Below are 144179 nucleotides of genomic sequence, written 5' to 3' on the forward strand. Positions count from 1 at the left end.
ATCTTCCCTGGCTCAGGCCCCAGGCCCCAGCTTCACCTCACTAATCAGCCTACTGCACAGGCATTCTCTGCAATATTAACTAGCCTTCAGCCCAGGGTTTAAACGCTCCAGCTTACTCTTTTTTTTTTTTTTAATGTCCAGTCTTTTTAATTATTCACAGGTTCTTAAAATTAAAGAGTGTACAAAGAACTCTAATGGAGACATCAACATTCTTTGAATCTGTCATATTGCTGGGGGTTTTTTGTTTTTTAAAAAATTAATTATTTATTTTGTAAAAATTTTTTACAGACTGCATTTTGATTCATTGTACACAAATGGGTACATCATTTTGTTTCTCTGGTTGTACATGATGTAGATTCATACCATTTGTGTGATCTTACATGCACATAGGGTAATGATATCTGTGTCATTCCACCATTTTTCATACCCTCGCCCTCTCATTTACTTCTACGTAAAGTTCCTCCATTCTTCTCTCACTCCCCACCACCCCCACACCCATTTTATATCATTCTCCACTTATCAGGGAAAACATTTGACTTTTGGTTTTTTGGAATTGGCTTATTTTGCTTAGGATGATATTCTCCAATTCCATCCATTTATTTGCAATTGCCATAATATTATTATTCTTTATGACTGAATAATATTCCATTGTGTATATATACCACAATTTCTTTATCCATTCACCTGTTGAAGGGCATCTAGGTTGGTTCCATAATCTAGCTATTGTGAACTGAGATGCTATAAACATTGTTGTGAATGTGTTACTGTAGTATGCTGATTTTAAGTCCTTTGGATATAAACCGAGGAGTGGGACTATAACTTTTGACCTATAACTAGGTCAAAAGGTGGGTCCATTCCAAGTTTTCTGAGGATTTTCCATACTGCTTTCCAGAGTGGCTGACCAATTTGCAACTCCACCAGCAATGTAAAAGTGTGCCTTTTTCCCCACATCCATGCCAACATCTATTATTGTTTTTGTTCTTGATAATAGCCATTCTAATTGGAGTAAGAAGAAATCTTAGAGTTGTTTTAATTTGCATTTATCTAATTACTAGAGATGTTGAACACTTTTTCATATATTTATTAATTGCCTGTATGTCTTCTTCTGTAAAGTGTTTGTCCAGTTCCTTGGCCCATTTATTGATTGGGTTCTTTGTATTTTTGGTGTAAAGTTTTGTAAGTTCTTTATAAATTTTGGAGATAAGTGCTCTATCGGAACTGTGTGTAGGAAAGATTTTCTCCCACTCTGTAGGCTCTCTCTTCACATTCTTGATTATATCCTTTGCTGAGAAAAAGCTTTTTAGTTTGAGTCCATCCCATTTATTGATTCTTGCTTTGATTTTTTGGGCTTTGGGAGTCTTGTTGAGGAAGTCTGATCCTAAGCCAACATGATGAAGATTCGGGCCTACTTTGTCTTCTATTAGGTGCAGGGTCTCTGGTCTAATTCCTAAGTCCTTGATCCATTTTGAGTTGAGTTTTGTGCAGGGCGAGAGATACAGGTTTAATTTCATTTTACTGCATATGGATTTCCAGTTTTCCCAGCACCATTTGTTGAACAGGCTATCTTTTCTCCAATGAAATTGAAACAAGAGAAACAATTCAAAAAATTGACAAAACACAAAGTTGGTTCTTTGAAAAAGTACACAAAATTGATAAACCCCTAGTCACACTAATGAAGAGAAAGATAGAGAAAACTCAAATTACTAGAATTCATGATGAAAAAGGAAAGACACCATTGAAATACATAACATAATTAGAAGCTACTTTGAAAATCTATACTCCAGAAAAATAGAAAGTATCGAAGACATTGACAAATTTTTAGAGACATATGATCCTCCCAAACTGAATCAGGAAGACGTACCCAATTTCAACCACTGAAATAGAAAAAGCCATCAAAAGCCTACCAACCAAGAAAAGTCCAGGACCAGATGGAATCTCAGCTGAGTTCTACAAGACCTTTAAAGAAGAATACCAATGCTCCTCAAAGTATTCCAGGAAATAGAAAAGGAGGGAACACTTCCAAATTTATTCTATGAAGATAGTATCACTCTGATACCACAAGCAGACAAAGACACATCAAGAAAACTTTAGACCAATATCCCTGATGAACACAGATGCAAAAATCCTTAACAAAATATTGGGAAATCACATACAAAAATATATTAAAAAGATAGTGCACCATGATCAAGTGGGCTTTATCCCAGGGATGCAAGGTTGGTTCAACATCTGGAAATCAATAAATGTAATTCATCACATCAATAGACTTAAAGTTAAGAATCACATGATTATTTCAGTAGATGGTGAGAAAGCATTTGATAAATACAGCACCCCTTCATGCTTAAAACACTAGAAAAAATAGGAATAGTAGGAACATACCAGCATACTCTTTTCTGATCCCAAAGGAAGAACTTATTGGACTCAGCAGGGAGGTTTTGAACATGTTATTATGCCCTGCTAGGGGTACCTCCCTGTCTTATCTCAGGAGGAAACGCCTAGCCCAAATTTAAATTATGTGTTTATGATTTTAGTTTTTGTAACTTATTTCCATATGTGTTTATCTCTAAAACATATATTTATATTTCACATAGATATGACCATGACTTTACTTGCTTGGGCTCTCATAATATTAGACCATGGTCAGGTTGACTTAGACAAAGACAATAGAGAATTATTTTATCACTGTTTATGTGGCTAGAAATACATGATCAATGTTTCTACTGATTTGGTTTCTTGTTGAGGACCCTCTTCCTGCCATACTATACCATGGCTGCCTTCTTATATTGTCTTTCTATCAGAGATATCTCCCTTAACATTATTTAGTTAATTAGCAACACTGGTCGGTAGGGCTTCAATTTATAAATCTATGGGGGAGGAACGAGCATTCAGTCACTAACAATATATCTACAAAAAATTTTGCTTCTCTGTTTTGCCATATTGTTGGAGATTTGTGTTTTTCTTCCATTACTACTTTTCTTAATTTACCTATTGTGTAGCACAGAATTGCTCCACACCATTTCTTCTGTAAAATCATCACACTTATTCTTTGTTGAACTCCCCCTGCCCTTTTGCTAATAGGAATCTTGATGTTGCTATGATCCTGCTTATTCGTCTGCAGTTGTTTAGGGCAGGACGCCTTTGGGTACACACTGATGCTAGGATGCATGGTCCACGGCCAGGCAAGTTTTCAGTTGTCAATCATGGTGCCACATTGTTTCTCTGTTAAAGGTCACCAAGACATCCAGATCATACACACCATTGTCTTCAAAGACAATCTTCAAAAACAGTTTTTTCTGATCCCTTGATATAAAGTGGACTGTTACTGAGGTTTCAGTATGGCTTTTTTGATTAATTTTGAGGTTGATCATTTTTGTGGGTGGGAATTAGCTCCTTTGAAATTCATGTTTTTGAAATCCCTGTTCATCTTATTGGCCAGTTTTTCAGTTTTGCTGTGACTGTGTCTTTGAGTATATTCTATTACTGAATTAGAAGCTAAAGCAGGGGACATGTTTTGAATAATACTCAGAAAGATGAGAAAGGCTTGCTGTGGAAGAAGACATGGATGAAGGTCAACTAGGTAATGGTATCTGATGGCACCTGGGGAAGTAATGATGTCATTTGTCAACACAGAGATGCTTTTCCTCATGGTGATAAATGAGAAACCTTGTAGAGGCCTGAACTTTATTGCTTTTGTTTCCTTTTGTAAGGGTGTTATAGTTGAATAACAGTTGGGTTCATTTTGACATAATCATACATGCAGGAAATTTATTTAGCTTGCTCCACCTCACTCTCCAGCTCCCCATTTTCCTTTTCCCTCCACCTGTTCCACATCCTTTATTCTACAGGTGTACCTTCCACTCAAGCATTTATTTATAATTGGCACTTCATGAACATATGTAAAGGTGGAATTCACTGGCATATTTATACATACACATAGTGTAATTTTATCAAATTAATTCCACGTTTCATTCCATTTCCAATACCTACTCTCTCCCCTTCAATTTCCTTCTACTCCACTAACAAATCCTGTATCTTTATGATATCAGATTCCTACCCTTTATTTCACTTTTGATTCCATATATGAAAGAATATATTCAACTCTTGATTTTTCTGAGCCTGGTTTATTTTGCTTAGCATGATATTCTCTAGTTCCACCATATGGTGCATGCCAGCAAATACCATAATTTTGTTCTTTTTGATGGCTAAGTAAAAATCTGTTGTGTATATTTCCCATATTTTATTAATTCATTCATCTATTGATGGGCATCTAGGCTAGATCTATATCTTGACTCTTGTGTGTTGCACTGCTATAAACATTAATGTGGCTGTATCACTACAGTATTCTGATTTTAGTTCTTTTGAATAAATAGCAAGGAGTGGGATAACTTGGTCATATGGTGGTTCCATTGCTAGTTTTTTGAGGAATCTCCAACATGCTTTCTAGGGTGATTCTAGTAATTTTCAGTTCCACTAACAGTGTATGAGTGTACCTTTCCCCCTATATCCTCACCGGCATTTCTTATTATTTGTATTCTTCTGATTGTCATGCTGACTGCGTTGAGATGAAATCTCAGTGTAGTATTTATTGTGTTTCCCTAATTGCTAGGAATGTTGAATATTTTTCAGATATTTGTTGGCTGCTTGTTTCATCTTTGGGAAATGTCTGTCTAGTCCTTCTGTCCATTTCTTGATGGGTTGTATTTTGGTATCAAACTTTTTGAATTTTTTATGCATCTGAATATTAATGCTCTGTCAGAGGATTTTTCTATATTTTAGGCTCTATATTTAAGCAATTTATCATTTCCCTTGTTATGAAGATTTTTAATTTCATGCTGATCCCATTTATTGATTCTTGGGTTTTTTCTTTAGCTTTCAGGGTCTTATTAAGAAAGTTGGTCCCTGCATCAAAATGTTGGAGTGTTGACTATAGGTTTTCTTCTAGTAGCTGCAGAGTTTCTGGTGTAAATCCTAAGTTTCCTAAATCAGTGATCAACTTTGATTTGATTTTTGGGCAGGGTTAGAGATAGGGATCTAGTTTTGCTCTTCCACACATGAAAGTCCTGTTTTCCAGTGACATTTGTTGAAATGTTATCTGTCCTGCAACATATATATTTGGCATCTTTGTCAAGTATCAGAGGACTGGTAACTATGTGGGTTGTCTCTGTCTTCTGTTCTTTTGGTCTTCATGCTTATTTTAATGCCAATACAATGCTGTTTTTTCAGTATAGCTCTGTGGTATAATTTAATGTCAGGTATTGGGATGCCTCCAGGGTCATTCTTCTTACTCACAATTTACTTTGCTATTCTGGGTCTTCCTTCAAATGAATTTTAGGACTCTTTATTTGATTTCTGTGAAGAAAGTCATTGATATTTTGATGGAGTTTGCATTAACTCTGTATAGTATTTTGACATTATTAGTTCTCCCAACCCAAAAACTTGGAAGGTTTTCCATCTTCTAAGGTCTTCTTCAATTTATTTCTCCAGTGTTCGTTAGTTTTCACTGTAGAGATCTTTGACCTCCTTGACTGAATTGATTCCCAAGCATTTTATTTTATTTTTGATGTTATTGTGAATGGGATAGTTTTCCTTTCTCAGCAGAATTGTTGATAGAATATAGGAAAGCTATTGATTTATGAATGTTGACCTTTTATTTTACTATTTTGCTGAATTCATTTATCAGCTCTAGAAGTCTTCTGGTGGAGTTATTTTGGATCTTCTAGACATAGGCTCATGCCATCAGCAAAAAGATAATTTGACTTATTTTCCTATTTTTATCATTTGAATTTCCTTCTGTTGTCTCATTGCTCTGGTTGGAGTTTCTAGAACTACACTGAAGAGGAGTGGTGAGTCGGGCATCAGACCTAGCTCTCAGACTGGTTACTGGAATCTTCATAGACACATAGAGCACCCATGGGCTCTCTCTCCTCACCTTCCCAACCCTGTACCACCCTCAGCACTGTCCTGTCTGTGCCGTGTCAATCACGTTGACCCAGGCACACTCTGGACCCCACAATAGGCACTGATGGGTCAGACTGGCAACTTCCTATGATTTCCTAATCTCCCAACTTTGCTCACTGACATGAGGTCATTCAGACATGCTTCCTACACAGGAACTTGGACTCCTCTGGGATAATCTGCCTCCCAGAGGGTGAACTGAAATACTTTTCACTTAACTTCTCCCACCACCTCTGTATCTATGAAGACCAACCCCTCTCTCTATTCCACAGGTTCTCCCAAGCCCATTTTATTCACCAAGCTTTTCTCTCTTTGTCTGTGCTTCCTGTCCCCTTGGTGGTGGGCTGGCTGTGTCTCTGTTACATACTCTTTCCTATACTGTGATCAAAGTTTCTAACATTCTGTGTCTCTATGATTATTTTACTGTCCAGTATTAAATTTCAGTTTACTCCCTTAGTCACCCACCTTACTGAGGAACAGTCTTCCCACTTTTAAAATCTCGAGCTACAGAACTGCTATGGAACTGCTGGAGAGAAAACCCTTCCTCTAATCTGCCATCTCATGACATTTGTTTTTTTATTTATATTCTTTCATGTGGGGGAAGAGTTGGGTGACAATGATATTGTTGTGTTTGAGATGAAAGTTTTGTCAACCCTTGACTTCTACATAATAGACAAGGAGAATTATGAGCAGGGAAACAGATGATCAACCATGATTGGCAGGACCCAGAAACCATTCCAGTAGTTTAAATATCCTACAGGACTTCTTCACTTGAGTAGCAGTTCCCAGTTCAAGTTGAATTTAACATGAATAGAAGAAATTAAAAACATTTACAGATATTCAAACATGTTCACCTGAACGATGTGCACATGATACTAATTTTCTACCAGCTTGAAGAAGTGGACCTGAGGATGTATGAAATGGATTAGGTATTCATTTTGTAAGTTGAGTTAAAAGCAAGCATTATTTTATGGTATCATGGAAAATGTGCACCAATAGAATGCTTTTAAGGAAATTTATAGAAACTATATTTTATTCTCCAGGTCCATTAGTAATGATGAGATTTAACATTCCATATTATTTTATTCATAGTGATAGTATTTGAGTTTTTCTGGTGTTCTTGAAATAGTACAGGGTCAAAAGCAGGAAATTTTGGTTATCACTCTCAACCTGTAGCCTGACTTGTTATGGAATCTTAATCACACTTTCCCCAAGGTCAGCCGAGAAGGCAAAAGTATTGTGAATCACCAGGTTCCTAATAGCTGGCTTGTGGTTATTGTCATTATTCCTCCAAGGGTGAACTCTTATGCCTGCTTCAGCCTCTTAGCCCAAGGGAGTCAAATGCAATGAAGCAATTATACCTGGTTTGTGTTTAATTTGGATCTGGGATGGGGGATTGCCCCCCCACCCCAGGTCCTCTCCATGGTTTGTAAAATAAGAGTTCACATTGATTTCTCAGGAGCTGTGAACAAATGTATATCCATATGCCTATCCTGCATGGTTCTGAACCAACTCTTCTGTCGCATGGAACTTGAAGTCTTTTAGAAATGCCATTTGCTTATTGTATTTTGTGCCTTCCTGAAGATATGGGAGAACCACCTTGTGACTTGTAGCTGAAGGAACCTGTGTTCATCACGTAAGGGGCTATGTCACAGCTGGTGTAGAATTTACATCGGTAGTACAATCTTAGGTGTCTTGTGTCTATGTGTGTTTGTCCAGGGTGTACAATTGATCCCTAAACACTATCCCACTCATACAACAATTTGACAAATAGCTCCGTGTAATTTATCTTGAATTGAGTATTGATCCAAAATTTGAGAAAATAGGAAAAAACTTCCCATAGCGTAGTTTTTTCAGATTGATCCTATATCTAAGCTTTGAGAAAGAGAGAGAGAGAGGCGGAAAAACACACCTCTTTTTTCCTTAACTTTTTCTTTAGGTCTTGTTGGGTTTTCTTCCAAATGTATTCTAAATCTCTATTATTTTCCTCATCTCTTCTGCCATATTACAAGTGCAGATAGGTATTATTTTGTACCTGAACTGCCGTAATAAGCTCCTATTCAGGTTCCTACTGACACTTTTTCCTTGGTATAATCTAATCTCTACCTAGGAGCCAGAAAGATTAATCCTTTCTTTACTTAATTCTTTACTTGAGTGTGCTACTGTTCTAGAACAGATTAAAAATTTCAGGTCTGGAGTTGTGGTTCAGTGGTAGAGTGCTTGCCTAGCATGTATGAGGCACTGGGTTGGATCCTCAGTACCACATAAAAATAAATAAATAAAATAAAGGCTTTGTGTACATGTGTAACTTAAAAATATTTAAAGAATTTCTATGATAAACTTTGGCTTGCATAGTGCAAAATGAGGGGAGAGGAGGGAAGGGAGCAGAGGGTAGGAAAGAAGGTGGAATGAGACAGACATCATAACCCAACGTACATGTATGATTACACAAATGGTATGAATCTACATTGTGCACAACCAGAGAAATGAAAAGCTGTACTCCATTTGTGTACAATGAATCAAAATGCATTCTGCTGTCATGTATAACTAAATAGAACAAACAATAAAAAGTTCTATGATAAGGTAAGAACTTTTATATACTCTGGATTCTCATTAATTCAACCTGTGTACTTCTCAGACTTACTATGGTCTGGAATTTTCTGTTTCTTAAATGCCCTGGCTCTGTTGTCTCCAGATATTAAACTAGAATGCCCTTTTTTAACATCTTCTGGTGACATGTTCTTCTATTAAGGACTCCTTTTAAACAATACTAAGAATTGACTTCCTTACCACCTTAGCCTCTGGTAATTTGGCACTCTATCAAACCATGAATAGTTTCCCTCAAATTCCATTCCTGAGAATTCCGTGTATTTATTCCAGATTAATGTGCTGCTATGAAAAATGATGTAAGAACAATGTTTATAATATGCTGGAAATAGAAAATATTAGAAAAATTCTTATGCCCAAATGATGCCCAATTACTATTTTCATTGTGGTAAACTGATTGTTACCAGCATGGTAATAAGTAACAACCAAAGGTATAATCCATGTCAGCTCAGAAGGTATCATTAATATAATTTTTTAACATAGTGTACTGAAGGATATAAGAAATTTAAAGATAATTTCAATCAAGTTGTGAGAGTTGGTATGTAAACTTTAGTTAAATTCCCAAATGAGTTTATGATAAGTCAGATAGTGAGACACTTCCTTAACTCATTAAATGATAATTTCCTTCACCCTTTCCCCACATTTTCTATTGGTACATTGTAGTTGTATATGTTAATAGGATTTATCATTACATATTTGTCCATGCACACAATATAAGAATTGAATTTCCTTCAGTTTTCAAAAATATTACAAATAATATGGATTCTAATTTTTGGTTGACAGATTATAACCTGTTTTCTTATTTTGTGATAGCTCTCATGGGTAAGTCTAAGACTAACTGACCTGAAGGAGAAAAAGAGAGAAATGATAATATATGCAATGTAGAAAATATTGAAATGTAACAAACATATTGGTTAAGATTCTTTGGTATACCATGAAAGGATGAATGGGTAAAGGATATAAAGTATGTTTTAACATGTGTGAATATGCCTCAATGAACCCATTATTATGTGTAATTAAAATGTGCTAATTAAAAAGAATCTTAGGCTAAAATTCATGAAGATTATATCATTTGTTTTTGGTAGGCAGACACAAAGAAATTCTTTGACTGGTTTAGGAGATAACCAGAAAAGTCCATCATTTCCTGATGTTATAAGGACCTCAGTAGAGGGATTTGATTTGAGTTGAGGGAATACCCAAGGGTTTATTTTTGGGTTTTCTAGGTGGACAAATAACATGAAACAGAAGTTTTATCTACACTTCTTGAAAATTACTTTAGTAAGAGAGATGGAAATTCAAGAATATTGAGTGGGAAAGGATTTTCTTAAAGGAAGAACTGATAAACATCTTTCAAGGTACGTTCTTAGATATTTTATGTTATAGGCTTATATTCATTCTTTAATGCCCTTTTCTCAACCTGCTCGATATGATATTTCCACCAAGTCTACAGATCTTAATATCATGTAGATCCAAAGCTGTCCACTGAAGTTTCTTGATTCAATTCATGTAAGTAAACCATTACCCAAAGTGTATTTCAGAGACATGGCGAAGGTTAAGAGAGGTAAAAAACCCATTAGACAGCACATCATCTTATAGTCATTTCATTAGCTTATTTCTAACCTGGTCGTGCACACTAATTCCCTAATCTCAAATTTCCATCTGAACTCTTCAAGTGGAACTTGGTCTGATTCAATATTCATTCTGATGTTTCATGGTTTCTCCAAAAGATGTTCAGTTGTTTTATAGGTGGACAAATATCCTTTTTCCTGACCTCACTAGCCCATTAGGGTGGCAAAAATCCTGAGAGATTCAGGTTAAAATGCACTTACTGACTAGTTCAAAACATGATTTTCTCATAAAATATTCCCAGTGACTTCTCATTCTTTCACATTTCCATCTCCTTTCCATCTCCAGAAAAAGGTAACAAGAAGAGCATGAGGAGGGAGAACCAGAGCAGTGTATCTGAGTTCCTCCTCCTGGGGCTCCCCATCCGGCCAGAGGAGCAAGGCATGTACTACGCCCTGTTCCTGGCCATGTACCTGACCACAGTGCTGGGGAACCTGCTCATCATCCTGCTCATCAGGCTGGACTCTCACCTCCACACCTCCATGTACTTCTTCCTCAGCCACTTGGCCCTCACTGACATCTCTTTGTCCTCAGTCACAGCTCCAAAGATGCTCATGAACATGCTGATGCAGACTCAGTCCATCTCATATGCTGGGTGCATTTGTCAGGAATTCTTTTTTGTATTGTTTGCAGATCTTGACAGCTTCCTTCTGACCTCAATGGCCTATGACAGGTATGTGGCCATCTGTCACCCACTGCATTATCCAAGAATCATGAGTCAGAACCTCTGCTTTCTGCTAGTAATTGTGTCCTGGGTCTTATCCTCTGCTAATGCCCTTTTGCACACCCTCCTTCTAGCCCAGCTCTCTTTCCTCAGAGGCAACACTCTGCCCCACTTCTTCTGTGACCTCTCTGCCTTACTTAAGCTGTCCAGCTCAGACACCACCATCAACCAGCTGGCTATCCTCACTGTAGGATCAGCAATTGTTACCCTGCCCCTCATGTGCATTCTGGTCTCTTATGGCCACATTGGGGCCACCATCCTGAGAAGACCCTCCATCAAGGGTATCTGCAAAGCCTTGTCCACATGTGGCTCCCACCTCTCTGTGGTTTCCCTGTACTATGGAGCAATTATTGCACTCTACTTTGTCCCCTCATCTGATAGCAGTACAGACAAGGATGTCATTGTGTCTGTGTTGTACACTCTGGTCGCCCCCATGCTGAATCCCTTCATCTACAGTCTGAGGAATCGGGATATGAAAGGAGCTCTGAGAAACATCCTCAGGAGAGGAATAATTTCACTATGATGGGCATTGTCTTCCCTATCAGGTGTATCAGTCTTTTTAAAAATTTGGTAGTTTGTAGACTTTCATGATAGTTTTCTCACTTCTCAAATAATAAATCATTTTCTCCTTGCTTTATGATTTTATTTTTGTGTTTTATTTTGTAATTCCTTTTGAATTCATTTTTGTGTGTAACCTTAATTAAAACTCTAGATTTAGTTTAGGTTTTAATAACATTTTATATATTTTCATTTTTAATTGCCAAATAAAATGGTACACATTTATAAGGCAGCATACAATGCTTCCATTCATGATGTATATCATATAAATTATTTGAACAAAGGAAAGCATATCTCTCTCCTCAAACATTTGTCACTTCCTTGTGTGAAATTAATTAAAACTGTTTCTTCTTGCTTTCTGAAATACATAAAACTGTATCATTATCACAGTTACCATACTGTGCCACAGGACACAAATTATTTCCCCTACTGTAATTAGTATTCATCGAACAATATTTCCCCATCCTGTCCCTTCAAGTCTTTTCAGGGATTATAATTTCAGATGGCTTTCTGTCTGTGGAATGCCGGGACAATGGGACCCATAAAACAGATGCACAGCCCAAATGTCGAACATAGACTTGAATGGAGCCCTCTACACGAGCCCCAGAATGCTCCGTGGGTGTGAGGTGCAGTAGGGAGAGGAGAGATTTTTGCAAGCCTTCCAGGTGGTGATGTGCTTGTGGGGGATCAAGCCCACTCTCATAGGGGGCTTCAGCCAATCTGGGTAGGGACTGGAGAAAGGCGAGATGGGATGTTAGGAAGTCTAGGAAACCCAGACTCAGTTTATGTCAGTCTTCAGCGTAATTCAGTCCAACTATATTTTATTATAGAAAGAAAAAAAGGCATTTTCCTCCCCCAGCTCTACAGATATAGTGTTCTACATTTCATCTGAAAGGGTAGTGTGTTCTTTTAGTTCTTGAGAAACTGCTTCTGCTCAAGGCAAAGTTGCTTAACTTTATTGCTGTAAATTGATTATTGTGACAAATAAACTTGCATGTATTATTTACTTTAACTCTGGTGTTTGGTATTAAAGAGGCAATTCAAATTTATGAGACGTTTACTAACTAGGCATCTGGCACTAAGTTAGCAATATAGTAAAACTGGAAATCAAACTGCTGTATGTGAAGTCACATCCTGAGACCTACAAAACCACTTGGATAATTTTCAAACCTGAGCAACATTTTTATCAATTTTGCTAGAAATTTTGCTTTAATCTTTAAGAAATATTGAAATCACATATAAACAAAATAACATACATAACATATGTGCAGTTTAAATACATGTGCCAGGTATGTTTTTTCTTTTTGTTTGGGGATCTTGACAGCTGTAGTATCCTATAAATGTGTATGTGTTCGTATAGAGATGACATATGATCACATTTTAAAGAAAAATATCAAAATTAATATTTATTAAACAGTATATTGGCTAGAAATATCTAGAAAATATCTATAAATCAATATCTTAGCTAAAAGTATCTAGAAAACTAACAGTACACTAAAGTTCCTTTGGTCATTTCTGATTTGTATTTTCACTCCTCTTGAAGTTACCCATTATTTTTACTATTTTCTATGTTCCTTTACTATATGTAAGACTTTTAACATTTAAACAATCTTTCCTACTCCATATTGCATGTAAATAAAACTTATATTCTATTTTATTTGCCTTTTCTTTTACTATTATCCCTGTCAAATTCATTTATATATTTTCAACTTCCACTATGAGAGTATAACACATTTATTTCCTCTATTTTCAGTGATCATTGTTTTTGAGTCACTGAATTGCTATTATGGAGAATGCTGCTACAAATGTTATGTGCATCCATACTGTGTGTATATGCAAAGGGTTATGTAAATTGTATATACAGAAGAATTACTTGATTGTAGGGCAAGCATATATGCAGTTTATCTATCACCACTAAACTCTTCTAGAAAATAGTTATACTAAGAAACCTTTCTGGAAAGGCTACATTGGATATGATTACAGCTATCTAATGACATTCTAGAAAATGCAAAAAGGGATGATAAAACAATCAGTGATTGCCAAGATTTGGTAGGATAAAGGGAGGGGTGAATAAGTAGAACAAATGCAATTTTTAGGGCCCCCAAATTATTCTTTGAGACTGTAACTTTAGATTACACATCACTATCCATTTGTCAAAATCAAACTAAGAGAAAAACAATCAAAGCAAAAGCTGTAGAATAAAGGGAATGAAGCCTAATGTAAGCTATGGACTTCAGTCAATTTTAGCTTACCAATATTGATTCAGTTGTAACAAAGGTCCTATACCGATGTAAAGTATTACTCATGGAAATTGTAGGCCAACGGGAAGAATCTCTGCTCAATTTTTCAGTAAACCTGAAACTGCTGTAAAGGTAGTCCACTGATTTTTCAGTGTTTTACTACTGCACTATAGTTATGCCTAGTAGTGGGGTTCATGTTGGCATATTCATACATGCATGGAATATAATTTGCTTCATTTCCATCCCCAGGACTTCCACATTCCCTTTCTTCTCCAATCCCCTCCTTTCCTTTCTTCTCCATGTTCCCCTTCCTCTACTCTCCTGGTCTTCCCTCTGTGTATTGTTTCCTTTAGAATCGGTGCTTTATGGATATACATGAAGGTGGAATCACTGTGGTGTGTGCACATAGGCAACAGTATAATTTGCTCAGTTTATTGCCCAGTTCCTCTCTTTCCCCTCCTCCTTCTCTCCTCAGTTTCCTTCCTCTGCTCTATTTATCGCCCTCCTATTTTCATGTGCCCTCCACTATATTTCCCTTATTTCACTCTCATTTCCACATATGAAAGAAAGCATCCATCCAGTGGTTTTCTCAGCCTACTTTATTTCACTTAGCATGATGCTCTCTGGTCCCATCCATTTACCTGCGAATGATATAATTTCATTCTTCTTTATGACTGAGTAAAATTTCATTGTGTGTATATACCACATTTTCTTTATCCATTCATTTGTTGATGGGCACTTGGGCTGGTTTCATAACTTGGCTACTGTGAATTGTGCTTCTGTAAACACTGGTATACCTGCATTATGACAATGTGCTGCTTTTCATTTTCTTGGATAAATAAGAAGAGGTGGGATAGTTGGGTAATCTTCTCCATTAGAATGACAATCATCAAGAATACAGATAATAATAAATGCTGGCATGGATGTGGGGAAAGGTACACTCATATGTTGTTGGTAGGACTGCAAATTAGTACAACCACCTTGGGAAACAGGAGAGAGATTCTTTAGAAGACTAGGACCATTCTTATTTTTTTAAATTACACTAATTTAAACATGTATCTACAGAACTTGAGAGTTCCTCTCACTTTTCCTCTTAATATTTTAAACACAAAGATTTCACTATTTCTGCAAATGTAGAGAATAGCAAATTACATCTAACTGTGCTTTTACTTCCTGTTACCATGATCATTAATGCAACAAAGCAACTAACCCTATGTTTACTGGCTATTTGTGACAGAGATGCCTGACTGTCCATCCAACTCATGATCTGTAAAGTTGTCACTGGGAAGGAGTTGCTTCATCTTTTTTACTGATCTAGGGGGTTGAGACAACACATTCCCAACAGTGGAAGAGAAGGTGTGTTATTTCCTGACCAGGTTCTTAAAGAAACAGATGGATCTTCTCTATCGGGAGGAAACAGATGACCTGCTGCTCTCAGAAAAATTGAACCTGACTCTTGAATTATCAGAGAGTGAAAAGTCTTCTACCCACTGGGAGATCCACACTGGATCATGAGAACAAGCATCATTATCCTTGTTGCTCTAGAATTTCTTCACGTGAAATATATGATCATGTTTTTTCCTGCTTTTCTATTGGGTGGTTTTATTTATTGTGTTATAGACAGTCTTCATGTAATTTGGATATTAATCCTTTGTCCATATTTAAAATTTTTATTTTATTTTTGTATGTTCTTTTTAGATGTGCATGGCATTAGAGTATATTTTGACATATTATATATACTCACTTATTCTAATTAGGATTCCATTCTTGTGATTGTATACAATGTGGAGTTTCACTGGTGGTGTATTGTGGTGTATTCATATATGAACATAGAAAATTGGTGTCCGATTCATTCAACAGTCTTTTTTATTCCTATCCCCCTTCCCTTCATTCCCATTTTTCTTTTCTTTTCTTAATTGTTTGTTCTATTTAGTTAAACAAGACAGCAGAATGCATTTTGATTCATTGTACACAAATGGAGTACAACTTTTCATTTCTCTGATTGCACATGATGTAGAGTCATACCATTTTTGTAATCATACGTGTATGTAGGGTAATGATGTCCATCTCATCCCACTATCTTTCTTTCCCCCTGCCCCCTCCCCTCCTCTCATTTCCTTCTACATAATCTAATGTTCCTGCAATCTTTCTTTACCCCCCTCCATCTCACTATGTATCAGCAACCACTTATCAGAGAAATCATTCAGCCTTTGGTTTTATGGGATCGGCTTATTTAACATAGCATGATATTCTCCAACTTTCCTTTTACCTGCAAATGCCATAATTTTATTCTTCTTCATGGCCGAGTAATATTTCATTGTGTATATATACCACAGTTTCTTTATCCATTCATCTATTCAAGGGCATCTAGGTTTGTTCCACAATCCACAGAACTTCGATTGTTCCCCTCCCACCTGTTGTGTGTTAGCATCCACATATCAAAGAGAATATTCGACTTTTGGTTTTTGGGATTTGGCTTCCTTCACATAGCTTGAGAATCTTTAGATCCTTCCATTTACTGGCAAAAGTAATAAAGTCATCCTTTTTATATTGCAAATGTGTTTCATCATATAAAGATTTTTACTTTTTTATCTACCAGTAGTAAAAATAGTTAATGTGTTTGAAGTTATTAATTCCTCCACTTATAATTGGTTTTATAAGTGATTTTTTGAGGAAGTCACCCTGGACGTGGCGATAATCGTATTTTCAAGACGATAAGTAAGGGATGTGGCATCAGGAAAAGTGCAGAAGCTGAGGAGGGTATATTTATATTCCCAGTATTTATGCAAATACAGGGGTGTGTTGTTGGCTTCAGTAGTAGGAATACCCCAGTGGAATCCTCTCTAGAACAATTTCATATTAATACCATTTATACACACACACACACACACACACACACACACACACGACTGACAACTTATAAGTGCAAGAGAATCTTTGGAATCAAGGGGAGATCTGTGACTTTAGAAAATAGAAGCCAATTGTGTCCCTAGACTAAAACACACACGTCTGGCCTAATCAATACTGTGTGATAAGAAATTAAACTAGACGTCATCAGGAGTTAGTAGAATTGAATATCAATTGTATCTGCTTTGGTAGCAATTCAACAAGACTGGGGTATTATATCACTTGGAGATTTTTCATCTCAATAGAATTTGGAGCTGGCATTGGCTAGTAAAACAATGTGATTTGCACTGTTGTTTCACAAAATACATGTGAATTTTTTTTTTTTTTTTTAACAAAAGTACTCCCTTGTCCTATGTACCTAATGAATAGTATGCCAAGCTTTTATGTAAAAGTTTTAAATTTTACCTTTAGTCCTTGGAAGTCCTTGAAATAAAAAAAGTTGATTATTTTTAATACAGGCTGAGGTAAAAATTCCTTTAATTATTTTTTCTTATGAATAATAAATACCTCAAATTAATTTTCACTTTCGCCATTTCTACACTCCTCTGCAATGCTAACACCATCATTTAAAATTTTTGTAGATAAATCATTTCTCAGATATGTATACCTCTATATAATCTGTGTATCATGCTTTTAATTTTGGATATGTATCACTCCCCAGTTTGCTTAAAAATCAGGAGTTCATGATAAGTCTTACTATGTGGGAAGAGGACTAAAGTGTAGCAGTGACTCAACATTTCCACTCTGTATATAAAATTATGAACACCATAGGCTTTGTAATGGAATTGCATAAATTTTTATGCACATACATATATAAACCGCTTATTAACCTTAGAAGCTGGTAGTCGGGTTTGTCTATTACTATAGCAGGACTCCATGTACTCTTTTTCATAGCAACACATTTTTCAAATGTAGAAAACAATATTAGCAACAAAATGTGTTCTTTTTTCCAGTCTCCTGTAATTTAGAAAACATTGACAATTTGTTGGCCATTTGTATTCTTTTTTGAGAAGTGTCTGTTCAGTTCTTTTGTTTTCAGTTTTTGATCAGCTTATCTGTGCTTTGGTGTTAAGATTTTTGAGTGCTTTGTGTGCTCTGCATCTTAATTCCCTGTCGGAGGAGTAGCTGCCAAAGACCTTCTCCTGCGGGCTCTCTCTGTGTGTTTTTGTTTCCTTTGCTGGGCAGAAGCTTTTTAATTTAGTTCCATCGCACTGATTCATCCTTGGTTTTATTTCTTGCACTTTTAGAATCTTGTTAAGGAACCTGGTATTTGCTCCAGTATGTTGGGATCTTGATTCTATGTTTATTTTCCTCCAACAGTTGCAGTTCATGGTCTAATTTGTAAGTCTTTGATCCACTTGGAGTTGACCTTGTGCAGAATGAGAGACAGGAATCTAGTTTCATTTTTCTACATATGGATATCCAGTTTTCCCAACATGATTTGTTAAAAAAGGCCACCTTTTCTCCAATGCATATTTTTTGGCACTTTTGTCAAGTATCAGATGACTATATACTTGTGGGTTTGTCTCTGTGTCTTCTGTGTCTGTTTTGATGACCATACCACGCTGTTTTTAATTATTATCATTCTGTAGTACAATGTGAGATACTACAAGTTTGGGTATGTTCCTTTTTCATATTCATTTCTGCCAAGAAAATTTTCCACTTCCCCAGTGACCCACTAAGGCTTATTCAAAAGTGTGTTGTTCATTACAGCATGTTGGTATAATTTCTAAAGGTTGTCCTGCTGCTGACTTCTAGTTTTATATTGTGACAAGAAAAGACACAGGACATGATTTCTTTTTTAAAAATTTATTAATACTTATTTTGTGGCCTAACATAAGGTCTCTGTTTTAGTCAGCTATTTTGCTGCCGTGACTAAATGACCTGACCAGCACAACTATAAAGGAGGAAAGGTTTATTTGAGGGCTCATGGTTTCAGAGGTCTTAGTCCATAGAAGGCTGGCTCCATTCCTTGGGTCTCAAGGTGAGCTTGAACATCATGTCGGGAGAGGGTGATGGAGGGAAGCAGCTTACATCATGGTGATCAGGAAGGAGAGAGAGAGAGAGAGAGAGAGAGAGAGAGAGAGAGAGAGAGAGAGAGAGAGAGAGAGAGAAAGTCTCTCCTCTCTAGATACAAAATATATACCCTAAAGCCACGCCTCAATTTCAACCATTTCAATCTCCTCCAGCCATACCCTACCACTTCAGTTACCACTCAGTTAGTTCCTACCTATCAGGGGATTAAATGACTGATTGGGTTAAGACTTTTATAACCCAATCATTTCTCCTCTGAACCTTCTTGCATTGTCTCACACATGAACTTTTGGGGGACACCTCATATCACACCATAACAGTCTATGCTAGAAAAAGTTTCATGCTTTGAGGGAAAGACTGTACTCTGAAGCTGTTGGATAGAATATTCTGTAAATGCCTGTTAAGCTTATTTGATCTGTAGCATAGTTTAACTCTAATGTTTCTTTGTAGATCTTTGTAGATTTTTTAAAGTCTGGATGGTGCACCCATCAGTGATAAGGGGGTAAACCACTATTGCTTTATTGGAGTCTATCTTTCTCTTAGGGTCTAATAGTGTTTGTTTTACAAACATAGGTGCTCTGACATTTGCTCATATAGGTTTGTTGATCCCTGAATCATTATGCACTCACCTTCTTTATCTCATTGCTTTTGTCTTAAAATCTGTTTCTTTCATATTTAATTATAGTTACTCTTGATTGCTTTAGTATTCCATTTGCTTAGATTATTATTTTCCATCTAACTCTTTGTGTGCCTTTACTGGTAAACTGACTTTATTATTGTCAGCATAATATTGAGTCTGGTTTTTAAAATTTATTCAGCCACTATAAAAAGAAAAATTTAATTTAAGAATTAAGAGCATGTACATTCAGAGTTATTGTTCAAATGTATGGATTTTTGTCTGCCAATTTAAAAATTTTCCTCCAGTTGTTTTGAATATGCTTTGTCCATTTCTTCCCCTCTTCCTGGTGTTTTATGGTTTACTGTATTGATAATGTTTGATTATTTTCTATTTCTATTTTCTATGTCTACTCCTCTAGTGGTATTTATACTTTTTCATGCTATCATGATAGTTATCTTTCTTCTACCACTGAGTATAGGATTTCCTTAAGTATCTTTGGTAGGATTCTTTGGGTGGTCATGAATTCCCTCAATTTTTGCTTATTTTAAAATGTCTTTATATGAACTTTATTTCTCAAGTGTAGCCTTGCTATGTACACTAATCTTATTTGGCAGTTACTTCTCTTAGGACTCAAAATGTGTCATTCCATGCCCTCTTGTCATGTACGATTTCTGTTGAAAGATTTGCTGCTAGTCTAATGGACAGAAATTAAATGATTTGATGCCAACTGTAATTGTAGTTTCACACTAGAACTAAGCCTAGCATCAGTCTAATGCTAGCCATGGAGCTCATGCTAGTTCCAGTCCAAGTTCTACATCCCGTACCAGACCTAGAGACACCCTTTTAAGGCATTAATGTATTGTTAAAGCAGCAAAATTACTGGTTGCTTATGGATGATATTGGCTGAGAAGGGGCTCAACAAAACTTTCTGAAGTGTGTATTGATATGTATTTCCCCAATTGGATGTACTGGTTCATTAGTATTCAAGCACATAAGTACACACAATTATATAAAATAGCTTAAAATATAAAAAGAATACAGACTTTATTTGCATTTCATTTTATGAGGTAAATAAATCAGTCAAGAGTAATTGTGGTAGTAGAATAAGATTTACATTTAGAGAAAATGACTAAGAGGGGCACTATGGAGGGCTATTTCATTATTCAGCTGATAATTACATGGTCTATTTCTTTTGTCAAAATTCATGAAATTGTGCATTTTTCTACATGCTCATTTCTATCTATGAATGTTAACCTCCATTAACAAATATTTATTTTTAAGAAAGCTTCATTTGAATCTGCTTTTGAACTATCCACATACTACTGTCTCTCCTCAGGAGGAAATGACTATGCAAAATTTTATTTTTTAATTATATCAATTATTTTCATTTTATTGCTATATGTATGCACCTTTAACATATATACTCATACATATGTACATGTATGACTCCATTTTCGTGGACTGACACAATGCATCATACTTAGACAAGTTGGTTTAAACAACAGAAATTTATTTTCTCACAGTTCTGGAGGTTATAAATCCAAGATCAAATTTTTAACTGATTTGGTGCTCTCTTCTTGGTTTGCAGATAGGTAACTCCTTGTTAAATCCTTATACTGAAGAGAGAGAAAGAGAGAGAGAGAGAGAGAGAGAGAGAGAGAGAGAGAGAGAGAGAACGAATAATAATAATAATAAGTAAGAAGGTGAAGGAGGAAGAGAAGGAGGAGAAGAGAGAGAATGATCACTGGCATGCTTTGTTAAAAGACCTTAAACCTGATGAATCAACTGAAAAAGAAATAAGGAAAACTATCCCATTCACAATAGCCTCAAAAAAATTTGGAAATCAATTTAACAAAAGAGCTGAAAGACCTCTACAATGAAAACTATAGAACACTAAAGAAAGAAATTGAAGAATACCTTAGAAGACGAAAAGGTCTCCTATGTTCTTGGATAGGCAGAATCAATATTGTCAAAATGACCATTCTACCAAAAGTGCTATTCAGATTTAATGCAATTCCTATTAAGATGATGTTCTTCATAGAAAGAGAAGAAGCAGTCATGAAATTCATTTGGAAAAATAAGAGGCTCAGAACAGCCACAGCATTCCTCAGTGAGAAAAGTGCAGCAGGAGTTATCCCAATACCAGACCTCAAACTATACTTCAGAGCTATAGTAACAAAAAGGGCATGGTATTGGCACCAAAGCAGGCATATAGACCAATGGTACAGACTAGAAGACACAGAGAAATATCCACATAAAAACAGCTATCTCAGAGGAGACAAAGTTGCTATAAACATCCACTTGAGAAAAGATAGCCTCTTCAACAAATGGTGCTGGCAAAACTGGAAATCCATATGTAACAAAATGAAGTTAGACCATGTCTATCACCCAGAAAACTCAACTCAAAGTGGATCAAGGACTAGACATTAAACCACAGACACTGCACCTACCAGAAGTAAAAAATAGGCCCACTTTCCATCATATTGACTTAGGAATCAAATTCCTCAACAAGACTCCTAAAGTGCAAGAAGTAAAATCAAGAATCAATAAATGGGATCAAACTAAAAAGCTTCTTCACAGGAGATGAACCAATAATGTGAAGAAAGAGCCTATAGAATTAGAACAAAATCTTTGCCACTTGCACTTCAGATTGAGCATTAATCTCTAGAATATATATAGAACTCAAAAAACTTAATGCCAAAAACCAAATAACCCAATCATTCAATGGGCAAAGGAATTGAACAGGCACTTCACAGAAGAAGAAATATGATTAGTCAACAAATATATGAAAAATGTGCAACATCACTAGCAATTAGAGAAACTCAAATTAAAACTAAACTGAGATTTCACCTCACTACAGTCAGAATGACAATTATCAAGAATATAAGTAACAATAAATGTTGGTGAGGATGTGGGGGAAAAGGTACAATTATACATTGCTAGTGGGACTGAAAATTAGTGCAACCACTCTGGAAAGCAGTATGCAGATTCCTCAGAAAACTTGGAATGGAACCACCATTTGACCCAGTTATCCCACCCCTTAGCATATACCCAAAGGAATTAAAATCAGCACACTATAGTGACATAGCCAAGTCAATGTTTATAGCAGCTCAATTCACATTAGCTAAACTATGGAACCAACCTAGGTGACTTTCAAGAGATGAATTGATAAAGAAAATATGGTACAAATACACAATGGAAATTAGTCATAAAAAAAGGATGAAATTATGGCATTTGCCAGTAAATGGATGGAACTTGAGGCTATCATGCTAAGTGAAATAAGCCAAACCCCAAAAACCAAAAGTCAAAAGTTCTCTGTGATATGTGGATGCTGATTCACAACAGAAGGGGGAAAAGGGAGGGAGCAGTGGAGGTTCACTGGATTGGACAGGGGAATGGGGGAATTTGGGGGGGATGAGAATGGGAAAGACAATAGAATGTATCAGACGTAACTTTCCAATGTTCATATGACTACATGGCCAGTTTAACTTCATATCATGTACAACCAACTACAAGAATGAGAAGTTATACTCCAAGTATGTATGATATGTCGAAATATATTCTACTGTCATGTATAACTAAAAAGAACAAATATAAAAGTTAAAAAAGAAATTAGGAAAACTATACCATTCACAATAGCCTCATGAATAAAATAAATTACTTGGGAATCAATCAAACAAAAGAGATGAAAGACCTCTGCAATGAAAACTATAGAACGCTAAAGAAAGAACTTGAAGAAGACCTTAGAAGATGGAAAGATCTTTCATGTTCTTGGATAGGCAGGATTAATATTGTCAAAATGGTCATACTGTCAAAGCACTATACAGATTTAATGCAATTCCTATTAAAATTCCAATGATGTTCTTCATAGAAACAGAAAGTAATCATGAAATTCATAAAAGTCCCAGAATAGCCAAAGCAATCCTCAGTGAGAAAAGTGAAGCAGGAGGCCTCATAACACTGATCTTAAATTACATGTTGGAGCTATAGTAACAAAAACAGTGTGGAATTGGTACCAAAACAGTCATGAAGACCAGTGGTACAGAATAGAAGACATAGAGACATACCCACATTAATACAGTTGTCTCATACTAGACAAAGGCGTCATAAACACACATTGGATAAAAAGATAGACTCCTCAACAAATGGTGCTGGGAAAATTAGAAATCTGAATAGTAGTAATTATAAATATTTATAGATCTTCACCTTGAATAGTGAGCACATGGTATTCATTTTCTACCAGGAAGAAATGCAGTGGAGATGTACTGAATGTATTGAGATCAGTTTTTAAAGGGGATTAGTAGAGTGCATAGATCAAATAGTCATTTTCATGTTATTGTAAGAATGTTGCAGCAATCTAATGCTGACACCATAGTTTCCTACCAAGAGACAGATTCATAGAAACTCTACTCCATTCCTCAGGGTCCAGTGGTGACCAGGACATATATCCTCCTTCACTCTTTTAATCAGAGAATAATGGTACTATAGTGATTTTAGTACTTTTAATAGGATTCATTACCAAGATCCTGTGTTATCACATTCAGCCTTCACACTGGTTTATGATGGACTCTGAATCACACTTTCACCAGGTAAATTGAGAAGGCAAAAAGCATTGTGTATTACCAGGTCCCTAGTAGCTGCCTTCCCTTAATGTCAGTATTCCTCCAAGAGTAAAATCCCTTAGGCCTGCTACAATATTTAGTTCTTCTCCCAGGGGAAGAGAAAGCAATAAAGCAATTATATCTGTTTTTTACTCTAATTTTGAGATCCATCGTGAAGCTGTGCACAGATGTGTGTGTATATGTGTACATATAGTTTGATTCTGAACTGATAACTCAGTTCCCTGTTGCTTTGGAAACTCCAGTCCTTTAAAAACTCCACTTGTTTCACAGCATTCCATGTCCGCTGGAGGAAAATGGCAGGACATTCCCATGGCGTTTAGCTGAAAGTATCTGTGCTCCTCACGTAAGGGGCCCAGTCAGAGCAGGAGTAGAATTCACATTCAGTAGCATCATTGCTTGTGTTTCTGTGTTACACATGTGTGTGTATCCAGTGTGTGCTTCTGATTCCTAGATTCTACATTTCCTCACACCAGAATCTAGCAGATGGTTCCCTGTGGGGTATTTATCTCCAGCTGAGTACCTATCCAAATTTTGAATAGATAGAACAAAATCAAATATCTGTATAGAAATATTTATCTGAAACTGATCTTATATTTCATTTTTGAGAGGATATTAGAAAAATTTCTGCCTTTGTCTATCTTCAAACTTCATTTGATCTTGTGATATCTTCCAAATTTTATACCAAATCTCTGTAATTTTATTCATCTCCACTGTTATAATCCAGGTGTATACAAGTATTATTTTGTATTTACACTGCTGTAGTTACCTCCTATTTTGATTCCGCTTGACACTCCTGTCTTGCTATAATCTGATCTCTCCACCCAGTAGACAGCAAGCTATTTAAAATTTTTTCTCTCTTCTTTACTTAAATCTTTTCTCAAGTTTGCTATTGCTCTGGAATAGAATAACTGACCAAGTCTTGTAATTCCTGATTCTCCATAACTCTCCATTTATACCTTTCCCAGGATGACTGTGGTCTTGAGTTTTCTCTGCTCATCAAGTGCTCTAGCCCCGTCATCTTCAAATTCTTAACTGGAGGGTTCATTTTTATGTTCATCATGTGACAAGTTCTTCTGTTAAGGACTCCTTTTAAAGCGCACAGAAGAATCAGCTTCCTGCCACCTTAGCCTTTTGTTATCTGAAAATTTTTTCAAAATTATGACTCTACATTCCCTACAATTTTGCAGGAATTTATCGCATCAACATATGTCCCAATATCCAAAATTACAGGTGAACATTGTTATTTATTATAATAGCAAAATATTAGAAGTAACCTAACTGACAACTAATCACCATTTTTATTGTGATAAACTAACAGTTATTCTTGTAATAATGAGTAGCATGATTGAATGTATCCAACTCAGGTGACAACATCACATTAATGGTATTTTTAAAAAAGTTTTTGATTTCTTTTACTTGTTCTTTTTAATTATACATGACAGTAGAGTGTATTTTGACATATAATAATTACATGGAATATAACTTCCCATTCTTCTTGTTGTACATGATGTGGTGGTATATTAACAGAATTTTTAACATAGTGGGTGGAAGAATAATGGAATGTTAAAGATAATTTCACTCAAGTTGAGAGAATTGGTACATTAATGAAACTGTAGTTAATTCCAAAATGAGTAATAAGTTCTAATTTGAGATTAGAACTCTCTGACTCTCATAGAGATGTTCAAATTGAATTAGTCTTTGTATGAATGTGGATTCTGTTGTTTAGCAGACAGATCTTCATGTTCTGTGTCCCCGTTACTTTGTAATTGTTCACATGGGTATGTGTAAGGTCAATTGACTTGAAGAAGAAAGAGAGAGGATTGATCATCATAAGGTAAGGAATCTTAGAATCATGACAAGAAATATATCAGTTAAGAATTTTTGGCATAAAAACTAGGTTAGGAACAGAAAAAATGGAGAAGTTATTATTTCCTTATGCTAGATTGACATTTACAGAGAGTCTGTTCTCTGGCAGATCCCGGATGTAACTGGAAATGGCAAGTGTTTAGTGCTGTTCCAAGGACTTGAATAAAAGTGATTTATTTCAAGTTGCAACATAAATGGGAATTTGGCAGAGAAACCTACTTTCCCTACATGTTCTTTGGAAATTCCTATGGAAAGGGTGATGGAAGATTGAACATGTTGAATGGGAAGAATTTTTTTCAAGAAAGAACTGATGGATGTATGACAAGGTATGCCACTTGTTATTTTGTTATTCATTCATATTTAACCCTTAAATTCTATCCTCAACTTGCTTCTTAGGATATTTCCACCACCTCTGCACATGCTGAAATCTTACAGATTCAGTTTCCCACTTGATTCTCTGCATTTGATCTGGATCCTGTAATTAAAGCATTAGCCAAAGTGTGTTTCCAAGGGATGGAGAAGGTTAAGAGATGCCTACAAACCATTAGAGATGAGCCACTCATTTTTCTGTTAACTGATTCCTGACCTGGCCTTTCACCTTGTCTCCTAATCTCACGAGTCCTTGAGTTGATCTGGTCAGATCTCGTTCTTTTTCAGACGATTCATGGAGTTTTTTTCAAAAGATGTCATGTTGTTCCTAGATGTACAAATAACATCCTTTCTCCAAAATATCACTAGTGTAGCAAAAAGCTTGAGCTATTCAAGTTGAAATGCACTTACTATTTCAAAGTCATGTTTTTATTACATAATAGTCCCAATGATTTATCATTTTTTCACATTTCCATTTCCAGCAAAAGAGAACTTGAAGAACATGAGGAGGGAGAACCAGAGCAGTGTGTCTGAGTTCCTCCTCCTGGGGCTCCCCGTCCAGCCAGAGGAGCAAGGCATGTACTACGCCCTGTTCCTGGTCATGTACCTGACCACGGTGCTGGGGAACCTGCTCATCATCCTGCTCATCAGGCTGGACTCTCGCCTCCACACCCCCATGTACTTCTTCCTCAGCCACTTGGCCCTCACTGACATCTGCTTCTCCTCAGTCACAGCTCCAAAGATGCTCATGAACATGCTGATGCAGACTCAGTCCATCTCATATGCTGGGTGCATTTCCCAGGCATACTTTTCCATATTGTTTGGATCTCTTGACAGCTTCCTTCTGACCTCCATGGCCTATGACAGGTATGTGGCCATCTGTCACCCACTGCATTATCCAAGAATCATGAGTCAGAACCTCTGTTTTCTGCTAGTGATTGTGTCCTGGGTCTTGTCCTTTGCCAGTGCCCTTGTGCACACCCTCCTTCTAACCCGCCTCTCTTTCTTTAGAGACAATACTCTCCACCACTTCTTCTGTGAGCTTGCTGCCTTAATTAAGCTGTCCAGCTCTGATACCACCATCAATGAGCTGGTCATTCTCACTGTAGGAACTGTGGTCATTTCTGTGCCATTTGTATGCATTCTGGTCTCTTATGGCCACATTGGGGCCACCATCCTGAGAAGACCCTCCATCAAGGGGATCTGCAAAGCCTTGTCCACATGTGGCTCCCACCTCTGTGTGGTTTCTCTGTACTATGGAGCAATTATTGGGCTCTACTTTGTCCCCTCATCTGACGGCAGTAAAGACAAGGATGTCATCGTGTCTGTGTTCTACAGTCTGGTCACCCCCATGCTGAATCCCTTCATCTACAGCCTGAGGAATCGGGATATGAAAGGAGCTCTGGAAAATGTCCTGAGTAGGGGAATATTTTCAGCATGATGACCATTGTTTTAACAATTGCTGGATGTGAGATTTAAATAGTGTACGTGCATCATTTCCTCTTTGAATTGCTCTTTCTTAGCAAATCTTTTTTTTTTTTTTGACCATACTGCGAGTTGAACCCAGAGCTTCACGATACTAGGCAAGCTCTCTCCCATGGAGTCACGTGCCCAACCCTGAGTCTCAGTGAGTCTTGATGTGACACACTTTATTCAGCTGTGTTTCACAGGGGACATAGCTTTTGTCTATGTTTAATTGTTAATGTTGAAAACCTTACAAACACCCCTGCCTAATTACCTACTTCTAATTTTTCCTTTTCATGTATACTCATCCTAAATACATTTAAAATTATTATGTAGTCTCAGCTTTTATCTTTGTCTCACTCCCATGCCCTCACTGGTTCTAACAAAGTTTATTTTTTCTTTCTGAAGGTGATTAAAATTTTACTACTAGTGGGTTCATGATTATACTTTTGCGTATAATTTTGTAATACTTTTTGAATTTATTTTCAATAAGAAAATAAGAAATGTAGTTTTATCTGTGTTCCTAATTTCTTATTTACTCATTTATATTAAATTACTCATAAAAATTATACATATTCATGATGTGCTGTGTGATGTTCTGGTATGTATTTACACTGTGTAATGTTCAAATGGTGGCAAACATATTTATTCTCTCAATCATTTTTCATTTCTTTGTGGTGAAACATTAAAAAATCTTTATTATAGCTTTCTTTTTTTATTATTGTAAACAAATGGGATACATGTTATTTCTCTGTTTGTACATGGCGTAAAGGCATACCATTTGTGTAATCATAAATTTACATAGGGTAATGTTGTTTGATTCATTCTGTTATTTTTTTCCCTTCCCCCCCACCCCTCCCACCCCTCTTTTCCCGCTATACAATCCTTCCTTCCTCCATTCTTGCCCCCCTCCCTAAACCTAACTCTAACCCTAACACTAACCCCTCCCACCCCCCATTATGTGTCATCATCCACTTATTAGCAATATCATTCGTCCTTTGGTTTTTTGAGATTGACTTATCTCACTTAGCATGATATTCTCCAATTTCATCCATTTGCCTTCAAATGCCATAATTTTATCATTCTTTATGGCTGAGTAATATTCCATTGTATATATAAACCACAGTTTCTTTATCCATTCATCAATTGAAGGACATCTAGGTTGGTTCCACAATCTGGCTATTGTGAACTGAGCAGCTATGAACATTGATGTGACTGCATTTCTGTAATATGCTGATTTTAAGTCCTTTGGGTATAGGCCAAGGAGTGGGATAGCTGGGTCAAATGGTGGTTCCATTCCGAGTTTTCTAAGGAATCTCCACACTGCTTTCCAGAGTGGCTGCTAGCTTTCTTAAAGTACATAGCATGGCATTACTGTCCCTGGTCCAAGTCCCTAGCAGAACAGCAGATTTTTTGGATTAATTTGGTTCTGATGACCAGCTTTTCCTTAACTTTTCTTCTATTTTCCTAAACTGTTGGTTATTTCTTAATCATTGTCAAAAACTGTTTTGCATGTGTTCTTAGAGTGATGATAACTAGGCACATAATTTTTTCTCAAGGAGAGGGTCCCTTGTCACAAATTGCCAGTCATCCAGTGGTCTACACAGAATGGGTGCAGGACTCATGTGGTGAACGGCAAGTTGACTGGAGTCCTCCAGGCCCTGCGGGGGCCACGTGGGTGTGAGGCAGGGCACTGAGAGTGACAGTTGTTCAGGTGGCGATGCTATGTGGGAGATGGGTCCATTCCAGCAAGGGGTTCAGCCTCTCTGGCTGGGGACTGGAGAATGGCTGGGCAGGAGGTCAGGAAGTCCAGGCACGCAGGGAGTTCAAGCAGGTCTTTGTTTTAGTTTAATCCAACTATATTTCATTTAAAAATGAGAACAGTCACTTCTTAACCCAACTGCATAAATGCAGGGTTCTATGTTTCCATCAGAAATGATCAAGTTTTCTCTTAATTCCTTGAGACACTTGCCTCTGCTCCAGGCAAAGGCACTGAACTCCATTGCTATAAGCTGATTACTCTGACAGACATATCTGTATTCCTTTAACTCCAATATTTTGTATAAAAGAGGAAATTCGCATTTGAGAGACCTTAGTAACTAGCCATGTGCCACAAAGTCTCCTGTCTGTAGTTCTAGAGTAGTCACCCTGAAGCCTGTTAGCCACTTGAATGTTTTTACAAACCAAAACAATATTTTAAATATTTTACTAAAAATTTTACTTTACTCTTCAGGAAAATATTGAAGTAATATACCTAAAAGATGTAGTTTAGCTATGTGTATTTGTATCCACAATGTCTTAATGTGCATGTATGCATTTATGTGTTCTTCATATGTAAGGTATGATTGCATTTTAAATAATGTTAACAGAAATATTCACTTAAAACTCTGTAGGCTTAAATAATTAAAAAAACTAACAATATCATTGAAACCTTTTCAGTCCCTCCTCGATTTTATCTTTTCTTCTCTTTTAGCTTCACTCTTGTCAATATTCACTTCTCAGGGGAGTTTTAACACTTCAGTGATCCATAAATTTTGTCTGCTCTAGATATGCATGTAAATGAAAGACTACATGTGTTCTGCTACGTCTGGTTTTTGTGGTCTTCTCTTGCCTTTGTGAGATTCATCTCTATATTTTCATCTGCCACTGTGAAACTATAACAAACTTCTCTGATCTGTTTTCATGGAGTTTTTTTTTTTTTTTTTTTTGCTTTCAATATTCAGCTATTATGAGCAATGCTGCTAACATTCTAGTGCACGTATCCAGTGTGTTTATCAGAGAGATTCTTTAAATTGTACAGACAGAAGAAATACTGGAGTTCATGGCATGTATTTAACTCTCACTGCTAATCTCTTCTATAAAACACGTACAATAGTAAGCCTGTTTGAAAGGGTTACGTGGCATCATAGAAAATGCAAAACTGTGGAGACAACAAAATGGTCAGTTGTTCTAAGGGTTTAGTGTAGGGGAAAGCAAAGGAGATAAAGCAAAGGGGATTTACAATGTAGAAAATGTATTTCATATACTGCTTTGACTTTGGATACATGTCCCTATGCATTAGTCAACCAACCCACAAAACTGACCAAGTCCCCCCCCCCAAAAAAAATGAAAGAAAGAGAGAGAGAGAGAGAGAGAGAGAGAGAGAGAGAGAGAGAGAGACAGAGAGAGAGATTGTCCAGAGTCAAGTGATTGTTTGTGACTTTGGAAATTAGAAACCAGTTGAGCCCTCTGAATGAAACACATGCACCTAATCTAATTAACACCTGGTCAAGAAACTGAACTAGATGTCGTCAGGGATTACAATAGTATATGATTTGATAACAATTCATCAGGACCCATTTATGGCACATGAATAGTCTATTCCCAAAAGGAATTTGGTGCTGGCATTGGCTAGTAAGTCATATGATTTACACTATTCTTTAACCAAATATATCTGAACTTTATAAAACAACTCCCTTGTCCTATGAACCTCATGAGAGTATGCCATATTTTCATGTCAAAATTTAAAGCTTTGCCTTTAGTCCTTGAAATTCTTAAAAAAATGTATGGAGGTGGTTATTTTTAATGTAGTTTGAGGTATGAATTCATTTAAATGCTTTCCTTTTAATATAAAGTATTTAAAATTATTTTAAATAATTCATCTTTTCTCCACATCTCTGTAATGCCAGCTGCATCATTTTAAGTTTTTTGTATGTACTTGTTTCTTATATGGGTCTACACCTATTCACCCATAGACCATACTTCTATTTTTTTTTAAATATGCATCAGGACTCTACTGTTGGAGGAAAGTGCCCACCTCTCCACTGGTCTTGTCCCAACTGCAAATATGCCCATTTGTTCAGTTTCTGGGTTCTGTCTGGCTAATTCCACAAGCCTCCTAACCCCAAAGAAAAGCGAGCCCCATCCTGCTCCATGTCCCCAGCTTGAGCACTCCCTGGGTGCAATCCATTCTTTACTAGGTTAGTGGACCCTCCAGGTGGACCCTAAATTTCAGGGCATGAGCATGCAGGGGCAGTCAGCTAAGCTTGCTGTGAACTCTGGTTCCTGCAGCAGAAAGTCCCCAAGGGGTTACTTGGAGATGCTGTTTTGCTTCAGCTCTCTGCTCTCCAGCCAATTGCAAGCACCTTCTCACACCAACTCTCACCCTGCCTCGGGTCACTCAAGTTCAGACTGTTGCTCTGTTCCGTGGGTTCCCCCATGCCACATTTTCTTACGAGATTCTTTTTGCCTGGGTCACCCCTCCCTGGAGCTAGCATTGTGGGCTGAGTTCCAGAGGTATTCTTCCCTGTTCTATGTTCAAAGCACCTGAATCTTGGCATCTCTGTGATTCTGATATTGAATTTTGGTGTATTCCCTTTGTCATCCTCCTTACTGGGAAGCAGTATTCCTGCTGCCTGAATCATGAGTCATGGAGCAACTTACCATCTTTCCCCTCTGGGTTATTTCTAATTTTCACTGTCATGAATAGTAGCATATTGAACATAAAATGTATACGTGTGCTATTTGTAACAGTTGCTCAATTAATCTTAAAACTGTCCATTTAGTGAGAACCTATCTCTAAATAAAATATTTAAAAAGGGGTCTGGGGATGTGGCTCAGTGGTTAAGCACCCCTGGGTTCAATCCCCAGGACTGGAAAAGAAATTTGCATGGTAGTCTACCTTTAATCATAGAAGATATGTTCCCCAGCTCCAGAGGATGCCTGGAGCCATGGATAATGCCAATCTGAATATTATTATTTTTTTTTTAATTTGATAATCAAAAGGGATACTAAGCAACTAATGGGAATGTAGCACATGCAGGAGAGATACGCTGGGCAAAGGGATGATTCATGTCCTGGGCAAGATGGAGACGGCAATGTGGAATGTCATCATGCTTCTCAAAAGAGCAAGCAATTTAAAGTTTATGAATTGTTTATTTCTGGAATTTTCCATTTAATATTTTCATACAGCAGTTGACAGTGAATAGTTGAAACTTGAAGGCAAAGTTACGGATGGGGTGGGTGACTACTATATTCATATACTCTCGTGTTTATTTCTTCACCTTTAGACAGTTCTTTAACAGAAGAAGGGGGATTCTTAGAGAAGGCTCTAGTGCTAAGAGTTGAGTCTAATCAGATAGTAATGAATAAAAGGGATCTGTATTGGGACTACCACCTTGAGATGGAGATACAAAGTAAGAGGGAACAGAAGAATCTGGCAGAAAAAGTGTTGAGTATGTAAGATATTTTCTGGAAAATATGAGGAACCAGAGTTAACCTATCAAAATGTGGCATTTCTTTGTTGTCACCATCTTGTAAGTGCCAGGGCCCCATTAACCTTGGGAGAATTTATTAACCTGGTGCAGCCAAAGACACAGGAAATATAGCTTCTCAAATCCACTCCAGTGGAATACATTTTGATTAATTCTTATAATTAGATTACAAGAAATCATTTTTTCTATCACATGACATAAATCACCACGATTTCAGCTCCTTCTACTTCAGTGTCATAACTACCTGTATCCCATAAGAAACTTTAACTAAATCAGCCTGCACCTGCATCTTCTGCCCCAGGTTCTGGAAGGGCCCTCTCACATTCTCCTTTTGGCCTTGTACTTATGAGATTTGGCTCTGGAACCTGTTATCCACTGATTAGTCAGCGAACATCCAGTATTAGACAAGCTCCACATATCAACTGCAGAGAAGACCAGGAGCACGCTTAGACAGTGGGAGTTTTGTCATCTCTGAACTGTGCAGCTAAAGGTTGAGAAAATGCAAATTGGAGAGCTGTGGTCGTGCTTGATTCCAGGGCACTGACAGCATCTGATCCCCTAGAGTGGACATCGTCATTATGTCCTTCCTCCCATATTGAAGTAGTTAATCCATTTCACCTCTTTTACAGAAACATATAAATGCAAACATTATATTGTTCTCCCAGCATCCCTGGCAGTGATATCATAGGCAAAGGACCCATTCTAGGCCAGTCAGATGCACTATCTCATTTTGAATCCAGAGGTAGTAGTGAAGAGAACATGTGGCAGGTGTTTCTGGAGGTGGCCATGTCCAGTTTCCAGGTGTCTGAGGGCTGTGCCCAGTGAGTTTTGCTGGCAATGCTGGTGGGGGTACAAGTCGCAGTGAAGAGAGTTTGGAAACTACAGCAATATCCTCACTGGACTAGTGCAGGATATGATTTTGACTACGTGTCTTTTCTTATCCCTGTCCATTTTTTTGAGTCTGGTGCCTCAGTCTTGGTAATTACTCAAAAGACAATTAGCCTTTGAGATACTCATTTCCTCCAATGAATCAGCCAGAATTAATTTCTGTTGTCTGTTGTCTCAGAACTGTGAGAATTAAAACTGTCGTTTAACTGTCGGCCCCTGGAACACCCTCGATGAGGCTAGTATGTCACACTAATGATACAGTAGCTCCTTTTGTTTCATGTGCGTTGGACTTACAAGACGTCTTACAAAAATATTTGATGAGGAAAATCCATAATATGGGTTTCATTAAGACATTTCTGAGGCAGTCTGAAGGAAGAAGATCTGAGGGATGGAATAATTTTCCTAGAATCATAGTTACAACTCAGAACAGTATTTCAGGTTTTATCTAAAGAAAGAAGTCTGCATTCTGTTCATCCATTTCCTGAAACTCCCCTTGATCTCCCCATTCCTCAGGCTGTAGATGAAGGGGTTCAGCATGGGAGTCACCACAGTGTACATGACTGTCACAATGCGACCCTTAGTCACCGAATAGCTGGAAAGGGGCCGGAAGTAGACCCAGGTGAGGGTGCCATAGAACATGGCCACCACAGAGAGGTGGGAGCCACAGGTAGAAAAGGACCTCCACTTGCCATGGGCTGAGGGGATCTGGAGGACCGCTGAAATGACACAGGCATAGGAGGCAACGATGCAGGCCAGAGCTCCAGCGATGACAGTCACACCTTCTGTGTGAATCATCAAGGTGTTCAGGTAGGTGCTGGTGCAGGAGATCTTCATCAGAGGATAGAGGTCACAGAAGAAGTGGGGGATCCTGTTTTCTGCACAGAAGTCCAATTGGCCCATGAGAAGGGTGTGCAGCAGGGCATGAAGGTGGGACAGGACATGGCACACGGCCACCACCCGTGCACACAGCCTGCCTGTCAGGAGCCTGGGGTAGTGGAGCGGGTGGCAGATGGCGATGTACCTGTCATAGGCCATCGCAGCCAAGAGGAAGTTTTCCATGGCTGCAAAGCAAATGAAGAAGTAAGTCTGGGCCAAGCAGCCCAGGTAGGAAATGGCTTTTGTAGGAGAAAAAATATTCTGCAGCATCTTGGGGACCGTGGTGGAGGTGAAGCAGATGTCGGCCAAGGCCAAGTTACTGAGGAAGATGTACATGGGGGTGTGGAGGCGGGGAGCCGAGATGATCAGCGTGATGAGGGCAAAATTGCCAGAAGTGTTGATCGTGTACATGAGTAGAAAAAGAAGGAAGAGTGGGATCTGTTCCTCTGGGTGGGTGGAAATACCCAAGAGAACAAAATGAGACACACTGGTCCAGCTGGTATTGCCCATCTGCTGCCATGAGAACAAACAGGATTATTTTCATAGACTTACGAGCAGGCTCTGTAGTTACTATTGTGCCCTAGTGAGAACTACTCATAGTGCTGATAAGGGAGGGGATTAGGCACTTAATAGCTTCCAAAATGTCATATAACTTTTCATTATTATTAATAGCATTACCATCACCACAGCTAATATTTATGGAACATTTACCTTGAGCAGGGACTTTGCTGTATTAGCCTACTTAAATCTTACAATAGGATTATTATTTTTATTGTTATTAGTTTTGTGAATTAGAAAACTGAAGTATAGACACTTTAAGCTCATGAAAGGCAAAATTTGTATTTAAGTCATGTATATCTGGTCCCAAAGGTATACTATTAACCACTAAATACCATGATTCTCCAAACTAAAACCAAGACATCATATTCCTGGTAGGAGACCTGTTGATCAGCCACATAAGCAGGGAAGGACTCTTCAGTTTTCACTTTAGGGGATGCACACAGGGTATTCTTGCTGGTGTCCAAATATTTCTCAATGAGCACACATTATTTTAAGAGAGTAAGTTTCCAGATTCTTAATTTCCTTATAACTTGTCTCTAAACTCATCTTGTCTTCATGTCTCCTTATGCCATATCCTGTCTCCCATGTAACAAATGAAAAACAAATGTTAGTAGTTGGATTTATTCTAGTAATAAGTGATACTCACTTCTGGCTACATGAACTAATAATAATAATAATGAAAAAACAGTGTTCCATTAGATACCTCTATGTAAAGTTTTCTTATAGTCATCTCTTTGTATCTGTGAGTTCTGTAGCCTTGGATTCAACCATTCCTGCATCAAAATAATTTTTTTTTTGTTCCAGAAAGTGCCCAAAAGCAAACCTTGAATTTTCCATATACCAAATATTACACTGAGTCCATGTAAATGAAGTGATGTGTAGGCACTATGCAGGTATTATAAGTAATCCAGAGAGGATTTAAAGTATATGGGAGGGTGTGCATAGGTTATAGGAAAATACTATACCATTTTACATAAAGGGCCTGAGCATCTGCAGATTTTGGCATTCACAGGAATCCTGGAATCAAACCCTCATGGAGATGATGAGATGACTATATTTAGGTTTGATAATTACTTTTAAAAATTGTGATATATTGCCATATGAAATTACCATTTTATATTTTATAGACTGTGAAATTGGATATGAGTCACCAGACCAATAGATGGTTATTTTCCAGTTTCTTAAAATATATAATCCTAAGACTTTACAGGATTCTGCAAACAAATTATGCATAATGATGACATGCAGGTGAATATGAAGAAAATGGTAACACCAAGTTAGGGAAAATAACACTAAATTTTTTAAAATAAAAAAGAAATTACTATTTTGTAGGTCAAAATAGATGAATATTGGCAATTTCATAAAATTGAACTTTGTAATGTAATTTTGGTCAGTTTTTTACTACTACTAATTATAATAACAGTTCAATTCAGATGAAATATTTCTGATTATTTTTAACACAAAGCATTACAGTCACAAGAAATTAAAAATTAATTTTATAGTCTTCTTCAACTGTGGAAAATAAAATAGGTGATTAAAAAGAATTTTCAGCATAAAATTTTGTTACAATGGGATAAAGTGCACATGGGAAGAAACATGAAAGTACATGTTTAAATTGAAAGAAAATGATGTAAAAATGGTAGTTTTTAAGGATGTTCTTGTTGCTTTTTAAAAATGGATGATGTCAATATTGCCCATCCAAACACTAAGATGCCCCCGGATAAGCTTTAAGGAACAAAGTATAGTTTTATTTTGAAGGTCAATACATTGTATATTCTATACTTTTAACTATTAAACATCTGAAGAATAATTATATTTGCCTGTTTTTTAAAGCCCATAGGTTTTCATTAGGGGGTATTTGGGTAAAAACCACAGATTTAACTCACCCTCTCAGTCGGTGCTCAACCTGCTTTTGTAGGATGAGGAAAATGGGGGTAACCTTCCTGTGCTTGAATGTTTTCAGTGGTGGAAGGCTCTCGTTGTCAGAATTTATCTTCTACAGGAGAAGCTATAGTGTGATTGCTTCTCCTTTTTGAACACTGGAAGGAGATTTTGTGGGCAAGCATGTTTTTTCAACATGAAAGCCTTCGGAAATCTAAATTGATCAACAAAGGCAGCACCAGGCAGTGGCTAAAAGGCCAGTCTCAATGAGTGTGTGGGGAAAAATGTAAACTCAAGCATTGTGGGTGAGACTGTGAATTAGTAAAATAAATCAGGAAAGCAGCACGGAGTTTCCTCAAAAGACTGGGAGTGGAACCAGCCTATGACCCAGCTATCCCACTCCTTAGTATTCATCCGAAAGAACTGAGACCAGCACACGGCTCAGTTCACAACAGCCAAGTTATGAAATCAGCCTACACAATGGAGTTTTCCTCAGCCATTAAGAAGAATGAAATTATGTCACTTGCTGGCAAATGGATGGAACTGGAGAACATTATTATGCTAAGTGAAATAAACCAGAAAGTCAAGAGTTAAATATTTTCTCTTATATGCAGAGGAGGGAGAGAGGAGAGAGAGAGAGGAATGAAGAATGAAGATCTTATGAAAATAGAAGGGAGAGCCGTGGAGTACAGGAGGGGGATCCAGGGGAAAGGGAGGAACTGCAGGGTGAAATTGACCAAGTTATTCTGTGTGCATGTGTAAGTATGTCACAATGGATTCCACTCTTATGTATGACTACAGTGCACCAATTTTAAAAAGCGAATAGAAGGAAGACCGATAGAGAAGAGAAAGGGCATCAGGGAGAGGAGGGAGAGGCAAAGGGGGAAGTACTGGGATTGAGGTGGAGCAAGTTATGTTATATGCATGTATGAGTGTTCAGGATGGATCCCACTATGCTGTGTAACTCTCCTGCACTAATAATAACATAAAATATGCAAGAGAAAAAAATGAGAGGCCGGCCTCAGTTTTCTCATCTGTAACATGTAGATATGAATTGTGCATTATTCTTAAAGTCGTTATAAGGATTAAATGAGAGTTCCTGGTCCCTGGCAAATATGCAGTCAATGTCGGCAATTTTTCCCAAGAGTTTTTCAGTCTTGTGAAACGGAGACTCTAGGTGTTGCTGCCATCCGGTTCTCTCTATGTGTGGGTCTGTTTCATTTCATCACAGTCTTTACAACATGGTTCTCAGAACGAAGCAAAGTTCCACGAGTCTGGTTTTTCATTAGAGAGTGATCTGATTGGTCATAAAGAATAACAAAATAGCTGTTTTGGGGTGGGGATGAGAGTTGGCAGTCCACAAATAAGCTGTGTCCATGGCTAATCAGAGAATTCTTAGGCTTTCTAATTTGGGATTTTGGAGAAAAAGAACAAACAATTAAGAACTGTCCCTGGGTAAGGACTGTGCACATTATGTCGGGTAGTTCTATGGAAGCCCCAGGACATTTCTAGCCGTGTGCCCCTGCAGCAATAACCTGTGGTCCCCCTTGCACAGAAGAGAAAGCCAAGGCTTAGAAAGGTGAAGCAATTTTCTCAGCACAACTTAGCCTTCGTGGTGACTGGATTTCACACTTACACCTTGGTACCTGGAGTGCTCATTCCTGTCTGGCTACCCATTTCATGTGCTTAGAGTCTTCCCTATGGAATTGGATGGCTCTATCACTCCTGGGCTCTCTGCTTTCATGCCTCAAGTTCAAGGATGCCATCATGGTACAGGTCAAGAAACAAACATTAGATTTTTCAGTTATGAAAATTTGGCAATTTGTAGTGTGATACTGGGTCTCCTGAATTGATTTTAGTATTTAATGATGATGAATGAGAATGGAAGTGGTAGCCACATTTATTGAGCAATTACTCTCTGTCACAAATCGTTCTAAAAGACATATATGTTTTTCATGTGGCGATCACAGCAGTTCTGTGATGCAAATATTATTATCCCCACTGTACAGATGAGGAACTGGAAGCTCAGAGGGATTCTGGGTCATGTTCAAGGTGCTTGGGTTAGTAGGTGGTAGAACTGGAATCAGAATTCAGCTCCACTTGATCACAGAGCCCTTGCTCTTAACTACTGGGCTCTGCTGCCTTGGAATCTTTCCCTCAATGACAGTTTCTGCTTTCCTCTTTGCTTCTTGCTTTTCCACTGTGTGATTCTATGCATTGACCAATGATGAGTGCCTATAACATATGTTTTCTAGTTTAATCCTCATTATAAACTAAAGAGTCGATACTATTATTCCCATATTTGGGTCATGACACAAGGATCAGAGAGATGAGGTTAAGTTCCCCAAGGTGGCAGAGAGGAGAGTTGGAGTCAGGCTGGTTGTAGATCTGTCTGAGAAGGGATGCTTTTCCCATCCCGCCTCACCTGTTTGGCACCCACGTTCCATTCTCTGCCTGTGCTAGTTTCCTTGGCCAGCCCATCATCCTAACTGGACTGGACATGCGGACCCACCATTCTAGTCTCCAGGTTGGGGCATCAGCTGGCTCTGGTTTTACAGTGTAGGAAACATGGGGTATCTCTTCTCAGGCCTTTGGAAAGGCACAGAATGGTCTGCATGCTAGTTGACACTTAGCCATAGCAGCTCTGTGACAAAGTTGCTCACGATACCAGAGAGCTTCCGGGAAGTGTTTGGAGGGTGGGCTGCCTGGAGTCCTCCCTGCCTTTCCCAGAGCTGGTGGAGAAGATTCTGCCTGGTCCATGTCGCAGCGCATCAGCCTGTCCACCCCTTATGAGCAGAGGTGAAGAAAGTGGCTGGGTGGGGCGCCAAGGATGGGCAAGGACCAGAGAAGAATCTGGTTTCACGAAAGGGTGCGGGTGGAGAAATGGCAGGGTGCTACACAGAGACAGGCCGTGACCCAGAGTTGGAACATTTGGACTTTGGTCCCAGGTCTGCCATGAAAATTTTTCTGAGGCCTTGATGAAACTGCTGGCCTTCCTCATCTGGCAAATGGGAAGACTAATAATCTGCTTTTAATACAGAAGCTTATAAAACAGAAGAGACTGTAGAGATAAGGTTCACTTAAAAGTCCTACAAAACAGTGAGGAGCTGTTTGTTTTAAATTCCTATGGGAATCGGGGCTCTCTGTCCCAGAATAGGTGCTGCCGACAATCTGATCCACACAGTGTCTTTCAACAACAACAACAACAACAAAAGGAAAAGAATAGAAAAGAAAAGAAAAGAAAATAGGGGAGGCCTTTGTATAACACAAGCAAGTCAGTTCTCTGAGTCTCCCTGTTTGAGCATGAATTCCCAGAGACGGAAGAAAAGTCTGGGTCAGTTGTTAAGAGGAGAAAAAGTGGACAACTATGCCCAAGCTCTGGGATTTCTGGGTCAGTTCACCCTGATTATGTGTAAATACTCCCCCAACTGATTGAAGCTGCCTGGACTTCCTGAGATTTCCCTCTGACTCAGGGCAATGTCCCTGAAGAGGATTGCTCTTGACTGTGAATCACCCACGCGGTTTGGTAGATACCTTTTTAACAGGGCGATGTGAGGGTCCACGAAGACACAGCGGATCTGAGGATGGTGGAGGAAGAGACGCTACCCAGGGAGAGAAGAGATGAACGATGCCTTAGAGGGTCAGAGCCAAACTTCACCATACTCACTTTTTTGCCCAAAGGATCGATTTTGATAAAGACGGTCCGCTTCCAGGAATTAGTGCAGGCCTGTCTCTGAGAGGGCTGAGGAGCCTGGAAACGGCCGCGTGCGGGTGTGCAGCCTCCAGGGGCAGCGCCCGCCTTGCTGAGGAGCTGGCTGGCCCTGAGCGGGCCGGGCCTGGCGCTCCCACCAGGCAGCGTCTTCCACAGCCGCCCACGGCAGCCCACGCAGGGAAGGCAGAGGTCGCCCAGCTCCGGGGAAGGACGTCAGCGTTGGTGGGGGGCAGAGCTGTCAGACCCCTGGAGGTGCTTCTGCTTGTCAGGGGCACAGGGGCGACGGGCAAGGGGCTGGGAGCTGAGCTTTTACCAGGTGCCCGGTGTGGTGTCCAGGGTTCTCGCTGGCTGGGAGTCCCTCCTGTGCCCAACCTCGCTGCCTCTCTAGGGAGGGGGGCCCGTGAGGCAGTGCGTCCAGCGTCGGTGTTTGTGCCTGTGACAGGGAAGCTCAGCTCTTCCCAGGGGGCAGCCAGGACCTGGGAGATGGGCCTGGACGTGGGGCTTGTCACAGTGCTCCAGAGTCACTGAGAAGGAAGCCCAGAGAGACCCAGATGGTCAAGGCAGGGAGTTTCTCCCGCCCAGAGTCCTTGGAGATGTGGCCTTTCCTTCCTTCCTTCCTTCCTTCCTGTCTTTCATTCGTCTGTTTAGACATGACAGTAGAGTGTGTTCTGACATATCCCACGACCCAGGAGTGTGACTTGACGGTTGTGCACGATGGGGAGTTTCTCTGGTGGTGTGCATATGCGAATGTAGGAAGGTTGTGTCCCATCCATTCTGCTGTCTTTCCTGTTCCTATCCCTCTTCCCTTCATTCCGACACATAATTATTTTTTTAAAATTAGCAATAAAACGTGGATCACATGGAAAGCGAGAGTCTGTTACTAGCCTCCCCACTCTCTCCAGGTGTTACTGCAGTTACTTGCTGAGAGACACCCCTTAAGACACTTTCCTAATGCACAAATGGACGTGTACATATGAAAGTTTGTTTTTATAAAAATAGTATTCTTCGCTCTGGGACTTTCTTCCTTTCTCTTATCAATGTATCACGGATTTCCTATGGCAACCCCAGGCCCACCTTATTATTTTTAAGATGTTTCATGTCATGTTAAAGGTCTCACAAGTTCCCTACTCATGCCACTTACAGATCTTCTTTTCTCTCTGTCTATACAGAGTCAGTGCTACAATGGATATTCTTTTACAGGCATTTTAACCCAATGTGTTTCTTTACAGGTAGAAATGCTGGATGAAAAAATGTACATATTTAATATTTCAGTGGGTACCACCAGATTGTCCTTCAAAGAGTTCATGCCAATTGCACAACCTCTAAGAGCATATGAGAGAGTGCTCTTTTCTTCATAGTCTAACAGCACTGCTTGCAAACTATTTTTTCTCAGTCTAGGAAGGGGAATAATCCTTTGTGATAGCTTTACTTTGTATTTTCCTGATTGGTGGAGACAATTTTTTACACACAGACGCACACACTCATTTATAATTTTGGTTTCTTCTTTGAATTTTGGGACCATATCCTGGTTCATCTTTTCAATGTGGTTGCTGTGTTTTTATTATTGATTTCTGGGAGTTCCTGTGTGACTGAGAAGTATTGTCTTATGCTTTTCTTTTTGATCTGACTCATACTCTCTGCTTTCAGTATCCAGCTTGGATGGGATGGATGTTTGCTCTTTTGCTTAGCTCTGTTCATTCTGAGACCACAAAACTTTAGTTTCCCTAGAAAGTTAAATGCGACATTTGTTACCAGTTCTCATATGGATTGCCTCTCAAAAATCCTAAGCTCAAATCAACATAGACACCACTGAGTGTATGTAGTTGACAATAAGAACAGTTTATGATTGGATAAAGAAATTGTGGTATATATACACAATGGAATATTATTCAGTTATAAAGAAGAATAATATTATGGCATTTGCAGATAAATGGATGGAATTGGAGAATATCATGCTAAGTGAAATAAGCCAATCCCCCAAATCCAAAGGTTGAATGTTTTCCCTGATAAGTGGATGATGATATACAATGGGGGTAGGGGAGTGGGGGATGAGAGAAGAATGGAGGAACTTTAGATTATGTAGAGGGAAATGAGAGAAAGGGGGGTATGAAAGATGGTGAATGAGACAGACATCATTACCCTATGTGCATGTATGATTACACAAATGGTATGAATCTACATTGTGTACAACCACAGAAACAAAAAGATGTACCCCATTTGTGCAAATAAATCAAAATGCAGTCTGTAAAAATAAAAAAAATAACAGGTTACATTTGCTGAGTGCTTATAGTGTGTCAGGCATTTCATTTAAAGTTCCGTAAACTTTAGCCAGGTGTGGTGGTGCATGCTTGTAATCACAGCAATTTAGGGGGTTGAGGTAGGAGGATCAGAAATTCAAGAATAGCTTTAGCATTTATCAAGATCCTGCCTCAAAATTAAAAGGACTGGAGATGTAGAGTCAGTGGTCGAGCACCACTGGGTTAAATCCTCGTTACCACAGAAAAAAAAATTCTTAAAGGTTTTTATGTAATTTAATTCTCACAATAATCATAGGAATTAGATACTAACATTATCTCAAATTTTCAGACCAACAAACTAGGGTTTAGGGAAACTGACATGCTCAATGTCACCTAGTTAGTAGGTGGGTATTCTGGTTTGAGTCTGGAGACTAACCTTGTAACCATGTTCAACCACAACCACAATAAACATTTGCTAATCCAACTTGGGCTTTAAATATTCATTTAGTGCCTATTATGCCTGGAAGTCATATAACTTAGTCCTTAAAATGATATGATTTAAATTTCATTAAATCCTAGTTCATAACCAGAAAAACCAAGGAGCAGGTTAAGAAATATGTTAAAGTATCACATGAAATAAATGACTGGGCTAAATTCAGGGTCAGATCTTCTTCCCACAAAATTGAGGCATTTTTCTATTATATCACCTCACTTTTCTACAAATGCTGAAACAACAATGACCTCAATACCTTGGTTTGAGACGAGTCTCTAGAGAAATAAGTGAGATCAAGGCAGCAATGATAAGAGTTTTGGACCTACACGTATTTTTTATTGACATAATCATATACGATAGTGGGACTCATTATGCCGTATTTGTTCACGCACATAACATAATTTTACAAATCTCACTCCCCAGTACCTTTCCTTCCTCTCCCCCGAGCTTCTTGCTGTGTTCTGCTGATCTCTCTTGCAATATTTTTATTACTTGAATTAATGCATTATAGTTACATATATAAGCAGGTTCATTGTGGTATCTTTGCACGTGGACTTAAGATAATTGGGTAGAGTTCATCCCCCAATACTTCCCTGTGCTCTCCCCCTTCCCTCCTCAATCTCCTCCCTCTACTGTGTAGGTCAAAACCTGTTTTTAAATTCAACATTCCCATGAACTCATTCACTTATTGGTTTCTTCATTTATTTGGCTAAATCCTGGAGACTCAGAGGATAGTGAATGGAACAGATCCGTGCTTTTGTGAAGCTTTTAGTATAGCAGGAAAGATGTTAGGTTGTGTGTTGTTGTGTGCAGTGGAGGATGTGTTGCCAGACGACATAAACTCCAGGAGGACAGGGCCAAGGACCTTCTGCTCCTCCGCAGGATGGCCCCAGATCTAGCAGAATGCCAGGCGCAAAATAGACACTTAGTAAATATTTGTAGGACGAATGGAAGGCTAAATTGAAGACTGGCTTAGACAATTATTTATTGAAATATCACTGAGAGAAGCACATTGAAAAAGAAATGTAGGGAATTTAGAAAATGTCAATCACAAAGGTCTAATCTGACCTTTCTATCTATCTGTTTAGGCTGCTATAACAAACTACCACAAGTCAGGTGGCTTATAAACAACAGAGATCTATGTCTCCCTTTACTGGTGACTGGGAAGTTCAAGGTCAAGGTGCTGGCGGATTCTGTGTCTCATTATAGCCACTTTCTAGCTTCTAGATGGCAGCTTCTTTCTGTGTCCTCAGTGGTATCAAGGGACAAGGCAGCTCTCTGGGCCTCTTGTATAAGAAACGAATTCCATTCCTGAAGGCTCCCCCTCAGGATCTGATGCCCTCCCAAAGGTTCCACCTTCCGAAGCTATCACACTGTTGATTATGTTTCAGCATATGAATTTTTGGGGAACAAAGTATTCAGACCATAACTTCCTCATTTATGTCTTTGTCACAGGCAAAATATATTCACCCCAACCTAATAGCTTCCAAAGTCTTAACTCATTCCAGAATCAACTCAAAATCCTAGTCTCAATGAAATATCATTGATTGATTGATTGTTCCTTTTAGATACACATGATGGTAGAGTGTATTTTAATGTATTATACATACGTGGAATATAACTTGTTCCAATTAGGATCCCACTCTTGTTTGTGGTTGCACATGGTGTGGAGATTCACTGTGGTGTATTCGTATATGCACATAGGAAAGTTATGTCTGTTCCATTCTAATGTCTGTCCTACTCCCATCCCCTTTCCCTTCTCTAATCCAATGAACTTCTGTTCTTCCTCCCCATGCCTTGTTGTGTGTTAGCATCTGCATATCAGAAAGACATTTGATTTTTGTTTTCTTGGGATTCACTTATTTCACTTAGTATGATCATCTCCAGATCCATCCACTTACTGGCAAATGTCATAAAGTCATTTTTTATGGCTGAGTAATATTCCATTGTGTGAATATACCACATTTTCTTGATAAAATATGGGTGAGATTCAAGGTGTGATTCATCTTGAGGCAAATTGATCTCCACCTGACTGTGTAAAATTGAACATGTGATAAGCTTCCAAAATACAGTGGTGAGACAGGCACAGGATAGCTATCACCAGTCCAAAAGAAATAGGAAAGAAGAAAGCGGTAGCATCCTAAGTAATTAAAAAAACATTAAGACTCAAGAATAACCTTTTGTGACTTGAGGTGTTTGCTTGCAGACCTTCTGATACCAGTCTTGGAGATCTGGAACAGATTCCTGTTCCTGGGTGTTAAAGATTAAACACTGAGAATGCAAGTTTTATTTAAGAAAGTGATAGTAACAGACTTCACCCAAGAAAAGGGGCCCCAGAGCTGGGAGTCTGCAAAAGGGGGTGTGCCTTGCTCTTTTACAGACCCCAGGACCCCCTTTTAATTATTGCCTTCTCTTCTTCTCCAAGTACATGCCTGAGGCCAGGGACTTGGGATTTAATTGTTAGCAACCCAGAACGCCCAGGAGCATGACCACAGAGGCTATCAACCATCGCTCTCTGTGTGATAACCAGTCACCATCGCCTCTCCACCCTCATCGTTCATTACCTACCCTGACTGCCTGATCTTCGTCCCTGCCTCAGTTTGCTGAGGACAGTGACATGGCCTGTCCACCGGGATCAGGCATGGCTGCAGGCAGATTGCCTTTTGGCAAAGAAAGCCTGTGTGGGGGCTCAGCCCAGTGGGCCCATCGTATAGAATTATTCTATTATTCTCTTAACTGAGGTTCCCGCCATCCTCATCTCTCTGTCCCCTTCCACTGCCTCTGAAGATCTTCTGGGCAGGAGTGGGTCCCCCAGGCTCTGGGAAACCAGGCCCCTCTGCAGCTGTCATGAGTTGGACTCACACACCAGTGGCTCTGCCAGCGTCTCCACAAATCACATCCACGTGGATGTTTATAGCGGCTGAACTCATATTATAGCAACTGCCAAATCTGAGAAGCAATCAAGACGTCCGTTAGCATGTGGATGGATCAACTCTGTTACATCTGCAGAGTGGAAAGTTACTGAGCTCTAAAGCAAAACGAGCTCTCCACACTTAAAAAGACATGGAGGAACCATACAGCATGTTACGAGTGAAAGAAGCCAATGTGAAAAGGCCACACACAAGATAGGATGTTCTGGAAGGGCAGAACTGGGTAAAAAGATTAGCATTGTAGGCGTTAGAGCTCCAGAGAGATGAACAGAAGCACAGATTTTTAGAGCAGTGTACATGCTCAGTATTAAACTACAAGAGTGGACACTATTCTATGTATTTGTTTGAGCACAGAATATACTGCACCAGGAGTAAGCCCTAATCTAAAGTGTGGACTCTGGGTGATAGTGTGTCAAGGCAGGTTCACGGTTCTGGGGGAGCACATGGGGGAGGCTACACATGTGCAGGGGCCACGTGATATCTCATACCTCCCTCTCAATTTGGCTATGAACAAAACCGTTCTAAAAGATAAAGTCTTTAAAGCTTTTCTATTTACCTTATTTTATCGACAAGGAAACCCACAGGAGTCAAACAACTGACTCTAGAATCACCTGGCATCTAAGCGATGTGGCTGTGAATTTGGGATTATTGAGAGTGTTTGAGGGAATTCAGCAAAGAACCCCTTTTTTTCCCCATTTGAGTTATTAATCAATTCATAAATAAGACAAGGGAAGGCCAGATGGAGGTCAAATGTCGCTTTCCTATTTCTCATGTCTTTTATTTCTTGTGCTATGGGAGTCCTGTTGAGGAAGTCTGGTCCTAAGCCGACATGTTGAAGCTCTGGACCTACTTTTTCTTCTATAAGATGCAAGGTCTCTGGTCTGATTCCGAGATCCTTAATCCATTTTGAGTTTAGTTTCGTGCATGGTGAGAGATATGGGTTTAGTTTCATTCTGTTGCATATGGATTTCCAATTCTCCCAGCACCATTTGTTGAAGAGGCTATCTTTTCTCCATTGCATATTGTTGGAACCTTTGTCTAGTATGAGAAAATTGTATTTATTTGGGTTTGTGTCCGTGTCCTCTATTCGGTACCATTGATCCACCTTTCTATTTTCGTACCAATACCAGGCCGTTTTTGTTACTATTGCTTTGTAGTAGAGTTGAAGATCTGGTATTGCGATACCCCCTGCTTTACTCTTTCTGCCAGGGATTGCTTTAGCTATTCTGGGTTTTTTATTCTTCCAGATGAATTTCATAATTGCTTGCTCTATTTCTGTAAGGTACATCATTGGGATTTTAATTGGAATTGCATTGAATCTGTATAGCACTTTTGGTAGTATGGCCATTTTGACAATATTAATTCTTCCTATCCAAGAATATGGGAGATCTTTCCATCTTCTAAGGTTTTCTTGAATTTCTTTCTTTAGTGTTCTGTAGTTCTCATTGTAGAGGTCTTTCACCTCTTTTGTGAGATTGATTCCCAAATACTTAATTTTTTTCGAAGCTATTGTGAATGGGGTAGTTTTCCTAATTTCTCTTTCTGAAGATTCATCGCTTATGTATAAAAATGCCTTAGATTTATGTGCATTGATCTTATATCCCGCTACTTTACTGAATTCACTTATGAGATCTAAAAGTTTTCTGGTGGAATTTCCTGGTTCCTCTAAGTATATAATCATATCATCAGCAAACAGGGATAGTTTGAGTTCTTCTTTTCCTATTCGTATCCCTTTAATTTCTTTGGTCTGTCTAATTGCTCTGGCTAGAGTTTCAAGGATGATATTGAATAGAAGTGGTGAAAGAGGGCATCCCTGCCTTGTTCCAGTTTTTAGAGGGAATGCTTTCAGTTTTTCACCATTTAGAATGATATTAGCCATGGGTTTAGCGTAGATGGCCTTTACAATGTTAAGGAGTGTTCCCACTATCCCTATTTTTTCTAGTGTTTTGAGCATGAAGGGATGCTGTATTTTATCAAATGCATTTTCTGCATCTATCAAAATAATCATGTGATTCTTGACTTTAAGTCTATTGATATGGTGAATGACATTTATTGATTTCCTGATGTTGAACCAACCTTGCATCCCTGGGATGAAACCCACTTGATCATGGTGCACTATCTTTTTAATATGTTTTTGTATGCGATTTGCTAAAATTTTGTTGAGAATTTTGTGTCGATGTTCATTAAGGATATTGGTCTGAAATTTTCTTTCCTCGATGTGTCTCTGGTTTAGGTATCAGGGTAATATTGGCTTCATAGAATGAGTTTGGGAGGGTTCCCTCCTCTTCTATTTTATGGAATACTTTGAGAAGTATTGGAATGAGTTCTTCTTTAAAGGTTTTGTAGAACTCGGCTGAGAACCCATCTGGTCCTGGACTTTTCTTTGTTGGAAGGCTTTTGATGACTTCTTCTATTTCATTACTTGAAATTGGTCTATTTAAATTGTGTATGTCCTCCTCGTTCAGTTTAGGCAATTTATATGTCTCTAGAAACCTGTTGATGTCTTCGAAATTTTCTATTTTGTTGGAGTATAGATTTTCAAAATAGCTTCTAATTATGTTTTGTATTTCAGTTGTGTCTGTTGTGATATTTCCTTGTTCATTCCGAATTTTAGTGATTTGGGTTTTCTCTCGTCTTCTCTTTGTTAGTGTGGCTAAAGGTTTATCAATTTTGTTTATTTTTTCGAAGAACCAACTATTTATTTTGTCAATTTTTTGTATTGTTTCTTTCATTTCAATTTCGTTGATTTCAGCTCTGAGTTTAACTATTTCCTGTCTTCTACTACTTTTGGTGTTGGTCTGTTCTTTTTCTAAGGCTTTGAGCTGTAGTGTTAGGTCATTTAATTTTTGAGTTTTACTTCTTTTATTAAATGCGCTCCATGAAATAAATCTTCCTCTAAGTACTGCTTTCATAGTGTCCCAGAGATTTTGATATGATGTTTCTTTGTTCTCGTTTACCTCTAAGAATTTTTTAATTTCCTTCCTAATATCTTCTGTTATCCATTCATCATATAGTAGCATATTGTTTAATCTCCAGGTGTTGGAGTAGTTTCTGTTTTTTACTCTTTCATTAATTTGTAACTTCAATCCATTATGATCTGATTGGACATCTTTTGAATGTGGTTGTTCGGAGATCTTCTTGTGTGAAGCAGCTATTCAAATCTTTAGCTAGTCTGTTGCCTTTCCTTTTTTTTTTCTGGATTTGACTTCTTTGCTGAAGATAGATAGGAAGAGAGAGTTGCCTTTCACCATCTAAATGATACACATTTTTATTATAATTATTAACATATTTTAATTGTTATACATATATAAGGTAATGGGATTCAGTGTGATGTTCCATACCCAGGTATTCTGTGTTGATCATGTCCGTCCACCCCTACCCTCTCTTTCCCCTTGCCCTGGTCCCCTTCCTAGTCCCTAATAGTCATTTTTAAAATTTCAGGTTGTTTTTTCCTCTTTAGTTTCTACATATGAGATAAAACCTACCATGATGGTCTTTCTGTTCCTGGCTTAGTTCACTTACCGTGATTCCAGCCAGTTCCATCCATTTTCCCACATGGAACAGGACTTCGGATCTATTTTGGAGAACAAGAATTCTTTTGTGTTTTTGTTTCTATGTGGCTTTAGTGCCACTAGAGTCATGGCATTTTTTATTGTTTTTTAATTTAAGTACAATCTGTCTATTTGCTTCCTTGATGTTAGTAACTGCTGTGTTTTGTTTGGCCAAATATGTAGAGATATTTTCCTGTTATTTTCTAAAAGGTCATTTTTACCTTTTGTGTTTATATCTATGATACCTCTGGAAACAATTTTTATTCCTGGTGTAAATTCTAGTTATTTTTTTCCTATATCGATGTGCATTATCCCAGCTCCATTATTGAAAAGGCATCCTTTCTCCCTGCTTGGGATATGGTGTTTGCCACATAGCAGACACTCCTGTGAGTTGAGTCTGTTTTGTTTCATTGGCTAATACAATACCACACTGCTGCGATTACAGTTTGCTTATTATTTTCTTTTTTTACACAGTGATAATTTATTATATGTATCAGGCACTTCTCTAGACCCTTTACATCCTCCTATCCATCCAGCCAGCCAGCCAACCACACACCTACCTATGCATCCTTTCTTCCTGCCGTCCATCCATGCCCCCACCTACTCGTTATTTGTCCATCCATCTACCCGCCCACCCAATCAGCAAAACTCTTAGCCAACATTAAGTGAAAAACTCCTCGGTATTAAGTTCTGTAGTAGGCGCTGGGTATTCAAAATTAAAGAAGAGTAGGGAGACGGGGCGGGGGAAGGAAAGACAGTGGGATGAGACAGACGTCATCAATCTATGTGCATGTATGGTGACACAAACCGTGTGATTCCACAACGTGAACAACCAGAGAAATGAAAAGGTGTACCACCATCTGTGTGCAATGAATCAAAAAAATTAAGAAAGATTAAATACGATCCAGTCCCTGTTCTCACTTAAGACAGTTTGCAGGCTAGGAGAAATGCTCACAGCATGGGAGTTTCGACATGTGCGGGATTTCGCTGTTTGTCAGGGCCCTTGGTTCAGCTTGGCTTGTGTCCTCATAAGGAGACAAGGCAATCTTTGATTCAGTGTGACCTGCTTCACTGCAGATGATCTTCCCTCATATTCAGTTCCCTTACTTCTCATTTTGGGTATGCTCTACCAGTATTTCTCTGTGGTTCCCATGGGGGTTCCATTTAATGTGAGAAAGAGATGCCACTGTTGGGCATCATGACTTCAGTGGTGTACGGAGACGGCCACTGTACCTCTCCAGTGCTTCCCCTCAGGTACTGATGCTACAGTGTTATATAAGGTATTCATTCAGTACCATAGAACGGAACTGGGTTGTTCTGTCCCTCACATCTTGTAGAAAACAAGATGAACCTGCCTTACCGGGGATCTGTCTTCCTCAGCTCTGGGCTCCTATCTAACGACCTTCAGTGCAATCCAAAGGACTCCCCTCACCCAGGGCACATCTAGTGGACACCAGCTCCCTGGACTCTTGTTTATCTTGTTTTTCCCATACTTTGGGAGAAATTTATTCTTAATTTATTTTTCTCCACAAACTGTGTAATTAAATTGATGTTTCAAAAGGTTTAAAAAGAGGCGTTATGGTTTTGTTTATGAGGTGCAAGTGGCAAAAATTTCCTCCCATTCTGTAGGCTCTCTTCACCTTCTTGATTGTTTCCTTTGCAGTGAAGAAGCTTTTTAGTTTGCTACCATCCCATTTATTGATTCTTGATCTTACTTCTTGAAGTTTAGGGCTCTTGTTGAGGAATTTGGTTCCTAAGCTGACATGGTGAAGATTTGGACCTATTTTTGTCTTAGCAATCCCTGGCCCCTCATGATCCTCAGGCACTGACAAGTGCTGTGTACGCACTTCTGGAAGCACAGCACTTCCTGTCCAGGCCTTCTGGGAGAATGGGCCTTTCTCAAGTGGCTCTCAGGAACTCATGGGTACCCTTTCTCTGTTGTTCTGCTAGTCAGGTCTCACAGTGGCCCTGCCCTGATGTAGTCCTTAGAAACTGATGGATGCCCCACACTCACAGCTACATGTGCTATACCCAGAGACAACTACTCATCTAAGATAGTGCACCCCAGTTGGTGAGGTAATCCTACAAACTCCTATGGCTGAAGACAACTCCAGGCTTTGCTACTGTCGATCACAGCTGAAAAAGCTACATGAGGACTGTCCTATACTTTTCTTCACATCTGGAACCAAAGTCAATAGAGCCTAGCCAATTGACATCTTAGGATGCATTGCCAGGAGAGAATCTTTAACTACGAAAGACAACCTATAAATTGGTAGAGACCCTGGTCCACTAGAAGCACAAATATCAACGTAGGGATAAAGAAGCATGAAAAATAAGGTAACACAATACAATGTCAATAACTCTATGACCCTCAAGCACTGCAACCCAAAGAAAAGGAAATAAATAAGTTGAATGGAAAAGAACTCGAATAACAATTTTTAAGGAAATTCAGCATGATTAATAAATGCCAACAGATAATTCAATGAAATTAGGGACACAACTAATTATATGAATGACACATCTCATTGCATGGATGAGAAACTCAGCAAAGAGATAAAGATAGTGAAAAAGAGACAAGAATGTATTCTGGAGCTGAAGAACACAATAAATGAAACAAAAACAGAGTTCAAAGATTCAACAATAGACAAAATCAAGCAGAATTTCTTTTTTTCTTTTTCTTTTGTTTTTGGTACCGGGGATTGAACTCAGGGGCACTCATCCACTGAGCCACATCCCCAACCCTATTTTGTATTTTTTAATTTAGAGACAGGGTCTCACTGAGTTGCTTAGTGCCTCACAGCTACAGCCCCAGCTTACCTTTTTCTATTTTACTTTTTCAAGGTTTTTTTTTTTAATTTTTCCATTTTTTATTTTTATTTTTACAGACTGCATTTTGATTCATTATACACCAATGGGGTACAACTTTTCATTTCTATGGTTGTGCATGATGTAGATTCACACCATTCATGTAATCATGCATGTAATGATGTCTTTTTCAGTCCACTATCCCTCCTCCCCCTGTTCCTGCCCCATTTCCCTCTACACAATCCAAAGTTTCTCCATTCCTCTCTTGTCCCCCCTCTACCCCCACCCCCCTTATGTATCATCATCCACTTATCAGAGAAAACATTCGGCCTTTGGTTTTTTGGGCTTGACTTATTTCACTTAGCATGGTATTCTTCAACTCCATCTATGTACCAGCAACACCAATAAAAACTTTTAGAAGCAATAACTTACTGTGGATTTTAAAAAAAGTCAACATATGGATTTTTTAAAATTTCCTTAAGTCAAGAGTTTCTACTTTTGCACTTAAAGGAAGCATTTTACAACTTCTCTTTGGCATATCTGAATAGCCAGAATCATTGCTCTTGTGTTTTGGAGACATTATTAAATACAATAAGGGTTGATTAAATGCAAGCACTCTGTCACTGTGACAGTTGACGACTGAGACGGTTACTAAGTGACAAACTAGGCAGCATGACGTGGTATGGCTAGACTGGACACAGGGACAATTTATATCCAGGCAGGAATGAGTGGGTGGCTAGAGATTTCATCATACTACTCACATGCACAATTCAAATTTTATAAATTATTTCTGTAATTTTCCATTTCATATTCTGGGACCGTAGTTGACCACAGGTAATGGAAACTGGAAAGCAAACCATAAAGAGGGAGACGACTGTGTACTCATCAGTGGAATGTTAGCACAGTGAGAATAGAAGGAAGCATAGTTAAAGGCTTCCTGTCCTACCCACCAGCCTCACCCCAAGAACCAGGAATATCTGTGGCAGTCACCACACATCTCTATCTCCTTTATGTTGGTATAATGGTTAATTTGAATTGTAAACTTGATTGGAATAAGAGATGCTGATGATTAAGAGGCTTCTGGGTGTCAATGAAGGCGTGTCTAGGCAGGCTTGCAATGTGGGATTGTGAGCAGAAGTGAGACCCCTCCCTAAGCACCGGCAGCGCCACCCAACAGGACGAATAAAAGTTGGAAGAACAAGGAAGCAGATGCAGATGCAAACCCGGCTCTTCTTGAATGGATTCTTGATTATTGGACTCTTGCTTCTTCACTCTTCCAAGAGGACTCTGCCAGTGATTCTCCGGGTAGTTTCCAGAAACCTTGGGCTTGGACAAGGGTAGCACTGCTGATCTTTCTTGTCCTGGGGTTTCTGCATTTGGACTGCACAGTTGCTGTTTCTTCCAGCTTTCCAGCTGCAGATGGCTTGGGGACTATCCAGGTTCTGCTCGTGTAAGCCCATCTAACAGATTCCCTTTTTATAATTTATAATCATACTTCCTGTTGATTCTGTTCCTCTAGAGAGCCCTGAACTGTAACTCAGTTGGGTATTTGCACAGGGTGTACAGGATTCTTATGTTCTTACAAATTCCAATTAAGCAGAAGAGGATACAAAGAACTGTGTTGGAGGTAAACTTATGTTCTCCTGAACCTCATTTAGTTGTCTGCCAGGATCTTGAATATTGACTTGATGTTGCCATGGGATGAGATTCTGAGACTCTTGGAATTTATGGAAATAATTTGTGGAAAGAGTATAAGCTGTGGTCCACTGAGGATGGTCAAAACTAATTTGCTAGCCTTCCCATGGAACCATAGTGCTTAATTTCCTTCCCTCAGTAACTGGCCTGGACTTAGGAACTTTCTTGACTATAAGAGGCAGTGAAAGTTAGGGTCTGGAATCTCCATAAGCCAGGTTCAAAGCTTTGGTGGACCATACAGCTTCCACCATGACCAAATAGAATTTCCTTGAGGTGTTGACTTTCAGAACCTTGCTGCCATGCTGTGAGCTGCCCCAGGGTTGTGGAAAAACTACTTACAGGTGCTCAGATCTTGCTAACAAGTGGAGAATGCATAAGTTACTAAAAATGGTACCTATGCAGGTGGTTATTTAAAAAAATAAGTACAGGTATACCTTTTTTCCCCCCTAGTATAATATAATTTACAAGTAAATTAAAGATTTGAATGTCATAGTTAAAATGTATAAGAAATAGCTAAGTGGGGACTATGGTTATAGCTCAGTGGTAGAGGAATTACCATGATTACGGATGGAAAGGATTTTGAATATGAAGATAATGGGGAAAAATTACAAAGCAAAATATCTGTCAACTTTGACTACAAAATAATTTTAAAAACACTCTAGACATAATGGAATGACTAGGACAGAAAAAATCAGAATAAAAAACCTTATTTTGTTTTATTGTCTTTAATATCCATTTAAAAAGGCATGAACTCTTCACTAGGGAAAAGGGCAAATAGATTAACAGGATATTTTCAGGAATAATTACTTCATTCAAATCAGATGAAACATGCGAGTATAGCTCAGTGGTAGAGCACTTGCCCAGTATGTGTGAGACATAGGGTCCAATCCCACCACCACGAAAACCAACCAACCAACCAAACAAACAGATACTAATAAGGAAAGAAATGCAAGTTTTAAAATGTTGGTTATTTGCAGGTGCACTGCACACACCTGTAATCCCAGGGACTCAGGAAGCTGAAGTAGGAGGATTGCAAGTTTGAGACCTGCCTCAGCAATTTAATGAGGTCCTTAACAACTTAGTGAGAACCTGTCTCTAAATTTAAAAAAAATTAAAAAAACTGGAGATGTAGCTCAGTGGGCCCCTGGGTTCATTCCCAGTACCAAAAACGAAACAAAAAAAAGTTTGATGAAATTGTTAATGATTCAAGCATGATCCTAATAAACCAACGATGATACTGGAATGAAGCATAGGGGTTAAAGGATGGTCCCTAGCATCATGCAGATACAGGTAGGAAGTTCACTCCTTCCATATCACAGTCTTATGGCTTTGGTCAGGTCATTATCCTCACTGGGCATCAGTTTTTGTGAAATAGGGATGTTCAAGAAGACCTAGTCAGTATTAGTAAGTACATGGAGCTAGGAGGAGATTTGCATTTTCTAAGTGGCCTTATGGCTGATGTGCTTTATATAGGCTGCTTCATTTGGGACTTGTTGGCTTTTTCTGGAGGATACTTTATCATAGGATTTCTCTGTGTAAGGAAATCAGAAATGGTCATGTCATAGCTTATACCCTCCATCTCTTCTTCAATCCAGTTTTACCTAGGGCACAGGACAGGAAGTGAATTGTCCAGTGCACAGGTGGGAGTTCCTGGGAGTCTCGCTGGTTAGGCTGGAGTGCACTGCATTCCAGCAAGAGAATCTCACTCCCCAGGCCCATATGGGAGAGCTTAGCCCCTGGGAAAGAGATGCCCCAGATCCCCCCAGGACCCAGCCAGAGCTGGCTGGAGCACAACTTTCACAGTGACAGTGGTGCTGGCTCTAATGAGCACTTTGGGAGATGGTGTGCTGGAGGCCTTATAACCCTAAGAAATACTCCTGTCTTCTAAATTCTGGGAAAACTGGGAAGCTGATAATGAACCACCATCCAGGTGTTCCTAATGAATACTGGACTCAGCAGAACCCCTGCTTTCCTGGCTCGGAGTCAGAGAGGTCTCAGAAAGTTCCTCACTGAGAATTTCCCATCTAAAGGAGAAAATTGGAGAATTTAAAGATGCCTAAAATTGATTTGTGCTTTAACAGGTGAGGATCTGGAAGGTTAAGACACACACACACACACACACACACACACACACACACACACGCCTCTTTCCCAGCCAAATGATCAGGCAAAAGTTTCTGGGTTATGTAATCTGAGTCTCTGCCTAAGATCAGAAAACTCTCTATGAACCGCTGAACAGAGAACTGAAATATTCACAAATCCTCTAAGGTCTCAGCTTCTGTGAGGCCAACACCAGAGGGCCTTTTATGCCAGCTGGCTCCGAATCCTAGGAGGGCAGAACAGAGAAGCTATTTTTAATCCATGAAAGCCAAGGTCTAATATCTTTCACCTTGCCTCTATCTGATAAAAATTAAATATCAGAGAGATGCAGTCCAAGTGTAGGGGTGAAGGCGCAGGGATTCTACGACATCAGCTCCCAGAACAGATGCCGAAAGGGAAGAAGGCACAGATAAAGGAAGGTGGTGCAGGAGTGAGAGCCCCTGTCCTGCTTGTGAAAGGATCGTCCCAGCAGTAATGCAGAGACACCCACTGCCCTCTGCCCCCATGTCCTGGCTCCCAGGTGGGGAATAGTTCAGGCCCGGTCTGAATGGACGAGGTCATCTTCTAGGGAGCGGGAGGCAAGTAGAGGGTAGAGAGGAGCCCTCTTCTCCTTTTCAGTCCCCACACAGAAGACTCTCAAGTACACGTGTGTGCATGCGGGTGCCTGCCTGTGTGTTGGGAGGGGGAACAGGAGTGATGAAGGTCATCTACCTCCTTTTTAATAAGAAAAGAAAATCATACACTTCTAGAATTTAAAGAAATCATAAATTTCTTTTGTAGTCTTTTCCACAAGGCCATCCTCAATTCTCATCTGCTCCAAATACCTACGAGTGACTTTTCTGATCAAACGGATCTTTTTTCCTCTGGATCCTGTTGTAGCATAGAAGCACAATTTTATTGGAATGGATATTATCTTAAACATTCTCTCAATGTCTTGTGGGTATTTTCTTACATCTCTTTATGAGATCCAGAGATTCTCATTGGCAAGGACCATTTATTCTCCTTTATTCCACTAGTATAGTTCTGGCCATACCAAATACACACACACACACACACACACACACACACACATGTATTTAATAAAATATATAATTATACACATATATTTAATTAAATACACATATATATTTAATTAAAATATATATTTAATTATTAGTATATTTTAAACATTTAATTGTTAAATATCCTAATAATTAAATATCGTCACGTGGAAAGGTTTTATCTGCACAGATAACAAGGACTACAAGGGATGGGAAAACCAAGCCTAGTGAACCAAACTGCTGTTTCAGACTTCCTCCTTTTAGGACTCTCTGAGCGGATAGAAGAACAACCTCTTCTGTTTGGGCTCTTCCTGGGTATGTACCTAGTCACCATGGTGGGAAACCTGCTCATCATCCTGGCCATCAGCGCTGACCCACACCTCCATACTCCCATGTACTTCTTTCTGGCCAATCTGTCATTAACTGATGTCTGTTTCACTTCTGCCTCGATCCCCAAAATGCTGGCCAACATTCATATGCAGAGTCAGACCATCTCCTACTCTGGATGCCTTGCGCAGCTGTATTTCCTCCTTATGTTTGGTGGCCTTGATAACTGCCTCCTGGCCGTGATGGCATATGACCGATACGTGGCCATCTGCCAGCCACTCCATTACAGCACAGCTATGAGTCCTCGACTCTGTGCACTAATGCTGGGTGTGTGCTGGGTGCTAACCAACTGTCCTGCTCTGATGCACACACTGTTGCTGACCCGTGTGGCTTTCTGTGCCCAGACGGCCATCCCCCACTTCTACTGCGATCCCAGTGCTCTGCTGAAGCTCGCCTGCTCCGACACCCGCCTCAACGAGCTGATGATCATCTTCCTGGGTCTGATGTTCCTCACGGTTCCCCTCATGCTGATCGTCTTCTCCTATGCCCGGATTTCCTGGGCCGTGTTTGGCATCTCCTCTCCCGAAGGGCGTTGGAAGGCCTTCTCCACCTGTGCTTCTCATCTCACGGTGGTTCTGCTCTTCTACGGGTCTCTCATGGGTGTGTACCTACTTCCCCCATCAACTCACTCTACAGAGAGGGGAAGCAGGGCCGCTGTCCTGTACATGGTGATCATTCCCATGCTAAACCCATTCATCTACAGTTTGAGGAATAGAGACATGAAGGAGGCTTTGGGTAAACTCTTTGGCAGCGGGAAAACATTTTTCTCACCATGACTGATGCCTACGCCTCATGCCCAGATCAACCCTTGCCCTCTACCACGTTGGTGATTTTCAGTTAGAGATGTCACCAGAAGGGCATTTTCCTCCTGTAGACTGTGGAATGAGATCTTCTGCCTCAACCTCCCTCCTCATCTCAGCAAAACAACCACTACTAAGAACAGAAACCATTCCCGACTCTTCACCTCTAAAACCAGCATATTGTCCACTGGGTGTCTGACGGTGGGGTCTGGAGCCAGGGGATTCTTCCCCAGTGAGGCAGCCTGCCGTGCGACGGAAGGACGAGAATGCGGACGTTTATGGGCCATTCCCACAGCTCTTCACTCTCCCTCACATCAGTCCTTCGAGGTAGAACTGTAAACACTGTGACTTAGGATGCAAACAATCTGCCCACACCAGGTGAGTTTGAGTCCAATACCTGTTCTCTTTTTATTATCTCACACTGTGGCCATCATGACCAGGAAGGTGTGACAGCACATATGAGGCTGTATTGAATGATGAAAATAGAGATGATAATTAAAATAATATATATATCATGGTGTTTCCTTACTATTTCATGTCTTCACCTTACAACAAAAGTGTAAAAAGAAATCAATATTTTTAAGTGCCTTCTGTGTGCCAATTTTGTACTCAGTACATGACTCATTTCCTGGGTTCTTTCATAAAATATTTCTTAACATAAAGACTTCTTAATCATGTCTGCTGGAAATTTTCAGAGCAGCAATTTCATGAAAACCCATCTTAAGGAAATTGGTTTTATAAGACACAAAGCTTAACCATGGTTATCTTTATGCAACAGAATTAGATAATGGTTTTCTTCTTTATAGCTACATGTTTCAAAACATAGATATCTTTATTTCAGTAAAGGAAATTTGGGAATTGGCACCCAGAAAAAGTTTCAAGAATTAAAAAGGCACCCAAAAGAGAAAAAGAAACATCCAACCACATCTCTAAGTCTCAAGATTAAGTTCATGCTGGACCAAGATTTTTTTAGAAGGATGACGTGGATTTTTGGTGGTGTACAGTAGGTCTTGTTCTTAAAGGAAGATCAGGCATTGCAGACATTAATCTTTGACCGATCTTTCTTGGCTCTTCTTTCCCTTCTCCTTGGATGGAAGAGATAGAAATAATGAGGCTATTAGGGAAACTAGACCAGATCATCCTGGCCTTAAACTTAAATTATTTGTGACCATAGCAATCTACTAGTGCAATTTCTAGTATCAAAGCAAAGTTCAGAAAAAGAAAATTTTGTGTTTGTAAGTAGTACCTCTGTTTTTCTTTTGAACTAATTTCCTACTTCTAATATCCTTCCTCTGCTGTCTAGTCATCCAGGCACACCATTCCATTAATAGTCTGTTTATTAATGAAGCTATTTATTTCCAGGCATCAGCTTATGCAATCATGGGGAATAACAAGTCTGAAATTTTTAGGTGCCAACAACCTGGACTCATAGGCAGGAATGGATATTGTATTTTTTTTGATAGACTTAAGTTTTTTAGAGCAAGTTTAGGTTTACAACGAAATTCATCAGAAAGGTCCCATATATCCCTCACTACTGCACACATACAACCTCCCCACTATCAACGTCATATGCCAGAGTAGTACATACGTTACAATCAATTAATCTCCATTGACACATCACAATCACCCAAAGTCTGTAGTTTCCACTAGATTGGTCTTGGTGTTGTACATCCTATGGGTTTTGACAAGCCTATAATGACATGTATCTACCGTTACAGTATCATACAGTTTCACTGCCCTAAAAATCCTCTGTTTTCTACCTATTCGTTGGCACCCACTAATCTTATTGTCTCCATGATTTGGCCTTTTCCTAAATGCCATATAGTAGGAAATGTACAGTCGATTGGCTTTTTGGATTGACTTAATTAACTTGTAATACACATTGAAGATTTCTCTGTATCTTATGACTTGCAACTCTTTCCTCTTCAGGGTTGAGTAATATTCCATAGAATGGAGTATTCAATGAAAGATGTAAGATCTGTCTATTTTCATTTTTTTATATAGATGCCCAGTTGTTTAAGTACCATTTGCTTAATAAAAACAACTGATGTTTATTATATTGCTTTTGCTTCTTGGTCAAAAGTCGGTTGATAATATTTATGTGCCTGTATTTCTGGATTTTCTATTCCACTTCATTTAATTTATTTGTCTTTTTTTCTTTTTATCCATCTTACTCTGTATTTTTTACTGTAGCTTAATAGTAAATCTTGAAGTCTGGGAGTATCAGTACTCTGAACTTCATCTTCCCAATTGTTAGCTATTCTAGGTCTTTTGCCTCTCCATATAAACTTTAGATCTATAAGGGTCTATTTTTATAAAAAATTACTAAGATTTATGTATTCATCAGGATATTTGAAATCAATTTTTAAATTTACTTTCTTTTTTCTATATATCATGATTTTTGTTTTTCTTTTAATTTTGCTCTCTTTTATTTGTTACATTCTTCCTCAGATGATTTGGAAGTTTTGCATTTTATCTTGCACCTTTGAATCATTGACCCTAATATTTTACATTGTGTAATTGGAAATAAACCTTTAATTCAACTTTATTTGGAGTATTTTGTACTTTTGAGTTTATGAAAAAAATACATAGAAATCTCATATACTCTTTACCCAGTTTTCCTCTAAGACAAATTTTTGCAAAATTATAGCACCAAAATCACAACTAGGGAATTGACATTTTTAGAGTCAAGACACAGAACATTTCCATAATCACTAGGTTCTCTAATACTGCCCATGTATAGCATATCTATTTCTTTGGATCTATCCTCTCCTTAAACACTGACAACCACTACTCTGTTCTCCATTTCTGTAATATTGTAATTTCAGAAATGTTATATAAATGGAATCATATGGTATGTAAACTTGTGGGAACCTCCTTTTTCACTCAGCCTATTTCTCTAGAAATTTTCCCAGGTTGTCACAGTATGAATGATACATTATCTTACGATTGCTGAATAATATTCCTTGGTATGAATTACCACTATTTGTTAAACCATTCACTTGTTGAAGGCATGTGAGTTTGCTATGTGGTTTTGCTGTTTTTAGTTTTTGGCTCTTTCAAGTAATGCTGCAAGAAATGGAGATATTTGTACATATTTTTGTGTGAGCATGTTTCCATGTCTTTGAAATAAATGCAGTTTCTGGATTGTGAGATAGTCACAGGTTTAGCTTTTAAAGAAACTGCCAAACAGTTTTCTAGTGGCTGTATTATTTTGTAGTGCCACCAGGAAAAGTATGACTGTTTTAGTTTCTTTGCATAATATAAGCATTTGGTGTTGTCCTTATTTTTTTATTTTAGCCATTCTGGTAGGTATGTAGTCAAATCTCATTGTTATATCAATTTACATTCCTTAGGTGGCTAATGATACTTAGAACTTCCTGTTCTCATCTTCCCTCTATATATCTTCTTTGATGACACATTTATTCATTTCTTTTGCTCATGTTCCCACTGGATTGTTTACTTCATTTTTACTCATGAGTTTTGCAAGTTCTCTGTACATTCTAGATAATAGTCCCTTGTCAAATACATGATTTGCAAATACATTCTTTCACTCTCTAGTTTCTCTTTTCACTTGCAACAGAATCCTTTACAGAATAAATTTTTAATTTTGGTGAAGTTCAGATGATCACATCAAATTTCATAGATCATGCTTTTTGTTTTTGGTGCCAAGTCTAAGAACTATTTCCCCAGTTCTGTTAAATGTCGAAACCTGTAGGAAAAGGCACAGTCAAGAGCAATGCTTTCCCAAGACCTAAGTAGTAGAAGTGTATCCATGCTTGATGTAGGAAATCTACAGAGGAGAGACTGTTATAAAGGAACCCACATTAGAATGACCTTCTGTAACTCACTGGAAATACCTGATGCAGTACAATAATATGTTTTTAAATCCAAAGGAGAAGGAAACGTTTTGAAAACTGGAATGGTATATCCTACTAAATAATCAAATGATTTACTGAAGTAAAAGTGCCAAATTATGTGTTCATATGTAAGCACTCAGAAAATTTCTCTTTAGCTGATAATTTTCAAAGTCGTTCAACATTGTGTTGACAATTTTATTTATTAATGATTTTTGTGAACACAAGGTATTTTAATAGGTAATAGTCTATTTGAAATCTATGAGCCAAATAAAGTGAAATTTTAGGTATAACAGAGGTCTTCTAAGGAAAGTACACATCTTACCTAAGAAGAAATAGAAAATCTGAGTTGTGGGGTGGGGGTTGTGGCTCAGTGGTAGAGCGCTTGCTTAGCTTGTGTGAGGCACTGGGTTTGATTCTCAGCACCACATATAAATAAATGAATAAAATAAAGGGCCATCAACATCTAAAAATATATTTAAAAAAGAGAAAAAGAAAATCTGAGTTGTTTGTAAGAATTTATAAAATACAATCAATAAATATTTATTAATAGTTTTAAATTTCACAAGCAATAAATGTTTATTTTAATGAGTCTGAGCATTGGGAAGTGGGAATTCTTTCTCTGTTCCCCGGCACTGTTCGCACCCCAGTTGGTTACACACATATACGTTCATATGCTTTTTTTCAATGTAGTCATACTTTTACCTTTTGTTCCACATCTTGATCTTCCTACTTAATTGATGTTCAAGGTAGAAATAGATATATATGTGACTTTTGAAACTAATTGTATATAATTACACTCAATGGAATGAATCATAACATCTTTCTTCATTTCTTGATTGATAATATTTTAGGAGGTTACAATTTTCATCTGTTATAAACTGGAATTCATGGAACATATTTCAATGTATTCACATATATTTCAATATTCAGTGTGCATTAGTGATAATATTATGCAATACACACTTACCCATAGGCTAAAATCCTAGGCATGGGTGTTTCTAGACTAGAGTGTAAATAACCTTTTGAAGGTGTAGTTTAGGAGCAAAGGAAGGTTTGTGAGAGAAGGAAGTTTTCAATATTTTTGTGTAGAATGGATAAATTCCATGTTATCATTCTTGTTTCTGTTCCATTAGAATTTATTTACTTTGGTAAATTATAAGAGGAAATAAAAGAAAATAAAAACACAATACCACAATACTGTGAGGAAAGAAAAGGAAAGCATAAATATAAAAACTTAAAAGATTTAAACAAGAAAACATTTTAGTAAAAGAAAATTAAGGAATTATACAACTCTTCAAAATGAGAAAATTAACTAAAATATAATTTTAGGTAAACATGACTCCTCTTCATCCTAGTCCTTTCTTCCTCCCTTCTCATCTGATCACTCTTCATTCTTTCTCTTTTCAAATATCTGCATAAATATTCAACAGCCGTAAGTTGTGTCATTTTTTTCAGCAATATATTGAAATGTGAAGGATTTTGAGAGAACCAGTCTTAATAAACAGAGAAATTTGGTCAAACAATATTTATGAGGAAAGGGTTAGTTTAAATCAGTATTTAGAAGATAAATCGGAGAATGTGAAGGAAGGAGAATAAGAGTGTCATGATCTAAGCAGACTGAGAGGCCGTCATGGATGGGTTCCAGAGTCCGCAGTGGCCTTGCTCCTGGATTAAAAGTGCTAACCTCCAGCAGCTTGATTGCTCACCAAGAACAAGTAGACCAGATCCAAGTGGAACAGGGTCTGTTACCAGAGTCCCAGAGCAGAAACCTGACTCTGGGGATCTCCACTGACTAGAGTCAGTCGCTCTTCCCAAAAGAAAAACAGTGAATGGTGAAACCAGAAAGGGACTGTTAATTTCAACAGGCCACACCAGGAAGACAGGCCTAAGGACCATCTAGACAGATCTAAGAGCTGTCTTCAGAGTGGGGTGTTGGTGGTAGCCTCGTGTTTATAAGGGGGGAAGAACAAAGGCAAAGAGAGCTGAGGGACCTGCAGGGCACACAGAGGTTGCTGCTGCGGGGGAGGGGCGAGCAATCTCCATTTGATGTCTACAGTTCTCCCTTTGATGCCCACAATCCCCTTTAGCCTCCCAGCATATTTATCTATCAGTTCTGTGATCCTGAGATTTAAGATAAACTGAAGGAAAGAACACCTTCACAAAGGACAGGTCAGAGAAAGAGAAAATTGAGTCAGTTAGGTTAGTAACTGAATCCTCCTTCAATTCCACTTGTGAGTTTGTCAAGAGCATGGTACCAAGGATCTCCTCCTGCTCATGAGCTTCCTCAGACCCTGTTTCAGGTTATTTTCAGGACTTAGATAAAAGGATTCAGCATGGAGAACAAATCTGGGAAGAATAGATGGGAGGGTTGATGGATGGGTACCAAACTGCAGTTAGATAGGAGTGAGTAGTTCTGATGTGCTATTGCACAGTAGGGTTACTATCAGTAATAGTTGGGTACTGTATATTTCAAAAACTATAAGAAAGAATTTTGGAAGTTTAACTACAAAGAAGTATTAAATTAAAAAGATAAATATGTTTATCCTGATTTAAACATTATACAATATGTATAATCATTGAAACATCACATGGTACCCCATTGATATGCACAATTTTTGTTTTCTTCATGCATCAGCTTAAAATAAATTTCATTAATTTTTAAAATGGGAAAAGGATCTAAGTAGACATTTCTTAAAATAAGACATACAAAAAAAAAAAAAAAAAACCACAGTGAGATACAACCTCATTCAGATTTGAATGGCTATTATCAAAAAGTCAAAAGCAGGAGTTGGCAAGGATGTGGAGAACAAGGAACCCTTACTCACTGTTGGTGGGTATGTGAGTTAGTACAGCCATTATGGAAAATGGTACAGAGGATCCTTAGCAAATTAAAACTAGAACCACCACAGGATCCAGCAATCCCACTTCTGGGGAAATATGCAAAGAAAATGAAATCAGCAAGTCAAAGGTGCATCTTCACCCCATGTTTACTGTGGCACTCTTCACAAGAGTCAAGAAATGAAGTGTCCATTCACTGATGAATGAAGAGAGAAATGTGGTTCACATACACAGTAGAAAGCCACTCAGTCTGTCATGTGAGGCAGCATAAGTAGAACTGGGTATTATATTAAGTGAAATGTGTCAGGCACAGAAAGACAGATGACTCCCTCATGTGGGGAATCTAAAAACCTTGATCTCAAAGAAGCTGGGAGCAGAATGGTGGTGACCAGAGACTGGGAAAAGTAGGGCAAGAGAGGGCTGGGGAAGCTCATCATGGACACAGAGTTAAGTTAGGGGCAAGAAGTCCAGTGTCCTACTGCACACCAAGGTGCCGACTTCAAAAAAAATCTAGGAGAAAGGATTTAGAGTGTTTTCACCACAAAGAAATGATAGACCTTGAAAGAATTGTGTATGTTTACCCTGACTTGAGCATTATAGAATGTATACATGCGTCAGAGTGTGGGACTCTACAATATGTACACGTTTTATGTGTCAATAAAATAATTTATCATGAGTATGCTGTAATGGACATGTAGACCAATGGTACAGAAATGAAGACAGAGACAAATCCACATAAATACAGTTACCTCATACTAGACAAAGGTGCTGTAAACATCCATTGGAGAAAAGATAGCCTCTTCAACAAATGATGCTGGGAAAACAGGAAAGCCATATGTAGAAAAAATGAAATTAGACCTCTATCTCTCACCTGCACAAAACTCAACTCAAGGTGGATCAAGGACCTAGGTATTAGACCAGAGACCCTGTGCCTACTAGAAGAAAAAGTAGGCCCAAATCTACATCATGTTGGCTTAGGAACTAAATTTCCCAACAAGGCTCCTAAAGCTCAAGAAGTAAAATCAAGAGTCAATAAATGGGTTGATCTCTTATTGAAAAGCTTTTCCACAGCAAAGGAAATCAAGAATGTGAAGAGAGAGCCTTTGCCATTTGTACCTCAGATAGAGCATTAATCTCCAGGATATATAAAGAACCCAAAACACTCAACACCAAAAAACAACCCAATCAATAAATGGGCAAAGGAACTGAACAGGCACTTCATAGAAGAAATATGATTGGTTAACAAATATATAAAAAATTAATATCTCTAGCAATTAGAGAAATGAAAATTAAAACTGCACTGAGATTCAATCTCACTCCTGTCAGAATGGCAATTATCAAGAATACAAATAACAATAAATGTTGGTGAGGATGTGGGGGAAAGATAGGCTCATACATTGTGGTGGGGCTGCAAATTGGTGCAACCACTATAAAAGGCAGTATGGAGATTCCTCAGAAAACTTGGAATGGAAACACCATTCAACCCAGTTATCCCACTCCTTGGCCTATACCCAAAGGACTTAAGCATTCTATAGTGACGTGTCTACAGCAATGTTTATAGTAAACATTGGGTAAACAGGCCAAGGAGTGGGAGATTTACATCTTAAAAAGACAGAAAAAATATTTACAATAGCAAGTTTTCTAAAGTCAATGCAAAAAGAAGGGATGTCAGGGTCCTACAGCTGGGAGAAGAAATTTTTTTCTGAAGTTTAGTCAAGCCAAAGGCGAAGTTCAGACTGCCCTTTTCACCACTCGTTGGTCCATCTGGCTTCCAACTTCCAGAATCTTGATACTGTTGTTTGTTCTCTTTACTTCTGTGTCCGTGTGGGTTTTATCTATTCCCTAAAAAAGATGCATGAGTTTAATATAACATTTTTTTTGGTCAAGTAGTGTATCAGGATTTTTATTTTTATGTTTTTGAATTTTAAATTTAAATTACACTGAATGTATCTGATTTTTAAAAAAGATTCAAACATAAAAGAATTGTATAAAAGAAATTTATAAAATAGAATGTATATTAAAAATTATCTTCTTTCACTGCCCTCTTAACATCCAATATGGGTCAGATTATTTCTGGTATTGTCACATGCATAGTTTTATCTGAAAATAATGAAAAAGCCTATATACTTAACAGTCATTTGCATGAAGAGTTTTGAGTTATTTTAAGGTAGAATTAGCCACAAATAACAAAAGTTAAAAACAAAAAATTAAAAACTAATGCAAACATTAATGATCATTTTAAAGTGAATAATCTTATAACATCACCAAGATCAATAGAAGGCAATTAGTACCAGAACCTCATCCACTTTCCCATAATAACCATGGCTTTTCTTCCTCCAACAATGCTTAAAATGTCGATTTTTGTAAGAAATGCTGCCTTGCTTTTCTTTATGATTTAATTGCCCAAGAGTACATGGTGGTATTTTATTAAAGGTGAGATTCACTGTTACACACACACACATTGATATATATGCACACACACACGTATATATGTACAAACATAATATACTTTTGTCAATTTTATCCCACAGTTCCTTCCTTTTCCTGTCCTTCTTTCCTCCCTCTCTATCCCCGACTCCACTGATCTCCCTTCTATTTTCATGGGACGCTTTCCTTTCTTTACCCTTATTTTTCTTTAGATTCTGCATGTGAGAGAAAATATTTGACCCTTGACTTGCTGAGCCTGGCTTATTTCACTTAGTGTGATGGACAGTTCCTTCCATTTACCTTCAAATTCAATAATTTAATTCTCCAGGAAATGCACATCAAAACTACATTGAGATTTCATCTCACTCAAGTTAGAATGGAAATAATTAAAAATACAAATAATAAGAAATGCTGGCAAGGATGTGGGGTAAATATGCACTCACACAATGTTGGTGGGACTGTGAAGTAGCACAACCACTTTGGAAAGCTGTACGAAGATTCCTCAAAGGCTCAGAATAGAACCACCAATGACCCAGCTATCCCACTCCTTGATATTTATCCCCAAATAACCAAAATCAGCATACAATGGTGATACAGCCACATCAATGTTGATAGCAGCACAGTTCATAATAGCCAAGTTACAGAACCAGCTCAGGTGCGTGTCAACAGACAAATAGCTAAAGAAAATATGATATGTTTCCCAGTTTTCTGTAAGCTAAATTTAAATCAAGAAAACAAATTTAAAATAAAAAAAATTGACAGAGAAGAATGTTTTCATTTGCAAATAAATGGATGGAGTTGGAGAATATCATGATAAGTGAAATAAACCAATCCCAAAAAACCAAAGGCTGAATGTTTTCCCTGATAAGCAGATGATGATATATAATGGGGGTGGGAGGTGAGGTGTGAGAGAAGAATGGAGGAAATTTAGATTACATAGAAGGAAATGAGAGGGAGCAGGGTATGAAAAATCATGGAATGGGACAGGTACATGACCCTATGTACAGGTATGATTACACGAATGGTGTGAATCTACATCGTGCACAACCATAGAAATGAAATGATGTACCCCATTTGTGTACAATGAATCATAATGCAGTCTGTAAAAAAATAAAAAAATAATTAAAAAAAGAATGTTTTCAAAGTGTATATTGTAACCATCTTGCCTAGTGTCCTTAGCTTTCTTGTCTTCCCAGTAACTAAACTGTTTGAACATGATCTAGGTCAACTTCTTTACATGGTATTTCAAATCAACATTATTTGCATAAGATTAAAATCACCTTTGATGATAATGGGGGGAAATATGCATGCACATTAAAAGCAACTCTAAAAACAAAAAAAAAAGTGATGCATAGAAACAATGAAGAGTTAATATAATGTATTTAACTAGAAGCCTGAGAATTCATTTTAGTCATATTGGTGTTCATTTTGACATGATCAGAGACGCATGGAGTAGCATTTGCTCTTATTTAGTCTCTAGTACTTTCCACTTTCCTTCCCACCTCCCTCTCCCTGCTTCCTTCCCTGGAGTCAAGTGATCTTTTTTTCCTATTTATTTATAGTTTTTAAAAAAGAAAGATGCTCTCTGATAAGTGGATGATGATACATAATGGAGGGTGGGAGGGAGGCAAGAATGGAGGAAGGATGGATTGTACAGAGGAAAAAGAGGGGTGGGAGGGGTGGGGGGAAGGAAAAATAACAATGAGACAAACACCATTACCCTGTGTACATGTATGATCACACAAATGGCGTGACTCGACTTCATGGACAACCAGAGAAACAAGTTGTACCCCATTTGTTTACAATGAATCGAAATAAATAAATTATTAAAAAAAATAAAAAAGAAAGATGCATCCTCTGCCGTTAAACTGTTCATAGGGGTTGACATTGGTGGCTTCTGGGTTTCTTTAGAGAAGGAGCTTAGAGGCAAAATTTTGTAGGAGATAGATTTATTTACCCAGAAAGCCAGTTGTGACCATAGACTGTGGTTACAAATCAGTTTTGACCATAGACTGTGGTACAAATAGCTAAACTTTTTAATGCTACCACTTAGCAAAAAGAAGTAAAACTTCTCTGTTTTTAAGTCTAAGAGAGACAGAGAGGAAATTGGACAATTATTGAGTGTTTGCATTAACAAGGCTCTAGGGCATTCTATCCCCAGACTCCCTGTGTCTGTGGATGCCCAAAGTGGAGGCTGTTCAGCTTGCTCCTAGAATTATTTTGATGAACTATCAGCTCTGTGTTTCATCAATTCAGGTTTCAAATATAAATATAAAATGCTTCAAAATTCCTGAAGACCTGTATTAGGTGGGATCAGAGTACCATGTGTCCCAGGTTACCCCAAACATTCAGTACAGAACCTTTTTCTGGTCTTTGTTCCAGCTGATGAACATGACCATCACTGCTCCGGCCTCCCCCTTGGACGTGACCTTGACTTGTTATTGAAGTCCTTGTTATTGAGGATCTCTTGGGATCCTCATTTGGAATTCAAAATCTTTTTTTTTTTTAATTTTCCTTCCCCACCCCAAGTTAGCAATCTGCCTTTTGCTTCTGACTCTTTGACAGTTGTATTTATTATTCTTGATCCTATACTCTTAATTCTAGTTAACCCCATCACAGATTCTCAGGAAGAATCTGAGCTCTTCAGCTCAAATTAAAGACATCTGCATCACTTTCTTCTCAGTAACAAGTGTAGAAGAAAATAGATAAACTTGAGGTAAACAGTTGTGGTCTGGTAGATCCTACCTTTGGAGTGTCTATCATGTTCAAGTCAGCTTTACTCTTGGCCAACACAGTAGAGGAAGAGGCAGTGGAGGTAAGTAAAGAGACTTTATCATCTTGGATGACAGAGGAAGAGGGTGTCCTAAGTTTCTGGAAGCACCTCATTGGTGTCTCAAAGATCTGTAGAATTTTCTGAAGCCACAGGTAAGATTGAAAGATGAGAAACTGTTTCAGGGCAGGGAAGACCTAAAGGTTAGAGCAAGACATGCTAGCACAAGGTACTTGACTAGGGGAAAAAAGGACAGAAGGTAAGAAGCTGGGCTTACAATGGTGGGATTTGAAGCTTTATTTATTAATTTATTTTGGGGGGATGTGGGGTATTTCTGATGTTCACTGGTTGGTAGCATAGACTGAGTAATCTCCAATGGGAATAGCCTGATCAAGGCATTAATAGGATGATCAAGCTGACCTAGATAATGAAAGAGATGTTGCTCTTCCCTAAAGTAATTTATGGTTCCTTAAAGCCTAAACGGAAACACTAAAGATAGGGTATGAAAGTCAGGGAAACACAGAGTTGTTGATCAGTCTTTATCACCTGCCTGTTGATGAGATGAGCAATCTACTGGGTTTTAAGAGATTCTCTGGCCACCCAGAACATTATTAGAATAGAACCAGTCACCAGAGTCTAATCTTGGGGAGGCATCATATTCCTCAGCATGAGATGGAGTGGGGAAGGAAATAGCTTAGCTTGTGGCTTTTTTTGATCTTATAATCAAAAAAACTTGTATAATTCTGAAATGTGTTATTTAACTCAGTGTAGGATTTAGGGGTAGATAATACCCCTAACTTCAAAATATGCACAATGCTTCAGCAAGTCTATTTATTTGGAGGGAAGATGTTCTTTAGGGATGAACTCTTCTTAATATTCAATGGAAAGATAGCTGACTTATGGACAGGGCACTAGTGAGAAAGCCTGACACCTCAGTTTTTAGACTCTATCTTCCTCCAAAGCATAGTGAAACTTTTTTCAATCACTTCGTTCATTTATCTGTGAACTAAAGTGAAGAGTTGAGCTAAATAAATGTTTCATAATCTCAACTGAGCATCAAAATACCTGTGAAGGATTTAATTGTGGTTTTACGTACAGGTACCCAGACTGTATGTTTGAGGTGGGGGATAGGATTCTACAATTTTAACCAACATCTAATTTGATTTTGATAAACTGATCTATATAACAATGCTTAAGAATCTCTGGACCAAATGATCTTTTATAGCTTTATCCAGTTCTTGAGCTTTAGTTTTCTTTTATGAAAGGTAAGTATATGAGATAGTAAGGGAAACTGATACTAAAGATGTTCATTTAGGAATCCTGAGAGATAAAATCTAAATGCAAAGAGAGAAAATTACTTACCACATATTGATTAATGATGTTGTCTCTGGAGCACAATGCTATGGATTTGATATTTGTCTCAAATATATATATATACACACATATTGGGTTATTGTGAAAATTTATCAGATACCCTCACCCTCAGTTTTATTATAGATAAGAAGAATACTTTCTGCGTCCTACTTCATTGAAGTATTAGAGGAGACGACCCAGGTAAGTGCTTAAGAGACTGCCTGGCAAATAATGAGCTGCCAATAAGTGTTAGAGGGCTGTGGGTGATGACGTCAATGACAAAAACTCAAGTGTGGGGCTTCATGTTTTCTTTCAGAGGAAATGATGAGGAAATAAATAGGCGTGAATCCTTCATATGTCCTTTATTCTAAAAAGAGGTATTTTGAGATTTAAAATGTTTTATTGTGCATTATAATTATGCCTATTAGTGGAATTCATTATGCCATATTCACACGTGCACATAACAGAATTTGATCGCTCATTCCCAGTACCTTCCCTTTCTCTTCTCTCCTCCCTCCCCTGTTCCACTTGCTCTTCTCTGTGGATCTCCATTTCGTCATCATCATCATCATCATTACTTTAATTAGTTGTTTTGGCTTGGGTCTGAGGTGTCCCCCTAAAATCTCGTGTGTTAGGAAATGAAGGAATGTTCAGAGATGAAATGATTAGATTATGAGAGCTGTAGCCTCATATGATTAATCACTTGAACTACTGGGTGGTAACTGAAGGCAAGTGGGACATGCTGGAGGAAGTGGGTGAAAGGAGATGCCTTTGGGGATTGAACTTCATCCCTGGATCCTTGCTCACTTGCTCTCTCTGTGCTTCTAGCTGACGTGAACTGAGCAGCTTTCCTCTGCCTCACCATATGCCATGATATTCTACCTCACCTTGGGCCCAGAGCGATGAAGTTGAATTTCTGTTACTATAGCCTTAAACAAACCTTTTCTCCTCCAAGTTGTTCTGTCAGGTATTTTGGTCACAAAAATGAAAAGATAACTAACACAGAAATTGGTACTAGGAGTGGGGCTTTTGCTGTGACTAACCTGACCATGTGGTTCAGAAGCCTTTGGAACTGATTTGTGGGAGGAGTTTGGAAAAGTTCAGAAGATACAGGTGGGAGAAGACTTGGAACGTCATCAGCTGAGCTTAATGGGTAATTAAGTGGGAGCTCAGAAAACCAGATTGCCGGTAAGAATGCAGACAGTAAAGACTGTGCTCATGAGATTCAAGAGGGGAATGGGGGCTCGATTGGGAGTTGGACTAGAGGTCACACATGTTACATTCTGGCAAAATCTTATCTACATTTTTTTCCATGTCCTGAGACTTTACATGAGACTGAATTCAAAGGTGATGAACTAAATAAAGTGGAGGAAATTTCAAGGCAGCACAGCATTCAAGTGGTGGCGTGGGTATTGCTGACTGCTTTTAAACAGGCTTATTTAGAGAATTGGGAGCAGAAAGAGAGAATAGAGTTTAAAATTTGCAATTTTCCCAGAAAACAAGTACCTAAAAACTTAGGGTCAAGCCATTAAAGAGAAGTTAAGTACTTGCACAAAGACAAGTGCAACGATGCCTTGATAGCAGCTCAGGGCTTAGCAAGACCCTACCCATGGCAGAATCAAGGGTTTAAAAGGAAGAGCTGCTTTAAGAGACCGAGGGGGCTCGCTGCTTGCACAGGGTATGCCTAAAGTTATTTCCCCAGGATTTATTTCACTATGCTGAGCTTCCCAGGCACTCAGAAGTCACTGCAGTCACAGTCTAAGGGGGCACAACTACTGCTTGAGCTGTCAGCAGATCTTGCTGTTATTATGTGGTGCTGCAGTAATGCACTGGTCCAGCAGTAATGCAGGATGCTGGAGTTAGGGGGTCATGGAATCCTCCACTGAGATCTCAAAGGAAGGCTTGGGAGGGCAGCCAACATGTTGCAGGGTTCAAACCCTTGCAGGAAGTCACTGAGAGGGTGATGCATGAAGCTCTGGCGATGAAACTGCAACTGCAATGGAGATCCTTAGAACTGAGAGAGACCAGAAATGTGGAACGTCTGCCAAGGGAAGCTGCTGGCTGTGGGCAGAACTGTGAATGAGAGAGGCCATGTGGGCTGGGTTGCAGCTGGCAAGTCCACAGGGGTGGATCAGCCTGAGTCCTCTGAACATCATACCTTGCTGCTGTGTGTTCTGGATGCCAGACATGGATTATGGGACTTCTTCATCCAGTTAGGTTCCATTCCATATTGCTTTGGTCTCATTCCTCCTTTCTATGCCCCTATCCCTCCCTTTGGAATGGGAATGTTTACTCTGTCATTGTTTATTGGATGCATATAACCTGTTTTTGATCTTTGTAGGAGCTCATAACTAAGAGTTTACCTTGAGTCTCAGAGGAGACTTTGGACTTGGAATTTTGAGCAATTCTGAAACTGTTGACTATGGGAACTCTGGGGGATGAAGTAAACTCATTTTGAATTGTCAGAGGGACAGGAGCTTTGGGGGGCCAGGGACAGGTTTGCTATGGTTTGGATATGAGATGTCCTCCAAAAAGGTCATGTGTTAATGCAGGAATGTTCAGAGGTAAAATGATTAGATTGTGAAAACCATAACCTCATCAGTGATTAATCAATTTGTTGGGTTAATAATTTGAATGCACAGCTATAGGCAGGTGGGGCATGACTGGAGGAAGTGGGTGACCAGGTGTGTGCTCTTGGGGGTGATACTTTTTTCCTAGCTCCTTGTGTTTCTCTCTCTCTCTCTCTCTTGCTCTCTCTCTCTCTCTCTCTCTCTCTCTCTCTCTCTCTCTGCTTCCTGGTGGATATGAGCTGGTATCTTTCCACCATACCCTTCCATCATCATTTTCTACCTCAGCTTGGGCCCGGGGCAATGGGGTTGGCTGGCTGTGGACTAAACCTCTGAAACTTTGAGCCCAAAATAAATCTTTACTCCTCTAAATTGTTCTCATCAGATATTTTGGTTACTGCAACAAAAAGATAACTAGCATACTAGTGCATTATAATTATATGTATTTTGTTTATATTATGATATATATCTGATTCATTATGGCATAGTCATACATGGAGATAGCATAATTTGGTAGATTTCATTCCCCGGTACTTCTTCAAGTCCTATCCTCCTCCCTTCTGAGGGTTTTTAAAAAGAAGAATATTGTGCATGTTTTGGGACCATCTCCCCAGATAATTTAAGATCTGGTTCCCCCTCAGTCCATTCATGTCAGCAGGCCTTTGCAGCATGGGAACTGAATGGAGCCGTGGAACGACTCCAAGACTAGGCAACGCCAGGCACCAGCACACCGCAGGCCTGGTCAGAAGAGCGCTCTCTACAAAAGGTTGAACTGAGGAAAAGAGAGAGGAAAGGAAGCAATGAGATCCCTGGAAACATGAAAGAAAAGAAGGAGGGTCAGATGGCAGATAATGTGAGGACTGGGGTAACAACGAATTTAAAGGAAGATTTGGTGCTGGACATGGGAACTTTGACTAAGTGACAGTAGAAACAAAATCAAGTCAGGTCTGAGAACAGGAGGCTTTTTGTTAGGGCTTCTCTAAAGAAAAGGGAGTCACCATCCAGACCAGAGGGCTCCCCTTTGGAGGGAGAGGGTTAGTTTTATTCATGTGGAAGGGCTGTTTCAGAGGTGGGGTTAAGGTTCAGGAATGTTGCCTGGCTGTCAGTACATTTTCTTTCTTTCTTTTTTTATTATTTAAAAAAAAATTTTACAGACTGCATTTTGAGTCATTGTACGCAAATGGGGCACATCTTTTCGTTTCTATGGTTGTGCACGGTGTGGATTCATACCGTTCAACAATTGTTCAACAATTCTATGGTTGTGTGGATTCATACTGTTCGTGGAATCATACGTGCACATAGGGTAATGATGTCTGTCTCAGTTCATTATCTTTCATACCCCCCATTTTCCTCTACGTAATCTAAAGTTCTTCCATTCTTCTCTCACCCCCGCCCTCCCACCCCCTTCATATAACATCATCCACTTATCAGGGAGAACATTTGGCCTTTGGTTTTCTGGGATTGGCTTATTTTAAGGGTGCGTTTCCTTTCCTTCCGAGGGCACTTTAACTCTAGGAGGTGAGGTCAGTCCAGCACCCTGGAGTCAGGTGTTAGCTTTTTTTTTTTTTTTAATCAATGCAGCGTCCTGTGTGACGTCTCTGCCTCCCTCGTGATAGGGATGAGTGACTGTAGCCGTTAAGAGAACAGGTAGGCGGGAAATGGAAGAGAGCACCAATCGTGGCAAGTAAGGAGTTGCGGGTCCCCAGAGGCATGGCGAGAGCACCCTGGCCCTCACGATGAGCCTGGTTTCTGAAGCTGGCGAGGTTGCTGAGGGTGCTGGGTAGGGCACATACCAAGCTTTTAGTGTCAAACAGGTTGTGCTGCCTTTTCACGATGGTCAGGCTAGAGTTAAGGCCCTGGAGTGCATTTGCCCTCTGTCCCTATCGTGGTCTGTGTCTCCGCTGGGGAGCTGGAAGATTTGGGAGTCAGCACAAGCAGTTTTATAATAAATCCAGCCTCTGTCTTCTCTAGCCTTCAGACACCACAGTCATGGAGAACCAATCCAGCGTCTCTGAATTTTTCCTCCGAGGAATATCTGAGTTGCCAGAGCAAGAGCAGTTACTCTCTGGAATTTTCCTGTGTATGTATCTTGTCACCTTGACTGGGAACCTGCTCATCATCCTGGCCATTGGCTCCGACGCACACCTCCACACCCCCATGTACTTCTTCCTGGCCAACCTGTCCTTCGTCGACGTGGGTTTAACCTCCTCCACCGTCACCAAGGCGCTGGTGAACGCACAGACTCGGCACCGTACCATCTCCTATTCTGGTTGCCTCACACAGATGTATTTCTTTCTGATGTTTGGTGACCTGGACAGCTTCTTCCTGGCTGTCATGGCATATGACCGATACGTGGCCATCTGCCGCCCTCTCCACTACCCCACGATAATGAGCCCCCGGGTCTGCGTCCTGCTGCTTGCCTTGTGCTGGGTCCTCACTAACGTAGTTGCCCTGACCCACACCCTGCTCACGGCCCGGCTGTCCTTCTGTGTTGTGGGGGAAATTGCTCACTTTTTCTGTGACATAGCTCCTGTCTTGAAGCTCTCGTGTTCCAGCACCCGTGTCAATGAGCTGATGGTTTTTGTCTTAGGAGGCACCGTGCTGGTTGTCCCCTTTGTATGCATCCTCGTCTCCTATGTCCACATTGTACTGGCTGTCCTGAGCGTCCGGACCCCTGGAGGAGGGGGCAAGGCCTTTTCCACCTGCAGCTCCCATCTCTGTGTTGTCTGTGTGTTCTACGGGACCCTTTTCAGCGCCTACCTGTGCCCTCCCTCTGTTGCCTCTGAAGAGAAGAACGTGGCAGCGGCTGCGATGTACACGGTAGTGACTCCCATGCTGAACCCTTTCATCTACAGCCTCAGGAACAAGGACCTGAAGGCAGCCCTGGAGAGGCTCCTCAGCCACAGAAGACTTTCTTCCTGGATATAGTGATAGCAAGGACATGGACTTGGGATCCCACAAGGGGACTTCAGTTTGGGGATCTGCCACACACTAGCCATTAGATCATCTTCCAGTTACTTAATCTCTCTGAGCTTTGATTTTCTCTTCTATAATAGTTTCTACCTAATAAGGTAACGTGGAGGATTAACTAAGATGAACTATGAAATGCATGTGGATTAGTGGCAAATGGAAGATTTCAAAAAATGAGAGCTATTATTATTATTGTCACTCTTCATCCTTCCCCCAACCCAGAAATGAAAAATGAAAAACAAAACGAACAAAAACCCCATTAAGTGCTATGACTTTAACACTGAACAAGACAAATCCTCTGTTTTCATGACTCTTTCATTCAAGATCCATCAATCATTTAAATTTTAAGAACACCTGTCTTGTTATAGGACTAAGTGGAGGTTAAGTGGAAAGAAATAAAGTGTGGAGTTTACATTCTGGGTGCCACAGAATAAGTAGAGAATTGCCTACCAAAAGAAAGTCAATGTTGTGGGGCTGGGGATGTAGCTCAGTTGGTAGAGTGCTCGCCTGTTAAGCACAAGGTCCTGGGTTCAATCCCCAGCACTGCAAAAAAAAAAAAAAGAAGTCAATGTTTAGATGTCCCTGTGGTTTGCCCAATTTCTCCTGGTTCCCCAAGACTTCACCAGGAATGGTATTAGAGCTCCTTGCATTGCTTCTTCCCCCTGCTGGTCAAAAAGGGCCAAGGCCAGCATCCTTCTTGGGTAGGACAGGACCAACGGGTGAGAATGCTCAAACTTTCTTTCCTTATTTGATGGCAGATTTGCCTTCAGTTCTAAAAGGGGCTTAAATTAGTTGCAGAGATAGAAAAAAAATGATGTTCACAGGCATGTAAGGTTTCTTCTGTCGCTAAAAACCTACGAAATATTTAAAATATTTAAAAAAATGAGTCCCACATAATCTTGATCCAGTACTTCTGTTGTGACCAAGTGTCCAATACCAACCTAATCATCCCTCCCCACGGAAGCTGGTTTCTCAGACCCAACCCCCTGAGAATGTTTCAGGATCCCTGTGCTTTGTCAATGAAGAATTGCTGGAATCAAGCCACCCCAGGCTTCAGCAGCAGTTGAGTACAGACGTGAATCACTGAGAGCAGTGAGCTGCAGCTTAGCACCTGAAGATTCCGTTCATCATGGGGGTGCGTGGGCGGGGTGAGGAGGCCATCCTCAGACAACAACAGGCCCTGGAGTCCTTCTGCCCTTATCTCCTCCCACTCTGTTGACACTGTTCTCTCTGCTGACCATGGGCACTGACAGTCTCTGAGCCACTGGTCCCCAGCTCTCTGGTCTTGGACTAGCAGTAAAACACTTCGCACTTCTCATGGTCATCCTGAGCCATATCCCCAGCCCCTGGTTTCTTCATTCTTAGCCTCAGGGATTCTCAGGCCAGTCATAGTGCAGTACCTGTCTGAACTCCATGTGGGGCTGGATTTAAGTTCTTTCCCTCAGGCCCCAGGGAAACTAAGAGATGCAGTTTGGTTTTACCAACATAATGGTGTGGCGGTTAGGGTTAGATCAGCTCAGAGCATGTAAAGTTCCAAAAGCAGATACAATTGCCTACAGAACAGTCTAACGTTCTTAGATTCCACCCAGCCAAAACAGTTGCTACTGTATTAAAAGTTCCAAATTTGTTCCTCCCTTGATGCATCCCATTACACTCACCCCTGATCCCTAAGCTCACACTCCCATTCCTTTACGATCACCCATTTCAAGTAAGGTTGATGTGTTGTTAGCATTCAAATAATTTGCACTAAAGTGTAGATTAGTCATAAATCTTTGCATTTGTGAGCAGGACATGACTTTAGCTAGGATCAGAGGTGGTTGATGGAGAGTTTCCCATTATCTCTTGCATATATAGGGTATTTGGTTTCCTCTTGCTTAGAATTTGTTTTGGAAAAGCAGATGGTTTGAAATTTGTTCCTTCACTTCCTTGAGATTGTTAAACATAATAAAAATAATTCAAGGTGCACCAGGCCTGGTGGTGCATATCTGTAGTTTCAGCTACTAGGAAAACTGAGGCTGGAGGATTGTTTGAGTACATGAGTTCAAGACCATTGTGAGATGCAGTCCCCAAAAAAAAAAAAAAAAAGTTATTCAAGGTGTCTAGCCTTTCATTCCGTTCTGAAATACCCATTCACAGAGCCAGAAACCAAAACCAGTTTTTAGTTCTACCACCTTCTTCCCATCACTTACCAAGACCTGTCTAGTATACCTTCAAGATATTCTCTTCTCTGTCCTCAAGTTATGATATTCATTCAGGCACACGTCACCTATTACTTGGATGTTCAGTGAACCTGGATGTTCAATGACTGTCTCCAGGCTCCCCAAACCTTTGCCAAACCATCTTATGCACTGGTTACTTCAACCATCTTTTTCCAGTACAAATATAACGTCCCACTATTTCCCTACTCCACCCTACTCCCAGTCAATGACACTCTATCACTTGTGAGGCAGTGTCCAAATTCCTGAAGAGGGCAGCCTAACTCATTCACAAAGTAGTCCTCATCTGCTGGCCTGGATTTATCTCTTGGTGTTTCCTTGACACACATGCATATGCACTGACAACATCTTTTTTTTTTTAACATTTCCCTGAAGTTATCATGCTATTTTAATATTATGGGTCACTCCGTCCCTTCTGTCTAGACTTTCATTTGCCCTTTATGAATCAATATTTGGAATCCTTCAACATTCAGTTGAAGAATTATTTCTCTTGTAAAGCTTTTGCTGATATCCAGTGAGAATTAAGTATATCCTTCCTTACGTGACTATCATATAATTGTGTCATTGTCTTTGAGTCCCAATTTTCTCAACTGTAAAAGACAGATAACAACAATGTGTGCTTATTATGAGGATTAAAAGAGAGAATACAGGTAAAATTTTAATACAGTGCCTGATACACAGTAATCAGGCATAAAATCTCAATTATTCATAGTATTTTTAAGGCATTTTGTACCCTTACATATTTTTTAGTCCACCTGTCTCTCTACCTCTGGAATGTGAGCTTCTTTAGTTGGACATATTTTTCCTGCAGGGAGGATGCACTGCCTGGCATGGAGCAGTTAATTTGCTAAATGGCTACTGAATGGCAGGATGTTTTTTAATAACAGAAGCTATGAGATAAGGAAAGTCTCACTGTTTTTCTGATATTAACTAACTTTTTATGCTTAGTGATAAATAAATTAAATTTCATGGATTTATGAGATCGCTCCTGATTTAATTTATAGCTTCTTCCTAAATCATACAGGAAGGGAATTAGGAGAGGGAGGAGTATGAGTATATGAACCCCACTATTATGTATAACCATAATGTACGAATAAAAACACTAAAAATCATTTTAGATTCATAGATAATAATCAATTCAAAATTCACGGCTTCGTATATTTTTATCAGAAAGCTAAGTGAATTTAATTCTTTATTAGAGCTGCTTCTACTTTTCATGTATGGCAAAGTAGGATACTTTTCGCTTACTCTTAAATTTTCACGTCAGAGTTGAAATCACACACACACCACACACACACACCACAGCAAAGCTGAAATGCAAGTACTTTTGCTTCTAGGATGTTACGATTCTTCTTCATCACATTTTGTAAGAATAGATGTTAACTCTATAGTTAACTAGATATAAACTAGTCCTTTGAAATATCAGTAACGAACAACTTCCAGTAATATTTGCAAACCTGTGAACACGTTATACATTCATGGTTTTCAAAAGTGCTGCAGACTGGGGCTGAGGTTGTGGCTCAGTGGTAGAGTATGTGCCTGGCATGTGTGAGGCCCTGGGTTTAATCCTCAGCACCACATATAAATAAATAAATAAACAAAATAAGAGTTCCATGACAACTAAAAAATATTTTTTAAAAAAATGCTGCAGACTTTGTTCTAAACCCAGTGAGATGCTTCATTAGGGAAGGTCATGAAACTTGGCCCTGGCACGGCTGAAGAGAAAGTGCCAAGTCAATTGCATACTTCCAATGTGATTTCCAGAAAGTCTATCCAAATCAGAAAGACCAGTGTGCTTTGGTCTGTCTGCAAACAAGAAGAACCAGTCTAGGGGATGGGTGGACTAGCAGAGCAGGTGGCGATAAATCCTTCCAATGGGCAAGTCAGCTGGCTATTTCTTTAGAGGAAGTCACTCAACAGTGTCACCGGCCTATGAGTATGGAAGACAGCTGTTGACTTCTTTGGAGAGTGTCCTGATAGAACTAGGCAGAACTTCATGGATCTGAAGGACAGAACTGGAGTTTAAGCTGGGGAACTGAGAGGACTCCATTCTACTGATGGCATCACCAACGTGGGGAGGCAGGTGCAGCAGGTCCAAGATTGTGTCCAGGCTAGTGAAGGCATGCTTCCTGCGGACCTGCAGGAAAGGTCCCAACCCTGCTCAGGTTTTGGCTCTGGACAAATGGACGGTATGATATTCTTCTGATCTGTCTCTCCCCATCTACGCACCCAGCAACACCCTCTGTTAGTCATTCAGCTCTAGCTCACGCCAGAGCAGATGTGTTGCTGTGTCCCAGGACGGCTGGTTGCTTTGGAATTGGAAATATAGCAGATGCGTCAAGCTGCCTAGAGTCACGATTCACGATTCAGCAGAATCTGTACAAATTCTGCTCCAAAACTCATCTCTGTTAGGTAGGGAAAACTAACTTTCATTTTCCTTAGTTGTAGTGTTAAGCCAAATATGTTATGGAGTTCATTTAAAATAAGAATGTTAGGTGTTTTATAAATTTTCCATCTATACTAGAGAAGGAGTTGAAGGTCAGATGGGTTCGGTGAATGGCCTGAGGCCACACAGCCACCACTCTGGTACAGCTTAAAATTGAGATCTGTTTTTCCTTGCTTGCAGCTACCTGGAGCTGAGTCTCAGAAGCACTTGCAATTCTGTTTATCCTCAATTACAGACCTCAAGAAAGAGACCTATGGGGCCCTCCACTGGATGCAGAAGATGCGATATAGAAGACAAAGATAGAAGATTACTCAGCCTTACAGTACAAACCTAGAGTCACTAAGCTGAGTAGAAATGATTTTTAGGGAGATAGATAATGAAGAGAATGAATGAGAAAGGGGCCAAGTTCAGTGGGGCAACCGAGGCTCCAGGCTATGGATGCTCTGTCTTTCTCATCACCTACCTGAATTGAGCCAATGTCTTGATTAAAATTCCCACATGCAGTCAAGAAGATTCACAGACAGCTGCTCTGAAGGCAAATTATTGAATGAAGGTTACCATAGTCTAAAAGGGTGATCAGTGTTCCTAAAAGCAAGTCAAAGTTTCCCATCCTTAAGTGGAGCAGCTGAATCCATAATGGCAGATGGTTTCTTGGTATCATAAAGGGTACTATATGGTTTCTTCTCCTGATCCTCAATGATCATCACCACCGACACCATAAAATATAAGAACATTGAATGGAACATGAAGGAAGGAAAAGACATACATTTATAAATTCTATGCTGAGGGATCTCTTTAGTCAACATGATCCAACAATTTATCGGAATGTTCCCAGGAAATAAGAGGAGAAATTTAAGTACCACTAACTATGCATTTCTAATAGGCAAGAGAAATCACCAATAAGATCAACTCAGAATTCACAGTTTACACTAAATGGTTGCAAGGAAAAGAAAGTAGTGACAACAGAATGCAATTAAAGTAACTAAATATTTACTGAGCACTTGTTCTGTGCTGGGTCCAAGATTAGGAGTCTAGCATTTAGAAATATGTGAATATGTGTGTCTGTTATAGAGAGAAGAGCAAATGTTATCGAGACAAGATTGTTGCCCTATTGAAGAGTTTCTTCAGAGCCCTCTTCATGTCTCTGTTCCTAAGGCTATAAATGAAGGGGTTCAGCAGCGGGGTGACCACTGTGTACAAAATAGAAGCAACTATGTCCTTGTTACTGGAGGTGCCAGATGAGGGGAAGAAATAAAGTCCAATAATTGTGCCATAATATAGGGACACCACAGAGAGGTGGGAGCCACAGGTGGACAAGGCTTTGCAGATCCCTTGGCTAGATGGAACTTTCAGGATGGTGGCCCCGATGCGGACATAAGAGATCAGGATGCACAGCAACGGTAGAGTCATGACTGCCACTCCCAGGGTGAAAATGACCAGTTTGTTGAGGGAGGTGTCTGAGCATGAGAGTGTGAGTAAGGCAGCAAGGTCACAAAAGAAATGGGGGATGGTGTTGCCATCACAGAAGCGCAGCCTAGCCAGGAGGAGGGTGTGAGACAGAGCACTGGTCCAGGACAGGAGCCAAGACACCACTACCAGCAAGGTACATAGCTCCTTTCTCATGATGGTGGTGTAGTGCAGGGGGTGACAGATGGCCACATACCTGTCATAGGCCATTGAGGTCAGAAGGAAATTGTCCAGATCAGTGAAAAATATGAAAAAATACATCTGTGCTATACATCCTGCATAAGGGATGGACCGATCCTGAGTTTGCATGCTCACCAGCATCTTTGGGACAGTGACAGATGTAAAGGAGATGTCAGTGAGGGCCAAGTGGCTGAGGAAGAAGTACATGGGGGTGTGGAGGCGAGAGTCCAGCCTGATGAGCAGGATGATGAGCAGGTTCCCCAGCACTGTGGTCAGGTACATGGCCAGGAACAGGGCGTAGAACATGCCTTGCTCCTCTGGCTGGATGGGAAGCCCCAGGATGAGGAACTCAGACACACTGCTCTGGTTCTCCCTCCTCATGCTCTTCTCTCTACTGATACTGGAGGACCACTGAAGAAAGTAAAAACAAACAAGCATGACTTACAGCAGGCAGACAAAAATGAGATCTGTTCTAATGAAAAAACACAATCCACAATAGAGTTTTTATCAACAGAGGATAAAGAAAAGGACCACTGATGTATCCTGCCCCTGTTTCACTTCCTTATTGGGCTCCCAGAAGCTTGACGTATAGCATTTGCTAATCTGCCCAGTCCAAGATCCAGATTGAGGTCCTCCAGCTCATCAGTATCAAAGGTACTACAAAATGTATTTGTGGCCCTCCCTATCAACCACTATCTACCCATGAAAACACTCTAAAAACTAAGTTATCAGATACTATAAGACAAGTGGGAAAAAGATCTGTCTTAAATAAAGTCCCTATTTAAGCCCCAGATCAGTTAAATACCTACTAGAGATGCCTATAGACAGTAAGTCAATACAAGATGTTATGATCTTATTATAGTAGTTCTTAATTGGAGGAAAAACTTAGAAGTTTTATATGGCTGAAAATTCTTTGCTTTTCTAAGTTGGTGATTTGAACATGCGCCCATGCATATGGGTGTACCATCTCCCTTTGAAACTTACTGACAACAACCAACATATCAGATGTGAGATTTCTGAACACAGGAGTACCTGGCCCAGTTCTAAGTCTGTCCCTGATCATTCCAACATTCTGGCTCTCCTTGGAACTGTGACCTTAAGGTACGAGCTTCCTGTCTGAGGCTGCGTGGGAGTGTTTGGAAAAGCATTACAGTCAGGAATAGACTCATTCTGTCAGCGTCACTCCATATTTGTGAGTTCTTGGCAAGCAGCGAAACCCCAGCTTCCTTGTCTCTAAACTAGAAGTAAGACGCTGAGCTTAGGTTCTGAGAATATCCTGAATATTAACAGAGACTGATGACTCAGATGTCCCAATATTCTGGGCTCCCCCCTCTCTTTCTCTATTCTCTTCTGGTTTCTCTCATGCTATAAAATGATGAAATGATGACTCCTTCCCAAAGTTGTAATTTTATCTGGTTCATGAGATTTAGGATTTTAATAAAACCTCCTGGATTTAATTAAGCCATGTCTTTTTTTTTTTTTTTTTTTTTTTGGTCTGTATGAGCTCTAAGTAAAGACCACGACCACGTAACGACTCTCATTCCACCACACCCGACCTTCTCAGTAATACCTCAACAACTGCATGTTGATAATGAATATTTTCTTGATAGTGAGGTCGTGTGCTGCAGAAGGCAAAGCCCAGGCTTTTCAGCCAGACAGGAGGGATTTAAATCCCCTCTCCACCATTTGTCAGCTGTAGGTCTCTGGGGAAGATGTTGCACCTCTAGGAACTTCAGCTTTTCTTCTGTAAGATTGGAATAACAGTCCCTGCATTTTACCGTAAGAATTAGGTAAAATAATGTCCGCCAAACTCTCTCAGAGGAGTTGTCCTAGATGAGGTGACATAGTTTTTATTAAATATAGAGTATGAAGATCCCTAGGGAAGAAACTCAGTGTCTTCTCTTTAATGAAAACCAGGGGGGAAAAGTAACTGTGTTGAAACATTCAAAATCCTCTTTTAGCTATTTAGAACTACACAATACATTGCAGTAGATCTTTCCTAGGACCAGGGTTTGATGTCTGTGAGGAAGGTCTGAGACTACACCAGGAATCAGAGGTAAGAATCTTCAGGTTGATTCTAACAGGGTGTTGGAATATGAGTGCTACACTAAAAAAGAATCAAAGCTCTCTGGCCAGAAATGACTTCAAACATAGGTATAGACAAAAACAGCAGTGCTCCAAATGGAAGGGACATCAGAGGAGGAACATTAGAGAGGGCTGGTTTACACTACACACATCCTGATACCCAAACATGAATGACGACCCAGTACCTCCAGTCTGGATTTGGGGATGTGCTTACTAATTTATGTAGTCATCTGGCTCTATTCCTCACCTCCCTAAGACTTGAGAGAGAGGTGTGCATGTCATGGGCTAGTGGTGATTGCTACATCCTTGTCTTTAGAAACTAGGAATAAAAAATGATTTCAACATAGAGAGCACAGAGAGTTTCTGAGTACCTGTGCATGCACACACACCTGCTACTGATGAAGAATGCCCGGTCCTGCTCTGAACTTCATGCTCAGGTTATCCTACTCCCAGAAATTTGCACTGCCTTCTCAGCTCCTCTCCAGGAGACCCAGATTTTGCATATGACTTCTGTGGCACTGATATCACAGAGAAAAGTCATGAGCCTGGAGCTTGCTTCTCTTACGTCACCAGCTTCAGAAATGGAAATGTGAAGACTCCACTCTCTCCACTAGAGTTAGGACCCAATGGGACAGGACACCAAGCTTGTGACTAGAGACATGAACTAAGCATGTGTTAATTTCTCAGAATTCCTCTTACTCCCTCTAGGACAGATGCCCTAGGGTAGTGGTCTCTAAACTTTGATATTCAGCAGAATCAACTGGGGACCTTGTTAAAGATGCAGATCTCAGCTCCACCTCCAGAGATGCTCATTCATGAGATCTGGGACCAGGTATTTTCCAGACAAGTGTTTTTGAGGGTAGACTTTGAGGAAGAGCATTAGGGTGCATTCCCTGAGCTCAAGAGATGGCCTCTCCCGCCAGATTCAGATTGCCCCTGGTTAGGTCACAGTTTGGGATGTGCAGAGGGATTTTTCTTTCAAATGGAAATTCCCTTTTGCTTATCTGTTTGTAAAATTAATTCATCTTCATGATGTGAATCCAAATACTATGAACATGAAAACAAGGGCAAAAGTTAAAATACCTTGCCTGTTCATTATTCATTTCTAAACCTTCTAAAATGGTACTTTTTTTATTAGTAATCATATATATTTATGCAAATGGGATTCATTTCATAGTATTTTGTGGTTCTCTTTTCTATAATTGTTGTGCTCACATTTATATTTCCATTTTTATGGCTCAGGAATGAATATTAGATTTTAAATTTCTTATTAGAATATTATCTATTATAATAGAGCTTAAAAATTTACTGCATCCAGAATTAAGTAGAAAATACCAGCATGAATCACTGTTTCTTTTATAACTAACATAATTTAAGCCGTCTTTTTCACTCTACCTGCTAACAGAATTCATGGAGGTGTTATAAATATGCATCCGACAACTTCCAAGGCTGAGTCCTTAGACCAGTTCTCTTCAAATTCTGCTTCACAGTTCTGCACCATCAGTGCTGCCTGGGAGCTTGTTAGGAATGCAAATTATTGGGCCTCACCTCAAAACTGCTGAGTCAGAATTTGTGGATGTAGATCCTAGGAATCCATACTTAGAAAGATCTCCAAGAATTCTTATGTACCCTAAAGTTTGGGAAGGCAGTATGTCCATGAAGGGTAGTCAGGGCAGAATCTGCAGTGGCATTTGTAGGAAAATGATGGTACCTTCAGGTACCTTCAGAGAGTTTGCACTCTTATTTGGTTATACTTCTAAAGAGGTCAACATAAGCATCTTCATCAATGATTGAGTTTGGGAGCTAAACAAAATCAATGGCACAGTGTTGGCAAAGGGGGACTCCGGGGATGTCTTAGCCACCTACCAGACACCTCGGTCTTCAGAGCTGTGACCTTGTACATCATGAATAGAGAGTAATACATTTACTTTTATTTAAGTGCCAAGTTGTTTATGTTCTTTGATTTCAGTAGACTAATAAAGATGAAAATAAAACCCACTTATTCTGCACGGGAGAGAAGAGTGAAATAATACAGCAAATTCTTAGATTCTGGGTTGTTTTAAAGCCTGGGACTGTGGGTCAACAATATAGGGGTTTCCAAAAATCTCAAATAAGGGACAACCAAACTCTGAATTACTATATTATTTATGACCCCCAAGTTTATTATAAGTAATAAAATGAATTTCATATAGCTGATCAAAAGCTATTTATAAGAAAGTCAGTTTGAAAGTAGAATAGATTATTAGAGGCTAGGAGAGGTAAATGTGAGAAGAGGTGGAGGAAGGTTGGAAAACAGCTATCAAAGAGCCAGGCAGGAGGAATTCTAGTTAGATAGATTCTAGTGTTTTACAGTGCAGTCGTGTGACTACAGTTCCCAGTAACCTCTTCTAGGATTTCTGAAGAACTAGAAGACAGGTGCTTGAAAGGGTCAAACAAAAAGTAACAATAAGGAGATGGAAATGCTAATTAATCTGATTTGATTAGTGCACAATTGTGTACATGTACCCCATAAATATGTGCAATGATTTTGTGTTAATAAAAACTTAAAAAAAATTTAAACCTGGTTGTAAAGGAGAACATTGTATAAAAAATAAAATTCTGGTCAACAAATATTTATGAGATACATTCAACACGCTGCCATTTGTCTTAGGGTTGGGAGACATAAGAGGTTTTGAAACACATTCAAATGGCAATCAAATATAGCACATCAACCAAAATGGAGTTCTGACTAAATAGATAGATAGGTAGATAGATAGATAGATAGATAGATAGATAGATAGATAGATAGATAATAGATAAAGTCCAGTGTTACTGTGAGAAAAATGTTGCTCTACTGAAGAGTTTTCCAAGGGCAGCTTTCATGTCCCTGTTCCTCAGGCTGTAGATAAAGGGGTTCAACATGGGTGTGACCACTGTGTACATGATCGCCACAATGATGTCCTTGTTAACGGAATTGCTGAACGTTGGAAAGAGGTACTGTCCAAATATGGCTCCATAATACAGAGACACGACAGAGAGATGAGAGCCACATGTGGACAAGGCTTTGCAGAGTCCCTTGGTTGAAGGCGCCCTCAGGATGGTGGTTCCAATGTAGCCATATGATACCAGGATACAGACAAATGGCAGAGTAATGACTACCACCCCGACTGTGAACATGACCAGCTCATTGAGGAAGATGTCTGAGCAGGCCAGCTTGAGCAGGGCGGCCAGGTCACAGAAGAAGTGGGGGATGGTGTTAGCAGCACAGAAAGACAGCTGGGTCAGGAGCAGGGTGTGAGACAGGGAGCTGGCCCAGGACAGGACCCAGGACAGAGCCACTAGGGAGGTACATAGCTCTTCCCTCATGATGGCGGTATAGTGGAGAGGATGACATATGGCGACGTATCGGTCGTATGCCATCGATGTGATGAGGAAGCTGTCCAGGTCAGTAAAAAATATGAAAAAATACATCTGGGAAATGCACCCTGCGAAAGCAATGGACTTGTGACTAGTTTTCATGTTCACCAGCATCTTTGGGACAGTGACAGACGAAAAGGAGATGTCGGTGAAAGCCAAGTGGCTGAGGAAGAAGTACATGGGGGTGTGGAGGTGAGAGTCCAGCCTGATGAGCAGGATGATGAGCAGGTTCCCCAGCACCGTGGTCAGGTACATGGCCAGGAACAGGGCGAAGATGACGTCTTGCTCCTCTGGCTGGATGGGGAGCCCCAGGAGAAGGAACTCAGACACACTGCTCTGGTTCTCCCTCCTCATGCCGCTCTTCCTTCTGACGTAGATGAAGAATAGTTGGGAATATTAGGGACGGAACTCTGAAATAATAATTTTTAGCACTCATATAAAAAAGATTCATGTACTATTTCAAGAGAGTGGGAAACAACCTATTTTTCCTTGTAAGTTGGTAATGGGAACTAGAAAGATCATTAATCACAAATGTTAAGGAGGGACAGCATTTTTTGTTCGCTGGCCAAGCAGAATTCTTGCACCAGTGCCAGTGAGAATTAGATTATGGAAAAGATGATGCAGCCAAATTGCTGCCCCAAGGAGTTTCTGTGGGAGTATTCCAAATCATTAATCATGGCGCAGCAACAACTAGACTTGACTTCTACATCCATTGCTAAATTTCAGGCACAAGGTGGCCTTTTCAAATGAAGAGATGCAGAGTATAAGACCGTTCTTCTCAAAGAACTGTCATCAACATACATCCAATTTTATGTGTTTCAATTAAGTAGAGGGCCCCTAAAAAATCTTGACTGTATCAATTTATTCTCTTTATTACAACTAAAGATACCTATTTTTTAAAAGTCTTTATTTCAGTATGACTTCCCCCGGTTCAAAATTCCAAAACATTCCCACTGATCTATCTGTGAGTTTGTCAGCCTTAATATGGTTTAACAACCCTGTTAAGCCTGTCTCTTCTACATTTCTGATCGATTTTCTCTATCGTCATTGCTTTCCCTGTTGATGATTTCTCTGTTCCAACTTTTCTGAAGAGATATTTCCATTTAATGTCATTTAAATTCCTTCCCCTAGGTGGTGATGGGGTTTTTGTGATCTGTCCCGTTGAGAAAGCAAAGACAAGACTGGCTGCTAGAAGATATTTTAGGCAAATTTTTGTTTGTGCCGTATCTAATGGTCAACACAGGGTAGGTTAGGTGACAATTAAACAACATTCAACATCATGTTAAACGACAAAGTTTCACAGTATGTATTTTTCTTCCCAATCTGGAACTCCTTTCCTCCCTTGCTGATTTCACACAACTCATCCTGCATGAATTGTGAAGGCTACTATCAAAAGACGGCAAAGGAAGTGAGATTTTAGTTGTATCCCAAGTTTTCACCTCCCACCTAGGTGCTCCTGTCATTTTAAAACACAGCATCTAGTCAGTTGTGATACACTGAATACTCATCCTGGAGATGTCTACATCTTTGTTTCCAAATCTGTGACTATGTAATGGTGTACAATGAAGGGGAATCAAGGCAGCAGATAGAATTAGGGTTGCTAATCAGATGACTTTAAAACAAGGAGACAATCCTGAATTATCTGCACTAGTTAATGTCATCACAAGTCCTTAAATGTGGAAGTGCATGCCAAAGGGTCATAGCCAGAGACAGAGTTCAAGATGTTAAGCCACCGGTTTAGAAGACAAAGGAAGGGCTATGAGCCAAGGAAAGCAAGCTAGCAGTTGGAACAGGCAGGGAAACAGATTCTTCTCTAGAAGGAATCCCAACATTTCGATCTTGATCCACTGAGAACCATCTGATCTTTAGAACAGCAGGATGGTAAATACATGGTGCAATTTTTAGCCATTACATTTGTGGTAATTTGTTAGTGTGCTAAGAGGCTTACACTTCAGTGCTGGAATGACTTCAGGTTCATCCAGCTGTTCTGGGAATCTGGGCGCCAGTGTGCAACAAAGTCCAAGTGTTCTTCCACAACGCCACGGCACAAGAATGCAGTTGCTCAGCAGAGCAATTCCCTACCTAAGACACAGGGAGAGGAAGTTACAGTCTCAGCACAAGCATTTGTTTCTCGTCATACAGGAGATGTAAACCACCCCATCTCTCAAAACAATCTCAAGATCCTCATTTTTTAAATTATAAGAAGAGAATTAATAGGGGGCTTTTATTCATCCAGTGACTTTCTAACCAAGAGCAAATATTCGGTAGAAGATAAACCAGTGACAGGTTTCAGAACAAGTGACTTTAAAAATGTTAACTCCATAGACCTCACCCTAATCCTGGAAGGCATCCTCACCCTAGCTTACCTACAATGTTAGAAGAATTAGGCTCCAACCTCCTCCTTTGTCTAGTATCCCAAGAGTGAACATTTTTCCTTCTCTTTTCTTCCTCCTCCTCCTCCTCCTCTACCCCACTCACTGGAGGCAGTGAGACTGGAAAGTGGGCTTAGGTTTTGGAATAAGATAGACGTGGCTCTTGTTCATACTTTGATCAAGGTGTTTTTGTCCCACAGATTTCTTAACCTTAGAAAACCTCTGAAATCTCAGGATCTTTGAACAGTGTATAGTTGTACTCTGCGAGGTTACTGCAAAGATGGAAGGAGACATCACAAGCACAGTCCCTAGTGCCTTTGCTTCTGTAGTGTTGAATAGATTTTGACCCCTCAACACACACACACACACACACACACACACACTACAATCAATGGCAAATCTCGAATCTACCCAGAGAGGAACCAAAGAATTCATGCTCTTTTATACCTAGGAAGAGATGATTGATAGCAGCTCCTTTCCTGGGTATTGATACCTTGGACAAACACATGGAATTAAGTAGAAATTATTGGCAAAAACCAACGTGGCAAGTCAGGAGCAGCCATATAGGACACATGGGAACACAGGGTGAAAATGATCGTTCTAACTACTGCAGCTATCATTCAGGTGGATGAGAAGGAGCTATTTCCCAGGAAAGGAATTTCAGGCTTGTCCTTCCAGAAGTGGCCGATATCCTGACACCTAACCGCTGGACACAGTGTCTGTGCCCCAGACTGCATTTGAAGATGAGCTGGATAATTTTGCAGGCAGCAAGATGCCAATCCACAAGCAGCCTATCATACCCCAGGTGGAGAGTCACACGAGATGAGGAGGAGTGACTGGGTTTGCAATGAGCCCGGCCTCCTGCACCCTTCCCTCCTCGATGACCCTTCTTCACCGCACCGTCTCCTCAACTCAAGTCCCCTCTTGTTGCTTCAGAGCCCACGACTTATCTGCACAATTCCTACACAGGCAGCCACGAGGAACCACAGAAGTGAGCCTTTGCAGAGACATTTGTCCTTAGAAAACACACGCACTCATTCAACATCTGGACCTTCGAAACCTGCAGTGGTTAGTTAAGGCACTAAAGATTGTTCTGCCTAAAGAGAGAGAAATTTTTGTCATCAAGGAAAAAATTCTCCTAATGTCGGTAGTTACGGCATTCTTGTAACCAGGGAGAGAGACATTTTGGGGTTGTAGAAGGCTTTCCGCTCACTGGTTGAAATACTTAAACAACTTTGGAATGCTTAAATTCTGTGCTGTGCAGACACGGTTTTCTAGGCAGGATCCAAGGCAGAGGGAATTCCTCTTGCATGCCCGTTTCTCCTCTTCCTCCACTTTTCTCTCTCCTTTTTCTCATCCTGTCTTCTTGTCTCTCACTTCACTTTTTTTTCTCACTTTTATCCTTTTCAATCTTCACTCTGTCACCCTATCTCCCTTTCTTTTCTCTTTCTTATTCTGTTTTTTTTTCAATTGTCTTTTCTCACTCATGCCCAAATCTGCCTGCTGAATCTTCCTCTTCTATATCCATATATAAGCACATCAATGGCTGAGGGGAAAAAAGATACCCATTTCCTCCCCATCACTGACCTTGACTCTTTTATGATCGGGTATTTGGTAGGTGAGTGTGTCCTGAGGTTCTCTATGGGACCTAAAAACCAGTTTCCAAGATCCTAGACATTTCTGAGGCATCAAGAAGAAATGCTAAAAGCTCAAATTCTCGTTGCTGTTTGCCAGTCCTAGATCTATAAATCTGAGTGTAACTAAGAATGAAGAACCCTGGGGTGTAGGGAGCAGACCTTGCAATTTCCAGGTAAAGGCACCCATCAGACCTGAGTTAATTGCCCCTTTCCCCGCTTGATTCCTCGAGGAGAGCAGCCCAGTGGGAGCTGTTTGTCCTGGGAACCTGAGAAGGGATCTCAAGGAGCTCCTGGCTCGTCTTCTGCTCTCCCCTTTGCCTTCAAGCCTTAATCACACTTGGTACGGGAGAGACCTCAGGGAGGAGTCAAAATAAACCGTTTCAAACCAGGGCCAAATGGAAAGCTAAAAGATCGGCTGGCCTCTGGGAGTTTAGGTAGAACCATGTTCTTTCTAAAGAGATTTTTTTGGGCCCTTCCCACCAGGTAGCCCAGAGGATGTGACTTTGTGTTTCTTTCCTCTGATGATCCTCGAAATACAAAGTGGAAAGAGACAGGGAAAAAAACTTTTCTTTTGACGTTTTATTGCTTTGGGGACAAACTTAGGTATGGTTAAAGCAAATAAAAATAGTTTTCAAGGGAGGAAGGATAGAAAGAAGGAATAGAGGAAGAGAGGGGTCAGAAATAAACAAAAGTACAAAGAAAATGAACTTGCAAACAGGAAAAAAAATTGACACATAAAATTCAGAAAAATTGACTCACATTTGAAAAGCTTCAGTTTCTTTGAAGTTGACCCTTTGAAGACAGTGATTTATTTATTGCATTATTTTTAACTCTTAGGGGTGAAATATACACATGAAATATAGGAGTATTTTATCTTTATATCATCATCTTGAGGGTTTGTTGGTCTTTGAGATGCCTGGGTTTAAGAGGCGGTGGATACAGCAAAGCTTGTATCTGACGGCCTCTCTCTAGGTGTGATGATGCTGTATTACGGCCTCAGCTTCATGAGCTTTGAAACAAAGGGATTTGGAGACCCTTGCAACTCAGAATGGTTGAAACCCAGCAGGTTTCCATGCAAAAGCCAGGGAAGAGAGTTAACAGCACATAGCAGACTCACAAGTTTTTCATAAACCTCATTTTAATGGTTGGGTCATAAGAGTGTCAATGGAGGTCTATCCCAGTCGACAAACCTTTCCTTATTCATGGAAACTAGACTGTAATTTTTATCTCTTAAAATTATGCTGTAACTAGACATCTTTCTCCATAAAGCTGTTTCAGTACAGAGCAAAGTAGAAACTTTGTCAGAGCCTTCCTCACCCACTACCCAACTCCAGTGACTCCTATTTTGCTATAGATTGTGGCACATCACTCACGGTTGTCTTCTCTCCTCAAATTAGCCATGAACGTGGGTGCTTTTAGCATTTGCACAAGTAAAACATCCAAGAATGTGTCACTTTTGTTCTTTTATCTCATCTTCAATGACTTCCATTGCTTTAAACTCATCTCTTCTCATGGTTACACCATAAAACCTGGAGCTTCTGAAATATCTGCTAAGCAATCTGAATGCATAATTCTATATTTTTATTATTTTCTCCTGTTGCTTTGCCCATGCCTAATTCAACAGAAAAGTTTTTGATCACTTTCTTTGTGAGCTACTCCACAGATTTCTGAAAGAACTCGGCATTCTATTCTGTAACGTGGAAAATGTCTGCAGTTTTGAATAGGGGAATTTTGTATGATCTGAAATATATTTTAATAGAATCACAACAAATCCTGGAAGTGCTTTACCTATAAAATACTAAATTTAGACATTCCATTCCTCCTCTTTCCACTCTACCCATTACGTAGGCACTGGATACAAACCTATCTCGTCTCCGATCCTATTTTGTCCCCAGACCTGTTTTGCCTTCTCTCTCTCACCTCTCCAGGCGGGTCTTGGGGTTCATCACTGGTGACAGTCTGTCCAAGTCTTAGGCATGGTGGTCTTCCGTCCCACTCACGCAGCAGAGCTTCCGTGTTGGCTCAGCCCACCTGGCCAGCTTCTGCACTTCCTTGTTTTCTATTTATTCCTCAGCACACTGTAATCTAATTCCTGTCCCATTGCTCATGCTTGTCGTGCCTGGTCAAGTCATCAAGATCCCCCTTACCAGGACGTTTGATGGATGGTTTTCGCACTTCATCTTTTTCCCCTTGTCTACCATGACCCCATATTTTTCTATTTTCCTCGTACACCTTTGGTTGTTTTTGATGCCTTCTTTGGGATATTCTTTCTCTGCCATTTCCTCAGTTGTTAATGTTCTTCATAGTCTGTCCTCAGCAACTGTTCTCTTAGCTTTCCTCGCTTTCCATCTCCTCTCATCTCCTCATTCTTTCCCTCTCCTCCCCTCTTTCTCCTTTTCACTTAGTTTTTCTTACTCATTTCTTTTCCTTTTAGGTGTTCTGGCTTGGATATGAGGTGTTCCCTGAAAAGCTCATGTGTTAGGTTCGGAGGGGAAATGATTAGATTATAAGAGCTGTAGCCAGTGAATTGATCAACTTAGTGGCTTAATAATTTGAAGGAACTACGAAGTGGTAACTGTAGGCAGGTGGGGTGTGGCTGGAGAATGTAGGTCATTGGGGGCATGCCCTGGGGGGTCATATCTGTCCCTGGCTCCTCATGCTCTCTCTCACTCCTCTTCCTGGCAGCTGTGAGCTGAGCAGCTGTCCTTCACCACACCCTCCCACCAGGATGTTCTGTCTCATCTCAGGTCCAGAGCAATGGAGTCAGCCAACCATGGGCCGAAGCTCAGAAACTGTGAGCCCGAAATAAACTCCTCCTCCAAGGTGGTCTTGTCAGGTATTCTAGGCACACGGACAAAAAGTTGGCTAACACGTTCAGCAATCTATTCCTCTTTTATGGACCATGAATTTCTGCCTCTAGTCAAAATAAATTTACCCAACTACTGGATTTCTTCTCCTGGAGAACCCATAGAAACCTCATTCTCAGTGTATTAAAACTTCTCAAATTTCTTTCTCCCCCAGCTATGTGAGTAGCACAATCATACCAGATGGCCAAGTCAGGAGCGCTTAAAGGTTTTTAACTTCTTCGTTCACATTATTTTCTACAACCTTATCAAAATCAGTGCACATAAAAATTACCTTATGTACATGTATGATTACACGAATGGTATGAATCTACATCATGCACAGCTATAGAAACGAAAAGTTGTACCCCATTTGTGTACCATGAATCAAAATGCAGTCTGTAAAAATTAAAAAAACAATAAAAATTTACCATATCAGATCCTGACTTTGAAGGACTTCATCTAGTTCTAACTGCACTGTCCCTCTGAGACAGACTCTCATCATCTCTTACCTGAACGCTGGTGGCCACCCTGTAAACAGACATGCTCCATGGTCGTGCCTGGACTGCGCTTGCAGGCTCATTATCCATTCACTACCTACATGACTAGTTTTTAATATGACCCCCTCTATCTTTAATCACATCCTTCCAGGGCTCTCCCTTTCCCTTTGGTTGAAGTGCATATTTTTTAACAAGGCTCTGCGTGATTCATCCTCTCTAACATCTCCGGGTTCAGTGTGAGCCTTTTCCCTGGTTGAACTGTTCATTTTTGCCATCTTAACTTTCCTGATGACATTTTTCAAATGTGTCGTGCTCTTTCTTTTCCAGGTCTTATTGGACTCCTGCCTTCTATTTGTCCTCCCTCTCCACTGAGCCTTCCGTTAGTTTTCATCGAACTTTCTACCTGGGGTCCTTGCTTACCCCTTTAATTTGAGTTTGATGCCCCTTCTCTGTCCTCGCACAGCATTCAGATATTGCCTTTATGACAGCATTGGCCACAGACCATGTGGACCATCCACCTGAACGGACTGGGAGCTCCTTGAGAGAAAAAGAAATACCCTGTCTTTCAAATCTTTTCTCACTAGATTTCACAAAATCTTGCCACAGAGCCATTACACGATATTATAAATAATATTAAACAATGAATGAATGACAAGTGAAAGAAATAATGAATAAAATACCACCTTCCCTGTTTTTTCTACTTTTGCCAATCTGAATGGATTAGGTTTCTGAAGTTTTCTTATATGGTCAAAAGAGTATTTCATGACCTGGTTTATGTACTAGCCATTACAAGTGTCTAACTAATCAGAAAAAATTCTTGCATGTATTCAAGTGCTTCTGTAGAAAGAAAAATTCTCTGCTCCTTGATAGGTGCTCTTATTCCCCAGGGCCTAGAAGCAACTTTTTTCTTTCTTTCTTTTTTTTTTTAATTTATTTTTATTGTAAACTACATGGGATACATGTTGTTTCTGTTTGTACATGGAGTAACAGCATACCATTTGCATATTCATACATTTACATAGAGTAATGATGTTTGATTCATTCCGTTATTTTTCCTTCCCCCCACCCCTCCCACCTCTCTTTTCCCTCTATACAGTCCCTCTTTCCTCCATTCTTGCCTCCCTCCCATCCCCCATAATGTGTCTTCATCCATTTATCAGTGAGATCATTTGTCTTTTGGATTTTTGAGATTGGCTTATCTCACTTAACATGATATTCTCCAATTTCATCCATTTGCCTGCAAATGCCATAATTTTATTATTCTTTATAGCTGAGTAATATTCCATTGTATATATATACCACAGTTTCTTTATCCATTCATCAATTGAAGGGCATCTAGGTTGGTTCCACAGTCTGGCTATTTTGAATTGAGCAGCTATGAACATTGATGTGGCTGTATCTCTGTAGTATGCGGATTTTAAGTCCCTTGGGTATATGCCGAGGAGTGGGGTAGCTGGGACAAATGGTAGGTCCATTCCAAGTTTTCTAAGGAATCTCCACACTGCTTTCCAGAGTGGCTGCACTAATTTGCAGCCCCACCAGCAATGTATGAGTGTACCTTTTTCCCCACATCCTCGCCAACACCTATTGTTGCTTGTATTCTTGATAATCGCCATTCTAATTGGGGTGAGATGGAATCTTAGTGTGGTTCTGATTTGCATTTCTCTTATTTACTAAAGATGGTGAACATTTTTTCTTGTGTTTGTTGATTGCTTGTAGGTCTTCTTCTGTGAAGTGACTGTTCATATCCTTAGCCCATTTGTTGATTGGGTTGTTTGTATTCTTTGTGTAGAGTTTTTTGAGTTCTTTATAGATTCTGGAAATTAGTGCTCTATCTCAAGTATGAGTGGCAAAGATATTCTCCCACTCTGTAGGCTCTCTTTTCGCATTGCTGATAGTTTCCTTTGCTGAGAGAAAGCTATTTAGTTTGAATCTATCCCAGTTATTGATTCTTGCTTTTATTTCTTGTACTATGGGAGTCCTGTTAAGGAAGTCTGATCCTAAGCCAACAAGTTGAAGATTTGGACCTACTTTTTCTTCTATAAAATGCAGGGTCTCTGGTCTGACTTCAAGGTCCTTGATCCATTGTGAGTTGATTTTTGTGCAGGGTGAGAGATAGGGTTTAGTTTCATTCTGTTGCATATGGATTTCCAGTTTTCCCAGCACCGTTTGTTGAAGAGGCTATCTTTTCTCCATTGCATATTTTTGGTATCTTTGTCTAGTATTGGACAATTGTATTTATTTGATTTTGTGTCCGTGTCCTCTATTCTGTACCATTGATCTATTTTGGTGCCAATACCATGCCGTTTTTGTTACTATTGCTTTGTAGTATAGTTGAAGTTCTGGTATTGCGATACCCCCTGTTTCATTCTTCCTGCTAAGGATTGTTTTAGCTATTCTGGGTTTCTCATTCTTCCAGATGAATTTCATGATTGCTTGCTCTATTTCTGTAAGGTACGTCATTGGGATTTTAATTGGAATTGCATTGAATCTGTATAGCACTTTTGGTAGTATGGCCATTTTGACAATATTAATTCTTCCTATCCAAGAACATAGGAGATCTTTCCATCTTCTAAGGTCTTCCTCAATTTCTTTCTTCAATGTTTTGTAGTTTTCATTGTAGAGATCTTTTACCTCTTTGGTTAGATTGATTCCCAAGTATTTTATTTTTTTTGAGGCTATTGCAAATGGGGTTGTTTTCCTCATTTCCCTTTCAACTGTTTTGTTGCTTGCATATAAAAATGCTTTAGATTTATGTGTGTTGATTTTATAGGCTGCTATTTTGCTGAATTCATTGATGAGGTCTAGAAGTTTTCTGGAGGAAGTTTTTGGATCCTCTAAATATAGAATCATGTCATCAGCAAATAGTGACAGCTTAAGTTCCTCTTTTCCTATTCGTATCCCTTTAATTTCTTTGGTCTGCCTAATTGCTCTGGCTAGAGTTTCGAGGACAATGTTGAATAGAAGTGGTGAAAGAGGATATCCCTGTCTTGTTCCTGTATTTAAAGGGAATGGTTTCAGTTTTTCTCCATTAAGAATGATGTTGGTCATGGGCTTAGCATAAATAGCCTTTACAATGTTCAGGTATGTTCCTACTATCCCTATTTTTTCTAGTGTTTTGAGCATGAAAGGGTGTTGTATTTTGTCGAACACTTTTTCTGCATCAATCAAAATAACCATATGATTCTTATCCTTAAGTCTATTGACATGATGGATTACGTTTATTGATTTACGAATGTTGAACCATCCTTGCATTCCAGGGATGAACCCCACTTGATCATGGTGCACAGTTTTCTTAATATGTTTTTGGATATGATTTGCCAATATTTTGTTAAGGATCTTTGCATCTATATTCATCAAGGATATTGGTCTAAAATTTTCTTTCCTTGATGTGTCTTTTCCTGGTTTGGGTATGAGGGTGATATTAGCTTCATAGAATGAGCTCGGTATGGTACCCTCCTTTTCTATTTCCTGGAATACTTTGAGAAGTATTGGAATGAGTTCTTCTTTGAAGGCCTTGTAGAACTCAGCTGAGAATTCGTCTGGTCCTGGGCTTTTCTTGGATGGTAGATTTTTAATGGCTTCTTCTATTTCATTGCCTGATATTGATCTGTTTAAATTGTGTATATCCTCCTGGTTCAGTTTGGGAGGAGCGTATGTGTCTAGAAATTTGTCAATGTCTTCGATAGTTTCTATTTTGTTGGAGTACAGATTTTCAAAGTAGCTTCTCATTATGCTCTGTATCTCAGTGGTGTCTGTTGTGATATTTCCTTTTGCATCATATATTTTAGTAATTTGAGTCTTCTCTCTCCTTCTCTTTGTTAGTGTGGCTAAGGGTTTGTCTATTTTGTTTACTTTCTCGTAGAACCAACTTTTTATTTTGTCAATTTTTTGAATAGTTTCTTTTGTTTCAATTTCATTGATTTCAGCTCTGGTTTTAATTATTCCCTGTCTTCTACTACTTTTGCTGTTATTCTGTTCTTCTTTTTCTAGGGCTTTGAGCTGTAATGTTAGGTCATTTAGTTGTTGACTTTTCATTCTTTTCTGGAGTGCACTCCATGCAATGAATTTTCCTCTTAGTACTGCTTTCATAGTGTCTCAGAGATTTCGATATGTTGTATCATCATTCTCATTGACCTCTAAGAATTTTTTATCTCCTCCCTGATGTTTTCTGTTACCCATGTTTCATTCAATAGCATATTATTTAGTCTCCAGGTGTTGGAGTAATTTCTGTTTTTTATTTTGTTTTTGATTTCTACTCTCAGTCCATTATGATCTGATAGAACACAAGGCAGTATCTCTATTTTTTTTGCATTTCCTAAGAGCTGATTTGTGGCATAACATATGGTCTATTTTCGAGAAGGTTCCATGTGCTGCTGAGAAGAAAGTGAATCTACTTGTTGATGGATGGAATATTCTATATATGTCTATTAAGTCTAGGTTATTAATTGTGTTATTGAGTTCTATGGTTTCTTTGGTTGGATTTTGTTTGGAAGATCTATCTAGTGGTGACAGTGGTGTGTTAAAGTCACCCAGAAGTACTGTGTTGTGGTCTATGTGATTCCTGAAATTGAGTAGGATTTGTTTGATGTACAGGGATGCACCATTGTTTGGGGCATAAATATTTACTATTGTTATGTCTTCCTGATTTATGGTTCCCTTAAGCATTATGAAATTTCCTTCTTTATCCCTTCTGACTAAGTTTGACTTGAAGTCCACTTTGTCTGATATAAGAATGGAAACCCCCGCTTTTTTACTGAGTCCATGTGCGTGGTAGGTTTTTTTCCCATCCTTTCACCTTTAGTCTGTGGATGTCTTTTCCTATGAGATGAGTCTCTTGCAGGCAGCATATTGTTGGGTCTTTCTTTTTAATCCATTCTGTCAGTCTATGTCTTTTGATTGATGAGTTTAGGCCATTAATATTCAGGGTTATTATTGAGATATGATTTGTATTCCCAGTCATTTGGCTTGAAGCAACTTTTTTCATGGTTCCAAATTGAATGTGGGAAGGAATAATCCATATGCTAGAGAGTCCACTGTTGTAAGAGACATCATGGCACCAAAGAACTAGGCTTTAGGCTTAAGTTAGTGCATTTGGGTGTGAAAACTCATGGTCATTTTTTTAGAGTCATTCTCAAAGTCAATAAAATGGGAAAAATAGAATCTACATCAAGAACTTTTGTTATTGTTAAGTAGTTCATAGACATGAAAATTCTTTTGTTTATTTATTTTTTATTTTTTACAGACTGCATTTTGATTCATTGAACACAAATGGGGTACAACTTTGTTTCTATGGTTGTGCACAATGTAGATTCATGCCATTCATGTAATCATACACATACATAGGGTAATGATGTCTGTCTCATTCCACCATTTTTCATACCTCCCTCCCTCTCATTTCCTTTTACATAATCTAAAGTTCCTCCATTGTCTCCGCCTGCTCCCCCATTATATATCATCATTCACTTATCAGGGAAAACAATCTGCCTTTGTTTTTTTGGGATTGGCTTATTTCACTTACACTGATATTCTCCAATTCCATCCATTCATCTGCAAATGCCATAATATTATTCTTCTTTATGGCTGAATAATATTCCACTGTGTATATACACCACAGTTTCCTTATCCATTCATCTGTTGATGGGCATCTAGCTTGGTTCCACAATCTAGCTATTGTGAACTGAGCTTCTATAAACATTGATGTGACTGTGTTACCGTAGAATGCCAATTTTAAGTCCTTTGGGTATAAACCGAAGAGTGGGATAACTGGGTCAAAAGGTGGGTTTATTTCAAGTTTTCTGAGGAGTCTCCACACTGCTTTCCAGAGTGGCTGCATCAATTTGCAACTCCACTAGCAATGTATGAGTGTACCTTTTCTCCATATCCATGCATCTTACTCTAATTGGAATGGCTATTATCAAGAACACAAACTAATAGATGTTGGCATGGATGCAGGGAAAATTCTTTATAAATAAATGAATCTGTAAATAATAAAAATTATTCACTTTTATATTCTCAAAGGAGGTGACTGTTTTTAGTATCTGGCAAATGCACATGTCCCCTGGGGATAGTTAGGGAAATACAGCAATCACTCCCTAATTGTCTCTCACCATAAACTTGTGGTATTGGTCCCCTGAGTTCCTGACCCTCCTAAAGAGGGGTCCCCTTGTCATTGCCTTAGGCAAAAAAGAAAGACTGCATCTCTTCCACATGTTCAGACTGAGCTTGAGACTTATCTCCCTATCCCAGATCTAAGTCTCTTGGAAAGAAAATGAAAAATTAGTTCATACCATGGCACTGACAGTATTTGAATTCATCTCTCACTGAGGTAGGTAAGGGCAATGCTTACAGACTCCACTCAGCAATGTGTGTGTGTGTGTGTGTGTGTGTGTGTGTGTTAATGGTCTGCTACAAAATCTTACAGATGAGTATGCTTGTAGCAGGTATACTTAAAATAATTTCTTTGTACTATCTCAAATAACTTAGGGGACATAATACTCATAATTCTTAGGGGTTTGCACTTTCCAGGAGAAGGTCATCTTTTTTCACGTCACATATTGCTGAATATTTGACCTGTAATCCAGCTGTGAGCTTATCCTTTCAGGTTAAAAAATAACAACAACAACAACAATAATAATCTGCACTTTTACAAATAGTTATAAATATGCCCATGTATAATTTTATGCAATCTAACTTTCCAAAATTTTATAAATTTTTCGTGAATTCATGTTATTTTGAAACAAAATATTACTTCCAATGGAAGGGTCTCACAGTCGCTGTAACCTCTCCCTTTTGACGAAAACCAGGAGCCCAGCACAAGCGTTGGCCAGGCTCTTCTGTTTTTGTCTTGGAGCCCTGAAAATCCCACTTTATGTTCAGCTGTCTTTATATGGAGTAGCTGATATCCTAGTTTCTCTATTCATGTATTAGTTTCCCTAATCATCTGATCAAGCCTTCTATACAAAGACTTTTGGGAAATTACAGATCCCACCATATCCTTAGTGAGGAGCTGTATATACAGGTGTCTCCTTTCTATGAAGGAAGGAGAGGAGAGTGAAACAGACATGATTACCTCATGTACGTGTATGACCGCATGACTGATGTGATCCAGCAATAAGTATAATCAGAAAAATGAGAGCTTACACTCTATTTATGTGTGATCTATTCTACTGTTATGTGCAACTAATTAGAACAAATAAAATTAAAAAATAAAAAATAAAAAGGTCTGGGGATGTTAAAAAAAAAAAAGGGTACTCTCCTGGAGGCAATAATAGAGCACAGTGATTAGGAGCAGGTGTTTGAAATCAGACAATTCTGGGACTAAGTATCCTTCCCATCATTTTCATGGTGTATGATTTTAGGCATATTACTTACACACTCTAAGCCCAAATTTCCAATTGGTCAAATGAGAACGATGCCTTTTTAGTGGCCCCATTAGGTTAATAAGATATAGTTAAGATGTCACAGCAGATGACTTATATTGTTCCCACAATAAATATGTGATTAATGAATGATTGGTATCCTGATTTTTATAGTACTAATAATATTATCACCAATAATCTTACTCATAATACTAATTTTATTATCAGTATTATTGATTGATATTACCATCTAGGCACAAATTTGAAATCATAGATTTTGATTCATTCTTAAACTTTGATTTACTTCTTGAAATTCTCAAGTGCTGTCTTACTTGAGCATATTTTTAATAAAAACATTTAATATAGTTGGAAGCCTATAGTCTTTGAGGTCAGATAGACATGGACTCAATCCCAGGCTTACCATAGACTAGTGCTATAATACTGGGCGAGTTTCATCACTGAATCCCAGTGTTCTCTCTAAAATGAGGATCATAACACCTAAGTTGAAAGGTTCTGGGACAAGTGAAAAGCATTTGAGTGGTACCTAGTGCAAACTGCTGTATCAGATTTTATTAGCAACGCAACTCTTTCCAGAGCCCAGTCTATTGCAGTCTCTCCAGGGGGGAAGAGAGTATATTTGCACTCGATGTCTGCAGCCTCTGCTTTCTTTCTGCCTGTGATATTAACCCTCTCCCTGCTCACTTTGAGGAAGCTGGTGTCCATGTTCTGCCATTCAACTCTGGTCCCCCACAAATTGCTCTCAGCCATATCATTTCAATGACGGTGTTGGTCATAGGGCTGTCTCTCTCTCCCAGGTATCTGAAATCTTTTCATCAAGAGGAAAAGGACATTAAAATTCCAACTAGAAACAGAGAAACAAGATGTATCCCATTTGTTTACAATAAAAATGAATTAAAAAAATTCCAACTAGAGGTAATGTTGTACAGGAACTCACACTATGCAAGTGTAGTTTTCCAGTAAAACTAAGAAAAAAATTGACTCAGATAATTTGAGGAATCTCAAGAAATGTAGAGACAGATTTCCATCACTCATTTTCTTAAATTAGTGAAAATTCTGGAGTCAGGTTTTGGTCTGTGCCCCAAACCTTTGCTCACTATGACTAAGTAGCAGATTATTTTCCACCTGACTCTGGGAGACCTAATAATAAAGTGTTCATAAATATTCTGGTTCTGTTTCCAAATAGCAGCATATGGAGCTATTGGCTGCTTTGCTTTAGTTCCTGAAAGTTACCATTGGACATGAATTTTAACCTATTGGATTGAGATGGTTCATAATTACTCCCTTCCTTTCCCTGTGAGCAAGAATTTTGCATCTGTTTTATCTCAAATTTAATTTTAAACATCTACCCATGTAAACACATGGGGCACAGAGTTCACTAAGTTTACTAATGAATAGTATTATATGATAAGCTGACATCTGCTTACCCATTTCTTGAGTGCCAGTTAATTAGTTGTTTCCATACTTCACCCTTACAAAGCTGCAAAGGACACTGTAGTCTACTTCCTTATGAAGAAGAATGAGCATTGTTTTCTAGGGCTTGTGTGGAAAAATTACTACATCGAAGAGAAAATAAATCTTAAACTTTTTTTAAAACTATATTCAAAGTGGTGGAGGAACAAATTTAAATATTTAGTAGTAACATATGAGTTTCTTGTCTTCACATGCTTATCAATAGTTACAATTTTTATTAATGTCATTTCATTGTTTTAAATTGCACTTCCTTTATCACTTACATTTAAACCCTTTAAAATGTTTATTGGTCATTTGAACTTCATTTTATATAAATTTCTAGCTCATATATTTGCTTTTATTTTAATACCAGGGATTGAACTCAGGGGCCTCAACCACTGAGCCACAACCCCAGCCCCGTTTTGTATTTTATTTAGAGACAGGATCTCACTGAGTTACTTAACGCCTTGTTGTTCCTAAGGCTGGTTTCGAATTCTGAATCCTCCTGCCTCAGCCTCCAGAGTTTCTGGAATTACAGGTGTTCACCATTCCACTGGTCTTCTTGCTATATTTTATTGTGATTTTTGTCTTTTCTTTATTGATTCTTAGGAATTTTGTGTGCATTCTGAATATAACCTTTTGCTGATTTGGGGCATTACACATTCTCCAATGTGTAGATTGTCTCTTAACTTCATGAACTTGTGGTCATGGTCGTTATAGTTCAGAAATTTCGTCTTAATGTCTTATTTGGATTTATTTTGTCTGCTTTGGGGTCTTGATTATCAAGAAATGTGTTTCTGGGTGGCAATTTGGTAGCCTGAGACAAGAGGATCACAAGTTTGAGGACAGCCTCAGGAACTTAGTGAGGCCCTAAGCAACTTAGTGAGATCCTGTCTCAAAATTAAGAAAATAAATAAATAAAATGGGTTGGGGATGTGGCTCAGTGGTTAAGCGCCCCTGGGTTCAAATCCTAGTACCCTACCCCCTCAAAGAAAAGAAATGTATTTCTATCCTAAGATCAAAAATATAAGGTATGGTGTGCTCTATTGGTTCTGCAATTTTGTTTCTCATGTTTAATTTTTTAATCCATCTGGGATCTTTTGTGTGTGTATATGGCATGAGATAGGGATATAATGTTATTTTGTCCTGGACAGCCAACTGCTGATGAATTGAAGAATTCATTCTTTTCTGTTTTTTCTCTGGCTTATGATGCCAAGTCTGTCAACTGTCAATCTTCATTATAAACCTATCCATTTCTGGGCCCTATATTTCCCTCCACTGCTTTATTGGTTTTCTCTGTAAAAATACATTATTTACTATAATCACAGTAGTTTTAAAATAAGCTTTGATATATTATAGTGAATCCCCTGCCTTTATTTTTTTAAATAATAGAGAGATTTTCATATTGATTTGGGTTGGGAAATAAATCTCTTACAGGGTACTTTAGAGACACTGGAAGATTATAATTCCTATTAAAAATTAATTTTGGCATTTTGATTGTAGAAATGCTGACAGTACCTTCCTAGCTCATATACTGCATCCGCCCTAAGCTTAAGTTGTTAGAATAGTGGAAAAAGAAAATTGTTAAGTAAATATTAACTGTTACTATTATCATTTACAGAGACTGGGACCAGACAGAGAAAGAAAGTGACTATACATCCTAAACCTACAGTATTTTCTATCATGTTTGCAGTGAAAAGTGTGACAAATGTAAGAAAATATGGAAGACGTCCCTGAGTCCAAAGAACATCTCTATCATTCTATGCCACAAACATCATTTCTCACTCCAAGACATTATACTTTCTCCCTTCCACTTTCTTCACCAGCACCCCACCCTCACATCGATACTAAGTATGAGGTCTGAGAACCAGAGCAGCGTGTCTGAGTTCCTCCTCCTGGTGCTCCCCATCCAGCCAGAGGAGCAAGGCATGTTCTACGCCCTGTTCCTGGCCATGTACCTGACAACAGTGCTGGGGAACCTGCTCATCATCCTGCTCATCAGGCTGGACTCTCGCCTCCACACCCCCATGTACTTCTTCCTCAGCCACTTGGCCCTCACTGACACCTCTTTCTCATCTGTCACTGTCCCAAAGATGCTGATGAACTTGCAGACCCAGCACCTGTCCATCACCTATGAGGGGTGCATTTCACAGACATATTTTTTCATATTTTTTGCTGACCTGGACAGTTTTCTTATCACTTCAATGGCCTATGACAGGTATGTGGCCATCTGTCACCCTCTCCGTTATACCAGCATCATGAGTCAGAGCCTCTGTGTCACGTTGGTAGCTGTGTCCTGGTTCATTGCTGGTGCTTGTGCTCTTTTGCATACCCTCCTCCTGGCCCGGCTTTCCTTCTGTGCTGACCACATTGTCCCCCACTTCTTCTGTGACCTTGGTGCCCTGCTCAAGCTGTCCTGCTCAGACACCTCCCTCAACCAGTTAGTGATCTTTACTGCAGGGTTAACAGCCATTATGCTTCCATTCCTGTGCATCCTGACTTCGTATGGCCGTATTGGGTTCACTATCCTCCAGGCACCCTCTACCAAGGGCCTCTACAAAGCCCTGTCCACTTGTGGTTCCCATCTCTCAGTGGTGATTCTCTATTATGGGGCAATTATTGGCCTTTATTTTCTTCCTTCATCCAGCAACACCAGTGATAATAACATAATTGCTTCAGTGATGTACACGGTGGTCACTCCCATGTTGAACCCCTTCATCTATAGCCTTAGAAATAAAGACATGAAAGGGGCTTTCCTCAAACTCCTGAGCAAGAAGACATGCTCCTACAACTGATACTTTTCTTTTTACATTTGTATGACCTTGTTTCCTCTGTGACATAAATACAAATTATTGAAAATAAACTCATTTGTCTTCTTTCTACATTTGCCTTTCAAAACACTTTGCTGATAATATTCCTGTACCTGTTAGGGAGAAAACTAGAGCAGAATAAGTTTTGTAGGGCTTTATTTGATCTTTTTTGGCAATATTGGGATTGGAAAATATTTTGGCTGGTATCACTAAGCAGAAAGCATCAGGGCTGGTCCTTCTGCAGATTTTAAACTTATTACAAAATGTGTCTGAGCTTTCACACTTTAATTTCTAAGAAATCTTCCATTTTTTAATAAAGATATGGCTACCCCTTCACCAAGGTACTCAGACATCCAGGAACTCTGAAACCTTCTGGAACTTTCAAAGAAGGTTTCACACCACTTACCTATACTTACCATACTGCTTTCTTGTCCTTCAGGAATACACTGCATACTTCCTTTATCCCAAACACATACAGATATTCAGTGACAAAGTAAAAGTCACCTTGGATCTCTCAGGTACTGATCTAAAGGCGTCATATGCCACAAAATCATCTAATTTTATGCTGACAACAACCCTAAGACATAGTTTGGGAAAGCTCAGGTGCAAAGAGATGAAGAACATCCCAAGGTCACACAGTTAGTGAAAGGAAGATTTGAGTCTTGGTTGTCTGACTCCAAAGTGATTCAGTGAAGTGAGGACTGTAATAGTTTATATGGAAGACTGTATAAATCTAAGGAAGAAAAAGTAGCACAGCCCGGTGGAAGAGGATACTAAGACTTCCCAGAGCATATGTTGCTTTACCTGAGTCTTAACAAACACACAAAATTCCATCTTGTCCTGGGGATCAGGAAAGGGGGGCATCCCGTGTCGGGGTTTCCATGGAGACACCAAGATTTGATAGACACAAAATATAATAGATGGAATTTTCTCATAAGATTAAAAATGAAGATATTCATAGAATATTCCAAGCACTCAATATTATAACTCTTAAGCCCCTAAATCTAATGTGGATCTAAAAATATTTATAAGTTGGAAATAAGAGAGGGTCTTTTTAATAGGGTTCTTTGGGATAAAGTTGTATAGTGAACTCCACATCCTCCCAATAGGGAGGAAGTTACTTTCCTCCTTATTTCATGCTTAACAGGACAGGTTCCACTAGAGCTTTTTGAAGAGTTTGGTATGTATAGCCCTGGCTTTTATGAAAGAAAGAGGGATTGTGAAGAAGAAATGAGAGGAGAAGGTGGGTGAGAAAACAATAGAATTATGTTCAGAAACTATTTTCACTTCTTTCCATAGTAGGCAATAAACCAAAACTAAACAAAAATTTCCTATACACCACAGGTGGGTTGTATGATAAAGACAGACATGGTATAAGCCATTCAATTCTTCCTAAGAAGAGCTTTCAGAGAGCCAAAGAGACTCGGAGACAGATAACTGCATAAAGTACAGCATTATAAAGTGAGGGGCTCTGTGGGGGAGTGTCCGCAGGGTGAAAAAGTTCTGTAGCCACATCACAGTGGATGCACGAGAAGGCAGACTGGAAGTCTCTAAACATCCCCAACCTGGAGGGACAGGAGAACTAGTCTCTTTCTCCCAAGAGAAGGTGAAACCTCTTCAATACAGTGGCTGTCAAGGAACACATTCTACAACCCCTTGTTCTGATCGCCACACCATTTCAGGAGGATAGGCTCAGTCGCTGCATCGGACATCAGAAAAACGTGACTAGCAGGTAAAACATCATTATGACTCCCTCCTCGACCTCCAATTATTTTTTACCCCCCTTTTTTTATTGGTTCATTACAGTTGTGCATACTGATGGGATTTGTTGTTACATATTCATATATGCTCACAGTGTAAGAATATAATTCGGCCAATATAACTCACCAGCACTTCCTCCCTCCCACCTCCTGGTCCCTTTCCTCTACTGCTTCCCCTTTGACTTTCATCTGAGGAGTGGTAAACGCTGAGGAGTGGTATAGCTGGGTCATATGGTGGTTCCATGCCTAGTCTTTTGAGGAAGCACCATACTGATTCCCACAGCAGTTGGACTAGTTTACAATCCCACCAAGTGTAAAAGTGTTCCTTTTTCTCCACATCCTCTCCAACATTTGTAATTATTTATATTTTTGAGGACTGACATTCTGACTGGTGTGAGATAAAATCTCCGGGTAGTTTTGATTTGCATTTCCCTAACTGCTAAGAATGTTGAATGTCTTTTTTCCCCTTATATTTGCAGGCCATCTGTATTTCTTCTTTTTGAGCGGTGCCTGTTTAATTCACATGTCCATTTTTTAATTGGGTTATTTGACTTCTTTGGTGTAAATTTACATTCCGTACGTGTTTGAATGGGTGAAAGTGAACTATCATAACTATAATGCTCTAATGAAAACACTAAAAAATTCAGATATACATATATAGAACCAAACTCTGAAGTACATGATTTCCTAGTCAGTGCCAGTTTAAAATCCTACCAGGCAGTGGAAATCTCCAAGTGCTGTAATAACTGCATCCTGCTGAATTGTTATCAGATACGACTTATATTTGACTCTTCTGACTTCGGATGACACGTAGCTCAATTTCTCGTCATATTGATTAGGCCAGGGACATGGATCTTACTCTGAGCTCTCAACTGCCTTCTATTTTCCAAAGTTACAAACTTCTTTGACTGAACAATGTGTTGCACAATCAGCTGTTAGATACAGATACTTGTATCGTGTGTGTGTGTGTGTGTGTGTGTGTTGAATTGGTATTAATATTTCTGAGTTTGAAAGGCATTACTCTGCAAATGACACGATAGTACACATTGACCATGTTATAGGCTATTATTCTGCAGCAACTCTATGCTAAAGCAAGATTATGGGGTTGAGCCCCTAGTGCTGAATTACCTGTAGCAAATTGTGCTAGAGGGAATTCCTCCAGGGAATTCATCAAATATAAGATGGTCCCGTGTCAAAAAATATTGTAGGGTTGGGGTTGTGACTTAGTGGTAGAGCACTTGCCTAGCACATGTGAGGCATTGGGTTAGATCCTCAGCACATATGAATAAATAAAATAAAGGTATGTTTCCAACTAAAAAAAAATTTAAAAAAATATTGGAACTCAACTAAAAAACAAAACCAAACATTAAAAACAACTAAAAAAAAAAAAAAACTTAAAAAAATACTGGAACTCCCCTTCCTCCGCCTCTGCACATTTACCAACGGCACATCGCTCCCTTATTTAGAAATCAGAAAGGTTGCCATTTTCAGGGTGACTTACCTGAAGACTCAACTTTAAAGTCAAGAAAATGATAATAAACTGATGCATGAATAACTTCAAGCACATTAAAATCAAGGCTGTGGTAGATCATAGATAATATTTAAATAGTAACAATCTTTAGATAATGGAAGACATTTGCTGATGATATGATGGTATACTTAGAGGAACCAGGAAATTCCACCAGAAAACTTTTAGATCTCATAAGTGAATTCAGTAAAGTAGTGGGATATAAGATCAATGCACATAAATCGAAGGCATTTTTATATATAAGTGATGAATCTTCAGAAAGAGAAATTAGGAAAACTACCCCATTCACAATAGCTTCGAAAAAAATAAAGTATTTGGGAATCAATCTCACAAAAGAGGTGAAAGACCTCTACAATGAGAACTACAGAACACTAAAGAAAGAAATTCAAGAAAACCTTAGAAGATGGAAAGATCTCCCATGTTCTTGGATAGGAAGAATTAATATTGTCAAAATGGCCATACTACCAAAAGTGCTATACAGATTCAATGCAATTCCAATTAAAATCCCAATGATGTACCTTACAGAAATAGAGCAAGCAATTATGAAATTCATCTGGAAGAATAAAAAGCCCAGAATAGCTAAAGCAATCCTTGGCAGAAAGAGTGAAGCAGGGGGTATCGCAATACCAGATCTTCAACTCTACTACAAAGCAATAGTAACAAAAACGGCATGGTATTGGTACCAAAATAGAAAGGTGGATCAATGCTACAGAATAGAGGACACGGACACAAACCCAAATAAATACAATTTTCTCATACTAGACAAAGGTTCCAACAATATGCAATGGAGAAAAGATAGCCTCTTCAACAAATGGTGCTGGGAGAATTGGAAATCCATATGCAACAGAATGAAACTAAACCCATATCTCTCACCATGCACGAAACTAAACTCAAAATGGATTAAGGATCTCGGAATCAGACCAGAGACCTTGCATCTTATAGAAGAAAAAGTAGGTCCAGAGCTTCAACATGTCGGCTTAGGACCAGACTTCCTCAACAGGACTCCCATAGCACAAGAAATAAAAGCAAGAATTAATAACTGGGATAGATTCAAACTAAAAAGCTTTCTCTCAGCAAAGGAAACTATCAGCAATGCAAAGAAAGAGCCTACAGAGTGGGAGAAAATCTTTGCCAATCATACTTCAGATAGAGCGCTAATCTCCAGAATCTATAAAGAACTCAAAAAACTCTACACCAAGAATGTAAATAATCCAATCGACAAATGGGCTAAGGAAATGAATAGACACTTCACAGAAGAAGATATACAAGCAATCAACAAACATATGGAAAAATGTTCAACATCTCTAGTAATGAGAGAAATGCAAATCAAAACCACCCTAAGATTCCATCTCACCCCAATTAGAATGGCAATTATCAAGAATACAACCAACAACAGGTGTTGGCGAGGATGTGGGGAGAAAGGTACACTCTTACATTGCTGGTGGGGCTGCAAATTAGTGCAGCCACTCTGGAAAGCAGTATGGAGATTCCTTAGAAAACTTGGAATGGAAACACCATTTGACCCAGCTATCCCACTCCTTGGCCTATACCCAAAGGACTTAAAATCAGCATATTACAGAGATACAGCCACGTCAATGTTCATAGTTGCTCAGTTCACAATAGCCAGATTGTGGAACCAACCTAGATGTCCTTCAATTGATGAATGAATAAAGAAAATGTGGTATATATATACAATGGAATATTACTCAGCCATAAAGAACGATAAAATTATGGCATTTGCAGGCAAATGGATGAAACTGGAGAATATCATGCTAAGTGAGATAAGCCAATCTCAAAAAACCAAAGGAAGAATGATATCGCTAATAAGTGGATGATGACACATAATGGGGGGTGGGAAGGGTTAGTGTTGGGGTTGGAGTTGGGTTTAGGGAGGGGGGCAGGAATGGAGGAAGGAAGGACTGTATAGATGGAGGGGAAGGGTGGGAGGGGGAGGGGGGGAAGGGGAAAAAATGGCAGAATGAATCAAACAACATTACCCTATGTAGATTTATGATTACACAAATGGTATGCCTTTACGCCATGTACAGACAGAGAAACAACATGTATCCCATTTGTTTACAATTTTATAATAAAAAAAAAAAAAGAAAAAAAAAATGGACAAAGAATAAATTTCCAGGTTATATGAAGACTGTCAACAAGGCAAAAAATAAAAGACAAAAGCTAGAAGAAAACATGACCACGGTTTTACATAAAGGAATTCTGTTGCAAGAAGGGTGCTGAGAGCTGTTGTAATGGTCCATTGTGAATCTCCAGCGGACAGAAGGCTTCTCACTATGTGGTAATTCAGGAACCAGGCTCTGTGATCTCCCAGGCAGCTGGTGATCTGCTTCCATCCAATAGACAAGAAGACCTGCTTCTCTGAACACCTGGCCAGGAAATAGCAAGCGTTCTTTTCCAGTGGGAACATTGTGTCACCTAGACCCAGATTAGTAAGAAAATACAACTGCTCATTTTGAGTGACATGAAATCTGGGTGAGTAATAGCCATATTGGATACAAAGGGCCAATAAAAAAACGTGCTAAAATCCTTTACTTAATGAATAATAAGCACAATAGAAAGTAAAAACCCAATGGGATACAATCTGCTATTCACTACTCTTGGAAAACATCAAATTTTCAGAGGCAAAGTAATAGGAACTCTGTGGATTCAGATTTAAATTACTATAGTTTATAATTAATAGACTACTTTTAGAACAGGTTTAGGTTCATAGAAAATTGAATAGAAAGGATTCGAATGTACTTTTGCCAGCCACTGGCCACAGTTTTCTTTTGTTAACATCTTGGATTGATGTAGTGCAAATCTTATAATTGGACCAACATGGATACATTATTATTGACTAGCACGAACAGTTTATATTAGGATTCACTACAGGGTTTTCCTTCACTTGTTTTTTAACAGTTATGCAGTGACATGTACTCAATTATAGCATTATACAGAAAAAATTTTTCTGCCCTGAAAATGCTCTTTGATCCACATATTTATCCCTCCCTCTTCCTAGCACCAAAGACTTAGCAATCACTGATATCTTTATTATTACTGTAGTCTTGCCTTTTCCAAAATGTCTTACAGTTGAGTTCAAATAGTATGAAGTCTTTTCAAACTGTCTTCATAGTGTAATTATTTTTAGGACAGTTTAACAGTGATAGTTAAATTAGATACACATACTCTACAATCCAGTAATCCTTCTCCTTGGTATACACATTACAGAATCTCTTAAATTTACACAGAGGATGCATATACAAGAATGTTTGCAGCAGTGAGATCATAATAGAACAATGCTGAAAGCAAAAGGAAAACAAACAGCCTCTGAAAACAGAGGAGGTAAGAGTGTCACAGTGGCCTATGAAAATATAAAGATGAATTTCACAGGGATAATAGTAGATGGCAGCAAAAGAAAAATTCAGCAGAATAAGTGTAGTCTTATTTTATCTGCATGCAGTAAGGAGAGGACAAATTGAAGGATCAATGCAGAAGGGTTAAAATGCTAATGAAAAGTAAGGAACTGTGAAAATACTCAAGATCCTGGATTCCTTCAAGAGCAAGGAAGATGCGGCTAAGGACCAAAATGAATCTTTTTTTTAAAAACCCTCTGTTCTCCCTGATGGGCTAATCACCACCTCTGTAACAGGAATGCTTGTGCTTCTTCTTTGCTAGCAAGGCAATAAACCTTCTTTTTCCTCAAAACCGTGTCCTCATTATTGAATCGGCATCCAGGACAAGGACTCAGTTTTTGGTAACATTATTACTTGAAATATGATCATATCTTATATATATATATATTCTATACATGAACACATATACATATATATGAAAAATACATCATATATATGTACTATAGTTAAACTGCATATAACATCTTGTATATGTAATTTTGCTCATATCCAAAGTCAATATTATTATAAAGATGAAAGTAAAATAGACAAAAATCTTATAGAAATTTGAAAGATATTGGCTTATAGTTTTATGATTTGACCACACACCTGCAGTAGATTGAGTTCCAGTTCCACCAACTAACACAGGCCTAGTTATAAAATTCCCCTTAACTTGAACTTCCCCCCTTCATACCAGTTACTACAACTCATTGAAATAATGGCTATGGAAGTATCTGTCACAGCAATTGACTCAATGAAGTTAAGTACATTTGCTTGGTTTACAGGCAGTTTCTCCAGAACTAAAGACAAAACTGCCATTTCAGAAGGAAACATGGGATGGCATTTATGTATCTGGCGGGGGATACCTTTGTTTCATTTAACAATAAGATACAGTTGGATTAAACTACCCCAAAGACCTGCTTGAACTCACTGCTGGTTATGTGGACCTCCTGACACTCTACCTGGTCATTTTCTGTCCACACCCTGAAAGGCTGAATCCCCTTACCAGAATGGACTGATCACCCACAATCACACCCACTTAGTCCTCCAGTCAAGTCATGGTTCATAATTGGTAGCTGTTCTGATTCTATCTGAATCATGTCCTGTGTCCTGTTCATTTACAGAAAGTCATCCTCATTCTGAGGGAAAAATAAAAAGGTGGATGCCTAGTCTCCATCACTACAACCAAAGTAAAAAAGAAAAAAAGAATCGACAATGCGTAAGAAATTACAGTCACTGGGGTGAACAGGGTGAGACGGTTGGGGAAGATGGTTAACAGGTACTAAGCTATAGCTAGATTGTAAGTTCTGGTATTTTATTGAACAATATGATAGCACAGATACTTATATACTATACATATCAAGAAAACTGGAAGAGACTTTGAAAGTGTTCACCAAAATAAGTGATAAGTATTTGAGGAATTAGATATCTTTTTTTAACAAATTTGAACAGTATGCTTAGTGTACATGAATGGAAACATCTCACGGTACCCTGTGAATATGTACCATTTTATTGCATAGAATAAAAAAGATAAAATAAAGATAAACAGAAAAGAAAGAAAAACAATAAATTAAATTTATGATTAAGATTATTCACAAAAACAAATTCCAAGTATATGAGAAAATTAGAAGCAAAAATAAAAACATGAATTTACTTGAACAAATAAATACAATTGTTATCTTGAGAAAGGACAAAATTTTGATAAAAAGGAAGACTATTCAATGAAAAAGGGCTAAAATCAGTGACTATTTGAAAATTTGAAATAAGTACAGGAAAAGGATGCTATTAAATAAGAAAAATATATACAGGTATGTCTGTAAAACTAATCCCAGGACTGACAAACTGACAAAAATGTACACAGAGAGAATAACTAAGTTCAAGGTTTAAACACAGACAGAAAAGAAAATGCCATATAAAGATTCATTAAGAAAAGAGATTCAGAGAGAAAAGGATGCATACATGGGATGGATAAGGTCTAACATGCAGTTACTGAGAACATAAAGCACATTACATTGAAAAGGCTCCTCTCCTGAGGATGTTTCTCAGAGCTCCTTTCATATCCCGATTCCTCAGACTGTAGATGAAGGGATTCAGCATGGGGGTGACCACAGTGTACAACACAGACACAGTGACATCCTGGTCATTACTGCTATTGGATGAGGGGACAGAGTAGAGTCCAATAATTGCTCCATAGTACAGAGAAACCACAGAGAGGTGGGAGCCACATGTGGACAAGGCTTTGCAGATCCCCTTGATGGAGGGTCTTCTCAGAATGGTGGCCCCAATGAGGCCATAAGAGACCAGAATGCACATGAGGGGCACGGTAATGACCACCACTCCTACAGTGAGGATGAGCAGCTGGTTGACGGTGGTGTCTGAGCTGGACAGCTTGAGTAAGGCAGAGAGGTCACAGAAGAAGTGGTGAATGGTGTTGTCTCCACAGAAAGAGAGCCGGGCCAGGAGAAGGGTGTGCACAAGAGCACTGGCAAAGGACAAGACCCAGGACACAATTATAAACAAGAAACAGAGGCTCTGACTCATGACGGTGGTGTAGTGCAGGGGGTGACAGATGGCCACATACCTGTCATAGGCCATTGAGGTGAGGAGGAAGCTGTCAAGATCTGCAAAAATAGGAAAAACAATATGCATGACAAATGCACCCAGCATATGAGCTGGACTGAATCTGCATCAGCATGTCAGAGCATCTTTGGAGCTGTGACTGAGGAGAGGAGAGTTCAGTGAGGGCCAAGTGGCTGAGGAAGAAGTACATGGGGGTGGTGGAGGCGAGAGTCCAGTCTGATGAGCAGGATGATGAGCAGGTTCCCCAGCAACGTGGTCAGGTACATGGCCAGGAACAGGGCACAGTACATGCCTTGCTCCTCTGGCTGGATGGGGAGCCCCAGGAGGAGGAACTCAGACACACTACTCTGGTTCCCCCTCCTCATGCTCTTCAAGTTCTCTTTTGCTGGAGATGAAGAGATGGAAATGGGAAAGAATGAGAAGCCATGGTTACTATTACATAATAAAAACATAATCTTGAACTAGTTGACATGTTCATTTTAATCTGAATGAATATCTTAATCATTTGCCACATTAATGGCTAATGATGATCTGGGTAAAGGATGTTTTTTTGTCTATTGAGAACCAATACAATATCTTCTGCAGAAACCATGAAACATCTGAATCATCATCAGATCAGACCAGGTTCAAACATGAGGAGTCCATGAACTCATGATGGAAATCTGAGAATAGGGAATTAGGTGCAAAGCAAGGTAAGTAACCAGTCAGTGAGACTGTAGGAGAAGATCTCTAAGGGTTGTTGAGCCAGCTTAACCTTTCACAGGCTGTGAAACACACTTTGTCCAAAGCTTTATTTCCTTGGTTTGGATCAAGATTAGAGAACCCCATGGTGAGCTCTGGATCAGCCAAGGTATCTGGGTCTGGAGAATTGGTGGAAAATTCATATGCATCAGTCAAGGCAAGGGCCTTAAGGGCATGAATCCAATCAACAACATCAGATGTCTGTGATGTGCTTTGTAATACATTCATCACTTTTTCTTTAGAAATACTCCCCACTTCCCCTTTCCACTCTTACACCAACCTTTCTAATGGTATTTTCAGAGAATGTGGAGAAAAGTTCTGTTTATCTTCCAAATTCCATTTTTGTGTATTCCCTCAACTCAAACCAAATCTTGCTTTTGCAAATGTGTGGAACACCAGGAAATGATTGCCTTTTCTAGGCACATCCTGGATTGGTCCAGAAGAAGTTCTTAGTTTCTTTCTCTCATATATAAAATTAACTTTTCCCTTTTGTGGTTTCTCACCTTGGGTTTATGCCAGGAATTCTTAGCTAATGTCAGTTTGTATTCCTTCCGTTTCTTGTGCTTGGTTATCATTCCTCTCTCTCTCCTCAGGTCTGTTGTTCTTAAACTAATTATTGTTAGCAATCACCAAATAATAGGGAAAGAGCATACAATGATCCACTAAATTATGGAATCTGAATTCCATTAACATTCATTCAGTCTAAATATCTTTGAGAATTGAAGTGAGGAGTTGCTTCACTATCAGACTCATAACTCCGTTGGGGGGTTACTTAAAGTGCACATTAATGTACCAATTCTCCCAAAGTGATTGATTGAAATTATATTTTAAAGTACCATATTCTTTAGCCCACGAGCTTAAAAATTTTGTTCATGTGATATTGTTACTTGAGATGAATAAATTCAGTTATCTGATTCATGACTATGTTAATAGCGGTTTAAAACAGTGAGAATGGTAAATAGCTGTCTGTGGGACATGCAGGTTACCTCTAATGTTTTGTTATTTTCAGTTAAGATTACAATAAATAACAATCTCCATATGTCCTTTATACACTGCAATATATGTACATGTAGGACAAATTCCCAGCTTAGAATTGGAGGGAATGTGTATTCATGATTTTGATAGATGGTTGATTTCAAGAGGCTGGGTGCTGAGAACCGTTACTGTCATGTGATCTTTCAATGAGCCCAGAATAAGAGTGGCTGTCACATGAAGATTACAGAGGCAGGCACACTAGGGAAGTGTGTGGAGAGAGCATGGCTGGAGCACCCGAGGGGCAGGACCAGCCAAGATCACGGCCATTGAGGGAGAGACATGCAGCTGGAGAACTCTTCACAGACAGAGGCTCTTCCTGAAGTAATAGAAATACCAGGCCTGTTCTGAAGTAATAGACAGTTTCAGTTCTATTCTCATTGATACACTACCACACTCACACAAAAAACAATTAACAAAGGAAGTGACTAACAATTTAAACCATTTGCTGTCTACTGGGTAGAGATCAGATTATAGGAAGACAAGAGAGTCAGCAGGAATCTGAAAAGGAGGTTATTGCAGTGGTCTAGCCATAATAAAATACCTGTTTACACTTGGATGTGGCAGCAGAGATGAAGAAAGTTACAGAAGTTGGGTAGGTATATATTTTGGGAAAAAAAAAAACAGATTTAATATGTGTTGAGGATTAACAAAAGAAGGTCCATTTTTCCAGCATGTTCTCAAAAAGTAGATGAAGAACCAGTTTGGAATAAACTATTCTTCATGGAGATGTGATTTCACTTACTCATCTCAAAATTTGGATGGAGACTCAGTTGAAGATAAATTACATAGAGTTACCTGTCACTCCCTAGTGTGGGGCGGGGTGGAATCTGGGATCAGAAGCACACTCTTGGACACACACACAGCCATACAATCACAATACTAAAGGCAAATTTCATACCTGCTCTGACACGGACCCTCAGACAATGAGCACAGATACCTTCAGCTATGGTACAGGGGAAGGTTCTTCCATTTCTCTCTGGATGCACAGTGAGACAGGTGGAGCTCACAGTTGCATTGCAACAAACTGAAGAGTTATCCATTCAGAAACAAAGGTGAAAAAATATATTAGTTTATGTTGGTTTGCCGCCTGAGAAATGGGTGTCAGTTTCCATCTTCTAAATCCCGAGAGGACCCCAGAGTCTAAGTTCCCACGCCACCTACAAATCACATACAGGGTATAATGACTTCATTGCCTTTGGCTCCCTTAGGGGAAGAACTACGTGCTGAAGCAGCCATAAGGGAGTTTGCCCTTGGAGGAATCATGATGATACCCAAACGCTGCTGTTAGAAACTTGGTGGCTCACAAAGTGTTTTGACTTCTGCACTCACATTGGGCAACATGTGATTCTAAATCCATAATACACAAAGCTGGAGGATGAGTGTGTTAACACAGTACCTTGTTGCTGGACCCCTGCTATTTCAGGAACACAAGAAACACCCTAACGCTCTCAGAGCATAGGAGTGAAGGGACTTATGCCTCATTTTCACCACAGGACCTGGGAGGTGAAATATACTTCCTATAAATCTCATTCTCCTGCCCCAAATCCATGGTGTCAACATTCTATTGGTGTAAGTTTCTCTCAATACCATGAATAGCTATTCAATATATACCTCTTGCTCAACATCTCATCAGACTGAGCCCAATCCATTCCATACATCTCCAGCCCCATTGCCTTTCTTTTTTTTTGTTCTAATTAGTTATGTAGAACAGCAGAATGCATTTGATACATTGAGCACAAATGGAGCACAACTTCTCATTCCTCTCCCTCTACATGATGCGGTCACACCGGTCATGCATCATAAATGTACGTAGGGTAATAATGTCTGACTCACTCTGCCATGCTTCCCACCCCTACACCCCCCCCTCCCCTCACTTCCCTCTACCCAATCCAAAGTTCCTCCATCCTTCCCTAGCACTCACCCCCAACACATTTGGATCAGCATCCGTTTATCAGAGAACACATTTTGCCTTTCCTTTTGGGGATTGGCTTATTTTGCTTAGAATGATATTCTCCAGCTGCACCCATTTACCTGCAAATGCCATAATTTCATTCTTTAAGGCTGAGTAATATTCCATTGTGTATAGATTCCACATTTTCTTTATCCATTCATCTGTTGAAGGGCATCTAGGTTGGTCCCATAGTTTAACTATTGTGAATTGAGAGGCTATAAACATTGATGTGGCTGCATTACTATAGTATGCTGATTATAAGTCATTTAGGTATAAACCAAGGAGTGGGATAACTGGGTCAAATGGTGTTTCCATTTCAAGATTCTGAGGAATCTCCATACTGCTTTTCATAGTGGTTGCACCAATTTGCACTTCCACCAGCAAAGTATGAGTGTGCCTTTCCCCCCCATCCTTCCCAACACTTATTGTTGTTTTAGTCTTGATAATTGCCATTCTGACTGGAGTGAGATGAAATCTTGATCTGCATTTCTCTAACTGCTAGAGATGTTGAACATTTTTTCGTGTATTTGTTGATAGATTGTATTTTTCTTCTGTGAAGAATCTGTTCAGTTCCTTAGCCAATTTGTTGATTGGGTTATTTGTCCAGTTCCATTTCTTTAATGCCTGGTAGAAAATGAATGCCTTGTGTTCATTACTTATGGTGCAGATATGTGAGTGTTTATGTTATTAATTGGTTGTTTACAAAAAAATCAAACTGGACTGGGAGCTTCTATTTGAGTAAAGAAATTTTGTAAGATTTTTAGACTTCAGGTCTGGGTTTTGGGTCTTGCAGAACATGATTCAGCATTTGTTTACCTGATAATGCTGCAATAGTCCTGTCTGTTTTCCTAGAAGTCAGAGGTTGAGAAAATTTACTTCTGAAATTTTCTTCCTTGCACAACTATTACAAAAGTCCATGATTTTTCAAGATTTCTCCTTTGATTAAACAGTATAAGAAAACAGTTCTCTTGAGTTAATTAACCTTTCACAGGCTCTGAAACACATTTTGGCTAGTGATTCATTTCCATGGATTGGATCAAGATTAGAGAGCCCCATGGGGAGCTTTAGGTCAGTAAGGTATCTGGGTCTAGTCTTTCCACTGACCCAAACAACATGGACATTTTCTATTCAGTCCCACCTATATCTGGGCATACAGGACTGAATTTCTGGGTGTATTCTAGAATATTCTTGCTGGGTCTGGTGGGCTGCAATTCAACATCACATGGTTCAGCCAGATGTTGGCTTTGGAAAGTTGCTTCCCTTGAATTTATTTCTTGGCCCTTATTCTCCACCATTGTTCTTTGTGTCTTTTTTCAGGCCAATACTAAGTTGCCTTGGTTACTAGAGCTGTGAAGTATATTGTGAAGTCAGGTGTTGTGATTCCTCTACTTTGTTTATGGTTTATTTCTTTGTTCTTGTTCCTCCAAATTACTTGGATTATTTTAGGTATTTTGGTATTCCATAAAAATGATATGAGTGTATTTCATATTTTTGTAAAGAATACAATTGGTATTTTGATAAGAATGGCATTGCATCTGTAAATTGCTTTGGATAGAATGGGCATTAACAAATTAATACTTCAGTCCATGAACATGGGATGTCTTTCCATTTTCTTGTGTGTCCTCAATTTCTTTCATCAACATTTTGTAATTTTCATTGAAGAGAATATTTGTATCCATGCTTAAATTGGTTTCTAGTTAATCATTTAATTTTATTTTCAAAGCTGTTGGAAATGGGTATCTTTATTCATTTTCTCCTCAGCAATTTTGTTATTAGTGTATAAAAACTATTTTTTTGTTGATTTTGTATCCTGAAACCTACTAAATTTTTTAATTGGTTCTAAACATTTTCTCATAGTCATTAGGTTTTTCTATATGAAAGAAATGTCATTTGTGAAAAGGAATAATATGACCTCTTCTTTTCCTGTTTGGATGTTCTTTCTTTCTTTCTCTTTTCCTGTTGCCCATATTATGATTTCTAATAATATAGAGAAAAAAGCAGAGAAAGTGGGCAACTTTGTAGTGATCTTTGATAAAATGATTTCAGCTTTTCTACATTACAAATGATGCAGCCTGTTCATTTGTCATATTCTTTGCTTTTAGGTGCATCCCTTTTCTGTTTTTTGTTATTCGAATGTTGTTTTCAATGATCAAGTGATGTTGAATTTTATTGAATGTTTTCTTCTATATCTATTGACATGATCATAATTTTTTAGACACTTTCTGTTGATGTGATATATTTATTTATGATTTGTGTATGTTGAAACATCCTGCCTCTCTGTGACTAATTTGATTTGATTGTGGAATATAATATTTGTGTCTGGTGTTATTGAGGATTGAAGAGACTTGTACATGCTTAGCAGGCATTCATTCTACCACAGAACTATCCTCAAATTCCTCTATAAACATTCTTATGTACTCTTGGATTTGATTTGCTTATACTGTGTTGAGAATTTTTGCCACTGTTTATTGGGGATTTTTTTTTTGTAGTTTTCATTTTTTTTGCTGTATGCTAGGCTGGGTTGGGTATCAGAGTAACATTGGCCTCATTTTGTGAGTGTGAAAGGTTCCCTTCCTTTGAATCCATCTAATACCTTAACAAGAACTGAAGTTAGTTCTTCTTCAGAAGTTTGATAAGGTTCAGTAGTGAAGCCACCCACTTTGGGGACTTTTCTTCATTGGAAGACTATCACTCATTCAGTCTCATTAGTCATCATTGGTCTTTCTGGTTGTCTATGTCCTCATGGTTCCTTTTGGGTAGACTATATATGTCCAAGATGTTCCCATTTCCTCCACGTTGTCCAATTTGATGCAAACACTGTACACGACAGTCCTTAGTTATCCTTTGTATTTCTGAGTTATCAGTTGTTACATCTCTTTTTTCATCTCTGATTTTATTCATTTGAGTCTTCAATCTGTTTTTTCCTGGTCACTCTAGAGAAAAATTTGTCAATTTTGTTTAACGCCCCAATTCTTCATTTGTTGTCTTTTGTATTTTTAGACTCTATTTGATGTTTTATAGATCTTTTCTTTATTATTGTTTTCTTTCTACTAATTTTGGGTTTTGTCTGTTCTTGATTTTCTAGTTACTTGAATTGCATCAGCTGTTTAATTGAAATCTTTCTGATTTCTGTGTAGGTACTCATTGGTATGAACTTCCTGTTAGTACAACATTTGCTATATCTCATAGATGTTGGTATGTTTTCATTTTCTTGTGTTTTAAGTAGTGTTTTAATTTCCCCTTTGATTTCTCCATTAGTTCTTTGATTTCTCCATTTGACCCATTAGTCCGTCAAGAGAATGCTACTTACATTCCATGTATTTGTAACATTTCTCAAGTTCTTGGTTGCTGATTTCTACTTTTAGTCCATTGTGGTCAGAGAAGATACATGATGTTATTTCAATTTCTAAATATCTCTTAACATTTATTTTGTGTACTGACATATGGTCTAACCTGTTAGAATACTCCGTGTGCTTATGAGAATAATGTGTATTCTGGTGCTGTTGCATGAAATGTTCTGTCAATGTTTCTTAGGTCCAATTGGCCTAATCTGGCCATTCATGGAAGAATCTGTCTCATGTCATTTTAATTTTCAGAATGGCCAAAAATATCTCATATGTTTAGATAAACTTTCATGTACTCTACAATGTCATATCATGTATTTTCAAAATAAGTTCTAATATGGTTTTTGAATTCTTTTGGCAAATGTGTTATCTAGAGCTTTTTTCTTCAATTACAGATTTCTTAATTACTTTTATTGAAGTATAACTTATAAACATTTAGCATATAAATTTGTGTCTGTGTACTTATTCATTTGTATACAGTAATGAGAGGATCACTCAAGTGAACAAATGGACAATTCCTGGTACTGCTGAAGGCTGCCTTCTCCCTCTCATGGTCAGGTACTCCCTAGGATAAATGGTCTGATCTCTATCATCACTGATCAGTGTTGCATGGTCTTCCATTTCATACATTATGTAATTGTTATATATGATAATTTTCACTCAATAGTTTGAAAGACATTAATCTATGCTGTATATATAAGTGGTTCATTCTTTGCTGTGTTATTCTAATTATTCCAAAGTGAACAAATGACAGTCTTATTACCATTCCAAGCTGATGGACACTTGGATTGTTTCTTGTATTGTTCTATAAAGAATAAACTTCTAATTAATAACATTATATTCTATATTTGAGTGAAGTTTTGCTATTAAAAAGAATAGACTGGATCATGTGGTACTAATGAACAAACTCAATGTTCAGTTCCTTAATGTAATGAAAGATTTTTTCTTATGTATTTTTTGTGCATAAATATTTATGCAAATATTATTTATCTGAAATAGCTGCTAAGAACATTCTCATGCCTGACATTTAGTGAGCACCAGAAGTCAGTTTTCATGATTTATACTCAGGAGATGATATAATACTAAATTCTATCAGAAACTGGGACTCTCCAAGTGCTAAAATAACTGGGTCCAGTTGAAAAGAAGGAATTGTGCAGGCCTAAGGGTAATGATGGTGGTTCCAGTGGTCCAGTGTAGGCCTCCTAGTGTAGAAAGTTTTTAACTATGTGATAATTCAGGGAGAAGGCTAAATTACCCTGAGAACAGAAGGTAACATATTTCCATTCAATAGAGGAGAAGATTCACATCATTGTTGAAAATCCTGGCCAGGAATTACACATACTCTCCTCTACTGGGGACACCTAGATCAGTAGAAAATGCTGCAATTCCCTCCCAATGATAACTTCACTGATGGTGATATTTGACTTGAGAGCGAATATTCATCTCTGTTATGAATAGTAAATATAGGCTAAGATGCTTTGCTTCCTTGATGATCAGCGAAATAGAAAGTAAAAGCACAGTGAGATAAATTTTGTTGTTAAGTACACTTAGAAAAGACTTAGAAATTTCCTGCCAATACCAGGTATTATTTAATAGGAACTCTTACACTCTGTGAATTAGAGTTTAAATTAGTATAATTTAAACTAATTAATGGACTATTATTAGAGCAGTTTCAGGTTTACAGAAAAATTGAACAGATATATTCATATATATATGAATAGTATTATATATAATATATGATACTATTATATATTATATATGTATCATATATATTTTATATATATATATATGTATATGAATGCTTCCTGTTCCACTCATATGTATACCAGGGAAGCATCTAGCAGTACCCAATAAACAAAGAAACAAAATATATATATATATATATATATATATATATTATGCACACATGTACACACACTCACACACACACACACACACACACACACACATACATAAACATGTTTTGTCCACCACATGTTACTGCAACTATATTGTAGAAGAGTTAGTTTAGTACTAGCTTAATTGGATAGACACATGACTGAGAATTCATAGAATTTTGTGCATGTGCACACTGGATACATGCAGAAGAATGTCTGCAGTGGCGTGATATCGTAATGGCAAAGTGTCGAAAGCAGGGGAAAAGCAGCCACTGAAAACAGTGGGTAAGCATGCTATGGTCTCACAGTGGAATATGAAAAGATAGATGAATTTCACACAGACAGTGAGAGAGAACACAAGCAAAATTGAGCAGAATAAATGAAATCTTATTTCATATTTCATTTATGTGTAACAGAACAAACAAAATTGAAAGATGGATGCAGAGGTGTTGAAACTCAATGAAAAATAGAGAACGTGTGAAAATAGTCAAGGTACTGGGTTCCCTCAAGAGAAAAGAAGACACAATCAGGGACCAAAGGAGCTTCAACAGTTTAATGGTTCTCTATTATTTAATCCTGGAGATTACTAAATGGATATTTATCTTAATATTATTTAAAATGTGATCATATGTCTTGTGTATGAATGACATGATACACATGCACATATGTTTAAACTTCACATGTATGTTATTTTGTTCATATGCTATTTCAGTATTTTTATAAAAATGAAATCAAATGTTCAAGTGAAATGGGTGAAAATATTACAGAAGTTTGAAAAATAAGCAATTGGTGTATAGTTTCATCATTTGACTTCACATACTCAGTAGGTTGAGTTCTAGTTCCACAGACTACCACAGTCCTAGTTACTAAACCTTCCTTAATTTGAATTTCCTCCTTCATACCAATTACTACAACTCTGAAATAATGACTGTGGAAATATCTGTCACAGTCATTAACTTAACGAAATTAAGTACAATTGCCTGGAGCACAGGCAGTTTCTTCAGAACTAAAGACAACACTGCCATTTCAAATGGAAATATAGGACACTACATTCATGAGCCTGGGCAGGGAAGTACATTTGTTTTATTTAAAAATAAAATACAGTTGGACTAAACTACACTGCAGACCTGCTCCAACTCAGTGCAGATTGCCTGGAGTGACTTCCTGACTAATTTTTCTTCTGCACACACCGTGAGAGGCTGAACCCCCTTACCAGAATGGACCCAATCACCCACAATCATAGTGACCCCTGGGTGGTCCCTGAAAGCCCTCTTCTCTCCCTGCTAAAATATTAAATAATATTATTAATATTAAAATTTAGAAACAAAACTAAATCCAATGCAAAATGAAATACTGGCAGAAAAGGGTGCCATAAGACTAATTAAGAGTAATTCAGAGGAAAACTTGTATTCATGGCATTGAGATGGTCTCCTAAACAGTAATAGGAAAGGCAAGGCCCATCATGCTGAAAAGGATCCTCTCCTGAGGATGTTTCTCAGAGCTCCTTTCATATCCCGATTCCTCAGACTGTAGATGAAGGGATTCAGCATGGGGGTGACCAGAGTGTACAACACAGACACAATGACATCCTTGTCTTTACTGTTATTGGATGAGGGGAAAAAGTAGAGTGCAATAATTGCTCCATAGTACAGAGAAACCACAGAGAGGTGGGAGCCACATGTGGACAAGGCTTTGCAGATCCCCTTGATGGAGGGTCTTCTTAGGACACTGACCCCAATGTAGATGTAAGAGATCAGAATGCATATAAATGGCAGGGTAATGACCACTACTCCTACAGTGAGGATGACCAGTTGATTGATGGTGGTGTCTGAGCTGGACAGCTTAAGTAAGGCAGAGAGGTCACAGAAGAAGTGGGGCAGAGTGTTGTCCCCACAGAAAGAGAGTCGGGCTAGGAGGAGAGTGTGCAAAAGGGCACTGGCAAAGGACAAGACCCAGGACACAATCACTAGCAGGAAACAGAGGCTCTGTCTCATCATCGTGGTATAGTGGAGAGGGTGACAGATGGCCACATACCTGTCATAGGCCATTGAGGTCAGAAGGAAGCTGTCAAGATCCCCAAACAATAAGAAAAAATATACCTGGGAAATGCACCCAGTATAAGAGATGGACTGAGTCTGCGTCAGCATGTTCATGAGCATCTTTGGAGCTGTGACTGAGGAGAAGCAGACGTCAGTGAGGGCCAAGTGGCTGAGGAAGAAGTACATGGGGGTGTGGAGGCGAGAGTCCAGCCTGATGAGCAGGATGATGAGCAGGTTCCCCAGCACCGTGGTCAGGTACATGGCCAGGAACAGGGCGCAGTACTTGCCTTGCTCCTCTGGCTGGATGGGGAGCCCCAGGAGGAGGAACTCAGACACACTACTCTGGTTCCCCCTCCTCATGCTCTTCAAGTTCTCTTTTGCTGGAGATGAAGAGATGGAAATGGGAAAGAATGAGAAGCCATGGTTACTATTACATAATAAAAACATAATCTTGAACTAGTTGACATGTTCATTTTAATCTGAATGAATATCTTAATCATTTGCCACATTAATGGCTAATGATGATCTGGGTAAAGGATGTTTTTTGTCTATTGAGAACCAATACAATATCTTCTGCAGAAACCATGAAACATCTGAATCATCATCAGATCAGACCAGGTTCAAACATGAGGAGTCCATGAACTCATGATGGAAATCTGAGAATAGGGAATTAGGTGCAAGGCAAGGTAAGTAACCAGTCAGTGGGACTGTAGGAGAAGATCTCTAAGGGTTGTGAGCCAGCTTAACCTTTCACAGGCTGTGAAACACACTTTGTCCAAAGCTTTATTTCCTTGGTTTGGATCAAGATTAGAGAACCCCATGGTGAGCTCTGGATCAGCAAGGTATCTGGGTCTGGAGAATTGGTGGAAAATTCATATGCATCAGTCAAGGCAAGGGCCTTAAGGGCATGAATCCAATCAACAACATCAGATGTCTGTGATGTGCTTTGTAATACATTCATCACTTTTTTCTTTAGAAATACTCCCACTTCCCCTTTCCACTCTTACACCAACCTTTCTAATGGTATTTTCAGAGAATGTGGAGAAAAGTTCTGTTTATCTTCCAAATTCCATTTTTGTGTATTCCCTCAACTCAAACCAAATCTTGCTTTTGCAAATGTGTGGAACACCAGGAAATGATTGCCTTTTCTAGGCACATAAAAGAATAAGTTCTCAGTTTCTTTCTCTCATAAACAAAATTAACTTTTCCCTTTTGTGGTTCCTCACCTTGGTTTTCAGCCAATGATTCTTAACTAGTAATTTCTTATAGTATTCTACCATTTCTTATATTTTTCTAATTCTAGCATTCTTCTCTCCCTCTCCTTCATGTTTGTTGATCTTAGACTAATTCTTGTTAACAATCACCAATAATAGGTAAAGAGAATATGATGATCTATTAAAATATAGAATCCAAATTCCATTAACATTCATTCAGTCTAATCATCTTTGAGAATTGAAGTGAGGAGTTGCCTCACTAACTTCTTCAGAACTCATTTTGGGTGGGTTATGTAAAGTACACATTTATGTGCCAATTCTCCCAAATTGATTGAAATTATCTTTAAAAGTTCTAAGTTCTTGGACGGGGCTGTAACTCAGTGATAGAGCGCTTGCCACCCACGTGTGAGGCTCTGGGTTCCATTCTCAGCACCACATAAAAATAAAATAAAAAGATATTGTATTCATTTATAACTAAAAAAATTTCTACATTCTTTAACCCATTAGGTTAAACAATCTGTTGATTTGTTATTATCTGAGATGAATTATATGTTCAGTTATCTGATTTATTTCCATGTGAATAACAGAGAGTTTATCACAATGACCATGCTAAATAGCTGTCTTTTGCACATTCATATTTTTTCTCTAATATTTGGAACTTCCAGTAAGATAAATAGCACTCTCCATATGTAATAGCATCATAGCATAAGTAAAACTCTAGCTTGGAACTGGAGGGAATGTGTATTCATGATTTTGATAGATTGTTGATTACAAGAGGCTGGGTGGTGACAAAGGTTACTATATGTTGTCTTTCAAATGAGCCCAGAATATAACGACCTGTCACAGGAAGATTATAAAAATTGGCACTCCAGTGAAATGTTTAGAAAGAATATGCTGGAGCATTTGAGGAACTGAGAGCATTCAAGTTCATGGCCATCCTGGGAAAGATATGTACCTGGAGAATTGTTGAGAGGCCAGAGTAGATAAAGCACTATTATGTTTTTTGACATAATAGAAAGTTACAACTTTAGTCTCATAGAAATAGTAAACATCACAAAACATTTAAGGAAGGAAGTGACTCAAAATTTCATTTGCTGTCTATTGAGTAAAGATCAGATTGTAGGAAGGCAAGAGAGTCAAGAGGGATCAGAATGAGAGATTATTGCAGCAGTTTAGGGAAAAAAAATACCTGTTTACACCTGGATTGTGGCATCAGTAATGGAGAAATTTATAGAAGTTGGGTGTAAAATTTGGGAGAAAAGCTAAGAAGATTTAGTGTGGGTTAAAGATAAGCAAAAGAAGGTACATTCCCCCAGTATGTTCTCAAAAAGTAGATGTAGAATCAGTTTGAGATAATTTGTTTTTCATGAAGATGTGGTGATTTCACCTCATTATCTCAAAATTTGGGTGGAGACTCCATTGAAGATAGATACGTGGAGTTTTCTGTCCTACTCAGGCAGGGATGGAGTCTAGGGACCAGAAGCACACTCTGGACACACACAATGCATATGATCATATTACTGAAAGTAAATCTTACACCTTCTGTAACACAGACCCTTAGACAATGAGCACTGATACCTTCAGTTACTGGACATGGAAAGATTCTTCCATTTCTCTGGAAGATGTGCAGCACAGCGAAATACGTAGACTCTCAATGGGGCTCACTGTTACATTGCAAAAGGAAAAAGAGTTATCAGTTCAAAATCAGACAAGAATAATATATCTATACATTTTTGTTCATAGGCTGAGAAATAAGTGTGAGCCCTTGTTTTATAAACCATGGAGATGATTCAAGGTGTAATCCTTCCACCCCTGCACCAAATTAAAAAAAAATGTACAAAAAAATGACTTCATTTTAATTAGCTCTCTTGGGACATGAACCACTTGTTGAAGTAGTCATAAGAGAGTTCACTCTTGGAGAACTAATAGTGATGGAATAATGAGGAATAATGATATTATATACTAGAATAATTATATCAGATATTAGAATAGAGATATTAGAATAGATATTAGAGTAATTATATCAGATATTAGAATAATGATATTAGATTGCTATTAGAAACTTGCATTTTAAAAACTTTTTTTTCTTCCCTATTTACATTAGGGAAAATATGATTCAAGTCCAGAACAAACTGAGCTGGTGGATGAGTGTGTTTGTTTACCCAATTGTCTTGTTTCTGAAACCCATACTATTTTAAGAACACCAGTAATACTCTAAAACCTTCAGTCTCTGGACAAAAGAGTCAGGAAACTAATCTCTCATTATCACCATGGGACCTGGGGAATAAAATACACTTCCTGTAAATCTTATTCTCTTACCCAAAAGTTGTGGTTTCGACATTCTGATGGTGTAAGTTTATCATAATACCATAAATAACTTTTTAATATATACTTCTGTCACAATTCCTTTTAAAATTGATCCTAAATTTATTCCATACATTTCCAACTACATTTTGTTAAGACCTGGTAAAAAAATAAATATCACAGGCTGATTTTCAAGGGGGAATATATGTGAATATTTATAAATGTTAATTAGTTCTGTTTATATTAAAAATAAATATAGATCAGAAACTGCTATTTGGAAGTCTTGGAAGACTTTTAGACTTCAGGAATGGTTTTTGGGTCTTGCAGATCACAGTTGAGCATCTGTTTACCTGTTGATAACTTTTATTACAAAAGATCTACCTGTTTTCCTAGAAGTTGAAAGTTGACAAAATTTCCTTCTGAAATTCACTTCCCTCTTTCCTTCCTTGAGTGGATATTACAAATATTCACAATTCTACAATATTCCTCATTTGTTTAGTGTAAGGAAAAGGATGTCTTTAATTAACAAATAATGGTACTCTTCTCCAGGAACCAGACACCATTTTCTAGAAGACCTTCAACTCTTACCTCTTCCACACCAAGGTCTCCCTTTTTTCCAAGTCCTATTCAAATCTTACCCTCTGAAATACTTTTAATAGTAAAATATACTATAATATGCAAACAAAAAAGTGGTAAAATATGCAAATAAGATCCCCTGGAATTTCAAGATCTTGGGGAAATAATCACATGAAAAGAAAAACTAACCTGTATGATAATTGTAAAAAGACAAATTAAAACTTCAATAAAGTTTATATTAAGAGATTAGAAAAGTTAAATTTAAGGATGCTTTTTGATAACTGGAGTGTATAACTGAAAATCTTAGCTACTTTTAATAGGGAAATTATGCCATATGATCTACAGTGTAAAATGTGTGTTGCCATGGGCTATTCAATTCCATTGATGGTTATATAACCCAAAGTTATCTCACACCTGTCCTACTAGAGACCTAAATATGTAAAGCGTACAACATTATCCACAATAGCCGAAAAAGATAACTAGTCATGGCATTCTTACATAAGGAATATTATAGAGCAATTATATACCACATCATACATGCATGAAAGAAGTGTAATCTAGAAGAAAAAACAAGACTCTGACAATATAACAAAATAGAGAAACAAAAGAAAGATTTATATGATCCATTTTTTATGAGCTGAATGCTTATGTTCAGCCTCCAAATTTATATGTTGAAGGCCTAATACTCATTGTGGATGTGTTTTAGAGAAAGGGTCTCTAATGTGCCAGTTAATGTTAAATGAAGTCCTAAGGATGGGATCTTAAATCCAATATGATTAGTGCCCTTTTGAGAATGGACAGCATCCCTCTCCTCTCCTCTCCTCTCCTCCCCTCCCCTCCCCTCTCCTCCTCCTCCTCCTCCTCCTCCTCCTCCTCCTCCTCCTCCTCCTCCTCCTCCTCCTCCTCCTCCTCCTTCTTCTTCTTCTCTCTCTCTCTCTCTCCTCTCTCTCTCTCTCTCTCTCTCTCTCTCTCTCTCTCTCTCTCTCTCCCTCCCTCTCTCTCTCTCCCTCTCTCCCCACCTCTGGCCCTGTACCTTTTAACAAAATAGTTAAAAGGGGCAGCTATCTGCAAGTCAGAAAGAGAGCCCTCAATGAGATACCAAATCAACCGGAAACTTGATCTTGGATTTCTAATCTCTACAACTCTGAGTAAATGAATTTCTATTAATTCACTCAGTGTGTAGGGCCTCTGGAAAGATGGCACCTCTGCCTAGTGTGTGTTTTGGTCACTGTTAATGTCACTGTGCAGATGGGTAACGAAGAGTCCTCTGTAGTATTATGGTAGCCAAAGAAAGTCAAGAGATGTATGTGTGTATGTGTAAATGTACATATATATTTTAAAGAGGTATACGCATAGGAATAAAACTATGAAAATTAATGGAATCAAAGGCATTAATTTTAGAGTAGTGATTTTCACCTGAGGGGAGACGAGAGGGTAGAATGTGTTGTGAGGGTAGATTAAAATGATACTTTCTTAAAACTAAAATTTATAAATGAAAGTAAAATATTCATAGACAGTAATGAGCATACATGAAATATACAACTTGATGAATTATCACAAAAGAAACCTACCTATGTACTAAAAGCTGAATAAATAAATAGTCCTCCACAATGCCTTTCTTAGTCATTTCTTTATAATGAAAATATTAATATATTGCCATAATCACTCTTGACTAACTTTCCCCTGAAGATGAAATGGAATTAAAATCTGTTCTGCTAATTTTTAAAAGTATATCATAAAATTTCATGTGACAAATATGGTGAAATTCTCATGAACCCATGAATCAACCTTGCCAGATGCATATTAATACACAAAGCATTGAGATAACTCTAGAGAGTTCCCTTGAGCCCCTTCCCAGTCAATATCATCCACAAGCAACCAGTAATCTCATTGCTTTAACAGTATATGAATGCATTTCTGTAGTTGGTTCTAGCTCTTCACTGGAGGTGATACTTGCACTGGACTGGCTCCAGCTCCATAGATAGTGCCACTCTTGATGATGGAGCTGGCTCTAGGTTGAAACTGGAGCTAGCTCCAATTTGAATCTGCAGCATACCTTGCAATATTGTATCTGGATCTAGCTGGGATCTGGTGGTAGAGTTAAAACTGGATCTCCAGAATTGACTCTACTTCTGGTACTGATGCTGGAGATAGCAATGAAGGTGGCTCTACCTCTGTGTCCCATTGTGGGTCTGGAAATGGTCATCACACTTCATTTTGAAGAAGAACCGAACATCAAGAATTTTACCTCCAGGCAATCTTTCCGGACAATAGTCCACCCAGATGAGTGCTCTGAAGCTTGTCATTCTTGGCCTAACACTAGAATCTGGAACCTCTTTGAAGTGCATCTTGGCCTGTCATCTCTTCACATATTCAGATGTATCTACTCCAGTCCTCTTTACCCTGATGATCTGCATCTATGAGCTTCAGGTTTTCCATCTGGGGCAGGAGATGGGGAATATGAGTCTCCAGATCCAAGACAGGAAGATGAACTATTCTTAGACCAACACCTGGTTTATAAAGTTCATGGACTCAAGAAATTATCTGTGTATGAAACATTGAGGGGCTCAGAATGAAGGAGATAACCCTGGAGACAGCAGCAATTCAATTACTCTTAGTCAGAGGCCTGGAATCTCCTTCCACACTGCTTTCCTATTATACTCCTGGATGATGGTCTCCTGTACCTGCTCCTGCCTATCCAGAGCCTTGTCTTGTCCATCCACCACACTTACTCTGGTTGCCTTGGCACTGATTGATCTGTTCATTGAGCTGGGGCTGTTAAAGTGACTCCTTTGGAGATTCCCTTGGATACGCTCTAATAAATTTGCCCCACATTCAGTGAGGTTGACATAAACTTCAACTTCCTCTTTAAAACAAAAATACACCAAGAAGGTGGGAGAGTTGTATCTTCCCTCTTCATTTCACTGTACTGTATGCAGAAGGACACTCTGTGAATATTTGAAGGATCAAACAATAAATACAATCTATTCATTTGTTAAGTCTACACAAGAACCAGTTTGTCCTGAGTTGTAGGACAATGTACTACCTTATTCTTTGAGTGCTAAGAGTAGGTCTAGTCTTTCCACTGACACAATTCTACCAGACAAGCAAGGACATGGTCTGCTCCACTCCCACATGCAGCTGAGCAGAAAGGACTAAAGTTTCATGCAGAACATGGAGCATCTTGCATATGACACCTGCTTTGGTCTGAGTGGAACAGAACACAGCATCATTGGAATTAACCAGATGTGGCATTTGGAAAAATTGTTTCCCTTGAATTTATTTCTGCATCCTTTATTATGAAACCTTGGTCAGTGTGTCTGTGTTCATGCCAACATCATGCTTTGTAGTTACTGGAACTGTGTAGTATGTTTTGAAGTTAGATATCATGATGCCTCCACTTTGTTCTTTTCCCTTAAGATTCCTTTGACTATTTTAGGTATCTTGTGATTCCATAAAAGCATTAGAAATGTTCTTTATATTTTGTGAAATAATATCATAGGTTTTTTGATAAGAATGGCATTGAATTGGTAAATTGTTTTGGGTACTATGAACATTAATAAATTAACACTTACAATCCATGAACATGGGATGTCTTTCCATTTTTTGTGTCCTCTTCAATGTCTTTAATCAGTGTTTTCAAATTTTCATTGCAGAGAACATTTCCTTCCATACTTAAATTGGTATCAATTTATTTTTCATTTTATTTTCATAATTATCTTGGATAGAATTTCTTTATTGATTTCTTTCTCAGAAATTTTGTTATTGGTGTATAAAAATCTATTGATTTTCATTATCCTGCAACATTAATGAATTTTTAAAAAGTTTTTTGACAAGGTCTTGAATTTTTTTAATATGTAAGTATTGTCCTCTGCAAACAGATAATGTGACCTTTTCTTATTTGGATGCAGTTTCTTTCTTTCTCTTCTTTTCTTATGTTCATGCTAATACTTCCAACAACATTTGGAATAAGTGTGATGATGTGTGTCTTCTTACTCGTCTTAGGTAAAATTATTTCAGTCTTTCCCATTCAAAATGGTATAGGCTGTAGGTTTGTCCTATACTGCCCTTATCATGTTGAGGTACATTTCTTCTACATCTAATTTTTGAGGGTTGTCTTTTTAAATCATGAAGTGTTATTGAATTTTACTCACTGCATATATTGAGATGCTCTGATAGTGTTTAGCCTCTTTCTATTGATGTATATTTTTATTATGTTTGCATATATTGAAGCATCCTTGCATCTCTGTGATTATTCTGTCTTTTTAAAAAATATTTATTTATTTATTTATTGTAAACAAATGGGATCCATGTTGTTTCTCTGTTTGTACATGGCATAAAGGCATACCACTTGTGTAATCATAAATTTACATAGGGTAATGCTGTTTGATTCATTCTGCTATTTTTTCCCTTCCCCCCTACCCCTCCCACCCCTCTTTTCCCTCTATACAGTCCTTCCTTCCTCCATTCTTGCCCCCTCCCTAACCCTAACTCTAACCCTAACACTAACCCCTCCCACCCCCCATTATGTGTCATCATCCACTTATCAGCGATATCATTCGTCCTTTGGTTTTTTGAGATTGGCTTATCTCACTTAGCATGATATTCTCCAATTTCATCCATTTGCCTTCAAATGCCATAATTTTATCATTCTTTATGGCTGAGTAATATTCCATTGTATATATATACCACAGTTTCTTTATCCATTCATCAATTGAAGGACATCTAGGTTGGTTCCACAATCTGGCTATTGTGAACTGAGCAGCTATGAACATTGATGTGGCTGTATCTCTGTAGTATGCTGATTTTAAGTCCTTGGGTATAGGCCAAGGACTGGGATAGCTGATCAAATGGTGGTTCCATTCCAAGTTTTCTAAGGAGTCTCCACACTGCTTTCCAGAGTGGCTGCACTAAATTGCAGCCCCACCAGCAATGTATGAGTGTACATTTCTTCCCACATCCTCGCCAACACCTGTCTTTGCTTGTATTCTTGATAATCGCCATTCTAATTGGGGTGAGATGGAATCTTAGGGTGGTTTTGATTTGCATTTCCCTTATTACTAGAGATGTTGAACATTTTTCCATATGTTTGTTGATTGCTTGTAGATCTTCTTCTGTGAAATGTCTATTCATTTCCTTAGCCCTTTTGTCAATTGGATTATTTGCATTCTTGTTGTAGAGTTTTTTGAGTTCTTTATAGATTCTGGAGATTAGTGCTCTATCTGAAGTATGATTGGCAAAGATTTTCTCCCACTCTGTAGGCTCTTTCTTTGCATTGCTGATAGTTTCCTTTGCTGAGAGAAAGCTTTTTAGTTTGAATCTATCCCAGTTATTAATTCTTGCTTTTATTTCTTGTGCTATGGGAATCTTGTTGAGGAAGTCTGGTCCTAAGCCAACATGTTGAAACTCTGGACCTACTTTTTCTTCTATAAGATGCAAGGTCTCTGGTCTGATTCCGAGGTCCTTAATCCATTTTGAGTTTAGTTTCGTGCACGGTGAGAGATATGGGTTTAGTTTCATTCTGTTGCATATGGATTTCCAATTCTCCCAGCACCATTTGTTGAAGAGGCTATCTTTTGTCCATTGCATATTTTTGGCCCCTTTGTCTAGTATGAGAAAACTGTATTTATTTGGGTTTGTGTCCGTGTCCTCTATTCTGTACCATTGATCAACCTTTCTATTTTGGTACCAATACCATGCCATTTTTGTTACTATTACTTTGTAGTAGAGTTGAAGATCTGGTATTGCGATACCCCCTGCTTCACTCTTTCTGCCAAGGATTGCTTTAGCTATTCTGGGCTTTTTATTCTTCCAGATGAATTTCATAATTTCTTGCTCTATTTCTGTAAGGTACATCATTGGGATTTTAATTGGAATTGCATTGAATCTGTATAGCACTTTTGGTAGTATGGCCATTTTGACAATATTAATTCTTCCTATCCAAGAACATGGGAGATCTTTCCATCTTCTAAGGTTTTCTTTAATTTCTTTCTTCAGTGTTCTGTAGTTCTCATTGCAGAGGTCTTTCACCTCTTTTGTGAGATTGATTTGCCAGGGTCCAGCCCTAGCAGGAGTCCATGGGTTCCACACAGGTAAACCGGGCGTGGGGAGACAGTGTCGGTGATGGATGGAGAATGAAATACACAGACTCTAGTTCTGGTGCAATCAATTTCACTTTATTCTGGGGAAGGCTGGGTTTATATACATTTTTCTTCAGGCTATAATGGCAGTCTTGTGGTTAATTATTAAAGAAGTTTCCAAAGCATAGGCAGAAAACAACAACCTTACAGATCATCCTTACCTAATCACAATTGTTTTAAGAATATCTAACTATGTTGATGAGCTAATACAATGTTTATTTCCTTAATATCTAAACTCTATGTGACCTAAGACTATTCTTATTATTCTCGTGGTTAATGTGATAGACAAGTAATCTCATGTGACCATTTCTATTAGGTCCATCTGGTTAATATCTAAATTGCTGAGTTAAGGGTTACAGGAGGGCAGCGGTCCCAATGGTTATTGTGTGCCAACATTTATTATAGGGGTGACATATTCTTTGTAGGAAGGAAGGAATGTTGTGAAACCTTATTTTTTTACCTTACTACCACACATAAACAAAACCATCGTTAAAATTTAACCAGCCTGTTAGAGACAAAGGCAGATCTATAACTATTTTCTCCAGAGGCTTTCAGGGACTCATTGCATGGTTGCAAAATTATTTTTAATTTTGTAAGTGGTAAAGACCCATTGTTTTTCACATTGTAGGTAATATTTTCTGGAATTTTTGTTGTATTCCCCTTGTCCCCTTAAGCAATACGTTCAAACTGAAATGAATAATATATTATCAGAAAAACACAGCAGAAAAAATACCATGCTCTGGAGTAAAACATCGGGCAATTCCTTTTAGGATGAGCCTTTGCAATTAACCTCCAGAGGATCTTTGTCAAGCACTGGATGGAATTCCGGATGCCCCCGCATTTATTCCCAAGTATTTTATTTTTTTTAATGCTATTGTGAATGGGGTAGTTTTCCTAATTTCTCTTTCTGAAGATTCATCACTTATGTATAAAAATGCATTAGATTTATGTGCATTGATCTTATATCCCGCTACTTTACTGAATTCACTTATGAGATCTAAAAGTTTTCTGGTGGAATTTCCTGATTCCTCTAAGTATATAATCATATCATCAGCAAATAGGGATAGATTGAGTTCTTCTCTTCCTATTTGTATCCCTTTAACTTCTTTGGTCTGTCTAATTGCTCTGGCTAGAGTTTCAAGGATGATATTGAAAAGAAGTGGTGAAAGAGGGCATCCCTGTCTTGTTCCAGTTTTTAGGGGGGAATGCTTTCAGTTTTTCACCATTTAGAATGATATTAGCCATGGGCTTAGTTAGCATAGATGGCCTTTACAATGTTAAGGAACGTTCCCACTATCCCTATTTTTTCTAGTGTTTTGAGCATGAAGGGATGCTGTATTTTATCAAATGCTTTTTCTGCATCTATTGAAATAATCATGTGATTCTTGACTTTAAGTCTGTTGATATGGTGAATTACATTTATTGATTTCCTGATGTTGAACCAACCTTGCATCCCTGGGATGAAACCCACTTGATCATGGTGCACTATCTTTTTAATATGTTTTTGTATGCGATTTGCTAAAATTTTGTTGAGAATTTTTGTGTCGATGTTCATTAAGGATATTGGTCTGAAATTTTCTTTCCTCGATGTGTCTCTGTCTGGTTTAGGTTTCAGGATAATATTGGCTTCATAGAATGAGTTGGGGAGGGTTCCCTCCTCTTCTATTTTATGGAATACTTTGAGAAGTATTGGAATGAGCTCTTCTTTAAAGGTTTTGTAGAACTCGGCTGAAAACCCATCTGGTCCTGGACTTTTCTTTGTTGGTAGGCTTTAGATGACTTCTTCTATTTCATTACTTGAAATTGGTCTATTTAAATTGCGTATGTCCTCCTCGTTCAGTTTAGGCAATTCATATGTCTCTAGAAACCTGTTGATGTCTTCAAAATTTTCTATTTTGTTGGAGTATGGATTTTCAAAATAGCTTCTAATTATGTTTTGTATTTCAGTCGTGTCTGTTGTGATATTTCCTTGTTCATTCCAAATTTTAGTGATTTGAGTTTTCTCTCGTCTTCTCTTTGTTAGTGTGGCTAAAGGTTTATCAATTTTGTTTATTTTTCCAAAGAACCAACTATTTATTTTGTCAATTTTTTGTATTGTTTCTTTTGTTTCAATTTCATTGATTTCAGCTCTGAGTTTAACTATTTCCTGTCTTCTACTACTTTTGGTTTTGGTTCATTCTTCTTTTTCTAGGGCTTTGAGCTGTAGTGTTAGGTCGTTTATTTGTTGAGTTTTACTTCTTTTATTAAATGCGCTCCATGAAATAAATTTTCCTCTAAGTACTGCTTTCATAGTGTCCCAGAGATTTTGAGATGATGTTTCTTTGTTCTCATTTACCTCTAAGAATTTTTTAATTTCCTTCCTAATATCTTCTGTTATCCATTCATCATATAATAGCATATTGTTTAATCTCCAGGTGTTGGAGTAGTTTCTGTTTTTTACTCTTTCATTTATTTCTAACTTCAATCCATTATGATCTGATAGAATACAAGGTAGTGTCTCTATCTTCTTGTATTTGCTAACATTATCTTTGTGGCATAATATATGGTCTATTTTAGAGAAGGATCCATGTGCTGCTGAGAAGAAAGTGTATTCGCTCTTGGTTGGATGGTATATTCTATAAATGTCTGTTAAGTCTAAATTATTGATTGTGTTATTGAGATCTATGGTTTCTTTGTTCGGTTTTTGTTTGGAAGATCTGTCCAGTGGTGAGAGAGGCATGTTAAAATCACCTAGTATTATTGTGTTATGGTCTATTTGGTTTCTAAAATTGAGAAGAATTTGTTTGACATACATGGATGAGCCACTGTTTGGGGCATAGATGTTTATGATTGTTATATCTTGCTGATTTATGCTTCCCTTAAGCAGTATGAAATGTCCTTCTTTATCCCTTCTGACTAACATTGGCTTGAAGTCCACATTATCTGAAATGAGGATGGATACTCCAGCTTTTTTGCTGAGTCCATGTGCATGCTATGTTTTTCCCCATCCTTTCACCTTTAGTCTATGGGTATCTCTTTCTATGAGGTGAGTCTCTTGCAGGCAACATATTGTTGGATCTTTCTTTTAATCCACTCTGCCAGTCTATGTCTTTTGATTGATGAATTCAGGCCATTAACATTCAGGGTTATTATTGAGATATGATTTGTATTCCCCGTCATTTGGTTCATTTTTAAAATTTTATTTATTTATTTATTTTTTTGACACAACTTGGTTCCTCCTTTATTTGACACTTCCTTTAGGATAATTCCTCCCTTTGCTTATTTACTTCTTTGTTTTTTATCTCTTCCTCATGGAATATTTTGCTGAGAATATTCTGTAATGCTGGCTTTCTTTTTGTAAATTCTTTTAGCTTTTGTTTATCATGGAATGATTTTATTTCATCATCAAATTTAAAGGCAAGTTTTGCTGAGTATAAGATTCTTGGTTGGCATCCATTTTCTTTCAGAGCTTGAAAAATGTTGTTCCAGGCCTTCTAGCTTTTAGGGTCTGGATTGAAAAATCTGCTGATATCCGTATTGGTTTCCCCCTGAATGTAATTTGGTTCTTTTCTCTCACAGCCTTTAAAATTCTGTCTTTATTTTGTGTGTTAGGTATTTTCATTATAATGTGCCTTGGTGTGGGTCTGTTGTAATTTTGTGTATTCGGAGTCCTATAAACCTCTTGGACTTGATTTTCCATTTTGTTCTTCAGATTTGGGAAATTTTCTGATATTATTTCATTGAATAGATTGTTCATTCCTTTGGTTTGTTTCTCTAAGTTTCCTCAATCCCAATAATTCTCAAATTTGGCCTTTTCATGATATCCCATAGTTCTTGGAGGTTCTGTTCATGATTTCTTACCATCTTCTCTGTTTGTTCAGCTTTGTTTTCAAGGTTAAATATTTTTTCTTCAATATCTGAGGTTCTGTCTTCCAGGTGTTTTATCCTATTGGTTATGCTTTCTATGGAGTTCTTCATTTTTCCTTCATTTCAAGGATTTCTGTTTGTTTTTTTTTCAATATCTCTAACTCTTTATTGAAATGATCTTTTGCTTCCTGTATTTGCTCTTTTAACTGTCGATTGGTGTGATCATTCAATGCCTGCATTTGCTCTTTCATCTCATCATTCAATGCCTGCATTTGCTCTTTCATCTCATCATTTGCTTCCCTGATCATTTTAATTATGAACATTCTGAACTCCCTTTTCTGTCATTTCTTCTGCCATGCTGTCATTGGATTTTATTGATGTAACATCTAGATTTGTTTGGGGCATTTTCTTCCCTTGTTTTCTCATATTGTTCAGGAATCAGTGGATCATTAAGATATGGCAGATTTCCTCTATTGACTTATAATGTCCCTGAAGATTTCTAGTATATCCCCTCTTATCCTTCAGTAGCCTGCAGTCGTGGAGGAAGTTGATAATGCAGTGCTCCACAAGGAAGCTGCCTCTCTAGGGGTGGTGACCCTCAGGTGGGGTATATTCCCTGATAGTGGGCAGAGGTGCCTCCACTTGTTGACCAATGGTCATCCAAAGGGGAACTAGGCCGTGGGCTGAGGCAAGGCCTGTTTGTGCCTGTGTCTCTGGTTTTACCGTCCTTGTGGGAAAACCTCACCCTGCAGGGAAGACTCACCCGGTGGGGAGGTCTCGCTGGTTAGTTCCCCTCCTAGAGGTTCCCCTCAATCTACAACTACCATCTGGGCTGGGCTGCCTTCCTCTGCAATGTTCCCAGGGGCCCGGACCTACCTCCTGGGCCTGGGAGCCTCACCCTTTTCAGACGAGTCTCCTTAGGCTGCCTCTCCTCAGAGAATCTGCCCGTAGTCCTGGAACCTTCCCTCCGCCCCTTAGCGTGTCTCTGTGTGGCTCTTCCACCAAGAAGCCGCCTAGGTCCTGGGACCCTGCTGTGCACCTAATCGCCTGGCTATGCGGCCACTCCTCTGAGCTGCCACCTGGAGCCCCGTACAATAGCTCTGAGTCCCAGAGACCCACCACACACCTCTTTCTCCAGACAGCCGCCCGGTGTTCCGACGCAGTCACTAGGAGTCCAAGCAACTCACTTCACGTCTCCTCCTCCCACCAACCGCCCGGAGCCCTAGGCAGTCACTCCGAGTCCAAGTGACCCGCCCTGTTCCTCCTCCTCCTCGGGGTAGCCTCCCGGGTGTTCAGGAGCAGTCGCTCCAAGACCAAGCGACCTACCGCGCTCCTCCTCCAGGCAGGCCACCGGCGTTCAGGAGCGGTCCCTTTTAGTCCAATCAACTCACCACTCGCCTCCTCCTCTGAGCAGCCACCCGGAGCTCTGATGCAGTCACTCCTAGACCTAGCGACCCGCATGCTCCTCCTTTTCCTCCGGGCAGCCCC

The 144179-nt window shown here is 38.8% G+C and overlaps 7 protein-coding genes across 7 annotated transcripts in view; 3 read left to right on the forward strand and 4 right to left on the reverse strand.

The window, feature by feature from the left end:
- Positions 1-10493: 10493 nt before the first annotated feature.
- LOC124964820 (olfactory receptor 50-like) lies at positions 10494-11432 on the forward strand. Its single transcript, XM_047525486.1, has one exon. It carries the CDS (start codon positions 10494-10496, stop codon positions 11430-11432), a length of 939 nt encoding a protein of 312 aa, XP_047381442.1.
- Positions 11433-26626: 15194 nt separating this feature from the next.
- On the forward strand, positions 26627-58772 carry LOC124964821 (olfactory receptor 1N2). Its single transcript, XM_047525488.1, has 2 exons — positions 26627-27119; positions 57817-58772. Exons 1-2 carry the CDS (start codon positions 26627-26629, stop codon positions 58770-58772), a joined length of 1449 nt encoding a protein of 482 aa, XP_047381444.1.
- LOC124964235 (olfactory receptor 1Q1) lies at positions 34170-35114 on the reverse strand. Its single transcript, XM_047524172.1, has one exon. The coding sequence runs from the start codon at positions 35112-35114 to the stop codon at positions 34170-34172; it is 945 nt and encodes a 314-aa protein (XP_047380128.1).
- Positions 58773-76600: 17828 nt separating the features above from the next.
- On the forward strand, positions 76601-77613 carry LOC124964823 (olfactory receptor 1N1). Its single transcript, XM_047525491.1, is given in 2 exon segments — positions 76601-77507; positions 77510-77613. Coding segments are annotated over 2 exon segments (1011 nt in total).
- A 5716-nt stretch (positions 77614-83329) lies between these two features.
- On the reverse strand, positions 83330-84271 carry LOC124964236 (olfactory receptor 1J4-like). The gene has a single exon (XM_047524173.1). The coding sequence runs from the start codon at positions 84269-84271 to the stop codon at positions 83330-83332; it is 942 nt and encodes a 313-aa protein (XP_047380129.1).
- Positions 84272-88783: 4512 nt separating this feature from the next.
- On the reverse strand, positions 88784-117989 carry LOC124964234 (olfactory receptor 1J2-like). Its single transcript, XM_047524171.1, is given in 4 exon segments — positions 88784-89729; positions 117497-117672; positions 117674-117820; positions 117822-117989. Coding segments are annotated over 4 exon segments (1437 nt in total).
- A 10043-nt stretch (positions 117990-128032) lies between these two features.
- LOC124964825 (olfactory receptor 50-like) overlaps positions 128033-144179 on the reverse strand; it is a 23723-nt gene continuing 7576 nt past the window's right edge. The window contains exon 2 of the mRNA XM_047525492.1: positions 128033-128972. Coding sequence (XP_047381448.1) covers positions 128033-128972 — 940 coding nt within the window. The remainder of the gene's footprint in view (positions 128973-144179) is intronic.

Source organism: Sciurus carolinensis, chromosome 14 (assembly GCF_902686445.1).
Source record: "Sciurus carolinensis chromosome 14, mSciCar1.2, whole genome shotgun sequence".
Lineage (NCBI taxonomy): Eukaryota > Metazoa > Chordata > Mammalia > Rodentia > Sciuridae > Sciurus > Sciurus carolinensis.

Excerpts from the sequence above, each read along its gene's own strand:
- LOC124964821 (XM_047525488.1), top strand. The coding sequence starts at position 26,627 with ATGAGGAGGGAGAACCAGAGCAGTGTGTCTGAGTTCCTCCTCCTGGGG. Across the intron at positions 27,120-57,816 it reads GCACACCCTCCTTCTAACCC|GGATGGGAAAACCAAGCCTA; the intron begins GCCTCTCTTTCT and ends AAGGACTACAAG.
- LOC124964236 (XM_047524173.1), bottom strand. The coding sequence starts at position 84,271 with ATGAGGAGGGAGAACCAGAGCAGTGTGTCTGAGTTCCTCATCCTGGGG.
- LOC124964235 (XM_047524172.1), bottom strand. The coding sequence starts at position 35,114 with ATGGGCAATACCAGCTGGACCAGTGTGTCTCATTTTGTTCTCTTGGGT.
- LOC124964820 (XM_047525486.1), top strand. The coding sequence starts at position 10,494 with ATGAGGAGGGAGAACCAGAGCAGTGTATCTGAGTTCCTCCTCCTGGGG.